The sequence below is a fragment of the Chelon labrosus genome, assembly GCF_963514085.1.
Source record: "Chelon labrosus genome assembly, chromosome: 22".
Taxonomy (NCBI): Eukaryota; Metazoa; Chordata; class Actinopteri; order Mugiliformes; family Mugilidae; genus Chelon; species Chelon labrosus.
Window position 1 is genome coordinate 17,853,929 of NC_140355.1, and position 144,179 is coordinate 17,998,107.

General features: G+C 44.0%; 3 protein-coding genes across 7 annotated transcripts; 2 read left to right on the forward strand and 1 right to left on the reverse strand.

The window, feature by feature from the left end:
- Positions 1 to 10,675: 10,675 nt before the first annotated feature.
- Positions 10,676 to 20,740, forward strand: egfl7 (EGF-like-domain, multiple 7). The gene is made up of 9 exons (XM_084572652.1): positions 10,676 to 10,852; positions 13,220 to 13,478; positions 13,915 to 14,037; positions 14,918 to 15,030; positions 16,012 to 16,107; positions 16,196 to 16,420; positions 18,011 to 18,087; positions 18,347 to 18,509; positions 20,418 to 20,740. The coding sequence occupies exons 2-9, from the start codon at positions 13,399 to 13,401 to the stop codon at positions 20,435 to 20,437; spliced, it is 897 nt and encodes a 298-aa protein (XP_084428778.1). The 5' UTR covers positions 10,676 to 10,852; positions 13,220 to 13,398; the 3' UTR covers positions 20,438 to 20,740.
- A 2,361-nt stretch (positions 20,741 to 23,101) lies between these two features.
- On the reverse strand, positions 23,102 to 39,675 carry agpat2 (1-acylglycerol-3-phosphate O-acyltransferase 2 (lysophosphatidic acid acyltransferase, beta)). The gene is made up of 6 exons (XM_084571871.1): positions 39,252 to 39,675; positions 33,321 to 33,454; positions 28,122 to 28,297; positions 27,933 to 28,028; positions 26,586 to 26,658; positions 23,102 to 26,497 (listed from the first exon to the last, which is right to left on the reverse strand). The coding sequence occupies exons 1-6, from the start codon at positions 39,425 to 39,427 to the stop codon at positions 26,340 to 26,342; spliced, it is 813 nt and encodes a 270-aa protein (XP_084427997.1). The 5' UTR covers positions 39,428 to 39,675; the 3' UTR covers positions 23,102 to 26,339.
- A 3,496-nt stretch (positions 39,676 to 43,171) lies between these two features.
- fnbp1b (formin binding protein 1b) lies at positions 43,172 to 92,880 on the forward strand. 5 transcript variants are annotated; one of them, XM_084572600.1, is made up of 17 exons: positions 43,172 to 43,422; positions 59,233 to 59,348; positions 63,339 to 63,395; positions 63,767 to 63,914; positions 69,299 to 69,361; positions 70,863 to 70,967; positions 74,859 to 74,987; positions 75,470 to 75,616; positions 77,069 to 77,260; positions 83,203 to 83,217; positions 83,532 to 83,567; positions 85,419 to 85,528; positions 85,631 to 85,763; positions 86,099 to 86,223; positions 86,350 to 86,528; positions 88,251 to 88,409; positions 90,295 to 92,880. In XM_084572600.1, the coding sequence occupies exons 1-17, from the start codon at positions 43,399 to 43,401 to the stop codon at positions 90,300 to 90,302; spliced, it is 1,746 nt and encodes a 581-aa protein (XP_084428726.1). In that variant the 5' UTR covers positions 43,172 to 43,398; the 3' UTR covers positions 90,303 to 92,880. The 5 variants fall into 5 exon arrangements, with proteins under 5 accessions (XP_084428726.1, XP_084428725.1, XP_084428727.1 ...); XM_084572603.1 differs by lacking the exons at positions 43,172 to 43,422; positions 83,203 to 83,217; positions 90,295 to 92,880 and adding exons at positions 52,388 to 52,673; positions 78,610 to 78,798; positions 81,016 to 81,120 and having other exon boundaries at positions 88,251 to 88,950; XM_084572599.1 differs by lacking the exon at positions 90,295 to 92,880 and having other exon boundaries at positions 88,251 to 88,945.
- Positions 92,881 to 144,179: the final 51,299 nt, after the last annotated feature.

The window sequence follows — 144,179 nt, forward strand, 5'->3', positions numbered from 1 at the left end:
CTCGGCACTCAAAGATATTTGCTTTCTGCCACAGTCCCCGCAGCGGACTGCCATATGAATCAAAGGTCACGGGTCACAGCAGGTTTACATTGAATCGAGCGCAGCGCACACCCTGACGCACGCCACAGATGTATCCTGCACTCTTCACCGCCAATACATCTACATTTACGTCAAGGGGTCGGGGAGAGATTTGGGCCAAACGGGGCGGATAATCCCAACCAGACTGACCTCGGCTGGAGGAGCGAGTGAAGGCTCAGGCTGCGAGGATCAAAGTCCGGGGACAATTGGAAGATGTTGCCGTGGTTGATGTTTAAACGGCGGGGTTAACCGAAATTATGTGCTTGGATTAAAGGTTGGGGTTAAAGCAAATCTGAACTGTTTTTTTTCTTTTTTCTTCTTGGGGTTCTTCAGGGTGGGGCCGAGCAGCGGAGCGAGTCTGCAGGACTGAGATAAATTCAGAAGGGAGTCGATGGGAAGTGCTCTCACATCACTTCCTCTCTTTGTTTTAGCCGCTATTTTCAAGGCTTGGAATGTAGTTCCTGTCAAGAGGTGAAGGAATTCAAAACAAGTTCATTAACCTCCACATAGGGGAGCACTGAGGTGGGAAAGGACTTTGGGTGTCTGGTTTGTGAATGAATGACTTTATGTTGACGGTGAATTGTTTTTCGCTGCCTATGTGGCATTTTGAGTGCACGAGCTAAGGAACAAAATCATGTGCCGCTGTGTGTGCTGTATGTCCTGTATGTGTCTTTGGGAGTCTGAGAAAATTGAGCACCACACCCTGCTTCACATCCTGTGGCAGGTCTGTCCTTGTGTGTGTGTGTGTGTGTGTGTGTGTCACGCCGTGGCCCATAAACGTACCAAGCCCTACCGTCCCGACACAGTGACCCCTAAAAAGGAAGTCTTTGCGTACTGCATATGTGCATGTGTACATTTCTCATCTTACGTATCTTGGTTGCATTGCCATGAACTGCCGTCAACTTCATAACCAACACGTTAAACATTTGACTCGATCAGTTTCCACGAACACCCGGCACTTCCATTGTGTCGCTGAAGACAGGATGTGAGCCATGCCGCACTCACCAACAGGCTTTTATTAGTAAGCGTTAAATCTCCCCCGGGACGTCTCAGCGATGCCCACGTCTCCGCACACAGACAGGCGGAAATCCACCACTTTTCCCCAGACCTCAGTCGGAGAGCTAATGGCTCTCGAGGAAACCGCCGTCAGCAGACGAGGGATTTGAAGTGAAGTACGGCGAACTTTTTTTTTTCTTCCCAAACCCAGTTCTGACAGCCCCTCCAGAAACTTGCGCATGGATTCTCACCGTTTATTTATACCAGCCATTGTGTAGCTGCAAAGCCCTCGTCACAGCCTGCACAAGTCAATTAAAGAGGGATTTTCTCTTCTCGGGCTGTTTGATCTGAATCCTATTGAAGCTCCAAACCAGTGTTTCACAAGAAAAAAAAGAATAAAGATGAATCAAAACAATTTCTTAAGATGAGATGTACCTTTTTTGATTCCTCATGTATTCACACGTCTATACGTACACATCCAAGCATTTTTAGTAACTATAGACAATAAATACAACAATCACAGTGCAATCTCTGTGTACAGTGAATATGTACAGTATGTTTTGCAGGATTACATTTTTTTTTAGACTCTATATACAGTATATTCATCTTGTAATCTCCAGGGTTGGGATGCTCTTACACCCATTATTGGAACAGTTTGACATTTCGGATTTCCATTTTCTTGCCAAGAATTAAAATAAGGAGATCGATGCCTCTTTGTGTTGACGCCAAATATGGAGCAACAGCGCCGACATGGTTAGCTGAAGGTATGGACACATAAAACCGACATGAAGGAACTACAAAGGCCGACCGTGACCTGTGTCTAAGCCAGAAATGTGCTATTGGACACACCACAAACACTACGGCTAAGGACATTACTTCTCATACCAGTAGGTGGCAGTAGTCTGTATTTGAGCTGCTGTTAGCCGGGAGGCTAGGAAGCTAGCTCTCTGTTTGCCCTTTGAACTTTCAGCTTATTTTCACCACATCTGTTTCTCTTCCCATGCACTGGTTCGCAAAGACGAACAGCCAGACAGCGACAAAACAAAACTACGGCCAAAGGCGTTCAAAAATGGCCGACTGTCAAATTGGCGTGTCACAACCCTTTGTTTTTGTCTGAACAAGAGATTTTTTTATATTTTTATATAATACCTTTAGACAGAGTGAATTGTTTCCAACATAGATAATATGAAGACGGACATTTGCTCGTAATTGGCAGAGGTAGAGCAGAGCGCAGTATTAATTAAACGAAAACGCGAGTGAGTCTGGAGGAAGTGTGGTCGGGTGGTGGTCGGCACACGGACCATACTGCACAGACTCTGGCTCCAAACTCGTAAAAGAATGGCGCTGCCCTTATCATCGGGAAAATAGCGCCAGTTTGGCCAACGCAAGGAAGTGGGGACGCAATGTCCATATTTATATACAGTCTATAGTTCCACCTACCTGGCTGTTGCTACAAATACAAGACCTATTGACCTATACAGATTGTGTGTACTAAAATCTTTTTATGACAGAAGAAAAAAAACTAACAAAAAAACTGTTTATCTTGCATGCGAGCTAAGACCACCTTCCTTGATTTGCATTTATTTACAAAGCCGTGGCCATCTCCTTTGTGCCACCACGAATTCGTTGACGGTGTCGAGCAATGCACCCTTTGCGGGAACATTAGGGCCCCGCTGCTAATGCCTTTGACATGGTTACGAGAGCGCCTTGTCCCATAAATCCGGCACGTAGTAGCTTTCGAGAGAAGCCCATTTGTCTTGTTTACTGAAGCGTTTTGCTGCAGCGCATGCTCAAAGGTCGCGAGGTCATTTTATTTTCAGACTCTTTTTACTGAAATGATTGACGTTGTTGGGAGAGAACCAGAGACTATATTTTTGATAAAGTGTCTGGTGTGTTCAGCTCGACAGGCACATTTACAGAAACACTGAGCAAGCTGTCAGCTTGGATTTGCTTGACATACTCTCCAATAATCGCATTTGCGCTAAATGAACGTCAAGGACAGCGGAGCTTTTGGATACTGTAGAAAACCGGAGACAGACATGAGATCAAATGACTGTAATGTTGAGACTTTTGTGCAGGGTTCCTGGGGTTCTACTTGCGGTTTGACATAAATCTCCTCCAAAGTCTGATATATATCATAACTGCTGCTTGGCCATCTGTGCTTAGTTAGAGCGTAAGATACCCTTTTAATGAGCCCATCATTAAGGAGAAAGTAACGGCATCGGGCTGGTATTCCCTCTGTGGTCCACTGATGGTTACTGTAAATACAACAAATCAGACTGCGCCCTCTACGCGAGCTGTGCCAGTCCACGCTGATGAAAAAAAAAAAAATCACATCAATGAGAATCAAGTTATAACCTGACAGAAAGTGGAGGCCAGGGTGTAGTGCGCCTACAGAGCTGGATCTCATAAAGCTCTCATCAGTACAAGGAGTCATGCTGCTCGTCTGACAGCTGCTCACTACACCTGAGAAGAAGAAAATGTGCTAAGGGGAGAGACGTGTACTTCATATGTAATATGAATTTCACTGCGAAATGACTGAAAATATAAATAAAGTCAGTTCATATGCATCATTCTATGTTTCGGTATTTGATTTTGATGTATATTTGAGAACTTAGCCTGTGCAATAGCTTTTATATTGCATTATGCAATACTTGAATTTGCTATGTGCTCTTTTTTTTTTTTTTGCGGTATATGCTGCTGCTAATGTTGGTTATTTTAAACTTGCTCTTGTTTTTACTGTTCTGCTGAATGGAAAGTCAACGCCATTTTGTTGCACAGTTACAACGACAACTGAGTGTCAAGTGTCCTATTGCATTCATGTGCTAGCTTTAAATAGAACACATTAGCTTGTGGGTATAACATGAGAAGTTGTGTACACAAAATACTTGCCGTTTGATTGTTAACATCATCCGTAAGTCCAGCACTGTTGCCGTCTAGAAACCACTGAGGCTAACAGTTAGCAGGCTAATGTAGGAAATGCAAAGGCACAATATAATAACAACAGGATAAGGCCAATATAATAACAAAATTTCTTCAAACATATTACAAAGTTACAGAGAAACATGGTGCCGTTCATATGGAGTTTAGTCACAACACATGGTAAACAAGACTTTAGCAACTGAGCGCTTTCCGCTAAATGTTAAAGCCTGCAAGCTAACCGGCTCACATTGACAGCGCTCATGTTTAGTTTGTGAAACGTGATGCTCAATATCTTTACTAGCATGCTAATATTTATTTGTTTAAGCATAAAAGACACAAGAGTGCACCGTCTTCTATAGCACAGCAATGTTTTCTGCTGAATGCTAAAGTCAGCATGCTAACAGGGAGGAATTACGGGAGGAATTACATTCAAAGATATGAAAGATATTTAAGCATATGCAGTTGATGGAAATGCCAGTTTTGCAGTTACAGCTGCCCAATGGGATTTGATCATAAACAAAAAGTAACTTACAATTTAAAATTCTGATCTGAGAAGTCTCCTGTCAGTCTACTGGATTATTGAAAGGCAGCCTATTCAAGGTTTTCAGTCATGTTTACCCGGACAGGAAAACTCTCAAAATTACTTGGATGTGTTGTCCGGGAATCATGAATGTTTGTACCACAGCATCTGGTAGATGTTGGAATATTTTCCTGGAAAAGTAATTTTCTAGTAGGTGAAGGATTATATTTGCTAGAAAAAGTGTCAGGGATCAGAAAATTTCACGACTAATGATCAAATAGGTGTTTAGTTAGTCCGGATCAAAGACGTGGAGTGATGCCACTAAGACTTCCTGCTTTTCTCTGTTTGAAACATCTCCTTGTGCTCCAGAAAACTATTAATAGCATAATTGAAAGTTTAATGAAATATCAGAGTTTCACAGTAAATATCACTTCTAGTTATTAAGAGTTTGAGTTGTAGTTCACGGGAATGTGCTATCAACATGTTGGTGGTCTCTGCGCCCCTTTCTCTACCGGAGAGCAACTCGGGAACAGATGGCTGAACAGAAACCTTCCTGCTCTCTGCTCCACCCTGATGTCACTCAGCCTCTTTTGATGTAGCGTCCCTCCATTCAGCAGCGTGGACGACATACTTGCGGCTGTCATCAGAGCTGGCATCCGTCAAAGACCGACAGCCTGGGCTTCTTCAGTTACTGCAGCGAGGGAGAGACTGAGCGATTTAGGTCAAGCGGTGTTTAACGAGAAGCCATTTCACCAAACTGTTGAGGACAGACGGGCAAATTAAAATAATTAAAGGAAGATCGTCATGTGGAAGTTCACTTAATCACTGGCCTTGTTGCGGGAACATTAACGTGACAAATGGCAAAGTCTGTCCACCACTTAGTCCCAATGCTGAAGGGACTAGCAGGGAGATAGATCACCAATTGTTTTTGTTATATTCTTCAGTCACCCACTGCTGTCATATCTGTCTTTTTCGGCCATTCACAAAATTAAAAATGTTCTCAGTCCCCTATCGTTTCCCTGTGGCGATGGGTAGTTGAAGGAAATAGAAAGGTAACCCTTGAAGAAACAACACGAAAAAAGAAAAGGCACCAAATACCGCTGCTGACAAGCCATCATCAAAGTTGGCAGCGCTCTGATGGATTTCACAGCCAAGAGTGATTATATTTCCCTTCATGCAACGGCGGCCGTCGCTGTGACACGCCGGTGTCTTGGCAATAAATCTTTGTGTGAGAACGGAACATTAAATCATTCTGTGACAGGCTGGAGAAAATATCCCCGGATTAACGCGGCAACGCAGTGAGAGCATCCAACCTTTGGACGACAATCGACATGGCCGCCGTTCAAACATCGTTCCTTCCCTCGGAGCGGGAGAATTTGATTACTATGGTAAATAAGCCAATCAGACTCACATGTGTTTCTGAGACTGTGAGTTTGGCGGAATGTGTATAAACTCCCTAATCTCTCCGTCCGCACTGTTGATGACAGACTGACACGGAGGGCTGACAGGAAGAAATGCAGTAAGAAGGAGAGGCCGTTAAAAGGGGCATTTCAATCGGGAGACTCCAGTGAAGGAGAGAGGCTTAGTTAAATTATTTTATTTGACAATTTCTGCACAGTAAGGAGTATGTGAGGAATCCTGGGTGATTAGATCCCGCCACGATGTCTTTATTTTAAGTGGAGTACGTCTGTACGGATGTAATGGGGAGCGTCGGTGGAAGAACCCGTGAAGTAATGGCTCAGATGAAACTTGCGATGAAGTTTGACAGCGGTGAAATGGTTGGCTTGCAGAAACTGAGGCAAAGTCTGGTGTGACTTAGAGAGTGACCACCATCGGCGAGTCTCTGGAAACTTAATCCACGCTCACACTCCTGACTTCCAGGGGTTCATTTATCATGGATGACGAAACACTGGTGTTGATAACCTTGTTGGTAAATGGTCTTGTACTTAATTTACACCCATCAGCCACAACATTAAAACCGCTGACAGGAGAAGTGAATAACATAATAAATGGCAAACAGGCTTGTTTTTATATTGTGCCTTTCTACCTGTCGGTACTCAAAGAGCTTTACGGTCACAGACACATCTACCCATTCAACTGGGGGTTCAGTATCTTGCTCAAGGACATTTCGGCATGTGGCACATTTAGATATTAAACCGCTAACCCTGTGGTTCGTGGACAACCCGCCCTACCTACTGAGCAACACTCATCCCAATACAATGTTCTGCTGGGAAACATTTGGATCTAGACCAGACCAGACCAGACCAGACATGAAGAAAAAACACATGAAGAACAGCACAAGGTGTTGACCTGGCCTCCAAATTCCAAACTGATCAAGTGTCTGTGGGATGATCTACAGAGGACGATAGGACCCAAAGGTGTCCCACTAACAACATTCTGTTGCCAGACACCACAGGACACCCTCAGAAGGCCCATGTCCATTCTCTGATGAGTCACAACTGTTTTGGAGACACAAGGGAGACCTACACAATATTAGGAGACAAAAACAACAGGAAACTGAAGGTGCAACAGGAAACTGATTCAGCGTAAACCAAGAACTCAAATACAAAAACAGGTAAAAAATTAAACCAAAATGAAATTAAGGAACACAAAGGGGTATCAAAGCTGAGCCAGACAAAGGAAACATAACAGCAGAGGTATAAGCTAGCAGACGACACGACAGAGAACAAAGGGAAAGGCAGGGCTATATATATACAAGTTGGCAGAGGGGTGACGAGACACAGGTGAAACTAATGAGGGCGGAGCACACAAGGAGAAAACAATGAAACAATCAAAGGGGGGAAACAAGACAAGAAGCACCAAGGAAGAACTTTACAAAATAAAACAGGAAACAGAAAGAAAAACCAAACAGGGTCACAGGAAAATTTTAAAACTCTGAGCCATGACATCCAGGACACTTCAGCATGTGGTCCATGTACAATTGTAGACAATTTCCTACAACCGTGGACAACCCGCTCTACCTGCTGAGGCACAGCCGCCCCATGTTGGCTACGCTGGCAAGGGCCATACATGTTTTGAGTTATTTACGTCGTTATCAGCCCTAAATGGAGCGCTTGTTTTTGGGGTGAGGCCTGGATTTGTAGTTGGGGATGTGACAAAACAAGAGAGTAGCAGGGATGTGGCAACAAGAGACCATGTAATATTCATGCAGCTCCATGAATCATAGCGATGACAGGCGGAAAACGTAGAATGGGTGGTACCGTGTGTAACTACTCTACACTTTGAGGCAATGCAATTGAACGCAACATCGTCCACAACTTTGGTTCCTACCACCAAATTCACCATGCTGATAGCAGGCTTGAACCATTGGGTGAACCCCGATGGAGCGATGGGTGACAAGCGCAACACTTATAGATGGGACTAGTCCAAATAATTTCTGGGGCCACTGTGGAATAAGTGTGTATGCAGTTTCCTAAGCTTTACTCCAGCACATAGTTGTAAACTAAATAAAAATAGCTTTTGGGGTTTGCAAGCAATCTGCACCTTCAGTTTCTAACTCTTTCCAATCTAACTCTGGCCGTCGAAGCGGAGCACAGGAAGCACAGAGTCTTGTCATTTCCAGGAGAGCTCTGGACGAGCGAATGCCGTTGGGTTCGAGGGTGACAGGGGAGCGATGGTAGTGGTGGCAGGCCTTGGACAACAGGATGTCCTGTTTGGCCGCTCAGCATGGAAATCAGAGCGGAGACACACGGGCTGCGCCTCCAGTCTTGTTCAGCTGAGTGAATCAGCAGACTGGATGGAACGTAGTTTTCCATTGCATCATTTGTTGTTACAAAATACTAACGCGCGGTACAAGCATTCAACGGCATACCTAACCAATGCCGTTTTTTTTTTTTCTGGTGGAAAGAAATAAGAACTTCTAAAAGTCTCACTTTCATTGAGTGAATTCTTGTTCTTTCCAAAAGAAGAACAAAGCCGCTCTTAGACATTGTGTTTGACGGATTCAGGAGTGAGATGGGGCGTTTCCCATGACGACGCTTGAGTGACAGCTTAAAGCCGGTGTTGCTAGGACACCTGCTGTCAGTGTCTGTGTTGCACGGTGAAGATCGCCTCATTTTTTTTTAAGTTAGCTAGCGGCAACCATTAGCGACCTAAACATTTACGATGAGACGTGCAATTAAGTTGCATGCTACTCGGAAAGTGGAAGCTAGCTACCTTTTTTTCATGCGTCCACTTGCGTTAATGGCAAAACCAACATGCGAACAATAAAAGCAGCACACAGCGGTTCAAATTTAGGAGGAACAACAACATTTTAATGTGTTTAATATATGTGTTTTTGTCTCTTCCTCTAGGTTTTCCTTGTGGCCTAGTACCTCTGCAGCTATCGTCGTCATAAAGCTGCATTTAGTCTAATAATCCTGCCGTGCATTTTTCTACAGACGCACCTTTCTACGTAGTTGTGCGTTAAGATGTATCGCATGAAACGTCTTTATGAAACATTTTTATTGTTGGGCACAGCTGCCCTCTTGTTCGTGCCCCATCCAGGGTCACCGCCGCTGCCCTTTAGTAAAATCTGTCAGGCCCTCTTTGACGCAGATCCGTTTCCTGTCGAAGTGAGATTTTTATTGTTCCACGGGAGCAGCCTCCAGAATCTCACTCCCTCAGCCTTTTCCTGTTTCCTCTCGAAGAGGAAGTGCTGCTTTGCTTCTTTTTTTTTTTTTTGTTTTGCTTTTTTTTTTTTTTTTTTCCTCTTTCTTCCCGCTCATGCATCTTCTCTGGGACAAATCTGGAACGCTGGCTTTGCTCGCGTCGGCCAAGTCTTGATTTCAAAGAATGAGAAGAGTTCCTTAAAAAAGAGAAGAGACCCTCCCACTCTGTTACACAAGCGTTCAAATCGACACACGAGCGGACAAAAGAGTGGCCGGCGCGTTCGCTCCGGCTTCTGCATCCTATCTTCCAATGCGCCGCCTCTGAGCGGTCAGCCTCGAAGGTGTGTGCTCACCTGCGACCCCGGAGTGAAGCGTTCCCATGGTGCCTCAGCACGTAGGCTCTTTGTTATGTCAGAGAAAATAGTCCTTTGTGTGCAGGGAGGGTCTGAGCGCAACTTTAGTCGGTACAAGCTCTTGAACAAACACAAACACTCCTCTGCAGAGCATTAAAATACTATCAAGCTATGTGTGTGTGTGTGTGTGTTTGCGCGCACGATTGCAAGTGCACGGAGCACTTGTGTGGATACTTAAGATGACAAATGTCTCCTTGTTGTCGTCGGACTAATCTCAGCTTCAAAGCAGAGGAGGAGCAGCTTGTCCTGCTTTTGATACATGACGTCTGAAAGCTTTTCGGGGCTGGCATTAGATGCCCCATCTGACCCCCATCCAACAAACGGCAAAAGTCTGAAAAGAGCAGGCAACCCAGGCAATTTAGAGTGATTAATGCAACACAATTATGTGCAAAAATCCCACAATCCACGAGTGTCTAAGGATTTAAGTGATGCTCTTTCACTGCTAAACCGCAAACATGTTCAAATTCAGCAACGTCTCTGCATTGTAGAGGATTTGTAGTCAAAGAAAGGGTTTAAAATTTGCAAAAATAAGCATCTGTAAAAGTTTGAATGTGGCTTTTATAGTTTACAGCTGTCTGCAAGAGGTGAATGCAGTTATTTTTTAAAATATCATTAATCTGAGACATATAGGCCACCATTCCACCCACCGAGATGCAAAAAAAGGCAAGAAGGAGGGAAAAGAAACGTCTTATCGTGAAACTGTTTGGCTTCATCGTGCTGCAATTTAACAGATTTGATCTGGCGGTGACCTTAACAGCTGTAAACATGAGCCTATACGAGCTCCCACTCTGCCGCCAGCCACAGTTACAGATGCTAGCTTCACAAAATGCTAATTATTCCCATTTTCCTCTGGACTGCACAGGCAGCAGAAGGCCATGAGGTGAGAAGGGGCCGAGGAGGCAACTTAACCCCCTTCAAGATCCACAATGGGGGCAGCTTCAAAAAATCAGATTCGCCAAGCGGTTTGAGCAGGATGGAGAGTGTTTGTGCAGGAGAGGGGTTTTATCAGCGGCAAACACTCACAGGAATTCCGGTTTGGGATTGTCCGTCCAATTCCTGCGTTCCACAGGAAGCGCTGCATAAAAAGCAAATGAAAAACGCCCAAAGGCATTTCATTTGTCGCCAGACGACCCGCAAGGAGCACCTCGAATCGGCCGCGAAGGGTGTCTTTTTAATCTGAAGACCGGTTCAGCTTTAAAAGAAGCTGGCACCATGCAGGAGTCCTCCAGTCCTCGTCTGCCGCGGCGGTTCGCGCCCATGGCCGCCGCTCAGCCAGTGCGCGCACACGCACCCGATGACCCCATGCAGCGAGGGTAAGATTTCTCTTCAGAGGTTTTTTTCTCGTTCAGCAGATGTGTTTTAATGGACTTTTGGTAGTTTGCAAGCTGGCTTTACGCACAGGGGCGTTATTTTCAGAAGAGCTGCTCACCAGTGCCTTTCAACTACAGGCCACGTTATGTAACGCGCTGAACAGGTGTAAAGCTACTGCAACAGTTGGTTTTGCGTGCAGGTGTTACGTGCTTGTTGTACGTGCATGACAAAGTGGGAAGTTTTCTTTAAAAATATGCCATATATGCGCAAATACCGATGCTCATACCCCTAAAAGTTTGTAAATTTAAAGTAAAACTGACTTTAATTAAATAGTATAGACTGGCTGCACCACTAAACTTAATATAGGCTTAATGTTTTATATAAATATGATATATTTTCAAGAGATAATGGGCTAATTTGGCTGGAGCAAAGTGGAAAAGAGTTTGGGCATGCGCAAAAAGGACACGTTTTAATGTTTAAATCTTAATTTTTTGACTCTTTTTGCAGTTTAATTATCTGGGAGACGGTGAAAGCTTTATCCAAAGTCTTACATCAGCAACATATTTCAACTTCACACTTAAAGAACAAACTTTTAAAGTCGCATTAAGTGCATGGAAAAGCGATTACCGCGCGCAAATCGGTTTATTTGAAACTGAACGCTCCTTAAAGAGAGAGAGACTTTAATATGCAAACCTATGCAGCTGCATCTGGATCCACTGCAGGATCTCTTAAACCTCCCCAGCTTCTTGTAGTTTATGAATGAAAAAATAAATGAATAAATTAAGAAAAAAAAGTCTGACGTCACCCTCGGGTCTCCCCCCCGACGGGTGCGGGCAGTCCAGAGCCCGCGGGACACCCAGCTGGAGGAGTGGGAGGAGGTCCTTCCATCACCCCCCATGCGCTCTGACAGTCTGAGCTCCAGGAGAAACCTGACTAGTAGCGGAGTTTCATCTCTGGACTTCACCACCAGCGGAATATAACGGGACAAACTTTCGCCACGTTTGTTTCTCTGCGTCCTGCAAAGTGTGTTTCCCCCCCCCGGCCCCCACCTCGTTATTATTTTTTTCTTTCTTGTTGCGGGATTAATTTTTAGGAAGGCTGATTCATTGCAACGGTTTGTGGTCCTTCTTTTTTTTTGTATCCATGCATGCGTCCTGGAGTTTGACTTGTAAATATCGGCTGCAGCTCTCGGCACCCCTGCTTATTATTATCATTGCTATTATCATCCGGTGTAAAGTTGTGCGTTTATTCCTCATTTCTTCTTCTGTTGTTTGAGTTTTAATGTGTGCGTTCACGCGCGTTAAAGCGAGTGTAAGTTAACGGAGAAGGAAGAGATGAGACGGTTCTCATCCCCCTCGCGTTTTTTTTCGCTGCGAAACGGCGCCCTCTCATGGCGAGTCCAAGAAACGCACCCGCTCCTGGTTCTCATGATGTGTCAGTTTAAAAGCACGCAGGCACACACACACACACACACACACACACACACACACACACACACACAGGCCTGTTGTAAAATCATGGGAACTCTTCCACAATAAGCTGTAATGCGGTTTGTAAATATCCAAACGGAGAGATATTTTTAGCAGCTTTCCGCGTGCCACTCCCGGCTGGTGTTAACTTCTCGGATGTGAATATTATCTCACGACTGCCAACGTGGTGATGCTTTATTGTTGCACGTGTTGTCTTAATAATTAACCCCCTCCCCCTCAACGCACTGACAGCCCGGCTCGCTGTAAGTGAGCGAGGTTTTAGACGTCGTCTGGGCTCGGAGCCAGGAGGAGATCAGAGAGAAACATGTGAGCCATCATCCCGAGGCCTTAGCATCACCTCCAAGGAGGACGCCGCCGGGGGTTGACTTCGACAGTTCCCCCAAGTGTTTTGTATCCGCTGTGACAGCTCCGGCTTTCTTCTTAATCCTGTACAGTATGCAACAATCTAATAAGGTGTGAAGGGGACGTGCGAATATTTCCTTCGGTTTCGCGTCTCATCTTTTGCGTAGCCGGCCTCCCAGAGGTCACCGGGTGTCCACGAGAGCTCAGGACTCCGCGTAGCAACAAGTTATCCTTTACCTCTCGTAAAAGGGGCTTCTCTGCGGTGAACATTAACCTCACACTTGATGCAAGTACACATTTACAGAGTAAACCGTCATCACTATTTCCCCCCGAGATCTGCTCTCGCCGCTGTCCCCAGCTTATTATGAGCGACACAGCTCCTGTAGATGTTTTTTTAACGTGCACCAACGCTTTTTGAAAGGCTCTGCCAAAAGCCGGGGGCCGCGTCTTTAAAGCGTCCGACCCGCGGCTGCAGAGAAACTGTCTCCGCTCAAGTGGTTTCAATGCACCAATGTCTCCGATCTCCTCTCCTCGCAGGTAGCTGGAGTCATCCTCCTGAAGGAAAACACACGCCGTGAGGAGAATTTGGCTCCGGTCCACAGCTCTCCTTCCTTCCCTCCCTCCCTCCCTCCCTCCTCCTTCCTCCTCTCCTCTTCCCTGGCACACAGAGACGAGTGTGAGAGACCCGGCGAGGGAACGTGGGAAAGAGGAAGACCATGTACCAAGCGCTGCTTCTTTCCTCCTCCCTCTTCATCCTCCACGTTATGGGCACTCCCCAGCTCTTCGCTCACCACGGGTAACTGCTCAGTCCTCTTCCTGTGTTTGCACTATTTCCCGTATTTCCGTTTTGCTCAGCTGTCATTCAGATGCCTCTCTCGGCTCGACCTTCTCAGGCACTTTTTAATGTGTTAAAGGTGACGTTTAGGGGGTCAAAGCTGTGCCCCCCTTGATGTCTAAAGCTATTAACTAACCAGCATGCGTGGACTCATCTCGTCAGTTGATTTGCAACAAATAGACCCCAAAATAAACCCAGAGGTCAAGTGGAGACACGGCGAGGGGGGTCGGAGATCAGCTCCGAGCCCCTGACACATTCAGGAGTGATTACGCGGGTCAGCCAGGGAGCAGCCGAGGCTCTAATCTGGACTTTTTCAAGTGGAGTGGGAGCCGGCCGGGGCCTCTCGGCTCCCTCCTCGTGTGAAAGCAGCATCTCATTTTTTTTTTCTTCTTCACAGGAGGAGGGTGTGCGGCCGAGACCTCCGTCACAACGTCGTCACGGCAACCGAGTCCCACGTCCAGCCCGTGTACAAGCCCTACATCACCCTGTGTCAGGGGCATCGCCTCTGCAGCACGTACAAGTAAGACGCTCGACGACGCCCCTCCTCCTCCTCCTCCTCCTCTGGCTCCAAACCTCAGCATCAAAACATATTTCTAATTGAACCATCTCAGGGTTTAATTAAGGAGTAAACAACGCCTGACATGTTAGAGAGGGGTGGTCATAAACAGTCTCGCACACACACACACACACACACACAAAAAACACACAGATGCATGCAGATCTGGGTCACGGTGGCACATATTTGGGCCGAATCTAAATATCGAATGCTGCGCGTAACTACGGGAAATGAACTCCCTCGCCTGCAGAGACCGCGGCCGTGTTTATTTTGGACTCCGCCGCTCCCTCCATACTAGCTCTCAATCTCTCTCCAGCTCTGATACGCCCCCCCCCCCCCCCCCCCGCCCCACATCCCCCTCATTTTAATCTTTCTCCTCTGCTGTTTCATTCTCCTGCTCCTTATGAGGCCTCAGACTTTAACAGCTCTTGGGAAATGATTTGCTTGCTTTTTTGTTTTAAGGAAACACAACTCTGTTTCTAAATGAGTTTTTTTTTTTTTTTTTTTGTGCCTCAGTTTATCTCCACTTCCCCAAACCAAACATGCCCCACTCTCAGCGGGCCACAGCAGCATCTCAGATATTTTGTTTGCGTCTCCCCCCCTCTTGCCCCTCGCGCACTCCCTCCCTCCATCCCTCCATCCCTCCCTCCAGCCGGGTCTCTCTCATCTCCGACGCGCCGCTGGAAGCCGAAGGTCCCGCGGTTTGGGTGTCCCTCTCGCCAAGAGCCGCAGAAGAACACGGGAGAAGGCCGGACGCAAGGCGCGCAAGCACGAGCGCGATGACAGCATGAGTGATCACAAACCCCTTAACCGCCCGTGGGCGTCTTGTGTTTTGTCTACGCAGGACTACGTACTCAGTGGCGTACCGGCAGGTGAGCAGGGTGGTGTCCTCTGCACATTTCTACCCGGAGTGCTGCCCGGGCTGGCGGCGGCTCCACTCTCACAACTGCAACCAAGGTAACCGTGAAGGGTCCTGCGCTCAAATTCAAGAAAAGCTCCTCGAGTTGTTAGAATAATAGCCCCTTCTCCTCGTTTTAATGAAGCTACAGGACACAGTCAGCTGAGCGTAAAGACTAGAAACACGAGGAAATAGGCTGCAGTAGATTGTTAGCTCCAAAGGACTGGACCAAACAACCGGCAGAAACTACAGGAAGTCAGCGCTACTAGCCAAGAAAGAGGCCAGCGTTCTTTAACAGTGCACTTTTCTTTATCGTGCATTTTGATAAAAAACATGTCAAATATGTACAAGTGACGGCTCTGGTAGCGTAGCTTCGTTTTAGCGGGAGCTGTAGGCGGTATCCATCTTCTCATGCGTGCTTTCCGAAATCTCGTAGCATTTAAATAGTGTGTAGGGTGGGAATGCTTCCCAAAACATTTTCCAAAAATGGTTGTTCCATGGTTTAAATGAAATGTTTGCAGAGCTTTAGCGGCGCCGTAAGGGAGATTTTCTCTGTTTCCAGGCTTCATGCTAAGCTAAGCTAAGCTAAGCTAAGCTAACTGTCTTCTGACTGGCCTCAAATTCGATCAGATCTATCGTAGCTCCCTACCCAACACTCTAGCCTCCAGTATCCCCAAAACCTAACTCCACATTCCTGCACAAGAGACTGCAACAGCTGTGATTGGTCCAAAATCCATTTCCTAGTCAATGTCTCTCAGTGTCTGGACAGGCACAGAGAATCCTTCCTCCTCGTGCGTCCGACAGGCCATCTATTCACTCTGATCTTTTATTTGTTGCAGTGATTTCAGTAAAAGTGAACCGTTGTTTGACTTTAAATCCAACACGAGACGTTTACAAGAAACTTAACATCCTGACTAGTCTCCAGCGAGGGTTTGAGCGGCGTGTTTGCTTACGGAGTCTTAACCAAGTTTAAGTGTTTATATATGGCAGTGGTGTTGTTCATCAGTTCACTCAACGATCTCTTCAAACGTGTCTCCCAGCTGTGTGCGGTCACCCTTGCGCGAATGGAGGTACTTGCTCAAGACCCAACCAGTGCGCCTGTCCCCTCGGCTGGACGGGACACCAGTGTCAAACAGGTACACGCGTTCACCTGCACAGCCACCCACACACGCATGCATCACCACCGCGTGCACATCCTCACGCTTGTCTTTCCCGCCCCGTCAGACGTGGACGAGTGCAGCGAGCAGCAGCGGCCGCCGTGCGCCCAGCAGTGCGTGAACACAGCTGGCAGCTATCGATGTGCGTGCAGAGACGGCTTCAGCCTCGCCGGAGACGGCCGTTCCTGTCAAAGCCTTCCTCCTCCTCCTCCTCCTCCTCCTGCTCCTCCTGCCGCTCCCACTGCGCCCTCCCCGACCAGCCAGGCAGCAGTGGGTGGTCACGCCGATGCGGGTAAATGAGTGTGCGTTCACGAGGTCTAATTCTTCTGCTCCGCAGCGTTTGTCTGAACAGAAGAAACAGAACAGGAACATGGCCAGCTTCGCGGTCCATTATTACTTTTGGTACGCGCTATGCCACTCTCAACTCGTACCGTGAGTAATAATGCACTGCGACTGGTGCCGACTCCAGACGGATGCCTTGTGGCGCGGCCCCCGAGACCGGGCCCGGGACCGGCCGGTAATCACTCAGTTGACTCCTAAGAGTCCTGTGAGTAGAGCGAACATCTGCCTCTAATAGAGCTCCCGTGCTAATACAGACATATTCTTATCCCGCTGCACTTCCCTTAAAGATGTCGCAATGTTGTCTCTCACCAAGTTTGTGTGTGTGCTTCCTGTATCTTAGCAACAAAGCAATACAACCCCACTCCTCCTCCTCCTCCACCACCACCTCCTCCTCCTCCATGTCTGCAAATGTGGTAGTTGACCTCTGCATATTCCTTTTTATTCCTCAGCGTTATAGCCTTTCATTTTTTTGGACGTTTTGCGAAAACCTCAAATAAGACATACTTGATCCCGATTGCTCCCCATTCTTCTACCAGAACAGTAAAACTTCTAAAGGGGATACTGTCTCAGACTGCCAGGAGAAGAAATATCTCCGTCTCCCTCTGCTTCAAACTCCCTCTTATTTATCAGAGTTTCTGCGAAGAGAGCAAACTCGCACAAACTGGAGCGGTTCGCCTCCGAGACCGTAGCACACGGACTGATGAAAGCCCCGCAGAACCGATGAGTCGGCAAAAACGCCGAGCGAAAAAAAAAAAACCCCAAAATATGACAAAGTGTGCTTCGTGAAAGTTATTTGCGGGGTGCCTTTCGCTTCTAATGTTTCTGCAAGATGTTTTGCCCGGGATGGAATTCCATTATCTGTCCGTATACGCGCACGTCGGAGGGATGTTGATGGAGATTACGAACATAAACACAGGTTTTTAAATGTTCGAAAAGTTGACTCTCACCCTGCCAAGAATCCCGGGCTGTGTTTCAGTCTCGGCACCCTCCCGCCTCCCTCTTTTCCTCCGCTCTGTTCTTGGCCAACGCTTGTGTTCTCATTCCAGCTCCATCAACCCTGTCTGCTGGGGGTCATCGCCAGCTCCCCCACTTTTTTTTCCTCCCTCTCCCTCTCCTCCTCCTCCTCCTCACCCTGTTTCTCAACTCGCTCTTGTCTCAGTAATGGACCACATCTGGGAGAGATTGAACCTCTCTCGGTCCGTCTGCAGGAGCGCAACCAGAGACTGGAGAGCGAGGAGGGGGGGGTTCCTAATTCTGCATCCCGCTCTGGGTCTCGGGACGTTCCCTCTAGACAGACATACACTTCCTCATAACCAGTGCATGTTCGCAGGAGTGATGAATCTATTTCTGGTGACCTCTCTTTCAGCTTTTTCCCAGATCCGTGCCCTAAATCCCCTTCCCGCAGCCCCCTTCCTGGTCGGTCATTCCAGCCGCCGTGAATCATTCGGCAGGATGCTCCCAGGAATCTAAAGTCTGGATCCGAGAAAGCGGATCGAACTTCTTCCTCATCTTCTACAAATGTGTGTGTGTTTCCCTGCAGGCGGGAGCTTCGCCGTGGTGGAGAACGTGACCGAGGAGGTGCAGAGCCTGAGGAACAGAGTGGAGCTCTTGGAAAAGGTACACATGTTGAAGCTCATAAAGGCCACCTACTCTGAAACCTCCCAGCCTCGCTCACCACGGAGCAACCTCTGGTCCTTCAGAACATAAAATTGCTATTTAATCCTCGAAGATTCTTTGAAATGCCAGACTCACACATTGGCTTTTTAGATTTCTTTTTTAGGGGTCATAATAAAAACCGGTTTTGTTTACAAGGTGATTAATAGTCCCCTTTTTTTTCTCCTCGTCCTCCTAATGTCCCCTCCTCTTTCATGTTAAGAAGCTGCAGCTGGTGTTGGCGCCCTTCAGCAGCTTCTTCCCGCCGTCGCTGGACGAGGGTCTGTCCGAGAAGACCACCTTGCTGTCCCACTCCTTCCAGCAGCTCGACCGCATCGACTCCCTCAGCGAGCAGATCGGCTTCCTGGAGGAGCGACTCGGCACATGTGAGCAGCCGCGGGCCCACCTTTGGGAAAACCCAAAAAAAACACATTACATTATTGCCCCAATGCCACGGGAAGTTGTGTTTTCCCAGAAAAGCCGGTTACAAAAAAAGACCAGAGACCGCGAAGAAACATAAAATTCAAAAGCATTAAAGCCGCTGTTAATAAAAAGCCAATGATATAATAAAATCCTTTGGCCTCTAATGTAATAAGCTCTTTGGCTTGGTGTAATTGGGAAAAGATTTTAACTCAATCAAAGCATTAAAAATAAGATAGCAGTCAAATTTGACCCAATAAGTGCACCTAAAAAATTTTTAGAGCATCAGTTTATCTCACTGGGGGGTGAGACAATCCAGACGTCCAATTGGTTCAGGAGGAGAACCCAGAAGGGTTCGTCCTCTGGAGACCGGGAACGTTTTCACCGTTGCACCGTACGATACGCGCAAAGGCACACATGCGACTATATTTTACAATTTAACGCGACATTTTACGCTGAATAATGATTTAATTCAGTCATGGTTACTGCACACGCTCAGATATAATACGTAGGACCTGCAGTGTGAAGATTAGAAACAGCAGAACATCAGTTCATGTAATTACACCTCCATAGATTCAGTTTATCCTTGCGTGCATGTCTTTTTAAGTTGTCACGTGAGTTTATCTTATTGAAAATAGATTCATGTGTCAAGAATCAAGACGGATATTCGTTAGAAAATTGTTCAGTGAAAGTGGAAAATAGTATTTCTGTATAATAGAAGTTATTTTTTGGAAAAGAAAAAGACTGCAAAATAAATAAATAAATGCAAAAAAAATTGTTCCTAATCACTGACATAATCTAGCCATTGATAAACCCCAGAAAATAAAAATTAAAATAAAAATTTTAAAAAAAAATGATTTTTAGTACATGAAAAATAATTATTTTTTTGCATTTCCTACTCTAAAAAAAATTAGTAAAAGTAAAAAAATATTAAAAAATATATATATATAAAAAAATCGGACTGAATGAAAGTGAAAAAAATGAAAAAAATAATATTTTATTGCATTTTTTCATGTGCACATTCTTGACCTCAAACATCCCCAGAGGGAACAAGAAAGCAGGGAGCAGGAAAGGCTAAATGTTGATTTTATTACATTACTACAGTCAAACTTCCTTGGAATCCCCTCTTTTCCAAATGGAACATCTTCCAGTTCTGCTTTCTTCTCCTCTGAGCCCACTTACTCACTTGTATCTGAGCAAAAAAAACCCCGGCTAAGGAACAAAAAATAATCTTTATTCCAGTTTGTGCCTAAAAAAACGCTGCTATTATCTCCTCCATCCTGCGTTTCTTTTAACGTCTATCAGACGTTTTTCACTCGTCGAGTAGCTTTGCTCCAAGTGTAGGGGAAAGCCAGGGTGGGCTTGTCAGCTGTAGCTGCCGGTAGAGAGACTGATGGAGAGTCGTGTCGCGGGGGTTGAGGTCGCGGAGGTTTGTCCTAATAAGTAGCTGAGAAGTTTTTAGTAAGAATATCCTTTTTAAATATTTGTATATAAATACTTTTGTTTATCCAGTAAGCCCTCGTGGATGGGAACGAAGGCTCGAGAAGAATCCTGACCCTGAGACAAAGAAAGAAGCTCCTCCTTTGAGGCTTTTTATTGCATTATTGGGATATTTTTTATCATGTAATGAGCTTTATTAAGTTTGTTTTATACATTTTGATAAGTTATTCAGTTCATTATTAAGCCAAACACCCCAAATAACATTAAACGCCCCATCAGGAAATCATTCATCTTCTGTAACGGCTTTTCCTCTGGAGGGTCGCGGGGGCGTTGGAGACAGACAACCATTCACGCTCACACCTACGGCCAATTTAGTATCACCAATGAACCTAACGAGCACTTCTTCTCCCCCCCCCCATCTTCTCCCCCTGTAGGTTCCTGCCAGGAGAACTAGCCGCCGAACACGTCCCGCCACTTTCTTCTCACCTCCCACGAAGTCAGTAACGACACCAGCCCGACAGAGACGGCCTCAGCGACGCCATCGCTGCGGCGATGGGGTCCCGTTAACGTCATGCCCCGCGGCGTCTAAATGAATACCCTCCGAGGGTCAAAGGTCAAACCGGCCTCCTGCGTTTGTTTTGCATCAGTGCAGCTGTGTCCAAACTGTCCCGCCCCGCGGCAGACGTGGACATCTGTATTTATCTATTTAAGTTATGATCACTTGTAGTTATTATTTCTCAGCGCTCCAATAAGACATTTTTACTGGTTTTTGTAACATTTTGTAATAAAAAAATAACTTTTTTAATCAGAAACAACCCGTGTGCTCAGTGACTGGATTACTGAATAATGCGTGCAAATACATCATCTTGTCTTCGCTGCTGATATAAGCTGCTACAGCAGCAAACCTGTCGACCTCTCCGGCGTGTCTGGTGATCAGAGGTAGAAGGATTCAGAAGCAGTGCGAGGAAATGTCATTTAAGAATGAAGACTACAGTCCAGGAATGTTCTTTTTGGAAAGAAACGAGGGCGTCGTTATGCTAGGATCAAGAAAAATGCCGCCTTAATCTAATAAACTCAAATTTATCTGGAATTCTATCAGTGTCAAGGCAAGTTAGAGTTTACACCAATGAGCCACAACATTAAAACCACCGACAGGAGACGTAAATAACATTGACAATTCAGTGTTCTGCTGGGAAACATTTGGACCTTGTATTCATTAGTGTGGATGTTACTTAGACATGTAGCACCCACCTAGACCAGACCAGACCAGGTACCCCCACCCCATAGCAATGACACAGGCACATATACAAAAACGGTTTAGGAACAACTAAAAAAACAGGAAGAACAGCACAAGGTGTTGACCTGGCCTTCAAATTTCTTAAACCCCTTTAGTATCCTGTCAATTTAAAGGCAGGTTCATCTAGCTTTCTTTAAATAATAAGACTTCAGATGAATAATATTTCTTCACCGTGACTGAAATCATTCTGATCCGAAATTTCAACTTAGCTGTTTACACTGACAGTAAATAAATGTGTCTGCACATCTGTGTACGTGGCGCCGCACCACATCTACCACAACTTTTTTTTTTTTACTTGTTCTCGAAGGAAACATCTGCTGCAATTAAAATAAACTGCCTATACTCCACCAAAAAGAAAGGTCACACACTCTAATATTTCGTTGGACCGCCTCTAGCTCTGATTACAGCACTCATTCTCTGTGGCATTGTTTCAGTAAGCTTCTGCAATGTCACCAGATTTATTTCCATCCAGTGTTGCATTAATTTTTCACCAAGATCTTGTATTGATGATGAGAGAGTCTGACCACTGCACAGAGCCTTCTCCAGCAAATCCCAAAGATTCTCAATGGGGTTAAGGTCTGGACTCTGTGGTGGCCAATCCATGTCTGACAGTGATGTCTCATGCTCCCTGAACCACTCTTTCACAATCTGAGCCCCATGAATCCTGGCATTGTCATCTTGGAATATGCCCGTGAACATCAGGGAAGAAAAAATCCATTGATGGAATAACCTGGTCATACACTATATTCAGGTAGTCAGCTGACCTCATTCTTTGGGCAACATAATGTTGCTGAACCTAGACCTGAGCAACAGCAGCAACCCCAGATCATAGCACTGCCCCCACAGGCTTGTACAGTAGGCACTAGGCATGATGGGTGCATCACTTCATCTGCCTCTCTTCTTACCCTGATGCCCCCATCACTCTGGAACAGGGTAAATCTGGACTCATCAGACCACATGACCTTCTTCCATTGCTCCAGTGTCCAATCTTTATGCTCCCTAGCAAATTGAAGCCTTTTTTTTTCCCAGGTAACCTCGCTGATTAGTGGTTTTCTTAAGGCTACACAGCTGTTCAGTCCAAATCACATTGTGCGTGTGGAAATGCTCTTACTTTCACTATTAAACGTAGCCCTGAGCTCTACAGTTGTTTTGATTTCACCAAACGTTTAAGTGATCGCCAAACACAATCATCTCCGACCACATTTCTTCCCAAAAACGATGGTTCCCCACTATCCTTCCAGTTTTTAATAATGTGTTGGACAGTTCTTAACCCAGTTTTAGTAGTTTCTACAATCTCCTTAGATGTTTTCTCTGCTTGATGCATGCCAATGATTTGACCCTTCTCAAGCAGACTAACATCTTTTCCACGACCACAGGATGTGTCTTTAGACATGGTGGTTTAAGAAATGAGAAGCTACTCATTGCATCAGTTGGGGTTAAATAACTTGTTGCCAGCTGAAAGATAATCACCCATGCAGTAATTATCCAATAGGAGGCTCCTACCTATTAGCTTAGTTAAATCCAGGTGGCGACTGCTTTTTTTGTTTGGTTTACACCCACATCTCTTAGTCCAACTTTAAAGTCCTTCTGATTGGGGCCTTTTTATTCTTACTGGGATATTATTCAGATTATTAGTGGACTTAGTAGTGTGGACTAGTTCAGCTGATCTTCGCCTGCTTTATCAGAAAACACAACGACCATCTACAAGCAAGCAAGCAGTCGTGGTGGAGTTAGAAAAGAGGATGTGGCAGAAAGTGTCAATGCTGACGTTGAGCGTTTCCACGAACAATTTCAAAATAAGTCACTTCAGTGCACAAGCACTTAAGAACCAAAGAAAAAAAGAAAGTACTTTTATTTATTCTTCCGCTGCAAGGCATTCACATGTACCCATGAATAGGTGAAATCAAAGAACACTACATCATCAGTATTCAGATCAGATGCTATGACGGGCGTCTGGACCACGTGTGCATACTCATACACACACACACACATACAGTAAAAGGACCACACACACACGCCTCAGCAGGACGTCAGCTCTGTTCCTCATATCCATCTACTTTAATAGCTTTGGTGAAAATCAGAAGAAATATTATTATTTTTGTTTTTCCCCCCACACCTTAACTCAGCATGAAAAGTGCTTTTAATAAGGTCGAGAATACTTGGGAGTCCCAAAATAAAAAAAAATAAAAAAAATAAAAATTAAAAAAAAGCCTGTCTCCAGCTTACAAATCACACAATTACAAAAATGAGCAGGAACAAATGGATCAAACACTCCATTAACTAAATTTATTATTATCATTTTTGGAAGAAACCCATAAGGTAGCTTTTTTTTTTCTTTTCTTTTTAAACATTCGAACTGCTTGCTGCAAAGGTAAAAATCTGCTTTTACAGACAATAAATATATTTAAACTAAGAAAAGAAAATACAGAATTAGATCAGTTATAATTATTATTATTATAATTAGAAGTAGTAGTAGTAGAAGTAGTAGGGGCGTACGGTCCTCCTGACTGTTTTTTAAAGCAGGAAATCTACTGTACAGCAGCATACAGGCCTGGTACAGATAAATCAGTTCACATGAGATGTGTGTCTGTGCGCACAGCGAGTCAGTCGAAGACCCTGTTCACACCTGGTACTGACACATCGAGTCTCGATTCTTCTAGATTTAAATTCAGGGGCGAACACGCACAAAACGCATCGGGCACAAGGTGTATTTGAGATCCCAATTGCTTGTGACCGCTTTATTTTTAGCGACGTGAACACTCCTACTACTCAACCGATGTCCTCTTGCTTCATTCATTCAGAAAAAAGAAACACATAACGGCTATTCTGAATGATTGCAAGAAAATATGTAAAAGAAAAAGCGTATATTTTGTCCTTGTAGCAATAATTAACAAATGAACCACGTGTGGTTCATTAGCCATGCGGAGTTCGGCTCTCCAACTAATGAGCGGACATTTTTCTTGTCGACATTGCTCTGTTTGTTTGGGTTTCCTGGGTTAAATTATGTATTCTGAGCTTTGTGCAGGTCTCGAAAATGTCGGGGCGTGGATGAATAAATAACTGAGGTGATTAATGTGTGTGCTTTCAGGGATTGGGAGAGGCTTTACAGCTTGTTCCAAAATTTCTATCATATCCCCAAATTTGGATACGCGCCCGCAAAAGAACGGTGCTGTTCATGGTTCTGAAACCGCAGACGCAACAAGAGACGCGTTTTTTTTAAAACACCAGGTCTGAACAGGGCCGGTTAACGCTCAAATAAATAAATTTCTTCGATTTAAAAAGTGGGACGACCTCCGTTTTTTTTTTTTACTAAAGAGAGAAAATATTCGTAACAAATATCCTGAATGCTGAAAATACATTCTCAAGATGGGCAAAACTCAGTGATTCTACAGACAGAGTGTAAAAAGCAGAGAGCAAAGTGAAATTCTAAGACCTGGATGTAAAAACAATAATAATGATAATAAAAAAAGAAAAGCGTTCAGTCAGTTCTACGTGGTTAGCCGTTATTGTCGAGAAACACGCATTACAAAACATTAGCAATCGATCCAAAGTGCAACGACGACCACCAACTCAAATTTAAGGCCAAAAACCGTTTTGGATAATCTTTCTACAGGGTAATAACTCGTTTCTCACTTTCATATGAATAAAAAAAAAAAGCCAATTTAACAAAGTACATCATTGAACTCTTCCTTAGATGCAGATTTGTCAGGGATGTTGGCGAATCATCCGGCTAATCGGAACATATTAAATCAAATCAAAAAAGAATTTATAATAATAATAATAATTTCACAGTTATTCACAATTTACCCTCGTCCTCACAGCAAGAACCGCTTCCTGTCATTGGTAGTCAATCGGTGGATGACTCATTGAGCGCGTCACAGCGAGATAATAATAGTAATAATAAAAATAAAAAAAAAAGCAAAGAAGAAGAAGAAGAAGAACCTCCGTCATGGCACAGCAGGCGGCTTGCACTTTGGAACAGTCGGACATTGCACTTCATGAAGTCACCTATTTTTGTTTTTTTGACACATCTTGAACAACCTCTTTGCAAGGAGGATGTGATCACTTAGAAAAAAAAAATAAAAAAATGATGTGAAAATAAATATAAGCGAGAAGACACTTGCTGCTCAGTTACTTCTGTTTTTTTTGGAAACTGAAAGAAAGCACAAAGATACACCAACAATACACGACACTGAAATCTGCTCGCTGAAGTCCGTTAATTCAGTACAGATGGGTGCTATTGTTACATCTTCTAACCCTTCGCGTTCCTCGCTTTCTGACATCATGAAGTATGTCGTGGAGCTATTGGTCACTGAGCTGAAGAGCCAGTATGGATGCAGAGTTGTATTCGAAGTGACAGAGCCGAAGGAGTCCGTGGACGGCCCGGCGTCGACCTCTCACCTCCACGCGCTCGCGGAAGACCCCGACTCTGTTCGTCTTTAGGCAACAGACTGGAATGCAGAAAGGGGAGAACGCACTAAAAGCGAAGGAAGGAAGGAAGGAGATGGGGGTACTTTGCGTGTGTGCGAGCGAAACCAAGGCAGCGCGAGAGGAAAACATAAATATCCACTGACATTTATGAAGAGAAAAGCTGAACGGAAGGCAGAAGGAGACCAAAAAAAAAAATAATAAAAAAGGCAGAAGAAAGTACAAAAGAAACGGTTATAAAGTGAGATAATAACAAAGCCAGGCTTTCCAAAGCGAGGATGAAGGTGGGCTGAGCCATCCAAAAAAAGGCATGCATGAACAACGCACATCCATACTGTTCGGCTCGCCGTCCGTCACTCCGCTCACGGCGTGCAGAGCTGCCGCCGCTCGCCCGGTGCTGCTGCAGGACACAGTGAGGGTCAGGACTGACTGTGCTGTATGGTCAGGCCAGAGGCAGACGACAACAGGTTTCATGACAAGAGACCGGTGTCATGTCGTTTCCTTGGCCAGGTAATCGGACAAAAACCTGGGGGAGCGCAAAAAGTGGGAGGGGGAGGGGGAGGGGAGGGTCTTGGTGGGAGAATGGGTCTCAGATGGGGCTGAGAAAAGAGGCGGGAGCGTGGTTAAGTGTTCAGTGACTTATGGGCCCGTTGCTATGGGTCACGGACTTGGAGACCTCCAGGAAGGCCGAGCGCATCACGTCGAAGGATTTGTCGGACAGGGACGCCACGTCGTCCGACGTCATCCCCTTTGTATCGATCTTTGGGAGGATCTTCAACGTGATGGTCCCTGCGGAGGAGCACAACTTGTTTCATTTAACGCCTCATACAGATGTGGACTGCTTCACATTGAGACATGACACATCTAGGAGAGTTACCCGAGTTGAACTGCTTTTCTTTCCGTAGGTAGAAGTTGCCGTAGGAGGAGAAGACGATGGGGATGATGGGTACCTGCGTAAAAAAGGAGAAAGACGTGAAGCGGTGAAGAGAGGAAAGGAGGCCTTCAGCGCGTTACGTCAAAACACAATCACCTCTCACTTTCTATGTCAAGAACACAAATTTAATCTGATCTGAAGCATTTGGTGTTTTTCTAAGCGAGCCAAAGGATTTAAAACACGGACAGAAATACTCGACTAAACCAACATCGCATTCTCTCTCTCGCACACACACAAGCTCAGCGGGACTCGAGCAATCTCCATCTCCTCCACCGCTGCTAGCTAATAGAGGCCGAGCTGCTCTCTCTCGAGACCCCGAGTGGCCCTTCAACAGGACTGCCTGAGCCAAACGTGTCTCCCCCCGGGGGCTGTCCTGCTTCCACTCAATCTGCCCGGCTGGGTACGAACGGGAAAAGCGCTGCGCCATAACTCAGCAGAGATAAAAAAAAAAGTCTCTGTTCACACAGAAACAGTCTCAAGTGTAAAGAGAAGTCAAGAGGGAAAAGTAAAATATAGTGTGTGTTATTCCAGCTCCCCAACAACACGCACCTAAACACCAAACAACATCCAAACACTGTTTGTTTAACACACAGAGTCGGCAAACCCTGAAGCGCGGCGCGCCTATAGAAAATGTGAACGTGTTCGCTAATGAGGAGCAGCAGGACTTTATTTTCGTAGCCTCTCGGCCCCCGGTGCATATCTGAACCAAACTGATATTAATCTTCAGCAGCGCACACACTACAAGGTCTGCGGTTTCTGGCCAGAACTCGTTCGACAATGTTTTTCTAATTCATTCCACCTGTCTGAACTGAGCGTGTGCCAAGAAACATCCAGAACGGAGACCTCCCACCTGCGGAGATGAAATGTGTAAATGCACACAGCTGAGCGTCTGCCCTCCCTCTAATAATCTGATGATGAATAGAACAATACCAAAGTATGGACGACAGAATGAGAAGTGCTAAAAATGCTATTAAGATGATTTCAGAGCACTCATTTGTAGAAGCCAGGCTGAATTGATGCCATCGTTCATCAGTGAATACGGTTAAATCATAATTTAGTCTTGCATCATATAAGGCTGCTAGCTCCCCCATGTGTTTAAAAGCAGCACAATGTCACCCTCCCTCTCGTTCTGGAATCTAAAGTTGGCAGAAGTTTCACAGCACCTCTGTCGGGGCTTAATGCACGATTATGGACAGGATACAGACAGGACAGCTCACCCTCTACTCCACCGAGTACACAGAACCCCAAAACGGAATTCGAAATTTAAAGGACGTTAAAGAAATAACTCACTTGTGCCTGCACTGCCAGGTGGAAAGCACCTTTTTTGAAGGGCAGCAGGTCGCCGTTCTGGTTACGCGTTCCCTCGGGGAACACCCACAGACGAATCTGCGAAGGTCAAAGAACAAGTGTTGAGGAGAATCGTCCCACATCTGCGTCCGTCTCTAAAAGTGTGAAAAAACCGCGTCAACGAGAGGTCACCTGGTCGTCCAGCATGGTTTTGGCGGCGTCCACCATGACGCTCTTGGCATCGCTCGTCTTCTTGCGGTTGATGAAGACGATGCCGCCAAGCCAGCAGACGAGGCCCACCGTGCCGGCGTAGACCAGCTCCTTCTTGGCAATCATGGTGCAGCGGTCCGGTAAAACCTCCATCAAGCCTGGAGAAACAGGGGACGAGAAGGTCGACCTTCAGGTTTTTGAAACGTGCCAGACAGTCAGAGCTAATATATATGTAGACGGTATTTTAAGTCGAATACACAAGAGCCGCCAGTTCTCATACCCACAAGTGCATATGTTGTACTTTTGCTGTATATACTCTGGAAATTGAGCACTCAGCCAAACATGGAATATGTTTTAATTCTGATATTTAATTATGTCGAAATCAAATGCAAAACTTAATTTAAATAGCTGGTGGTTTAAATCAGAAAAAGAAACTGAATAAATTAAAAATTAAAAATGTTTTTTTTGACCACTTAAACCATATTTACCCTTAATAAATGACCAAAAAAGCAAAAATGTGTGGCTAATAACAGCCCCCCTAAAATAATATCATATTACCCTGGTTGGCCATTGATTATAAAGCTTTAATTGTACAATATTTGTTGCATTTTTGACAAAAAAACGTAAAAATACTGGTCACGGTATTCGTTAAGGGCATTGAGATAAAGAGTACCAGTGAAAGAAGATTACACGTTGCTGCATGTACCTTGTGTATAAAGAGATTCAAGGTTAAACACACTCTCATAATCGGCTCATGTTTCACCACCTGGATGCAACCGCGGTGCAACACCAACTATGAAAAGAAGCTGCGTATCAGTGAAGTCTTTCCGTCATTAATACGTGTACAGGAGCTGCACCGGTGACTCAACGCGAGCTTTGGCCTCACCACCTGATCCCGTCCTATCTCTCCGTGACCGGATTTCATCAGGTGTAAAGTCTGCCGATGTAACGCGCGATGTCGGGAGAGAGACGCCGCTTTCTTTATGGGCCGTTATCTCCGCGTGTTGCGCGTACGTTGCGAAATGTTTTATTAGCAGAGAGCGAGCGAGCGCACATAACGCCAGAGAGAGGAATCCAAAATGAGAAAGGAGAAAGAGCAGAAACGGAGCAGAACCAGAAGAGCAAAAATTACGTGGAAAAAAAAGAGAGCGTGAAACGTGGTGAGGGTTTTTAGCTCCTTACAGTCTTATCACATCAGCTCTGAGCTATTAATGGCTGGGTGTAGCAGTTGGCATGGTAACTTGGACGCCAAACAAGCCTCATGCTGAGTTTTCTGTGTGCTAATTAGATTCCTAGCTCTCTCCCCCTGCTGTCACTAACCTGGCCTTGAGCCTGCCCTCATCACTCACCAGCTCATAGAAACACTCTCCCAGGCACTGATGGAGGGAAAACACACCTCCGCTAAAAACAAGTGTCCTCAACACTTGGACTAAAGACTACGAGGAATGAGGCAATGTTTAAAGACAGTCAAATAAATCACAGCATAAACAAGGGCCGAAATCAAAACCTTTCGATAACGCTTTTAAATTTAAAACCGGCTTTAATCTAGGGTCCAACGAGTCCAGTGTTTTATCGTTTGATTATTGATTACAGTCTGCAGGTTTTGTTTGTGTCTTAGGTGCCAAATGGTCGGCTGTTTGCCAGTGTCAGGCTGTACTTGAGTCCGTGGCCCTAGCCTTGGCGGCTTTTCAGCATATTCAGCATGTTGCATCGGTGGTGGGAGGATACGGTGAGAGGGATAACTCCGATTGGCCGTTCAGTTTAACTAATTTAGTGCAAATGGCTGTAGTCTTCGTGGTGTGTTCAAGTGCGTCTTCAGATAAAGATGATGTGAGGCGCTTTGTTGCCAGTAGTTTTTTGATTTCAGTTTGGTGTGTCCATACCATAGACTGTATAAAAAGTGGATGCCATGACAGCTTCTTTAAAGTGGAGACAAAACGTGGAGCTCCCCCTGGTGGCTGGCTCCAGTAAAGGTCATAAGCTCCACCTCCTCCATGTTGGTGGATGGAACTTGGGCCTAAAGTAAAACACTATAATACACGTCAAATAACTTATTTTCAAGGACGGTTTCTGTAATTTTAGGTGGTTAACATAATGGTGATGTATATATGCAGAAGTTTTGTATCAGGAAGTTATTTGATGCTATAAAAACAGGATTATGATGACTGACATTTGTTTGCCACTGACAACTGTTCCGTGAATCCAACATGTCTTTATAACTGGTGGAGGTATAGCAGAGTGCAGTATTAATAAAACGCAAACGCCAGTGAATCTAGAGGAAGTATGGGCAGGTCATTGGTAACGTGGCTCCACTCTTGGACTATACGCCGCAAACTCCAAACAAGATGGCACTGCCAGTATCCCTGGAATTCCCGCCTTGGTGTGGCCAATGGGAGGAAGTGGAGACACGCCATCCATTTTTCTACAGTCTTTGGTCCGTACCATTACATCTGTCTGACACTTATCAAACCAGCAGAAGAATCTGGTTTAGCAACCAAAACCATTGTTGCTAGAACCAGGAGGCCGGCGCTGACTTTCCCTTAATGAACTGTGAGGAACGGAGATGAAAGTCCTGGACGGTGGCACCAGTGATGTCTTCAGCAGCCCTAACAGTCCATTTGAGTCTGCTCTCCTGCTGTTTGTTGGCTAATCCAAACCAGACCGTGACTAATGACCAGTGTACACAGGATCCGGCCACATTCCGGCTCCGTCATGGCTGCCGCAGACAATCCCGCCGTATCTCATCCCAAACACTGAGCAAAATCCACAGTGTAATTGTTACCGTTTACATATTTTCGGTTCCTGTTGTCAGGAAATGAAACAACCATGAAACCTGATCGCTGCAATAAATACGCCGTTTCCCCAAGCTCCTGAGATGCAGGTCTTTATAGTGCGATCGTAAAATTGTCAGACAGAACAAACAAAATAGGGATTAAAACAAAAGCTGAGCTCTGAGATCAGCTATACTGACGAAAAGCTGCGTCTGCAACTACATCTAAACGAGCCGTCTGCAAACACATATTTCTGCTGGTTAAAGATTCAAAATTTAAACTACAGCATAAACAAGGCTGCTGAAGAACAGATGCTCCACTTCTAAAACTGTAACAGAGCTCTGACTACGCAGCCTGAACGCTTTATACATTTGCATAGACAAAGACTTAAAAACTTGAAGTTGTTTGGTAACTATGAAAAGCAAAACACAAATCCCTGTCACACATAAAGCGTTTTTCCCTTAATATGGCAACTTTGTGAGGATCTGTGTGAGAGAAAACCATCAACCCTCCAGCTAGTTGAGGCTATAGTTTCTCGTGTCATTGTATCAGTGAGTTCATCCAGGTCAGCAGTCAAACCACTCAAAGCAGGCCAGCAGCTTTAGCTTTGCCTCGCTGCTCACTTCTGACCACAGTTATTTGTCCGGCAGTGCTTCAGCGTGTTCCCTTTTCTGGTCCAGCGCTCCTAATTTAATGTGTAATTCAGCTGTTGATGGCCGAGACTCTCTCCAGGATCGTGACGAAGAAGTGTAGAATGCTCTGCGCTAGGGACGTCCCGAGTACAATGATCGGAATCGGGCTTCAGCCAAGCCTGAAAATAAAACCACGACCATAAACCAAAACCGCGTCTCTGTAGCGTCACGTCTTCTTCTTCCTCTTCTGTTTTAACACTGGTTGGCTCGGGTCGGAGCCGTCTACTGTGGCTGTGTGAAAGACCTTTGGCAGCAATTTGTAATTTATGCAATGGGGATGTCTGGCGAAGGTGATAGTAGGAGATTGTCGCTCAATACTACCAACTGGATTCGACACAAAAAAAACATATACGTCAAGTACGCTCAGGCGAAGGTTGCACCGACACTGAACGCTGCGTTTAAGTTTCCTTGAGGCAGCGTCAATGAGTAAAATATCACACAGAGGGTTGTGGAGTTTATGGCGCTGAAGGACCAGACCTTTACTAGAGTAGAGGACACAGGGTTGTGTCGTCTGTTGGAGCTTCTGGCGCTAAGGTAGAGCTGCCCTCTCCTCGCTACACCAGCCTTGACAGCCCTATTTATTGGACTTAATCCAGTCGCATGGTGCACACACTTTTGGAGAATACAAGTAAGACAAGAAAAGCCTTTACAAATTTCGTTCATTTAAGATATAATTGGGAATCGGACTGGCCGATTGGTATCAAGGGACATCCCTACAGAGACAAAATCTCTTTTTTTGACAACGTGGTACAGCCCATTGTGGAGTGTCCAATCTGCCAAAAATAGAACAACATTGTTTACAATACTGAAATCACTCAATAGAACATGATGGACTGGAACAGACCAACATTGCTGGTGTCTTCACGGACTCCAGCATCGTAAACATGAGTTAAACCACTTAGTTTTCTTACCCCCATGCTTCTGTACCTCCTGGGAACTGTGCAAACATGGACATAAACAATGTTTTTATTCCAACCAGAGAAAAACAACTGGATCAAGTGTTCATATGGCTATCACGAGCAAATCTGTTCACACTGAACAGATTACCAAAGGTTTACACCACGACTCTAAATCATTTTGAAACGTCCCTCGGATCCGGCCGGTCCTTTCTGATTGAGGAGGTAGTTCCTGATTGGACTATGGTGTCTTGAGGTGAGATGTCACTACTTACAACCTCCATTTATCTAAAAACAGAATTTGCTCCTACTTTCTTTCTCCATCGACTCCCGATATGAATACTGTCCTGGAGATGTCAACAAAGTTAGGCCTCCACGAAGCACAAGGAAGCAGAGAGCGAATATCTCTTGTTAATCCCACTGAGCATTAGCCACTTTCCCCTTTTATTGGCCAGGGAATACAGATTCACCACATGTATACTCGGCTGCAGATTCTGAAATCCCCGCTGTCGGAGCTTAACGGTACAATTCTTCCATCTGCGACTCCTGCGGCAATGACTGTAGACGACTGCTGCTTCTTCTAATAAGATGTCCAGAACTGTGTCAAAGTACTCAAGGTGAACTGGACTGAATGTACGACAAAACATACCTCGTTGTTCTGATGTTATTTTAGGCTTGGGAGATTAAAAAAAAAGAGAGAGAGAGGCAAAGCTGTCATCTGCACCATCATCTCCAGACAAATGATGTGATAGGCCGCCTTCCCTAGCTCCTCACATCCATTTCAGGCCGACTTTTAAATCTGAAATAAAATCCAATACCCACCCAAAACATCCAGGGAGCTCTGGTGGTTGGAGATGACGACGTAAGGACCCTCTGTCTGGAGATGCTCCCAGCCGCTCACTTCAAATCGAAGACCCAGGAAATACTTGACATGACGAACCAAGGAACGGATGATCCTGAGGGGGGAAAAGGGTAATTACAGCGCTGAGTAAGTACAGGTTACTCTTCACATGCAAGTGCAGTAGGCCGCATATTATTAACTAGAACTGTACGTTGAAAGGGTGGAGGAGACGGCATAAAGCCTATAAAGCACTAAAGGTGTTACAGTACACTGTACGCTTGCCAGCTAGCTCAGACATTTAAATCAATCACACAATATGATGTGTCTTATGAAGACATCTGGTAGATTAATTATGTTTCCTCTCTTTTAGCTCCGGTTGTTTCTTGGTTGGTTAAATAATTGCGTGTGTAACGCTCCAATAAGCTTTGAGAAAGCATGTCCACCCATCTGCCTCTGAAATTATGACACATATTTTATACCAGTAGTGAATCACTCAGCTTTTGATTTACACACATTTTTTTTTTTACCAACTACAAGGCCTAAAAGCTTTTTTAAAAAAAGATGACAACTATACCATATGGCCATCTCAAACATTTGCCTACAGTTATACTTCACAGGCTGGACTTTAGCCAACTTTTAGAGACATATTCCAAGCCACCGGGAGAATGATTACTTCCTGTTTAGCTTGGAATAACCTTTAGACCTTTAGCTGTCCTCTGACCTGATGGCAAATGTGTGTAAACCTGCAAAACCAGAACCACGAGCTAAAATGGGCTTACAAACCCGCATAGCTCAGTTGAATACTTGCACAAGTGATTTTTGCACGACCATTTCAATTCAAAAGTTCCTAAACCCAATACAGCATATAAAAAAACATCTACTTTACACACAGATGTTTCAGCGTATATACCGTCTCTGATAGGAGTTAGTCTTTCGGGACGTGTAACACCAGACCTTTGTGGAGACAAAGAAGATAACAGATGTTCACAGATATCTGAGGTGACCTCCGGACTGACTTGGAAAGCCTTCGGCGCGATTCCAATCGACCAGATCAAGGATAAGGGACATCGCCTGACATGATCATGCAGGTTTCTCTCAATCTGCGTGATCAAGAGTTTCATCACTTTCCTTGGAAAGCCAACAGATGACTTGAGAGCATTTTTTCCACACCTTAATCTCAATCTCGATGCCAATTATTGCATTGTAAATAACGCTGAACGCCGTAAATCTTTTCTACCTCTGAATAATTCCTCTGGGCTAAACTGTGCCAAAAGCATTAGATATAAACAAGCTAACACTTTCTTTGGCAACAGTATTTGAAGACTAAATCATTTATGCCACTTTATCTTACTTAAATTGCTATGTTTAACGTGCATAAACCAGCCAAAACATGATGGATTATTCTATTATTTTATTTGTTTTGTGCCTTTAGGTCTAGAACACAAAATAATCCATGTTTTTTTCTGCAAAGACAACAAACCTGCTGTAGTTGGCAACACCGGTGAGACATTTTACCTGCCTTCGCTTGAACTTTCTTGCAGCAAATAGTGCACTGAGCTTTGTCTGCATCATCAGATCTGAAATACAGATTCCTGCAAAAGTAGGTGAGCTCAAATGGGGACCAGACCGCGCACAAGCAAATGAACCGAAATGTAGCGATTTTGAAATGTTTTTGGAATGAGCTCACTGAAAAGATCACGCAGCCGTTATCGCATTACAAACCTTTTCCATGCAAAGCCGGACCGCAAATTTTGGAAAACAAACTAGCTGTTTTCCTGCTCAGCACAATAAAACTTGGCTGCCGTTCCACCACTAACTTGAACGTCCTTCCCTCCCTGAGAAAACAGCAGAGCCACTCTCCATCTCCTGTCTCGGGCCAGAGAAATCATCAGTTCAACATGTGTGCGTTCCTCGTCACTGAATCATAGACCCCCTGCCACGTCTTGCTCCTTTTGTTGTCTCTGTTTGGCTTTATTATAAAAAAAAACAAACACACATTCTACCAATCTTCCTGGCATTTAGGGTATAGTTGTTCATGTATCATTTCTTTTTTTAGGAATGTTTTACGCAACAGTTTCCAATTGTGCTGAAATAAGGCCTTCCAGACTAGCACAGATATGAAAAATGTTGAAATGCCCCCAACATCCTGAAGCAATGTTGGAAATAATAGATTCCATGTTTGTCGACTGTGTATGAAAGTCAACTTGCACAAAAATAAAACATTTACAGACACTTTTTAACAGCCTGTTCACAAAGTAACTTGTTAATAACGTGGACTTCTCCGGAGTTAACCTCAATAATTATTTGATGCCTTCTCTTTTTCAGCACCAAAGGTTGCCGCTCGATAATAAGCAAACAATACTAGCATGACCCTAAGTTGCCTAATAGGCAGTTTAGACTTCTGCGTTAAGTTCACGCAGAGGCTACGGCGACAACGCAGACACCTACGCAGCGCCATAAGTCATGTAAACCTCCCGAGAAATGTAACGGCGCGGCGACGCAGAGCACAAGAGCTGTGATTGGTCCGCTTGGTAGTAGCTTTAGCATTTCCGTCTGCCTCTCCATCGCCGCAATTTTCGAATTGATTGTTCTGGATCAATAAAGAATCTGTAACTGAGGAGGTTTGGAGATGCAGACATTTGTATGATTCGCGTTCGGCGCAAGTTTCAGTTGCAAGTGAAGCAGGAAGTGGAAAGTGAAGCAGGAAGTAGAAACTAAAATTAACCCGACTGGCAAGAAAGACAGCGCCGACTAGCATTTTGGTGGCGTTGTTACAGAGCGAACCAATCGGATGAGCACACAAGTATAAATGGCTCGCCCCGGAGTTGGCTACGTGTGTAGGTTACGCCATCAATTACTATATAAGCGGCTTTAAAGCAAATAAAAAAACATATGTCCTCTATTTTATCTGAAAACTGACCTTGTGCCAAATTATCTCCTAATCAGCCATCGTAAAATGAACAGATGTGACTGTAGCTTTGGTGGAGTTCGCTCCCCGGCTCCTTCAAAACCAATGTGGAGACTCCACGTGTCAAAAAGTCAAATGATGAGTCAGCAAACGTACAAAAACGACTCCTAAATCCCGCCGTTTGTGAGACGTGGCAGGTCACAAAGAGCTCCTATGGAAACGTACAAAGCCTCAGACAGCTTCATAATTCTGCACATGGGAAAGTTATTAACTTACCATTGGCATGTGACTCTACTTTCTAAAAGCAATCAGCCTACACTGCTGACTCACATGGAGCCAACCTTGCCCATGCACATTGGATTTGTAAACTACAGAAAAATTACTTTGACCTTTAACCCCAAACAGTCTGCAGGTTATCTTTCAATACAAGCAGTACGGTGATAACACACTCTATCTAGTGCAAAAGTCCCTGCTTATGCAATTAGTCAGTGTTGCAGCAATGTTCAATGGGATTGAAATGACCTCGGTTGAATTCTCTTTACGGCCAACCCGCTAAGCTGGTACTCTGCCTCATTTCATTATCAGTCTCTAATAAAGTTCCTTAGAGAGCACAGTAACATTTAGGCAAGAGCGCAAATCCCGCACAACCTAGAGAGATAAAAAGGTGAGCCTGACCCGCCATCCCGAGGATTATTGAACCAACAAACAGAGATTTGGCAAGCTAATTCAGTTTATTCACAAATTAGAGGGTGCCCAGGGACGGGATCACATGCAGAAATTACTATTTATATACACTATATTTATATAGATTAAGGCTGTCAATAGATTTAAGTGTCCAATTGCAATTAGTTAATGCACGTTCACGTAAATTAATCATACTTTTAAAGTCTGTTTTAAACGTACGTGGAAGGGATATTTTTCAAGTTTGTTTAACTCCTATCAACATCTCAGCTGCTCGGTTGCCTCTACTCAGTTTAAATCGACAGTGAACGCGAATAACTTGTCCAGAGAAGCATTCAGAAGCTTGTCGTTCAAAAAAAAAATAAAAAAGTGCTTGTTTGTTTCTTTCTCCTTCCACTTCTTTAGAGATTTTTGGTTGTTTCGGTGGTACAGGATGTATTACTACCCTCCGCAAGGGTGAAATTATTTACTATCCCCGCACTAGACTGCTCTCCACAGCTTTACTACTGCCCTGATGATTTACACGTCGACAATATTTACTTTTCAAATAAAGAGCAGGGGCGGCATGTAGCTCAATCCATACTGGAGTGATATTTTTTATGATCGACGTGTCTCTGTATGAAATATTTTTTGGCTAGGAAGTATACAAGAGGTTTATCTCGGCAACCAGAGCCTGGAACGTCCACTAGCTCGTCCACTATCCCCTACGAAGTGATGGGTGATGAGCGAAAAACGCTTTACACGTGGACGGGGCTTAATGCGCACAGACAGCAACACTGGTCTCCCGCTGATGTTAGACAGCATTACACACTATGGAACCTGAGCTCAAAGTAATTGTGAGTGAGAAAACCTAGCCTCATTCTTTTATCTCTTGTCATGAGATCCTAACCTGATGATTAATGCCGGACCTCCAGTGACAGGTAAAACCACGTGTCTGTAACAATACGCTGAAAACTAAGAAGAGTGTTTCAGAAAATGCATTATATGGATGCTTTAGAACATATACAAGCTTGTTCTGGCCCATGAGTGTGCTGTGTTGTGTCCAAGCCCTCTAAATCAGGTGCGAATAAAGCGGTCAACCGCAGATTTTACAGCTATGCGTGGCAGCAAATGCCTGGGACGGACTCCTCTGTCTTTCTAAAACGGGTGGCCGGTGTGTGTACAATCCCAAAACTCTATTCACCGCCCGCACAAGGTCAGACCCCGATTCGGCCGCTTTGTCACATGTCAACAGGTCCAGATAACCTTTGAGCTGACCGAATGGTACACTGGGGCAACATGACACCGCCACGGCTAACGTGACTGCGTAACTGACAGGGCTGATGTCAGCATGATCGGGGACAAGTGAGGTTGCGCTGAGGATGGGGCCCTCATAACTATTCAGTAACCCAACTCTAATCAGGGGAAAGTTGCCATCTGGCATCTGTCTCTTCAAGGTAATTACTGGAATGCAGTCAGTTGTGAGCGGCAATCCGTCCTCACCGACTAGATTTAACCACAAAAACCCTCCTGCTACAAAGCGGACACTGATATATCACTATCCTAACAGGAATCCATTCACCTTTAACATCGTTATACATTAAAGGGATCTAAATATGAGACATTTAAAACATAACCAACACTTTCTGTTGCCTCAAGAACTGACTGTCAGTGATTTTCAAACTAAAAGACAGGATTTATTGCAGGTTATAATTGTAAAATGGGAATTTCCAGTTGCCCTGCAGTGTGTATATAAGGTTAGCTCCACTTTTCAGAGTTGAACTGTCATAATTCCTGATTTAAAAGCTTAGTTTTTTCAATAAAGGACACTAGAACTAGCAAAACAATGACACCTCTGTGGTACCCAGTGGTCAGACTTGAACGGTATGCTCACCTCATGTGACTTGGCTAATAAGTATTTTTTTTTAGAGCAGATTAAAAGAAAAGTATTGGGCTTTTACATAATGCTAATGTTGTTTTTAGCAGCATTAGACATAACGGTTACACGTTAGCATCCTGGTTTTCAGCTAACACGTTCCTGCTGCCAATGTGTCAAATGGGGGCTAATAGTAGCATTTGTATGATTAAAAAATGCACCGAGAATTAATTATTTTTTTTGGTTTGTTATTGTTTTAAATGGCAGGCGTTTCAGCGGAGTCAAGGTGTGTAACAGCGGCGTCATTTTAACGCAACTCCTAGCCAAATTAAGACCGGCAACGTTGCTAATTTGAATGTTTAATATCGCCAACGGCTGCTGCTGCTGCTGCTGCTAGCCAGCTAGCCGGCTAACGAGCTAACGCAGGCTAGCTGTCAGAGCGACATTTATTATGCAAACAAAACTCACCTCATGTTTTCAACGTCTCTCCCCCCGCTCTTCAGTATGCACAGGGGGATCGCGATCAGCGCCAGGCACATCATGTAGGCCACGTAAAAGCACTTTTTGAAATAAAAAACAAACGTGCTGCTGGTCCACATCAGGAGCGGAACCAGCAGCAGCGGCAACATCCATAGCACATCCATAGCGAGGCGCCGCCGGGGGGGAAACTCTCACTCGCCTGCCAGCAGTAACACGCTCGGGGTCGGATGAGGAAGCCAGCTAGCCAGCTAAGGTACAGGAGAGGTGGGGCGCACCGCGACCCCGACAAACATTACACACTTGGGGAGGGGGGTATTCCTTTTAGGACACACCGGCGATGGCAATGCTTAACTCTGGCTGCACAAAATGAGCATGAAGCGCCGCTCATCTGTTGCTAAATGGTATCATGAGGTGGAGTCAGTCAAATCGTCATCGGTTGTGTGTTTTTTTTTTTTTCTTCTCTCCATTTCCGGTTTTGGCCACTATGTCAAATGTCACCAGCTAAACATTAACACTATAAATCTTTACTTTACAGCATATACATTTGAATTAAATTAGTATTAACTGCAAATAAATGAATATTTTTTAAACATATTCACTCAGCCCTTGTAGGATATGCAGCTTTTGTGTGGCTGAACACACACACATTTGTTTTATTTTGCCATAATTGGCCTATGTTGATTCACTCTCCCCAGTCTGTTAAACTACAACACGTGTAATTGGATTAGCAGTGATAATCCAATCCTTGGCTGTAATCTGACACTGTCCTGTAGCTCTGGCTGTGAAGTTTCAGCCACGTCCGAGAGCTCCGCTTGACATGATTCTGGAAGATTAGGATCAATCGGGCCATTAATCCTGGTTTAATATGTGCTGTGATCCCAGTCACTGGCTGACCCTGAACCTGGCATCAGTTTACAAGTCAGTTGAGTCATTTTAATTAACAATATGTAATGGAGAGAAGAATCCAGAGATCAAAACACTGTTTTGATACTGTTTTATTTTCAGGTTATGTTGAGGAACTCCTTAAAAAACTTAAATTACTTAAGTGTGTGCATTTCTGATGAGACAGATGTGCATGTCCACAACTATGAGTGACCCAGAGCCTGCTGGAAAAACATACAAGATCAAAATCAAGTCGGTAAAGTTTGCCTTTGAACCGGTAGGACATGATGGGTCGATGAACTGGAGTCATGGGATTCATATTCCTGCACAAACCACAAGCCGGATGCTTTGTTGATTCTATTCAGTCTACTGTAACAGAGCTTTTTTACCTGGCACACAGATACCTAGGCATATTAGCATAAAATGGTCCATTTATGTTTTAAATCCTCTCTTAAAACACGTTTGTTCTCTGTGTACAGCACTTTGGCCAGCTGTGTTGTTTTTAAAGTGCTTTATAAAAGAAAGGCTGATTGATTTTTTAACTCACTGTGAATTAAGATGATAATTGATTCCTTTTTGTAAGGAATTGACAACAAACCTCAATCTGCTGACTATTTCCCAAGCTGGAGGGACTAAAAGAGATTTGAAAGCATGCCTCATTTAGTGTTTACTTTTTGTCTTGAAAAGATATGGACGTGATCTTCTAGTGTGTTTGTGTTCTGTAGATATATGGGTGTGTTTGTGTATATAAATAGTTGTGGCTTATGAGTATGTTTATCTGGAAATTTATGAGAACAGTGCACCTGTTTGGTTTTCATTCTGGGCTTATCTATTTACGTGCATTTTTGAGGATTTTCATAAGAATGCAGAAGATTCGAGGCAGACTGTGGCCGCGCAAGGCACGCAAGGTGAAACCGAGAGCGCCCTGCTTATTGGGGAACCGGCAGCCTGAGCTGTGTAATGGAAACACCGCTTTGGAAAGAATTCAGCTGTCGTGTGATGGACTGCGAGGGTCCCTGTTGGCTCTTTAGTCCGTCAAACTCCTGCGTCTGGAGACTGTAAACACAGCAGAGGTTTCCAGTACTCAGCCCCTTTCAGTGTCCGCGATACTTCACTGCCCTTGAAGAGTTTAGGCAAGGAGACCCCGGACACCTGTTGTTGCTGTGGTATTGTTGCATAAGGATGTCAGGCATAGTTCTTTTGGTTTCAACAGTTTGCCACAAAAGGCCTTTGTGCACCCCCTGTTGGTGAATTAAACCAATTACCTTCAGGATGTACTGAACAAAATATAGATGATTATTGTTTGATGATGTGTGATTAGCACAACACAACTTTAATATACTCTGCCTGGCCAAAGCAAATTGAAAAAGGCTTCAATTTACTAGGGAGCATAAAGATTGGACTCTGGAGCAATGGAAGAAGGTCATGTGGTCTGATGAGTCCAGATTTCAGCTGTTCCAGAGTGATGGGGGCATCAGGGTGAGAAGCGAGGCAGATGAAGTGATGCACCCATCATGCCTAGTGTCTACTGTACAAGCCTGTGGGGGCAGTGCTATGATCTGGGGTTGCTGCAGTTGCTCAGGTCTAGGTTCAGCAACATTATGTTGCCCAAAGAATGAGGTCAGCTGACTACCTGAATATACTGAATGACCAGGTTATTCCATCAATGGATTTTTTTCTTTTCTTTAAGTGCATAACATTTGTGGCTGCAGATATGCAATGCACAAAATCCACTTAAAATTGTTGCCTTGCTTTTTCCCATTAATACATTTTGCATATAGACAGTGCATCTGGCTTTATACAGGAGGTCTGGGTCGTGGCTACCTTAAAATATATAACGTGTTGCTCAAAATACAGGTGCAACAAATGAAACTGATCAACTGAGAGCCTCAGTAAGCCTTGCACAAGTACATTTTTGTTACTGCTACTTCCTTGTATCAGTGTGCACCGCACATGCACTTGTTGCTCCATGGTGTCGCTTAGTTTCCTACCACTAGATGGCAGTGTTGTTGTAACAATACATGCATACACAATACATACACACCTCTGCTACAGAATAGAACTCCATGCAAGGATGCACATAATCCATCACAACAGTTATGATAATCGTCTACTGTTGTGAATGTTTTATGTCTCGATGATTAACACAGCCGTATTCTTTTTTTTTTTTCACAGCAAAGATTTTAGTTGGAAATGCACAACTTACGCATATCAAGTGTTTCATTAGGGCATGGGCAGTGTGTCAACATTCAGCATGCAATTTCCTTAGGCGACATGTGGAAATGTCTTCTTTGGAAATGCTTATATTTGTGCCCGAGGAATCTATAGGTACAGAAAATATAGGCTACGACTCTGTTACGACTGATATAAAAATGCACTCACTATTTGCAAGCCTGCTCAGGATGAGAGCTACAAAATTGACAATATTCAGTTACATTTTTAGCACCAATTACCGCATGCAAACAAGCAGTTAGGGTGCAAAGTTTTGCATAAACTCGCAATAAAGCAAATGAACTGCTATGACCACTCACTTTCGCTGCACTTTTTTTAATTTTTTTTTTATCATATGCTTCTTGGTGCATGGCCGCTTCTAAACTTTGCATCTTCACTGCAGCATCCGGTAAAAAAACCTTGTGGCTACTGTCGGGGTGAATCATATGTCAATGCACGGTTGATTATAGCCTTATCAGAGCAGAGACAAAGGCAGTAAGAGAAAGTTGGTTGCCCAGAAGTTAGTATTATAAACCCACTGGGAGTAGTCAATGAAACATCTGCCATGGGTGGTGACCTTTTTGAACCAACCCCCCTCTAGTGTATTCAGGCTTGAAGCATTTTCAGAGCAGGGCTTCTTCTCAGTCGCACAGAGAGAGATCAGGAGATATTAGCTTTATTGGTCAACCCTGCAGTGACACCCCCCTCCAACAAGCCTTTTTTTTTTCTCTCTCTCTCTCTCCCTCCCTCTCTCTCTCTCTCTTTCATTGCGTGGACGCGCAGAGGCAGCTGTCATTGAGTCGAAGAAGCGGGTGCCCGTGCTCTGCATATAGCGAGACTATCCTGTTTGAAGATTATGCTGCAGCTCCTCCTGGCCATCTTGTATCAGACAGGATGAGACTCTGAAAAAAAAATCGCAGGAGGGGTTACACATATATACATATATTCTCGAAAACCACACAGGTATACAAGAAGAAATCAGTGTGTATTGAAAACACCTCGTACGAGTTGTGGATTATTCCGAGGACATCGTACTGAAACCATGAGCTGGGGGTCAGAGCTATGGGTGAGTTCTCGCTGCACTTGTAACGCCTGTTATGGAGCCCGTGTGGACATAACGGTTCTCGGGTATAATTTAAAACCTGTGACAATGCGCAGTTCCCCCGATCTTCTCCGTCTTTTTATTTATTTATTTATTTTTATTTTCTCCACTAAAGCGACGGTTAGCATGCGCCGCTGTGTGGGTGTGTGGCGCCAGCTAACGGCAGGCTAATTATTTTTAGCCGTTATAATCGCCGATGCGTTTATTAGCTGTGATGTGCGCGTGATGTTGTTAGCTTGTCCGAGGCTAGCGCTAGCTTGCCATACGTTTTTGGCATTTCAAAACCACGCTTTGAGCACACACACCCCCTCACACAGCCATTCCCAAATCCAGCGGTGCTTGCTTTTTTTTTTTTCCCGTCGAGGGTTCATGTTTAGTAACCGTGTGCAGGTACACTTGACAGCCCTCGTTAGCAGTGCAGGAAGTAGATGTGATCAACTTCTCTTATTAACCTGCACAGGAAATTGTACTATAGGCACGGCTAGCACTCGTTAACTAACAGGTTATTGCACAAAAAAAAAAAAAAACGTACATTTTAGTATAAAATATGTATGTATACAGTCACCTGCCAGTTCATTAGGTACACTAGTGAAAAAGAAGACTATAACAGACCTGCTCTAGCTTCATGAAGGTTATGCTATTCACAGATTTCTTAAATTAACTAAGAAAGCTAACCTGTTTTCATTTTGGAGGCTGTGTTTTTTTAGTATTTTTGAATTGTACTGTGTTGAATTGTACTGACACATGTTTCTGTTTATTTTAATGAGCTAGGCTAAATAACAAAACCCTGTCGTGTTTAATTCAATACAGTTTAACACCACTCCCATCTACGTCCTCATCAAGACCTCAGAATGATTGTGCAGTTGAGCTACCACCTTAAACTGAACATTACAACAGTCATGAAGCTAATGTTTAGTAACGAACCGGCAAGTGAGTGTGTATTAAACTATTATACATGGGGAAAATTCACAGCCTTTAATGTTTAGGGGTTAATAACGTACAGATATATGCTATAGCTTAGATTTGACTTGATTTCACTGGTCATAGTTACTGTACAAGTGAATAACACTGGTTATCTCGTTATCATGGCACCTGTCTGTGGGTGGGATATGTTAGGTTAGGCAGCAGATAAACATGTTGTCCTCAAAGCAGATAAATGGGCAAGTGTAAGGGCTGAATGTTCGTGTCTGGACGTCTTGCTCGCTATTGTAATGTTCAGGTGGATGTATGAAAGTAACATCTACGTGAACGCCAACACCCAGGTTTCCCAGAAAATAATAAAAAAAAAAAAACATTACATCATATGAGATCATCTCCACTATTCACTTCACTCGTTTGTGGTTTTAATGTTGTGGCTGAAGGGGTAATACCAGAAAATCCCCCCCCCCCCCCGGAATAACCGAAATAATCTTTAATATAGTCACTGAGCACCCATGAAAAGGTAAACTCGTTGACCTCACTACAATAAATTCATCTGCCGTTGTGTCATTTTTCATCCGTGACTTTGAAGGAGTGCTGGATTTAATACAACCCTCATCAAGCCTGTAACTCTATCGCAGGCATCTCCCCATATTCAGACACACACACACACACACACACACACACACACACAAAGAGCAATGTGCTGCAAAGTAGAGGCAAAGCAGTGATGAAGATTACAGGACTGTGTCAAACTATTTTTACGACTTGATAATAAGCAGTTGTCGCGAGTAGGATTCCTGTTGTCAGGGTTTTGTTTCAATGGCTCGTGTTGTTATTTTGTCGTGGAGGTTATTTAAGAAGCAGTCATTCTGCCGTCCGCGCTGAGGAACTTCCTGGCAGAAGAGCTGGCTTCTTGTGTCTGCACATTTTACATGAATGGTGGTGTGTTTTCGGCACATGTGCGAGTGCATGCTTGCACGTCAGTACACGAGTTGAACCTCTGGTTTGCGTTCAGTTTCATGAATTTCTTGTCTCATATTTTATTTAAAAACCACAGTTTCTCGACCTGATCGCGATTCTTTAGTGTGAGCACCTTTTTTATTTGGACACAAAATACAGTCTAAAGTCAATATTACTCTACCGAGAAGAAAAGGGGTCTGGAGATAGTTAAATCAGGGATATGTTTTCCTTTCTAAGAAAAAAAAGGAGGGGGAGGCGCTCCACTAAATTCTCCAGTAATTTACCTGGTACAAAGTTCACAAAGAGAACCACTAGCACTCCACATTCTTAGCATTTCCACACTGTTGTCCGTGTATTTTTACTTTTCTGCGACGCTTGACCGAGGAAAACTATTGCCCAGGTAGTCATGCAAAGCAAACGTAGCCCCAAGGTACTCTGTAGGCTTTCATGAGTACCTTTGAGTCTGGAAAGCGTTTGCAAGTTCTTTTGAACAGAGAGCGAACTTTTTGCAGAGCATAATGTATTGCAACCAGATGCCTGCTTTTTTTTTTTTTCACTTGTTTCTATAATATTAGCCTTTGCAACAGGAAGGTAGACTGAGTTCAACACTCCACAGGTGGCTGTTGTCATTGGAGAATACAAACAGCTTCTTGTGTTGTTGTCCCAAAACCAGATCAAACAGCAACACAAACAGAAACCCCAGCCGTGCTACGTGCAGCGCAACCACACTTTTATACAGAGCAAGGCCAGGATGTTGTGGGTTAGGCTAGCTACCTTTAGCAGCTACATGTATTTCTGCAGTGCAGGGGATGCAAGCTGGCACCTTCAAACGTCTCGTTTCGTCCAAAGTTTGTGATGTTGAGTTGCGTCAGCCAAAAGATTACACGGTGCAATGCTACAGATGGAGAACGTGGCAACTGATGCACATTTTTACCGCGCTCATCCGGATGTTCCTCGCTGTGAACAGGAAAGTAAAATGATATTCTAGGAAGTGAAGTCGAAGCAGAGCACGGTTTCTCAACCTTTCACCAACACGTTTGCGGCGAGGCAGTGTAGACGGTTCGCGCTGTGATATTCTCCCCTGTTACTGTTTCATAGAATCAGTAGAATGAAACTGAGGCCTTATTAGACTAGAGGATAGCTAAGCCCTAACCGAACTTTAGGGAAAAAACAGTGATCAAATAGGTTAATGGATATTGTAAACACGGAGAAGAGTATTTGTGCTCAGATAAACCGACACGGCAGATAAATAAACTGAAATGATTGTGATGGGGGCTCTGTTGTTTGTGCGAGCTCACAATGAGTCAAGCATCCAGACAGTCGACTCCAAAATGTTGAATACCTTTTGTGCAGCATCATAGCACTGATGATAGTATTCACTGTGTTCTTAAAGAAGACTCTGGGAATGCTTGCCGCCGCCTCTGTCGTGCCCTTGTAACAATACCAACAAGATAACAAAGTATTACAATAACAATGTTTGAGCGGAGTGTAGCTGTGTCCTCGCAGCATTGAATCAGGATTTAATCTAGACGAGAGCTGCGGCGCAGAGGCCTCAAACTCATTTCATTTCTGCCAGGTTCTTAAAAGAAGTTTTTCCTTTTAGTGCGAGCAGAATCACACACGCACGCACACAGCAAGGATCCCAAACCAATTCCTAAATAGGCAGTATGAACTAATGCAACCGAGGAAGACGGAAGTCAAATGTGGTGAAACATGTGACTGTTTCTCAGTGGAACTAAACTCAGAAAAAAAAAAGCAATTATATGTAGCTAATTTGTAGCTAACTATAGAGGCCGGACAGTCTGAATAACCGCTCTGTATCGAGACAGATTTACTGACTTAGTGCGTTGACGAAGTTGTAAAGAGAGTGAGACCACGATGTTTCCTTTTGGTTGGTTCAGGTGTCACATCTAGAGAACGCAGGCAGCAGAGGGGCCACTAACGGGTCATACCACACTTTATATGTTCATGCTAAACACGATGTAGAACAGTGCATAGGTAGCTATAACTGGAAAAAGAAGTTAACCCCGTGCTTTGGCTTAAAGCGACTACGACACCTTTCCATTTTGACACACCTCGAATGTTTCACTTCTCTCGTGTGGGGGGGTTCATTTGGGAACTGGATGTGAGCAGCTTTTCTCACACCAGCACGTAAGAGATGCACTTTTTAGTCTATGGGATGCTAAAGCGTCTTTTCTTGTCACACGACTTATTGATGAGGCAACATGGACAAGGCTGAGACTCTATTCAAAGAGCAGCAGCTTAAGGTGAGTTGAACTGCGCGGAAGGCGTCAGCACTGGATGTGAATTTGTAGGAATGTTGGATCCATTTTTTTTTTGTCTTTTCCACTTTGTTCAGATGGTGCATTAGTTTGTATAGTCAGCGTCATAAAAGACGTTTTTGTGTGTAATTGTCATTGACAGCTTAGAAAATGAATTCTCTTGTTTGTCTTGTCTTTAGTTTTTTCTTTTTTTTGAAGGCATGCGTGTCTATTGGCAACTGCCCCTAATGTATTTTAAAAGGGAAAGTGGTATTGTCTGGAGAGGCCTTTCAAAATGTCTCTCGTGTTCTTAAGTGGTGTTCTAGCATTTGCCAGAGCTGCACAGGCAGAAATGTTCAATCGAAACCTCATGCTCTTGATTGTGTAGATTTCGGTTGGCATTGAGACATCAGGGCAGATCTTCAGGCTGGCGTTAGACCGACATTTCCTCTGTGTTTTTTCCGCTGTCATATCTCATCTTGACTCAGACCCCCCACCACCACCACCACCCCCCTCCAGGGTCCAGCCTCATCCCCTGCTGTTCACTTGACATTCAGGGCACTTTCAGGATTGAAACCCGAGCTACTCTGTTTCCTTCTGTCACTGTGTTGGAGTCAGTGGGGGTCAGAGACTGAAACCATTGGCACACTACAACAGACCTCCCCGTTAAATCTTATACTCATTGCCACCGGCCTGCTGAGTCAGTGATACTGCCTCACCATTTTCTCTTCTCCCCTTTCTTTGAACCCCTGTGACGGTGAAGCGGCGATGAATGGATTCGCATTTAATCTGAGGTCTCCAGACTGCACCCCAAGGGAGTCCAAAAAGAAAGGAGAAAGATGTCGTATTATCCTTACATTTTAGTAAATTAAATATCTTTGGATTTTGCTTTTTAAATAAGAATTCGAGGACTTCTCTTTGGGCTTTGGGAATACAGTAGTTGAAAAGTTCTCTTTTTGGTGTTCTCTGACCACAAGTGCGGTGCTACTGCTTCCTCAAAACGGAATAAGCTCTTTTGCCATCTTCTCCATTAAAACGTGACTCAATCCTTCCCACTACAAGCTGTAATCTTTAGCCACCGCCTCTTCTGTTATTTGTAAAGTCAGTCTCAAATCACTGCTGTGACAGTGGCAATTACACAGCCACTGGGCCTCAGTCACTTCAAGTGCCACACAGACGTCTATGCTCTTATTAATTACCGCTGTATTGTACTACATACCTGATTTGTTCTGAAGGTATTGTGTTTTCTTCGGCGGAGTAATTGGACAACACTAGCAGACAGCTAATTCCCATGTCACAGCGTCGTTGGCTGTTTTATGGGTGTTCAAGGTGAACAAAGGGCTGCGACGTCCTTTTTTATGCAACCTCTCCTTTGAAACTCCTGATGCTTTCAAGCCGTACTTTACTTTAGAGAAACCACTTTAGCTTATAAACAAAGTATCTCATAAAGCACTCAGTGAACCATGTGAGGCTTAATCGGGTGGCACATATTCAAAAGAGGTCCAAAAAGTCTTCTTCTTTTACCAGAATTTAGATTATTGATGCAAAAAAAACTGTTTTTGAATTCATATTTTCTCTTGCTTTTGACGACAGTCTTTAAAAACCACATAGAACAAATAGATGTGTTACCATAAACATTAGCATAAACACACCAACCTGTGGTGATGATGACAATGTAAATTTGGTGGCCTTGTTCTGTCACTTCTGCATCTGTTCTCTGTCGTGGTCATGAGGCCAAGAAATTGTGAGTTTCTTTATTTTGCCTCCTTGAAATCTTCAGAAGCGGTCAGCCAGTACACGCGTTCGTTACCATGCAAACTTGGTCGTGCAACCAAGCAGTTGCCACACATTTGTCTTCTGCTGACGATAATTCCAGCATTTAGTCGAGCCTTCTCCACCTTTTCTTTAAATCTTCTCACTTGGCCTTTTCCTTCTTGTCAGCCTGTTAGCTATGACCACGTTTCTACAGTCTTGCTTGCACAAGATCATCGTGTCGCCGGTGTGTTTCTGCTCACAAACCTGCCAGATAACGTATCTAAACCATTTTGCTTACTGCAGAGATCATTGATCGCATTAGTAAATGGTTTTGGCAGCAAATGTCATTTTGAGTTTTTATCCAGCGTTCCATCTAGCGAGGCCTGGCTTCAACTCAGTAACAAAGACATCCTTCTTAAGAAGCATATCTCCTTGAATTGGTGTTTCCCCCAAAGTGTACTGGCACATTAGCATGGAAAGCACTGCCTGCACCTGTCATGCACAACAGTGTATTAAACACTCCGTGATGAGTAATGTGCACGCAGCGTCAGGCAGCGTCTAGAAAAGTGCCACATTTACTCATATCCTGAGTTGAGGCCTGTGAGGGTGGAGTGAAAGTGCTGCCACATAATTCAGAGAGCTTGCCTGGGAAACAGTTTCCTCCAGAGATTTCAGCTCATTTTGATAATACAGTCAAAGTACTAATGTATACTAATGTTTTTAACTCCCGCTGAGACATTTATTCTCCAAAAAGGAATGTAAATATTTTAGCATCGGCATGAGAGAGAGACAGAAGCAGACAATATTGCTCTGTTCCCAAACTCCTTTCGGATTGGGACTAGGATATCATCTGGAGCTGAAGTGTTTTTATTAACTGTATGGATCCATAAACTGTTAGACTGTTGCCGGCCGTGGTTTAACCATGCTGGATGGAGCGCTACTAAAGTATGACCTGATTTAAAATGGTGTGATTTCACTCAAGCTCAGCTGTAAAGAGCCTTTGCAAGAACAGAGGTCTCACACTACACTGACAGAAAAAGTAACATCTATTTACGAACTGAAACTGTAAGTGAGACTCACAGTTGGGTCCAAGTGTAAAATATAAAATACAAACGCGTTTAATGCAGTCTTTCATTTGCTACCACAGTGTTTGCCAGCAGACTTAATTATAAGCTAACACAAGTTTGTTTGTATGTTGTTTTTTTTTCCCCAAATTGCACAAGATCTATGGCAGCCATGATTAAATTCAAAGACTGACACCTTTGGCAAGGAAGTGTAGTAATCACGAAGGCTATATTTTGAGCCACGGCAAAGGAACACGTTGTTAGTATCAGCGCCAAAGGTTTAAGTTAGACATGTCAGTACAGCAGTGTTTTGACAAGAGATTCACCTGAAACTTATGTAGTATCTGTACTATTAGTGGACTGGTGAGCAGGGGTGTCATTTACTCTCTGAAGTCGGTATTAAATCACCACGTGGGCCTCTTGCATATTTCATGCGATGTGTCAGCGTTTACTGGACAACAATACCACAGACTGATACTTAGCATATATCTGCAGATTTTAAGAGCACTTAAACAACACATCTTAATATGGATGCATTAGATTAGCTTCTTCAAGGAAATGGGACTAAGATACATATCGAACAGCAAACCAAGGGGCAACTTTTGAGGCTGTAAAGGAACCTTACCATACCATTACCATGTTGAAATTAGTGACGGTATATAAAGATGGGTGGACCCTCTGTTATGTCACCCATAGGATTACTAATGATCCATAATGAGGCTCAATGAACTGTAGGTGACACTGTCTGTTGCCGTTTCGTCAACACTTGTCTCCACCTTATTCCTCGCTGATTCACAAATGTGTAACTGTAGCTGAAGAGGTTGGGTAATGGCTAGAAAGTCTATAATTTAGTTATTTAAAAAATATCCCCATACAGTTTTCATAAGTATGTAAATTAGCTGAGACTAAAAGGATTTTTTTTTTTTTGGTAACAAGCTTTAAACATGTTTATTTCTGCTGTCAAATTGGACGTTTTAACGTGGACGTCTATGGGGATTGATTGCTTTTAGGACGGACCTCAAGTGGCCATTCTAGGAACTGCAGCTTTAGGCACTTGGTGTTGGCTTGATTTTCTTTTTTTTTTTTTTTTTCTATTGTCCCGCGGTTTGACACTTGGTTAAAATACTTTTGAGAAGTGTTGTTTTCGAAGAATTGAGCTGTAAGTTACTGTAAGGTGCCATTTTTGAATTAGTCATAAGTTAAGTGGATTGAGGTACTGCCACAATGACAAGTTTCTTAATAATGGTGTATCTGCAGTAATCAAATATTGGCTCATGTTAGGTTATTAGCTTATTTTGAATGTTTTGACCTTATTAGCTGAAAAGGGCAGCAGTTTATTGAAGTTCAGGTCACTAATTTCTGAGTGTATGAACTCTCAACATGTCAGCCAGTGCCTTTGTGCAGACATGGATTCATTGCTCAATAAATCCATATTCATACAATGTTATTAAGCTTATGGACCGAGAGGCAGCCTATTGGAGGGAAGTTTGGCTTTCTCCCAGCGTGTTTACTGAATGAATAAGAGATGATTTTTTTTTTTAGCTGAAGCTAATAGTTATTAGGTAATAATGAAGCGAGTAGAATATAAACTGTCGCTGTAGTTCTTTCATGTTGGGCGTATTCTAAAGTCCAATGTTTTCCTTCATTCCAGAGCCTGTATTATATAAGAATTAAAGAGTTTTAGCTTTGAAAAAAAGAACAAAAGCAGCTCAGCAGGAACAATGGCTAATTTGTGTTTGCTGGCCTCGCAGGATTAATCCGCAAAGCACCCTATCAGGTGGTTAAAGTAGTTAGAAGGGAGGTGTAGTAATCTGATTAATAGCGACGTCATTTAATCAAGTTCTGTGCTGCTGGTTACAACACTTGTGTCTCGTACTTTTTCTCCTGTCTGCGTTCAGAGAGCTGAGGCGGAATTTGTTCTTGGATTAGGTTTTACGAGGGTATATTTTATTTGTGGATTCAGTTTCGGTGCTACTATATTCTGAATCTTAACTCTTCGCAGTCTTCTGCTTGACCACGACTATTCTTTTGTCTTATTTTATCCTCCCCCTGAGATGGATTAACATAATTTGCGACTTGTTTTTTTTGGCTACCACTCATGAAGACCATGTTGCGAAGAAAAAGCGAGTTTTTTGTTTTCCTGGACAGTGCTTGTTCTGTGAAAACAGAAAAGGAAAAGGAAAAAGAAGAGGACCTGCTGAGTCCTTATGAAGAGTACTTGCAGGTGCTACTGCAGATGAAGATGACCAGTGCTGTGAGTGAGCTGAGATATATAAAGTGATTCAATTTAGTCCATTTTTTCACGGATTAGTCAAAAGCTTACTGCTCCAGGACCAACAAGAAAGGAAATTTCTCTTTGCCACTTGAACAACTTGGTAGACAAAGGGCAGGGCCTAGAAGAATGCTTTCTTTTTGATGTCCTTGAATGAGTTGACCACCCTTCCAGTTACTATGACTCACAACAGTACGGCAGCAGTTTCCTGTTACTCAGATGCAACAACGAGAAGGTTTTCTAAATGAGGGAACTGACTAGTCATAAGTGATACTTCTCACTGCTGCGGATAGATGCTGGTTGGTCAAATAGCAAAAGGGAGGCAAGACGTGTAGCGTGAACACCAGTGCATGACATATACGTCTGCAAGCACCAGCAAGCATTCTTAAATTTCAAACCGGCAGAGGTGTTGTGTCTATAAATATCCGCGTGGCATGCAAACAAGAGCTCTTACGCATAAGGTCACCCACTGCCCCAAACAGCTGTTCATATTTTGCAGAAGGTTTTGTGTGTGTAGTAGTCGGTGCATTTCTTTCAGAGGGTTATTTTCCTTAAATTGTGTTTAAAGAACCAAAAATATAGAAAAGAAAAGTTGATTTCGATGGTAAGAAAAACTTGCATCCGTGTGTTAAATCCTGTTTTGGCGTGGGTGCCCGGGGGGGCTGGCGAGCCCTTCTCAGCTAATAGCCCGATGTGAACCAGCTGAGGGCAGCTATTCAGCGGTGCCGCACATGATCATCAGTCTTTGTTTATGTGAGTCCACGTGTGTTTTTGTGTGTGTGTGAGGCTACTGTCTGTCTTTTTTCTGTGAGTCCTCTCTGACACGGGGGTTACGCCGAGCTATGGAGGCATTGTTCCCCCCCCGCGCGCTTTCTTGGACAAAGCCCGATGTGTGTTCGACAGAGGGTTTGGCATTTTCCACCAAATATTTGTTCTTGCTGCTGGACGCCCACTGTCGTGATACACGGTCCGGTCTGGTCAGCAAGAAGCTCTGCGCACGCTTACGGATCGCCAGAATCACTAGAAGAGGGAGTCAAGAGAATCAGCCATTTTGTGCCTCTTTGCTTTACTAAACAAGCCGGGGCTGGCTTTGCTTGAACAATTAGGCTGTTTGTCCATTATTTTAATTGGCAAGACCCTCACAGACTAATGACCAGCTCCGGATGAGTGCAGTTTCTTTCTCATCCGTCACATTACTCACTGCAGTTTGAGGTTTGTCAGCCTAAAATAACTCAATCTTGTTTATCAAAAAGACTCTGACAGGTGCGAGATTAAAACCACCTTTTCTATTTTTTTCTAACCACAATAAAATAGTGTGAACTTCCAACTTTAGTTTTAAACTAGAGCCCTCTTGACTCAACAAGTGCCGTTGAAGGAGAAGTCAGGATCAGTAGAAAAGAAGCGAGCTCTTCTGCCAGGAAGTTTGGCGAAGTTGTAGATGTAGATTCCAGCAGGAGGCCAGACCCCCAGCCTACTGTCCTTGGTCAACACTTTGAAGCATTAAAAAGAAGACAAAAGCATCTATAGGCTTCTTGTCCCATTGTCCTCCCTCCTGCTGAACATCTGTCCCCTCAACCTCTGTGGGTTACCCCCCTACTCTAGCGTGATCCTTTCATTGTCTTCCTTTTCTTTGACGTTGTGTAGCCAGTGCTGACGCAGAATTTGAAGTTTTGAAAGTATGAAGCTGAGTTGTGTAAATGTCACTTACTTGGGCTTTGCACGAATAAATTCATACCATTAGCATCAGATTAGTTTCAATAAAAGTTTGCACAATAGGAATTTTTAATTGCATGTGTTGCTATAATAATCCAGTGCATAGTTTTTTGGTGGTGGTGGTGTTTTCTGCTAGATTTTTGTTTATGGCTAGTTCCTATCAATCTGGATTCCTTACTTTGTGCAGGCAATAAAGCAACTAATCTGGCACACTGTGCACCCAGCACTGAAATCCTGCATAATTACATTAATCTCAAATTTGTACACTCTGAACCCACTAATTAAATGAATGAAAGAACTCTTTATTGGGGGCATTTTTCTCTAGAATTACCCAATGCTTTGCAACAAATATTAATATTTGCCGGTAACTTCCTATGAAAACCTTAAAGATGATAAACTGGCTGACATTCAGGCGACGTTCAGATAAGTTAGTTTTACTTTGCAGACACCTTGAAGAGGAAACTCTGATTTCAGACTCTAGCTGAGCACTACATTTTAGTCAGCAATTTCCTTTTCCTGTTACATGTTCTTTCCCCCCTGTCAATTTCTTCTCCTCTCGTCGTGTACGTAATGGCCTATAGATTTTTTTTCGCTGTGATCATCAGAGCAGCACACCCGACCTCTGCAGAGGTGGGAAGGCTACAATAAAATGTGAACTGTCCCCGGGAGCGTTTGTTCAGAGGTTGTAAAGTCCCGGTCTCTGCTCACTTTGCTGATCTGACACCGTCTCTGCATGTTTCAGGTTCTTGGTGCGTGATCTCGTTATCTTGACTTCATCATCCTAAAGGAGAGAGGGTTCTTATTTAGTGTTATCTGCATTCCTTCATCATGAAAGTGCAAATTGCAAATGTCCCTTGAAATTTGGTTGTCGCAACTCAGTTGTTTGAAAACTGCTGTTAACATGGTTTATCATTCTGTCATATTAAGTAATGATAGATTAGTTCCTCATAGTGTCTCCCTGATAACACAGAAGAAAGGGCGTTTTATTACTCTCTACTGCCATCTGTGGCAGAAAGGTGAAGTACATGAGGCCAGATTAGACTTTAACTACATTTATTATTGTACTTAGACATGAATATAACATTAGACACATTTGAGCGTTTTTATACTGGTCACAAAGATTTGTATCGCCCCAAATTTGCGTTTCCTGACAGTAGAGACCCTCTGGACAATTTCATATAGATTGTTTTCAAGGTTGCTTATATTTCAGCATAAGGCACTCTGGTGTGGTTACGTTTCACAATCCTGTATTTGCTTCCTTTGTAGACATACACAGACGTTTCTTCTCGTCTTGTTGTTGCTGTTAAACTGAGAGAAACGAGCAAATTCACAGCTGAATGTAAACAGGTCATTGAGAGATTTGAGCCGGAGTGGAAGCTAAATAATGTACATTAGTTCAGATTAACTGGGAGTCCGATACATTAACCTGCGCCGTAATCCCCCTCTCCCACTGAGGAGGGGTTGGAGGTCACGGGGCTGATCTTTAAACAAGCATGCATTTGTTTTCTCACAGCCCACGGGCTCCCTACATATATTTAGCAACTGCTAAGTGTCCCCTTTGTTCTCTGTCGGAACCTGTTTCTCATTTCCTGGATAATAAAAGAATATTTAGCCGCACGGCTCTATTTATTTTCTTTCATGTACTACCACAATAGTACATGCATCACAGTGAGCGGGACTGCGCCCTGAAATAATAAGCAGAGCGGGCCCGGTTGATCTTCCTGAAGGGATCCCCCACTTTTTCATTCCTGAAGGAACAAGGTCAGGTGTCAGAGGCCACAGATGAAAGAATGGAAGTAAGTCTAGGGCAGGACAAGGACTTATTAGGCTTTGTTACAGGGGCCATAAGAGGAGGGTTTACCAAGTTTGTGTGCAAGTCGGGCCCTTAAGTCTTGTGACTCTGTCACTGTGCATTTAGCATGCAGTGTGACCATGCTAACTTTAGCAAGTGCGAAGTGAATTCAGTTTGCACATGTTGGTCAGAACTATGAAAATCATTATTTCCTGCTCAGGGTTTTTTTTTTTTTAATCAAATTAAATGGGAATGGTGACGTGTATCCTTGGCACCCTGCTACTTTATAGTTTCCACTGGTGTGACTGCAGAAAAACATTTGTCTTCATAATTATGTTTAAGGTTTTAGGGCCTTAACTAACAACTATTAAACCGTACATGGCTGCAATTAGCAATTCTTTCTATTATTAATTCATTCTGCTGTGTGTCACAGCTTTACAGCACTTTCAGATTTCTTAATATGTCAAATTAACCGTCTAAAATCAAAATATAATCACATTTGCTATCATATATTACAAGATCTTCACATGAGAGAAGATAGCAAAGACTCAGCATTTATCCTTGAAGCGTTAGTTCTGTTTCTTTTAATGTTGCAGACCTAAATAGGTGATCCCAGTATTTGGGTTAAATACTTCAAAATGCTGGAATAGTAGGAGGTTTATATAATGAGCAGGGAGTCTGCAAGACGATACGCTTTTGCCTGACTCACTTTCACACTATATGTTGTTTTCTTCGATGGTTCCCTCCCTCTAATTCATAATTTATTAATCCGCTATTTCTCTAATAGCCTGGAAATTGCTTCGCTGATGGTTTTCCATTTAACTCCAGCAAGTGCCTCCAAGTCCAGTGATGTTGGCCAAAGATTCGCGATCTCGGGATGACTCATCAGGTTTTATGCTGTGGTTTTATTTTTTTACTTATATTTTATTAGATCTTAAAATAAGGTGCTGTGAAGGCGTGATAAAGTTTATGAGGTCCCACCAGCATAACCTAGTCCCTCTCTGAAGTTAATCCCCTCCCCATGTAATCCCGCCTCTTTTGTCATTTCTGTTCCTTTCCAAGCCCCCCTTCCTCTGTTTTTCCTCTCTCTCTCTCTCTCTCTCTCTCTCTCTCTCTCTCTCTCACCATCCTCCTCTCTCATCCCACTTATTCCACCTTACGCCTGATGGAGCATTAAGCCTGAATGCTGTGGGCAGCAGTGGCCTCAGATCCGGAGTGTGCGTTTGAGTGAGCCTGTGTGCCGCATCGGTTCCTCCTCAGCTCTCTCTCCAGACAATCGGGAATTACTTGCCACGACTGTGCAGTTTTCTTTGGTTATTGCGTGGGGATTGTGGGGGTGGGGGGGGTCAGCGGACGTTGCGTCCCCAACCCGGCCCGCACTCTAGCTAATCTGCACTTGCTCCACTTTGGATACCTGGAGAATGGTCCTGTGGACGCCCGCGACAACTTAACCTCAATATCGGAAGGGAGTTGGATGGACGTTTTCTGGATTTGGCTATTTCACAAGGGTACACATTCCACGCTGGGACACAGAGGATAAAATGGTGCCCCTGCAAAAAAGGGTAATCTGTTATGTTATGTGTGCGGAGGAGGTTTTTTCTGTGGCTGCAGTGACGTGCGCTGCTTGTTCTGTGTTTTGTACCGTGAATAACTGCTGTCTGGTCATAATGAAGCAAATGCCGTTTGATTACTTTAATTGGCACATGGGTCTCAGAGTGAGCGTGCCCTTGAGCATTGAAAGGGAAGCAAGGAAAACAGGCAGAGAAACTGAGACAACAAAGAGCAGGGAAGAGGCAGAGGGGCTGCCTCATTATTCAGTAAAATGTCTTTAATTGTTTGGCTTTATCTTGTCATTCTCCTGTTGAGTGGGCCGTTGATGAGTGATTGCTCATTGAAACCGATTAACAAAGCAGCCTGGAAAGTCCCCAAAACTCAGGGTACTCTCTATTGTTTCTCTTGAGTACATCAGTTTGGAGTTGTTGAATTAGTGAACGCTCATTCAAGGAGGTTTGATCACACTTGCAGTTTCTATAAAACTAAAAAAAGCCTTGATTTGTCAGGATGCCGCAACTCTAATAACGACAAAAACTTCAACACACCTTTAGACACCTCACGTTGGTGCTCTGCTCAGCTTTGTAGGCGACAAGACGACGCTGTTAATTTTCGGCACCACGACCACTTCCTGCCTTTGATACGTAACAGCTTTCGGTGCAGGATGCTAAACGCTCCGCTCTGGTGTGCTTCACATACTTTGCAATGAGATTTAAACAAACCCCTGCGAGCTGACACTTCACCTGCTGCTTGGCGTGTCGTGCCAGAAGAACTGCCGGTTGGATTTGGGAAGACAGACATGGTGGAAGAGAGGATGGGGGACTGTTGGAGCCACACCAAGGTCGCTTTTTTCGTTTGGTTCGTCTCTAAAATTATACCCACGATGTCGTAAGGCGATTGAAGGAGCCATGTGATCGAGAGCAAATTATAGCCGTGGCATGTGTGTGTGTTAATTGATACCCCAGATGAAATACTCTCTTTTTTTTTTAAATGATGAATTTCAAGACATGACCTCAGCCAAGTCGAGGCTCAGTTTTTCCTCACAAGTCATGAACAAATCATGAGTAATGAGTTCAGCCTGAACAGCTGTGTTTGGTTATCAGTAGTGCAGACTTCTAGTGCCTGTTTTTACTATGAGCTACACTTAGAGCTCACGTAAAAAAAGGATACTCTGCAGCTTGAAATTTCATATCAAGAGTCATATTCCAGGTGCACCCCCTTTGAGATTTAATGCACGATGCAGATGCTTTCGCTTTTTGATCAGTAACTGACACATATGTCCGGTGACTTGCGTTAAAGGGAGGTAAATGAACAATACCTCCCCAACAAATGTGGTGCAATCCCTACAGTATCACTAATACGGAGCAACCTCATCACACTGATTTAATCTTTTATTTTTTTTTAACACATGACGACAGATTGCAATCTCCTTCGTGTTTGAATGATGTCGTCATCACATCTTTTTCTTCTTTTTTTTTTCTGCAGGATCAGTTTGACAACTTGGAGAAGCACACGCAGTGGGGCATCGAATTTGTGGAGAAGTACACCAAATTTGTCAAGGAGAGATCGGAGATAGAAACCAGCTATGCAAAACAAATTAGGTGAGTAACTCGACCTGAATTACAATCCACATTTGGGGCAGCAGATCAGCAATTAGGGAGAACAACACAGCAGGATTCGGACTAGTGTAGCATCCTCGAAAGAAGAGACTGATCTTGTGGCTAACCCTGACCTCTGACCTCCCTCTGGAGAAACTCATACGAGCTCATACCACATGGGAATAGAGCGCATAATATAATATCATATTTTCACAGTTGTTTCTCTGCAGGGAAACAGAATCACTGCACTGAGGTTTATTACTAAGCAAGCAAGCAAGCGGAAGAGGATGTCCAATCCACCGCTATCCTTTTTGTCTGCGAAGAGTCTCTCACTGTCTCCGTCATGCATGTTTATCTGTTGTTGTTGCTGCTGGCTTCTGGCAAGAGGAAGTCAGGTTGTGGGGGAAGGGGGTGGAGCTTGTGTTTCCATAGAGACTAGTAGGTATCAGCATTATCAAGCCCAGGTCTGACCCAGATTTTTTCCCTCCAACCAACCACCACTGTTGGCCCCTGCCCCTCCTATTCCTACTCCTCACACACACACACACACACACACACACACACAGTGTTTCAGTGCAGATTTTTTTTTTTTTTTTTTTTATAAAGGCAGCGATGGGAGCATGAGCTGGGACGATCCACCTCTTAAGGCCTCCTGCATCACAGCGCAGTAGGAGATACCCCCTAAATCCGCAATCCTCATCTTTAAAGACGCCAGGCAATATGGCTAATGCTCCAGATATTGACCCCCCCCCAACCCCCGATTTGATAGTGACTAGCCAATACCGTTGCAGTATTCACACTTAAACCCCTCTGGAGAAGCTCCTCTACTCACGACCCATCTCTTTGAGAATTAAGTCTGCTTGAGATAATAGGACTAGCTGTCTATGTTTACGTGCTTGCATTAGCCACGTATCACTGCAGCCACTGTACGCACAGACACATATTAAATAGAAATATACTGAGAAATGCTCGTCACAACTTGAAGATAGTTCTTAAATTTCATCCAAAATATGTTGCCCTCAAAGCTGAATCAAAGCTTTTTAAAAGAGTGAACCAAAATCACGTAGCATGCGCTCCCAGACTTCCGCTCGGATTTGGACACGTATAGATTTCCCATAATTCAATTAGTCGGCATCTGTCTACAGTGTGTTCGACCCATCTTGTCATGGCAGCTTGGCTTTTATTGAACTTCAGGCTCCACAGATGGTGCGGATGTTTTCGGACTGTGTGTTTATACAGACGGGCCTCTGTCAAACTGGGTCTGTCCTCTAGTAGACACCCATGCACCCACACACTCACACACACACACACACACACAAGCTCATACGCACACGTATTCGACAAAAATGGGGAAATTAGGATGTGCAGCCAGGACATCTTGAGTCATAGAGTTTTCCTGTGTGCAACACATGGCTTCATTGTTGTGGTGCTACTTGGCCGTACCTCCAATTATCCTTTGTAATCAACTTAGCTCATCAGGTTTAATCTGTCAGGCACACTCCTACCAAAAGAAACGCAGGACTCTTAAATCTAATAAACTAATGGAATTGCCCCTTTGATCTTCTTCTCTTTTCTCTCATTTGTGTCGTTGGGCAGATTTTTTTCTGACTCGGAGCGAACGTTTTTTTTACAGAGGACATTTTTACTTGGCAAGGCACAGGTGAATTTAGAAACATTAATCATGGCATCATAGTATGAGTTAAACAGATTTGGTTTTGCCAATGCTGCCTTACTGGAATAGATGGCTGGTACACCTCTTAGACTGGAGCCATGAAATGAGTACTTGATCAATCAATTAGTCTCTTGATAGAAATGTGGACAAGTAAGCTGAAGACTTGCATCTTTAATGGACCAACAGAATCATCGAAATGACTTTGAGGACTCTACCAACTTGGCAGATCCAATGAGAACAATGTACGTTCAAGTGTTTAAGAACCCTGAATCAATGTAGGAACATCTCTTAGCTCTATGCAACATACAACAACACTGTACTTAGAGTTACTAAAGCCTTAACTTGCTCCACTTCTCCTTTTTATCCCGTTTTTAAGAGCTATTGTCTACACAGCTAGTGATGCCAGTGTTTGGTGGTTTTACATTTGTGTGTTTGAGCAATCACCGCACACTTACAACACTAAATGTTCTTATTGTTCTGGAAAAGTACCTGAAGTAGAAGCTAAAAAAGACCCTGCATTAGAGTTCTCAGAACTGTGATTGTTTACGATTCCCACAGTGCAGAAAACACAAAAGACGGTACTTTCTCCAACACTTGGTGAAAAACCTCCAGCGATCGGAAAGCACCTCATATGAAACAGCCCACATTCCTCTCCAACCAAATGTCCTCCATGGCTATTACTCTACTTTACACCATTTCTATCACCATACCAACTACACACTAATCCATGAATAATCCTCTCCCCCTGCATTGGTGTAAACGTGCACAATGCTTCAGTCTAGTCACTGCAGGGCAATGCATTAATACCTCCTCCTCCCCCTCCTCGCCCAAATTCCCGTCTGGCATAATCCATGGTAAAGTAGAAATAATTTCCTGCCAACAAAAGAGACTGGGTGAGGGTGAAAGAAAGCGTATGCGGTCATATTACCAACCACTATGTAGACGTATTCTTCCGGGAGGTTTCCAGTAAAGCAAAAAGTTATGTCAGATTATCTTTAAGAGAGCAGAACAAAAACAAAAATACACCTAACAGTGCCTTTTTAATCCTATCCTCTTTACTAAGAGCGAGCAGCTAATTTGGACAGTTTTTAAATTAGTTATTGGGTTCAGTGGGGCGAATTCAATCTGACACATGACATCTGGCTGTGAGTGAATGAAAGAGCGCTATAATTAGAGGAGGAGTGAGAAGGACAGAGAGTGAGATAGACAGATAAATCTGCCTAGCAACAGTACAAACGCCACTGTCGAGGCTTGGTGGGGGATGTAGGCTGGGGGAGCTGGTCTGGAGTGCGGCGCAGACCTACATCACATGTGGTTTTTAAATTATTTATTTCGGCAGGAATTAAGCATGTGCAAGCGGAGGCTTTTGGAATCCGTCGGTGAATAAACTGCTGTAATCTTACAACAAAGACAGATACCGCTGACCATAATCAGAGCTCTGCAGACAGCTGGTATTGATATTCAATAATAGTTCTGATGCACAGATGGGCCATTTCATATTGAATTTGCCTCAACACAAATTTCTGACCACAAAATAAACAAAACCGTCCCAGTTTCAGGTTTGCAAAATGTCATTATTGCTTGCTGTTTTTCCTCAGTTTCGCTATGTACCGTTTTCTGTTTGTGTGTTTCTCGTGCACGTACACCGCTTGCTCGTTCATTTTTAACAGTGCTCTTTAATTAGACAAAGGATCCTGAAGGCACAGGCGCACAACACGCTCCCAAATCCATCAGAGCATAGTGCGTGTTATTATACTTTGCTGACAGAGTTGGGTGATGACACGTCTCCATGAAACAAGGTGTGACATGATGTACTTTAACCTACAGTAAACGATGCTGTCGAGAGAAGGGCGTTGAAAGATGCTGCCATTGATTTGCAGCTGTTTCCAACACCATCTCCTGACTTACAGCTAGCACCGAGACATTTTCTTTCATCATTACACAACTCTGCCTGCTATACATCTAATTTCCCTCCTCAACACCACACTGCTCTCATCCTGTGCCACTTAACGTAGAGTCAGAGTCAAAACAAGGGCAATGGCTGCGTTCGAAAAGCACGCATGTTTCCGGTGACTGACTCTGCACGCATACTCCTGGGGGGCGATGATTCACGACCTGAAGAGAGGAAAGGGGAGGTAGTAGCAGGAGCAGAAAGCACTCTGCTGGATTGAATGGTGTGCTGGATGATGCTTTGGCAGGTTCTATGAGGGCGGTGTCAGGGAAATATAATGGGAATGGCGCGCTACCCCTCTGCAGAGTGGGCTCTTTGTGAAGATACAGTAAGAAATGTCTGACTAGACTGAACTCTTTTGTCCTCGCAGGAATTTATCGAAGAAATATCAGCCCAAGAAGAACTCACGAGAAGAGGAGGAGAGCAAGTGAGTATCCTGCATATTTAGTCGGACGGCACTCTCGAATATGTCCGTTAAATATAGGAGTCAACAGCTAATTAGCTTAGCTTACCGCAGAGACTAGAAGCAGTCGGAAGCATCTCTTTTTTTTTATCTGTACACAAGCCAAAGTGTGAAAAGTACAGGAACCTGACGTTTTTGCTGCGTCATGAAATTTAATGAACAGATGTGAAGGTGTTATTTCCTTAAACTATCAAACTATACCTTTAGCATGGTTCCTATCCTGACGCACATTTCCATCCATCCCAGTACAAAACTACTACTACTACTGTCGTTTCTGTGTTTGGCAGCCATGTTGGCAAATGTTTCTCCTGACCTCGCTTCTCATGTCTCTCCAGGTACTCCTTCTGTCGAGCCTTCCTGACGACACTTAACGAGTTAAACGACTACGCGGGTCAACACGAGGTCATAGCGGAGAACCTGACGTCTCAAATCATCGCGGAGCTTACCCGCTACCTGCAGGAACTCAAGACCGAGAGAAAATCGGTCAGTCTTGTTGAATTTTCCACCTGAAATTTGTCCAAATCACCGTGTCGTTCTCTCCGTACAACTGACTTTAGATTGTACACTGGCCCTGCAAGAAATGAAGCAACCCTATTCCAGTGTATGCTCTGTTCTCCATGAACTGAGGTCATCTCCGAGTAAATATAGATACACCCAAAGGCTCGCTGGAAGCGCGGAACGTGACTGACTGAGTCCTTTCTATGGAACACAGTCATCCCCTCTCTATCATTACACCCGTATTTCCCTCTTTTAATCCAATTTACAAAGGATCGGTGCACCGCACACTATTCTTAAACGCTGAAGTCACTTTCCTTGTGGTCATTATAAAGACCTGCAGCAACATGATACACAGATAACAGCGTTGTGCCGATTAAATCAACAGAAATGGTGAGAGGGAGTTACCCAGCTGGAAAATACGCTCTCCGAAGAATCTGTTATGAAGCCTTGTGTTTTGGATGTGCAGCTGAGGGAAGTTAAGTGGAAATCCCAAGCTAGAATGCTGCTCAAAGGCGCAGTGACCTTTTTTAGAAGCACAATATTAGTGATCAGTATTTATTTTAAGCTCAGTTTTGGTCGCTGTAAAGATAAGGGGGATTTCCAGCTCTTCTGGCGGAGTATCATCCTACGTTTCCAGGCCTGTTTTGGCTGTGGTTTAGCCCGGCTTAGTTTAGCCAAGAGAGTTCTTGGACAAACCCCTGCTGTCTGCAGGATGTCACTTTGACACTTCTCTTCCTCTTTATTCCTCTGCAGATTCCCTTTATTTCATTCCTCGTACTCTCCCTTTCTGTGCTGTCTTATTGTTTCCCTTTCTCCCCAGTGTTTTCTTGCAGCTGATATTGTTGATAGTCTGTCATGTGTCTTAGCTAAAGAAGCCAACAAACAGTGTTTCTTCAGTTATCTGGTGCCGGGGGGTTTCCCTTTATAGCGGGACCCTGTATCTTACGCTATCTTTTCTGAACAGAGGATCGTTTCATCTAAAAACGTTGAGCAAATAGTTTATCATATTCAGAACTGTGTCGTCGTTGTGTGGTTTTTACTTTTTATTGAAAGACACATTCACGCCACTCATGAATGGCGAAGAATGAAGCTCAGTGGCACATTCAAGGGTTGAAAAGGCTGAGAATAGAAACTCTAGACTATAAAGAAAAAAAGGCCTTTGTTGGAAATGGCCTTTATTTGTTGCAGAATATCACTGTGGAATTTACAGAGGAAAGTGTTGCTGATATCCTGAATGTCTTTTGCAAAGCAGTCATGCCTTGCGCCCCCATCTTCCCGTCTTTCGTTCGCCAGTTTTTTCTCTCACTTTCGAGCCACGCTGCGTTCTTTCCTTTTGATTCAGCTGTGCAGGCAGACCCAGACAGTGGGATTAGAGGAAGGCCAAGGCCCACCCTTCTTGGTTGCACAGTGAGCTTACTGGGCAGGTAAAATCCACACTCCAAACCCAGAAGGAGAGAAAAAACAATCCTCCATTAGTTTTTTAATATGGGGTTGTTTTGCAACTCCCCTCCTCCCTTTGCCGTTTCCCCTCACTGAACCTCTTGGTAAGCTCGGCTCGGGGTGGCATTGTAGGTGAGGACAAGGATTTTAAGAGAGCAGATATAGTTGTTTTTGATTTTATAGGCCAAACTCAGGCTCAGACAAAAACACAATACGTCCATGGTTAGACGTACCGCTTGTTTAACGCCTTATTGTATGATATGTATCACTGGAGAGGCAGCAGGGTTAATGGGATGAGTCTTACTGGACTGTGTTTGTGCTGAGGAGTCATAATAAGGTGTTTAGTCAGCATACTGCTGTCCTTGACAGGCCTTCGATCACACAGCTTAAGAGTCCTCTCCAGTGAGGACTGATGATCGAGACCCTTAAACAGTCTGCAAGACCTCCCAAGACTCCACATGTGACTAATATAGTGTATAATTCCCGTATATGTTCATATAGCAGCAGGTGTAGTTCTGTGTGTGTTCTTTTTTGTACCTACACCCACAGCACATTACATTATGCCATTTGGTTTTTGGAGCTTACTTCAGTGCCAAGGCAAGAAAACAAATAAGCACGTCATTTAGCGAAAAAGTCATCGGAAACCATAATGCACAGTAAAACATCTTTATGTGGCTTTGGCCGAGGAGATCGTCCTCATTTATCTCTTAGAGGCAGAGATGAAGGATGCAACCGCTGTGTTAAAACACTGCGTCTCTCTCTGAAGTAGCCATAGGTACCTTCTTGTGTTGATCGGAAAGACATATAGGAAGAGGGAGAATTGATCTTCACAATCCAGAATGACTCCGCTATGTTAACAGTGTTTGCCTAATGGCTTAAACATTAGGATAAAAGTCTCTGTGGAGCTTTCATGTGGTTTAATTCTCTGACTTGCAGCTGTTTCTAGCGCCTAATGATTTTATGCGGCTGACCACTACATAGGTCTGCAGGTGCACATTCCTGTGATCCAGGCCATGTCAATGAGTGACTAACAGATCAGTTAAAGACTGAGCGTGCACAGGCGTACACGTGCACCTCTTAGTGCTATAAATGCAGTGCTGCTGCAAGTTTCCTTCCTCTCTTATTTGTCAAACAGCGGATGTTTGACGTTTGTCTCTTCATATCTTCATCCTGCTCAAAATGGAATGTGTGATGGAGTATGTGAATGTATACGTGCCAGACAGATATCTCCCGTGGTGGAGGAGGGCAGCTAGCGAATTAATGCAGCGCTACATTTCAGATGGGGCACTGGAAGTGAAAGAGGCAGATAAATCAGACGGTGGATAGTTTCTGTCACTCAGGCCGGAAACCTTGCAATTTCCACAGAATTATAGTTGTCTCACACCTCACCTATTTCTTGACCAATGACCATTTACTCCTACACATCCTAGTTCTGTGTCATGGTTTCAGAGTAACTGGAGGAAACCTTACAATCTTTGCTGAGATACCCGCTCTGTATGATGCATTATTTATTTAGACAAACAGACTACTCTCACTCGCAGTCTGTATGTGCTGCCTGACTTATGGCTGTAATCTTTGTGGTGTGTTCAAGTTCTCATTTTGCGACCCCAGACACAGGCGACGTGAGGTGACGCCACAGGAAAAATTCCTTGATGTCAGATTTTGGTGCGTCTTGGCCTCAACAATGAGAGCTGGATGAACTTTAAAGGGATATACCGCGTATCTCAGCAGTCGGTAAAACTCAGAAAAGCCGACACTGCAGAACATCTGCCTGTACGCGCCTCTACGTTTGCATCCCAGATGGCTGATGGCTGTTTTTAATCGCTTTGGAAAACGAGTTTGCTCGTGTATCTTATTTTGCTTTTGGTCACGGTGCGGCCGGTAGATCTTCGTCCTCCAGCAGGATCTTGTAAATCTAATGGAGCTGTTTGGGGAAGAGTGTCACTGTAGTTTGTTTATCTTCACGGTGATGGATGTTGTGTTAGTCCAGATGAGATGCTGGATATTTTTCAAAATGTTGTTATGGAGACAAACATTTGGTTGAGGAGTATGCTCCGCAGTAACAATGATGTCACCCGGTCTGCAATACTGTGTCTTGTAGAAAGTCTTAATTGCATCTTCTGTATGCTATCATTTTCCTCGACATATTTTCAAAGCACATCGCCGACAAGGCCGCTTTTATCAAGCAGGCATTTGAAGGTGAGGGTCAAAAATGAAATGCTCGAATATACTTTGGATTGTCGGGACGCTTCGGCGGCTCCACAATGTCCCGTTGTCAGTTAGAGCTCAAGTACTTCCTCTGAAACACTGGAGCACTTCCTTATTTTCTTCAGCTTCCCTCGAAACCTTGGGAAATGAGAAGTGTGAAAGCTTGAGGTAAACCAGGGTACATTCTACCTAACCACTCTCACAACCAGTGCTATTCAGGTGAGATGAGCCTTTATACGTTAGTCTTAATTTCACATCTCTTCCTTGTAGGTTAGTACACAGAATACTGAGTACCTTGTGCTTCCCAAGAAGTACAAACAACTGCTTTCTGTTCTTTATAACAGCCCGGGGTCCGTTATTGAGTGGCGGCATCGATATTCTGCTCAGCTACTGTGTCCGGCTTCCGCAGTCTGCGTAACCAGGGGATACCTCATTGATAGTCAAGTCTCCATGTCGTGTTCATCTCAATTTGATTCTTTGTAAATTCTTTGGCGTGCTTACTGGACCGTGGGCAATTGAGGAAGTATTTATGCGCTTTATGAGTGATCAGAATCTAATTTAAAAACGACAAAGGCTTAGATTCGTTCCTATGTGTCACCACTTCCCAGGGTTTTGGCTGAAGTCCACACACACACACACACACACACACAGAGCTGTAGAGGGATGTGCTCTGCCTCTGGGCCAAGTGCACCTTGGTAGGCCAAGTGAGGCCTTGTAGGAAAACACTCAAGCGTACGTGCTATGTGCGTTTAGACCAGCAGCCGCCACCTAGTTTTGCCCAATATGCCACAGTTGGCAGTGCTAGGGAATTTCTCTACCAAGTTCTGCGGTAGTACATCTAGAAGTGCTGGAGTGAAATTTCTAATCTACATCGTAGCCCCAGAGAAAAAGCTAGGGGATCACCATCATGATCATCAGGGAACCTAAGTATTGAACTGATTAACTGACAGAGAAACTGATTCTTTCCTGACCTAATTCATCTCTTTAGGTCTCATTACAAGAATGGTGTCAAGGAGTTTCTTGTCAACATGTTTTCTCATTTAAAAGCGGTCCATTACCTTTTTGGTCTGAATACTTTTATCGTGCACATGCTTTTCACTGTGTTCATGAAATGAGTGTGCATTGAACGCACGCACGAGGGCCGCAGAGACAGCAGAGATGAATGTTGAAACCTTGCCGATGGCGTCATGTCATCTCTGCATGACATGTGACTTTGAAGCGTCATGAAAACAGCGTCCGTTCTGCCTCATCGCACTGTTACCGCTCCACTGGTTGGCATCGTTATGTTTCGTGCAGCGTGTTTCTTTTAAATTAAAATGCTTTTTTTTTGTGGATTTTTGCGTGTTGCTTTATATATGGCACATTCTGGTGCAGTACTGGTGCACCTGATGCGTTATGAGCTGGTTGCTCTTCAATCAAACAGACTTATAGCCATCTGCTCGAGCTGGGACAAATCTCTGAGCGTTAAGCCTGTGGTTTATGTGGTTATTATTTTTAATGTGGCTACAATGTAGAGTCTATTTGAATGCCCTAGTTTCTCAGTTCACATTAATACTTTCCTGTCACAGTATGAGTAACGTACAGATTCTCATTGCATGCTGCTTCTAATTTATAATCCCTAATGTGTCAAGGTCAGGTTCACCTGCCTTTAAATCCCTTGAGCTAATAAACAGTGTGATAATATGTCTTTTTTTTTTCCTTTTTCTCAACTCTTCCAACAGCATTTCCATGATGGGCGTAAGGCGCAGCAGTACATTGAGGGCTCGTGGAAACAGCTGGAATCGGTAAGCGGCTGCATTAGTTTACACTGTTTCCCTGCTAGCTACAAATTTTAAGAAACATAAAAAGCTATAAATGACAAAAAAACAGATTTACTATGATCTGTTATGAGAAATTATCAACAGCCAAACTGATGCTGACAACTTGTTGAACCAACTTGAAAACAAGATGAAAAGTATGAAATATTTCTTTTTGCTCTCAACACTGGAGATCAGTCAGACAATTTCTCTTGTGATTAGTTGCCATCACTTTTCCCTTTTAAAACAAAGTCCAGTCTTGTTTGTCGCGTGGTGTTACAGATGCTTTTTCTTCGCTCACAAACAAATCTTTTGCTGAGTACAAGTATTGGCATGCAGAGAGCACACAAAGCAGACAACAGCTTTCAATTAGCGATCCCAACAAACTCTAATCATCATGTTTTTTTGTTGATAGCATATTTAACATGTTTATAATGAGAACTGCAGTAGTTACATGTTGCTGTACATATTAATTAAGAATTAAAATATACAAACTTATGTAAAACGGTGCAGAATCCTTCACCGCTCGAGGCACAATCTGTCATCAACACCACATGATACTGAAGCACATGCCACATTAGACACTCAAGGAGGAGCTGTGAGTGTAAAGTATCATGATCAAAAATCCAGGGAGCACAGACGGTAGGTCTCAGTCAGTGTCTGTCTGGAAAAGGCAGAGGTCTTTGTACAGAGCCCTGAGGGACCTCCTGCCCTGTCTCCACCACTAATCTCAGACACTGTGTGATTTCTTGTGCTTGCAGTGGAAACAAGGCAGTGGTTGTAACTATGTGAAGACTATACAGGGCAGAAGATATGAATAAAGTTATGAGTAATGTTTTAGAAATGGTTTATTAGATGATATAAACCATGCAGTGCTAAGAAGACAGATATTGTCAAACAAGCTAGAAACACATAATACCACCTGGGGTCCCTTTAGATGTAAAGATACTAAAGTAAATGTCAGTTGTAAAGTATAACTATATATACTGTATGCTGTAAAGATAGATTAGAGGAAGTCTGGTATTTCCTGATTTATTTGTTTAAAGCTAAATGAGAGATTGCACAGAACCCAATTCTTATCTCTGCCTGGCCCCTTTGACGGGGGAGAGAAAGAGTGTGAGAGAGATGCATAACTGCCTTGTCCTCCTCAAACTTCTCTGCACATTCAATGATACCATTGTGCGCGAGGCAGATAGGCATAGTTCAGAGTACACGGCTGGCCCAACAAACACTGATTGTTCAGCTAGAGGGGTCGAGAGAGGGTTGGATGAATGCTTGTTTTTCTGTACACAAATGACCACTATGAACATTTGTTTAATCTGCAGGCCACAGACTTTAACAGACCCCTTCGCTGTGTCAGTGACATGAACTGCTCACAATGCCGGGCTTCAAATGTATATGACGCATACGTACTTGTTGTGACGTCCATTACTGTGCTTATTTAAAAGTCAAGTGCAAAATAACTGATGTAATGTCTGTCTTATTTCAGTGTAAAAGAAAGTTCGAGAGGGACTGTAAAGAGGCCGACAGAGCGCAGCAATACTTTGAGAAGATGGATGCTGACATTAACGTGACGAAGGCCGATGTGGAAAAGGTATGCGTCACGTCAGACCCATGCGGCGGCCGCGAATCACACCAGCTTGTCCTAGATACCCTCGATGCTTAACACAATTGCCCGGCCTACCGCACCCTCCCACATGGCACCCTGGCCTTTCTCTCACCGTTTTCTTTTAAGCGCAGAGACAGCAAAGATTGAGTGATCATGTGCTTGATGCCAGGGACAGTGTGTAAAAGCTGGCATTGTCTCAGCAGCACGGTGATCTGCTGCTTGACAAAGCTGATAGCAGCACCGAGTTCTCATTATCGCAGCAGAGCAGCTACCAAACACTCCACTGCTGTGCTGTAGGGACCCTTAGCGACAGAGAAGACTGCGTCAACGACAGAGCTTGTGTGTGTTTATGTGTGCTGTGGATTACACAAATGGGTTTGCTTTGCTTTTTCGTAGTCGAACCAAATATGCAGCTTTGGCGTTTCCAGTGATTATACGTCCCGTACAATAAATCAACACACGCGGCGATCATCCGTTTCTCAGGACTTGTAGACCAGAGCCCCCTGGGCCTGAGGCTGATGTCATTTCCTGTTGTCATGACCAATTGAAAGAGCGCTTTAAAATCATAGCCTTTAACCCACACAGCTCCCACGCCCGCAAGGCATCATGGGTCAACAGCGCGTGCTCCTGCTTGCTTCATCAGCTGTTGAAGCAGAGCTCAGACTCAGAGTTGACACAGTTCAGACCCGATTATTATGCAAATATAGGCTGGAATAAAGAGGCTTTCTGCACTCTGGACGTACAGCCAAAGAGGCGACAATAGGCTTAGGCTAACACTGAACTCAGCTGGAAAGACTCGGCACAGCAGCTCAAGAAGCTAGTCTTAAAACAAGAGCAGCGCTGTCTCTGATTACAGTTTTTCCGTTTGTTGAAGCAGGAACGATTCAGATATTACACAGAATTAACTAGAAGGAAGGAAGAATAAATGCTGTGTTGAATACGCTTCAAAAACATCCTCCTCAGCTATAAAGGATCATGCCGGTAGTTTTGCATATATGGACACCAACCGTCTTTACGTAACTGCAAAATGGTTAGCAAAGTACATGTAAAGTACATGTTTATGAAAGTAGTTAATGGAAATAAAACATGCAAAGCCACCGCTATTGCCCTTTAATTGAAATGCAAACAGCCGCGTGACAGTTCTTTGTAACTGTGCATGAATCTTTTTCTGTTCCTATTCCTTTCTCTGTGAGTGATTCGACTGACCTCGGTGCTCCCTTTCACCTACTCACATATCCATTGTTCAGAAATGAAGAACTCGGAATAGAAAAAATCGGAACTCCCCCGCATCAGCATCATTAAAAGACGACTGTGTTTTCCACCATCACCGTTTTTGAAACGTTTTCTCTTACTTGTCTTTTTCTAACAGGTACTCACTCATGTATGTTGTCCCTGTCAACTTTGTCAATTTTAAAATTAGATTCAAGTAGTGTGTATGTTTTAAGGAGGTCTTAATCTCAGTAACATACAGAGAATATAGTTCTGAACAGATCACGTTCCTCTGAGTTTTTGTCTTTGCAGAGACAACTTAGGGGACTTTTGAGTATTTATTGCCATAAAGGATGAAATGTAGCCATAGCTTAGTTTGTGTTTAAGTCCTAGTGAAAACCTCTGGGGTGTGAGTAGAGCCGAGACAGGGCAGAACACATGTGTATATTAGCATTCTGCAGCTAAAGACGACGACATGATAAATTGCTGACGAAGAAGTGATATTTTTGAACATTTTCGACAAAGCGTGTAATCGCCAGTTACTGCCAGTATTTCACGTTTGACAAGTTCAGTCCCAGGAGCTGCATTTCTCTGTAATGTGTCTTCCTTTAATGCAAAAGAGCTGCAGTTTGTTGAGCTGAGGTACTGTGGTTTTCTGTGCAGCTACAGAGAAAACCCCAAACTATTCCCTCTGCACCTCTGGCAAACAAATCCCTCAATTTGGGGTTTGGATCTACAGTCTAAGATATCCACAAAGGCTGTAACAGATCTCTGAGGGACCCCCACGTCCCTCACATGCACACTGACACACTTCTGTGTCGGGGATCTTCAGTCATTAAGCGTTTTAAAAAAAAGAAAATTAACTCTGCTTCTGTTCAGCCTCTGCTAAAAGCACAAAACAGTGGATAACAATTCCAGTATTTTAGTGGTGATGCCGCTTGTTTACAGTGATACCAACTTCCCCTTTTGAGGTGATGACATGCCTGGTGGTCCAGGAAGTGCATCTATGGCAACTTCTTGTTTAGCTGGTAACAGCTAACAATCCTTTTGTGTGTGTGTGTGTGTGTGTTTGTATATTTATTTTATGCAATGCCTTGAAGCGAAGTTCCCATAAGGTAGGTCCAGTGGAAGAGAGTACCTTTTATATCTGGTGGGAACACCTACACCCACACTGTCTCGACTTGTGTCTCGACACACACACACACACATGGTCTCCCGTAGAGTCTGACACGTACTGTAACCTCGACCAGGTCTGTTACCACGCCCTGTCCCGTCCTGTCTGACTGTGATCAGTGGCTTACTGCGTTGTCTTCTGATGGCGTCTATATGTGTGAGTAAAAATAAAGGACAGAGGGAGGCAAATATGAACTTTAACCAAAAGTTTGTTTTTGTTCTTCATTTTTATTTTTACCGTAATCTCCTAATCTCTAAGTATTTGATAGATATAGATATATATATATATATAAAAGCCTTGAAATATATAGTATATAAAAAGGAAGGCATCCGTAAACACTCAGAGCTGTGAGCGGGCAAAAAAAAAGAAACCTGGTACTTTTCCAGAACATGACAACAGGATGTGACGAGGCTGCAGGCACAGCGGCTCGTGGCAAACATTTTGTTATCTGTCAGGTTGCCACGGCGACAGCGCTCATCATTTCTCAAAGCCCTCGGCCCACTTTGCATGCACGTAAACGGCGGCACAGCAGCAGCAGCAGCAGCGCACGCATAGATGCATGCTCACAGGCCGGCTCGTGGATTTCAAGCAGCCGGACTTTCACATGTGCTTTTGAGCTTTTCACATTCCTTTATTTGTAGGTAGCAGCGATCACTTTCCACAGAAGTATTATATGTCATCCCTCATACTCCGATGTCCTCCTCTACCTTTGCCGCGTCCTCGATTGCTTGCCCGTGCGTGTGTGAGAGTCGCCTCAGACTGGTGTGTAGGTGAAACCTGGATGAAGCCCTTTTAAAGTTCCCCGCTGGACTTTGACAGATCAGGTTATGTTCCTGTCTGCGTTTTTTATTTTTGCAGATGAAACGCTGATTATTATCACAGGTTCAAGAGGAGGCTCTTTGTTGTAGATGACCTAATGAAACTACTATTTGTGTGTGGGCGGTCCTGCCATGTGATGGAAAGAGGAAACAGATATCAGTACTTAGCTTCGCGACGCACACACCACCCCACATGCTGTCTAGCTGAGATAATCTCATCTCCATCTGCTTTCCGTGGATCTGTAATAGGCTACTCCTGCTGCGTTTCTGACCGCCTGCCTTCTTTCCCTTAGCCCGAACTAGCTTAAAATAATCAACATCACCCAACAGCAGAGATAGGCCAGACTGGGCGGGCGGTCAAAATCCAAATCCCTCCATTCTGCAGCCACTGCAGGCTGTCGTCTCCCTTTTTATGTGTCTGTTCTGGCCTACATACAATCTAATACCAGAGGCTGTCGCTGCTTACTGACCTTGCACCTGTGACTGTGCATCCACGAGCTCCATGTCTGTACATGTGTATGCATGAGTACTCGTATGCAAAAAGTGTGTCAACTGATTTAGGTTATCATACCCGGCCGCGCGTGTCCGTGTTAATCAGAGGGTGTGGCGTTCAGGGAAGGGACTGCGGCTTTAATGTTTACGTGTGTGTGTTTTGGGTTTTTTTTTTTCCTTCAGGCACGGCAGCAAGCTCAGGTGAGACACCAGATGGCGGCTGACAGTAAAGGCGAATACTCCTCCTACCTGCAAAAGTTCAACCAGGAGCAGAACGATCATTACTACACAATTATCCCCAACATATTCCAGGTAAAGACAGCGTGTGATTTACTCCATCTGGTTTGTTGTGGCAGTAAATTTCACTTATAATGTTGTTGCCCACGCAAGTAAGCCCTCTACTCATTTTCTGTGTGTGTAAACCTCTAATGCAGCCAGTGAAAGTCTGGCTGTGTGGTGCATTCATGCGCGATCATTAGTTCGCATGTGAACTCAAAAGCTGTTTGCAACCCATCAACCCCCAATCCCCTCTGGGTCGACAACTAAAAATACAATTCCAACATGCGGGGAACACTAAGGGCAGCGAGCAATCTTTATTAAAGGCGCAGTTTAGTGTATTGCAGTGTTTTTGCATCACGATTTAAAAGGCCGTGAGTTTTTCAAGTGTTGTTTGTTATGTCTGGCGTTTGATTCTCACATCTCTATTAGGCTGAGTCACATTCAGCTGTTTATCAAATCAGTCCCTTCCCGAGCTTGTGTTAACACGTGAATATGTGTCCGCGCCCTTGACGCAGAAACTTCAAGACATGGAGGAGAAACGAATTGACAGGCTAGGAGTGTGCATGAAGACTTTTGCGGATGTGGACCGCCAAGTGCTGCCCATCGTGGGGAAGTGTCTAGATGGGATGACCAAATCTGCAGAGTGCATCGACCCCAAGGCTGTGAGTATGCAGAATAACATGTCTGCACGCACACACACACACACACACAAGCACATACAGCACCATATGGGACATATTACTCACTCAACCAGGTTGCCAGTCACGGCCCACACACTGGCAAATGTGACTCTTTGGGCTCTTTTGGGGCTTTTTAAAATATAAAAACAACCCACCTGTGAACAGCACAGTGCTGTGGGAGGGTTGTGTTGTTGCTGAGAGGAGAGTAGTTCAACAGATATCCCCTCTACAGCAAGAAAATCAATGAGACACAACCACGTGCTGTGCTTTCCCCATGAATTCTTCAGGGCTTTGTGTTAAAAATAGCAGTTAAAGGGGCATTCCCCTGATTTTCACAAGGGGCTCGGTTTACTCCTGATGTACCAAGCCTGCGAAAACATTCGCATAACATCGTCTGTGGCTTTGCAGGGCAGCTTTCCAAAAACTGACAGAATAGTGATATGTATGTTACATCTGTAATAAAAAAAAAAATTCTCCACGCTAAGTTGAGCTAACAGGCTAGTTTCATATTTCATGGGCAGATACGAGAGTGGTATCGATCCTCTCGTCCACGTCTTTGCTAGAGAGTGAATGAGGTAACTGTTTGTTTTTTTTAATACCTGTAGCTGCTCTGGAGAACGTGTCAACCACAATGGACCCCGGCTCCTTCTATTTTCAGCCACGTACTTTTCTTTGAAGCGCACGCTCAGTTGTTGGCTCCAGATCCGTCTCGCTGCTGTCTGTTATTTATTATTTTGACTGTGAAATGAATCGCTAAATGTTAAAAGAGAAAATCAGCAGCGTGATATAATGGGAAGTCGCACGTTGGCCGACTGCCTTGTGACAAAAACCAAGCTCATCCCCCTGGGAGTGTATACTATGTGTGTGTATGGCCCAGCTCCAGGGAGATGACTCCAGCCTGTAACTGCTCCGCTGCAGTAAACAGCGACAGGGAATCACATATCGCACATATCTGCTTCCCTCTGTCTGTCTCTCTTCCTCCGCTATTCTCTCATTTACAGAGAAAACAACATGTGATCTTTGACCCCTGATCCAACCCTCAGACCCTCCAGACCCTCTGCCCCTTATCGGTTCAGATAGGCTTGACGTACGCTGGAGCTGATTAATGTGCTTCTTCCTGCGTCTGACGATGCCTGGCTATGTCCCCAAACTCAGTGTTTTGTCATAACTCCTGCCTGACAGATTTAGGTCTTTCCCCCCTTTCTTCTGGGGCCCACAGACTGCGTAAGGACAGTCCCTCTCCCTCTGCTTTTATGGACTGTTATCAGACAGAAAACCCTGTAAACAACAGAGTCATCACTGTTGTGTTGCGTATTATTTCCAGACCTACTGATTTGCAATCTCAACAAACACAGATTCTCCTTTTTCCATTTAAAAAAAGGTGTATTAAATGTCATGCATCTGCAATTGTTGCAACTGCCGTTTTCCCAACAGGACTCGAAGCAGGTGGTGGAGTCCTTCAAGTCCGGGTTCGAGCCCCCGGGAGAAGTGGAGTTCGAGGACTACGGCCAGGCCATGAAGAGGACGGCGTCCGAGACCAGCCTGTCCAACTCCAGGGAGGGCAAAGAGAAGCCTGCCGGCAAGACCAAGGGCAAACTGTGGCCTTTCATTAAGAACAAGAACAAGGTAACACGCGCTTAACACGGACACTCGAATGTACAGTAGTGCAGCTTCCTCATTTGGGCGTCCACTTGTGAGATGGGATCTTAAATGTCACGTTCGTGCCTGTAAAAACATATATGTTGAATGTTTGTAGCAGTGTTACGAGTACTGATTATGCATTTATTTCCATTTTTGTGTAGCTCTCTTGACTTCCGTTCACTGTGTTAAGCTCAGTTAAGCTAGTATTGCCATTTTTGTTGTTATTATTATTATTATTATTATTTGCCACCCGTTTACTCCCCTTCCCCTCCTGGCAATCACCCTCAATGATTTTGGAGCCTCCTCTCTGTAACACACACTAATGTATTTCCACCTTCGCCCCCCGTGGACGGACTCAGATATTAACTGTGCTGTCGGATCTGAAGTAACAGTCTCCCTTCACCGTTTTCCCACTGACTGGCGAATCAATCTCGGGTAGCCTCCTTCAGTTTCCTGCTTCTGAACAGCGAAACCAATCTCTGGCTGTCTTATTGGCTGGTAGCACTATTGGGTTTGAATTACGGTGTGGGTGTGCAATCGTGTGTGTGTACGTGTGTTATGCTAAATTGGTTTTGCACAGAAAAAGCCAACGCAAAATCCCCAAAAATGAAGACAAACTTAATAAAGCAGGTGTTAAGCTGCACTTGCATGCGAAAGAGTTTCTAACATTTTTTCCAGGTGGCTTAGTTTTGAAGGGGTTCGGAGTGACTTGCATGAGCGTTGTGTGGTATCTTAAAACTCATCACTGCTTCTCACTGTTAAACTGCTGGTAGTGAATTATGCAGGCAGATGTTTTATGATCGAGCAATTAGTCTGACCTCAAATTCAGCAGCTGCCATCCGTGGGGATGTCGCGCATTTCCCATCTTAGCTGGCGCATTGACGAGGTCAGGGAAGAAGAAACGGGAAACAGGGATTTCTAAAATGGAAGCCGGCATGCGCTTTGACTGAACCCCTCGTTCGCTTTGTTGCAGCTGCTTGCTTTAACACATTTTGCGCTTCCTACTCACTCTGGTCGTTTTTTGTTCTTTTTAACAGTTTTTATGTGTTTGACGGTCTTTTTGTTTTTTATTTTTCCCCCCCTCCCACAACTCATACAACTAGGTTTGACGTTTCTTTTAATCGTCTTTCGCGTTCTGTTTCTGTTGTCAGTTTATTTTTTAATATTTGTCGGAGGCTTATTTATTTCGTTTGTGTTCCCTCCTCCTTTTTCCTCCTTTTTTCGTTGGATTCTCGCCCCCTTCTTCTTCTTCTTCCACGTTTTTCCTCTCTTCTCCTCCTCCTCCTCCACCTCCTCCTCCTCCTCTCCGTCACGGCTCCCTCTCTTACTGGTAGCTTATGTCCCTGTTAACGTCCCCCCACCAGCCCCCACCTGCCCCCCCAGCCTCATCCCCGCCCTCACCCTCTGCTGTTCCCAACGACCCCCAGTCTCCCAAGCAGCAAAAGGAGCCCCTCTCCCACCGCCTCAACGACTTCATGACCTCCAAACCCAAAATGCACTGCCTCCGGAGCCTGAGGCGAGGGGTAAGTTGTGTGTGTCCAGCAAGCCTTGTGCATGTGTGTGTGTGTGTGTGTGTGTCTACACCTGTACCTGCTGCACTGTATGAGTGAAGAATCTTACAGCGACCCATTAGAGCTCTCCCTTTCACGTATCTTCACAACTCCCTGCAAAATTTGGCTATTTTAATCAGCCTTCACTCATACAGTGCTCAGCTTTTGTGCTTCTGTAGCATGCTTCTGTAGCGCATAACTATGAATCCATGGTACTTGTCCGACTCACCAGCAGTCTCTTCATCTTGTCCCTTCATTCTTCATATTAACAGTGCTCACCATTACAGATCCTCTCGCCCACCTTCCCCGAGAAACTAGTAAGACATCTCTTGGCAGTAGCATGGAAACTGCAGTTGCTCCCTTGGCTCTTCCCTGCAGTCTATGCTGGAGGCAGATTATTATTATTTTTTTTATTTGCACGCAGTATTAAAGGCAAAGAACACAATAACCTCACATTATCAATAAAGTGATTTATATCACGGCCAGCAGAGTAACTTTAGAAGGCTTCCTGGAGGGTGACTTTATCAGCACCAGCCCAGTGTCCTGGTGGGTGTCATCACCACTTCCTGTTCTGAAGCCCAGTGCGTGTTGTAATGGAGTCACCGGGGAAGGTCAGAGCGTGCCTTCCCGTTATGCCCTTCACCCCCTCTCCCCCTCCAACCGGCCCTGACCTCAGGAACAAGCGGCAATTCGCAGCGTTTCCTTCCGGATGCCACCAATATAGTTTTTGTGTTTACGTTCGTAATTCTGAAAGGGCAGCGCTCTAAAAGTAAAAACAGCGCCATGAATTGGTGCAAACATGACGTCTGAAAGAAAAAAAAAAAAAGGCCAAAGAACAATATGGTGCAACAGCGCAGCGCGTGAGCATATCGCGGAGGAAATGATCGCAAAGAGGCAGAAAAGAGGGAAGCGTGCACTTTTTTTTTCTCTGGCGTCGGACAGATTGAGCAGGAAGTGCACGTTTTCTGAAAGAGGAAGTTCTGCAACAGCTCTCGTGAATGCGTTAAATCAGACGCATTGTTTCATCTGCACACAGATTAAAAAGACTGACCTTACTGTAACATTTCAAAGCGTTTGGAAGACTGATTTGAAGGGTTTGAAGGTCAGACCGCATTAGAAAGCCCTTTATAGTTGACATTTCCATATCTCGCACTTCTTTTCATGTCTCATAAGTATTACCTGTTTATGTTTTCATGTCTTTAGATGTCGTTTGATTCAGGCTACATTCTCACAATTGCTTTTTTCTTTTTGGAATAAATTTAAATATTATAGATGAGTAAAAGTGAACAGGAAGTGCGTGGTTAATCCTGTAAACATGTTCTTCAGGGACAGCAGAAGTAGTGCCTCGCCTGGCACGGGCAGTTTGGGCTAATTCCTCTGAACATCTGCTGGTAACTAGTCAGGGCAACTTTAACAAACAGGCACGCATCCATCTGTTTAAACACAGTTAACTTACACTTACATTTAATCTCTAGAATTTTTATATCAATGCAGTTTTTGAGAAGAGGCTAGTAGAAAGTTTAAAAAAGTTGCCCATAATAGGAAAGCATTGACTCTTGATTTATTACATTTTACATTTATTACAGATTAATCCATGCATGCATCCTTTTCTGTACCATATATCAAGTTATGTTAAATAATTTTATTAAGTTTATTAAGAAGGGAGATTGGTGGAGGGATGAGAGGGGTCGAAGTGAAGGGATCAGCGAGCTCAACTGCGCAGACAGAACAGGATTTTAAGACGGAGGAACCCAGAGAACCAACTCGGGGAGGGGCCTCGTCTCAAGCAGCTTCCTCTGTTAAAGGTTACAGCGAAAGAAAAAGTTATAAAACCCACTTTAAAGGCTACTCCGTGGCCACAGCTGCAGGCCAAACAATTAAATAAAACTGTATTCCTCTGCTACCTCCTGCAAAGAGAACATAGTATGACATTAGGGATTATGCGCCTGTGGAGGTGGGATGCAGTCTCTCCGCACGGTGGAAGGATGTCTGCCTCCACAGGAGAGGCTTCATGTGCCGCATATGAGTCGTCTAATCCATCCACAGTCACTGTGTACAGTGTGTGTGTTGTTCGGGAGGAAGAGGAGGAAGTGTCTATGTTTTGGGAGTCAAATTAAGGCGGTGTAGAGTATAAGAGCATCAGTGTTGTTGTCACTGACAAAGCTTTATTCTCTCTGATGACCACCACAGCAGCAATCTCCGCGCTCGATCATTTATCACAAAGAGCTAATGAAGAGGACTCTGGGTCGACCCACATATGCTTTCGAAGCAAGGCAATATGTTGTAAGTGTGTGTGTGAGACGGGCGTCGGGTGTGTTTCTGCGAGGTGTGCGGTCGGAAATAAAGTGTGGATGAGTGCTGGATGTGTGCGGAGGAGTGTGATTAGTAAAAGCCACCGACAACACAGGCACTAGCCTCGACGCATTCTGTCTACGCTGGGGGGGAGATTGTCACAATTAATGAGGCAAAACTTCCCCACAATGCAGGCTAGTGTCTGTGGCTGGCTGAAGTGTTGATCACATGGCGTGTAGAATCAGGGGACGAATGATCGGAGAAGATGATGACTTCATCCCACATCACATGTATCAGCTTGAGGTTTCCTGTTGCTCTCCATGTCCCGCCGCTGTTTCAGGGTTTCCCCACCCCACTGAGCATCCACAAGGGGGTCAATTCACAAAGTGTCACAAGCACCTGAGGATGTCTGGGGGTAAGGCCGCGAAATCTCACAGGTGCCGGTCACACTTTGGCTCTAGTTTTTAGCCTACAGTACCCAGAATTCACCCCTGCAGGGCTTTTGTGTGCTTTTCTGCTTTTCTGCAGTGGCGTTGTGTGTCTGTGAAGACGTACGATATACCTGTATATCTATGTCTGTCTGGGTGGTTTGGATTTCAGCTGCTGGAAGTTGAAGCTCTCTCGCGATCACGTGATTAAATCAGAGCTTCAATAGCCAATCGGAGACAAAGACCATCTTCGTGCCTTCATTGTCGTTTTAGTCTTTAATGCTGATTGCAGTTATGCTGCATGAAAGTAATGTGATTTCTAAGGCAGTTAAACTTATATACAATGATTATTTGCTACTTTTTATAGATAAAATAAACTACAACAGGAAATAAACTATAGGTGTTGCTGCATGGAAACTGATTGCAAGCTAAATTAATGCTAAATCTTTGCTAAAAAAAATGGGTTGTGACATCCTGTCAATCAGCTAAAGCTAGAATAGAAGACTTATTTTTATTTGGTGTCCAAATTCAGCTGTTAAAAAGGCATCACAGCACGAGAATAACATTTTAACTTCCTAAGAAATACGACAAATAGCTTTTATTCTTACGTTTGAGAAAAGAACACAAGGCCCACACTGGATCCTAACCCTTCGCCGATTTTACTTTTACCCAAGGTACACGTAGTTGGATTAGAAAACCTTTTAGATGTGTGAAGTTGAGAACGGTGGGGATCATGGGGTATCGTAGCGAGGGCTGTAACAGGCCATTCCAGGTGGATGACTTGATTAGCGGACTAAAGCAGTGAGCAGATCTCCTCGGTGCACCAGCCTGTGAGCCCCTAACAGGATTACAAGTCATCTGCTCCGGCTCTGCCAGCCAATGGTTGTTAACCTGCTCTCTACTCTGCTCCTATTCAAACCCTCTTACAAATTACTCCATAAATAAGCTGTTTGTTTTATATTCTTTTCACTCTACTGGCCTTTTAGTTCGTGTTTTTTTTTTTTTTCTGCTTTCGCTCAGCCACTTTGATTTGCGATATATAAACATTCGAGTAGTGGAGTTTGAGTTTTGGTTGTTTTCAAAGTGTCTCCCCAGCTTGTCTGTGTTCAGTATCTGCCTCCATGTCAACATACGAATGCGATAACAAGCTTCTGGCGCCCTCTGCTGTCCTCTGCCTGTCATTGTATTGGCAGCAGAGAAAGGGACCAAGAAGTAAAGGGTACATACCCCCCTGTCGCAGTCATACTCTCCCTCTACCCCTCTGCATTTATTTTCACCTGTCTTCCCCGGTTTTCTCCTCATTCTTTACCTCATGCTTGTGCAGTAGGTTGGCCCATTTATTTATTTTTTTTTGCCAACGTATTTCTCATTTTTCATTAATCCATCGTGTTATAAATGTTAAACTTCACCACATCGGGAAAGACGGGGAAGGCGGGCTTTATAGCTGAAACAGTAGCTGTAATAGTGGCCTTTACCCTCTTTTCTTTATGTGGTGAAGTCTGGCAGTGTAAAGCATTATTTATAAAATGCCGTTCAACCTTTTGTGTGCAAAGGAAAATGAAAGACAGTGGCCGCAATATTCTCCTGATGCTGACTTGTGTCTCCTTCTCTCTCCTGCTCCTCGCCATTTCTCTGTCCTCTCCCTCCCCCCGTGAAGCTTTCTCTCAAGCTGGTAAGCATGACCGTATAACCGCACGACCGTAGCGGCATGACCATAGCACGCATGTTGTGTCCTCCCAGTAACACATTGTTAATAACGATCTGTGCGCCGTTATGTTTTGGATTTTAATTTATTTTTTTTTGTTGCTGCTTTTCGGGTCTAACTTTAATTATTTAATTTTTTGCTGTGACACGTCGATGGACCCGAGACTCATGTCGCTGTCTCATTTGTGTGTTGTTTTGTTTTTTTTTTGTTTTTTTTATGTTATGTGGTTGTGTTCTCGTCCTGTCTCTCCCAAAACTGTGTCTGTGGTCTCTGTGGTGCAGATCACACTCAATTCCCACGTCCGGAATCTCATTGAGGTGATCAGATTTACTCAATGTTATATCTGTCTTAGTCTGTCTTGTAGTCCCTGTTGTTTCGACAAATTGTACGTCCTTGTAACAAACACTAATCGGATCTTGCGTAGGAGTTGTTTTCACGTGTTCTCACACTGCATGCATAAGCTGTTTTGTAAAGCTAACACAAGAGAATTGTTTGATGGCGTTAGGCCGTCCACAGAGAATCTATTAGTCATTCAAATCATCATATTTTGGGATGCTTGGTGATAACTTTGAAACTTTGACGCAGTAGTGCTCCAGCCAGGAGTCACAGCTAGCTTAGCTTAGCATAAAACTGGATCCAAGGGGGAAAGAAACTGCACAAACTCAAAGATAAACCACCCATAATCACTTTAAATGTATTATTATTTATATCTTATTTGTTTAATATGTATGACAGCCAAAGTTGGCTTGCAAGTCGAAGGCAATTAGGCTAGCTATTTCCCCCCGCTCCCAGTGTTTATGCTAAGCTAAGCTAAGCTAACTGCTGCTGGGTAAGAGTGTCACTTTCCCAAAAGTGTAAATTTACCAGATCTATGCCTGATTCTATACAAACAACTAAATGTCTTCCTTTAGATTTTGTTGATCCATTGATCAAATTTAACCACATAGAATTTATTAACATGTTTGTTAATAGTCTTTTCGTTTGTCTAGGGTCAACATAGAGAATGTAAAAACTAATGAATTACCTCTGCAATGTAACTTGTAACTGATAGAGGAGCATGTCTCTGCATGACGACTGACAGATCTTTGTTATGTTGCATGCCTGGTAAGTGTTGCATGCCGATATGGGGAGAAAGGGTAAGGTGGACATGGTAACCCAGCTCCTGTGTTTGACCCCAGTGAATCCTGACCTCGAGTCCGTAGCTCCAGCTCTTATATCACGTGGTGACCCATCTCAATGGGATCCAAACACAGGCCTTGACCACTTCAGTCCTCCAGTTCTTTTTAGGATGTTGTCAAAAGTTCTGTTGATATACACTATAAAAAAAATCAACTTATGGATATTTTGTTCTTATTTTTATGGCAACATTTGAACTCATCCAGTCCTTTAGTCTATGACCAAATTAAAGCAAAACAAACGACTCTCCTGTCATTAGCACATAGCTCAAAGCTCAGTCGTGCTCAAGAATAATGTGACTTACTTTACTTTCTTTATTCATATTTCATATTTAATTAATTTTGCATTCTTTTGGGCTTTGTAGAGGCAAGCTCGCACTAATGCCTCGGAACACCTGATGTTTCCAGAAAGTTTAAGAGACTGCCCAGCAGCATGACTCATTCCTCTCAGTGTTACAGACTGGAAAGAGTCCGGACATCTGACTCGCCTTTCTCTCGGCCCCCGATTTTAAGAACACACAGCCCTGTCAGAGGAGAGTCCGACAGCTTCAGACCCATTTACCTACTTCACAATGAAACACTATATGAGCAGTAATAGGATGTATCTAAGGCTTTATTACATTTCCGATGCATTGGCAGAGAGCGGTAGATTAGGTGTGGCGACTGAACTGGTGAAAGGCCTCCCAAGTATACACACACAGACAGACGGTGATCCCGACTCTCAGCGAGTCTGTGTTAGCGAACGGCTGCAGTATCTCCTCCAGAGGAATTATGTGGTCAGAACATAACAAGAGCTCCAATTTTTCGAGCAATGGTCCATTTATCCCCTAGTCTCGGTTTACGGGGTTTACTGCAAATGGAGATACTGCACCTAACTAGAATTGATCCCCCGTTAAAACGTCAGAAAGTTGTGAAAGTTACTTGTTTTCTTACAGTTATTTTCTTCTGTTTTTTTCCTTTTCCTGCCTCTATTTCTCCTTTTTGCACTCCCAGGGTTCTGGACCGGAGGACTTCAGTCACCTGCCGCCAGAGCAGAGGAGGAAGAAGCTGCAGGGCAAGATCGATGAACTGAATAAGGACATACAAAAAGAGATGGACCAGAGGTAGCATCATAAAGATTTAAACGCACCATTAAGGAACATTTCCCTTCCATTTCCATCCAAGCCTCAACCACTCGTACTGACTTTACTAAATTGCTCTCACAGGGATGCTTTAACTAAGATGAAAGACGTATACGTGAAGAACCCTCAGATGGGAGACCCGGCCAGCGTGGACCCCCGGCTAGCAGAAATAGGCCAGAACATCGAGAAGCTCCAGTCTGAAATGCAGAAGTTTGAGGTGAGTTCAGTGGCAGTGTGAGCTCCCGGTCCTGCGCGAGCGTTATTGTTGGCAAAGCTATCTTGTTTGGTTTATACCAGACACAGTAAATAATGAGGAGCTGGAGCATACATTTCCAGCTGGAGCCGTTCCAGAGAAGCCTGTCGCCGTCCATATTAGGAAAAGATGTGCTGCCGCAGCTGGAAGGGCTGGCTGCATGTTCAAGCTCCGTGCGGGCAGAGACAAGTCCCAGAACACAGGACGGGTTTAACCTTGTAAATAAATGGCAGGGAGGTGGAATGTAAGGCAGAGGTCAACGAAAGACCGCGTCCATAATGGTAACATGTGTGTTTCAGGGCTGGTTAGCCGAGGTGGAGGAGAGGATGCCGTCGAAGAGCGATTCCCACCGGAGAAGCGGACTCTACGAGACCCAGAACAACACAGCAGTGAGCAACAACAACTGTGCGCAGGACAGAGAGAGGTATGGTATACTCTGACAAACGCCAGCCCCCCCGCACTAGATTTCACAACACACCTCGTGTTTTTCGGAAGAAAAACTATGTATGTTTTCACGGTGTATTTAATGTGTGTGTTGGCCCCTGAGCAGCCCGGACGGCAGCTACACAGAGGAGCAGAATTCAGAGATTCAGGTCAAGGTCAACCCAGCCCCCAACCCCAACCCCAACCCCGTCCCCACCTCCAGCACGCCGGAGTTTGATGATGAGTTTGACGATGAGGAGACCCTGCCTACCATCGGCACCTGCAAAGCCTTGTACCCCTTTGAAGGTAACCATACATGATGGAAATAAACAATGTAGAAATAGTTTTGTCACGTACATAAATATTACGCACGTTCTAAGTTTTTTTCTTCTGCCATAAATAGTATACACTGTCAGCCACAACATTAAAACCACTGACAGGAGACGTAAATAACATTGACCGTCTTGTGACAACTCAATGTTCTGCTGGGAAACTTTTGGACCTGGCATTCGTTCGGATGTTACTTAGACATGTAGCACCCACCTAGACCAGACCAGGCACCCCCACCCCATAGCAATGACACTCCTTGATGACAGCAGGATGCAGCCTGACGCAAAAACGCTTTAGGAACAACTAAAAAAAAATGAGAGAACAGTTCCAGGATTATGCGTAATCCCTATAGTAAAAATGAATTAAAGGTCAGCATATTACACCACTACCAGAGAGGTCACAACTCAGTGTGGCCTAGATTATTAAAACCCTCTGAGCATTAGGGAGTCAGGCTAAAACGGACATGGCCTTTATCAGTGGATGATAATTTAAGGATTATCTTATCTTAAATATACTACAAAGAACATTTTAAATAGTGTGTGTACTTAGAAAAGGGTAAAACAAGCAATGGTCCACCTGCATAGTTGTGATTGGCGTGTGGCTGCGACTCCCTCAAATACACGGGCACCTCAGAATGTGAGGCTGGGCATGAGATCATCTGGTTTCAGGCATCAGTCCTTGCACCAGGCTGGCAAAGGAGTGCACATGTTAAAAAAAGGATGAGGGTGAAAAGAAGCCATATCATAAAAAAAAGTACAAAACCATAAAGAAACATAAAAATGCATCAAATCTAGCGACCCGAAAAGGTGAAGCTATCTACCATTTTATTTATTTAAGGTACTGCCATCTTTATTTTATAACTTGATGTCTTATAAAGTAAAGGAGGCCTCGCGTGTCTCAACTATTTTTATAGGCTGAAAAGGTAAGAAATTATTTAGTGTTTCAGGAAAAAGAAAGGAAAAAATACGTTTTTGTTTCGTTAATCTGGCTGACTGGGGACTTTCTGTGTGGAGTTTCCATGTTCTCCCTGTGTCTGCGTGGGTTCTCTCCAGGTACTCCAGCTTCCTCCCACCGTCTAAAGACATGCTGATTAGGTTAACTGGTGATTCTAAATTGGCCGTAGGTGTGAGTGTGAATGGTTGTCTGTCTCTCTGTGTTAGCCCTGAGATAGACTGGAGGCCTGTCCAGGGTGTACCCCGCCTCTCACCCAGTGACAGCTGGGATAGGCTCCAGGACAAGCGGTTATAGAAGATGAATGCATGTGTATTTTGTCTAACTAAGCATAGCTTTGACATTTTAGGTTTATTACACAAGCTGATCTGTTGAGCTGTTTTTCTGTTGTATTGTTATGTCATTCTTCAAGTTTGTGCAAGTATCACAATGACTCAGTCTTGTGAAATTGCAGTTTTATGATTGCATTTTATTACCAAACCTCATTTAGTTTTAATTCCTCTTTCATGGAAATGTTCATTCATTCATCTTCTGTAACTGCTTGTCCTGTGAAGGGTCGCGAGATGTGGCTGAAGCCTATCCCAGCTGTTATCGGGCGAGAGGCAGGGTACACCCTGGACAGGTCTTCATGGAAATATGATTTAGAAATTGAATACCTAATCTACATTAGGTTAGTCTAAGGTAGTTCCTGTAAGTGCACGGTTACTTCATGCTCTCACACTCTCCTTCCCCTCTCTCATCTTGCAGGTCACAACGAGGGCACCATCTCCGTGGCTGAGGGCGAGCTGCTCTACGTCATAGAGGAAGACAAAGGAGACGGATGGACGCGAGTGCGGAGGAACGAGGACGAGGAGGGATACGTCCCCACGTCCTACGTCGAGGTCTTTTTGGAGGCAAATGCCAAAGGTGCTATGACATACATTTAACTCAAGCAAGTTCATGTTAACCGTAAAAGCAGCGAGTTACAGAGATTAAAAAGTTGCTGGTCGTAGCTCAGACGCTTCCTGACTCCTCAGGAGGAAGGACCAATCAAACTTGTGCCTCGTCACAGTCGGGGACGGTTGTGGCAGATAAGAGAAGCTTGTAGTTCCTCGCCTCTTATTCACTTCAGTGCCACCTTGTGGTCACACAAAATAACACACGGCACCTCCGGTTACAGATCTCGTGTACATTTAAAAACACACAGTATTTCTTTTTGATATGTTTTACGTTTATATTGGAAAATGTCAAGCTTTTAATCAAGACCCGCAGATATCTGAATGTGTGCACAAATCCGAAGTGACAGTGAGCGAATCAAGTTCTTGTGTTTTGGTCACTCGTTGTACCTTAAAGGAAAAGCATGTTCGATGTGCAATCACGCAAATGTTATTTAAATCTGCTGTAAAATATAGATTAAAAGATATTTTTGTAGGTTAAACTGAAAGAAAATTAAAAAAAAATAAATAAAGGAGTGCCCACGTCCCTCATGTTATCGCATGCTGTAGATTAATTATAGTGACCAGGAAAAGGTTGTGAAAGAAATTTTATATGCTTACCGATCAGTTTAGTAACAGAAACAGCCCCCTTTTTAAATTCACCTTTTGATAATGATAGTGTCGGGCTCTTCTGGTCCTTTTTTCCAGGCCATTGGTAAAGGAATAGAGGAATTATCTGTACTAGGATATATGGTGAGACTGGGCTGTGCTATGGAGTTGATCGTGAAGCTTTTGTGGTTTCTTGCATGGGGTCTCTGAGCTGTGTGAGCATGGCCTCTGTGTCATTTCAGTCTGTGCCCCGACTCGGAAATCACCTCTTTCATAAATCATTACGCGGGCCTTTTCTTTAGACTCATTTTAAATTGGCTTTGATGGGCCCGTTAGCGTCACAGCATGGGGTTGTTATCAGCGGGATGTGCGGTAAATACGTCTGAAGAGCATTTGATATGTGGTGCATGCTGCAGCATTCGTGGGGGGGGGGGGGGGGGGGGGGGGGGGGGTTCGGTCATGAGTGGGTTTCGGCATGTTTGAGTGCAGCATCTGCATTTTAACGTGCCGGAGGAAAACGCCTCACGCTGGTCTCAGACTACAGGAGATTCATGCTCGAATTCTGCAGAGAATCTGTGGAGAAATCTGGCCCAGATTGTGCTTGATTTCAAGGTTCAATCCCAGATTACCTGGTAACGTGAGGTGTCTAGAGATCTGCTCTTACACCTCCCAAACTACTGGAAGAGTCCACGAGGCCACTGCAGTAATATATAAAATCTGGACGATTACGCCTGGCTACAGTACTTCTTCTGCTTGCAACATTACAGCAAGATGTTCTCCTTCTTCTTTGTCTTCCTAATTTGGACTGGTTTGCAAACCACTTTGCAGGTGCATTACCGCCACCTACTGGACTGCGTGGACAGCAAGCTGTCGCACCAGCCTCTGTTGTGTTTGCATCCAAGAGATCACATTAGCTGGCGTCCAATGCTCCATGATCTGGCGTGATAATCTAAGAAATATCTTTTAACGTGTACAGGTTTGAGATTAGAGGGAAGAACGTCTGTGAAGTTACTCCTCCTGTAGTCTGAGCCCAGCTTTAGTTGAACAGATGCATCTACGGGTTAATGGTTTACATACATTCTGTGGTTTCATACATGCAGTGATCTCCTCTCCATATCTGAATGTTTTCGGGTTGGTGTCTCCTTCTCAATTTTCCTTTCCGAAGCTAACTTTTCTTTTTCTCATTTTTTTTTCGTTTGTTTGTATCTTTTATTTTTTTTTATCCTTTCTTTTTTATTTTTTTTTTTCTTCCTTTTCTTGAATTACAGATTCCTAAAAAGAGCGAGGCTGGCCGAGGAGCGGCAGGGCAAGCAGCCGCGGAGAAACCCGCACCGTTCCTCTCACGCTCACGAGAAAAAGCGAATCGATGACCTGAATCTAAAAAAGAGAAAGCCGGGCCGATTTGAACGCAGCAGAATTTTACAAACAAAACAAAAAACAACACAAAAAAATAAAATAAAACTATCGGCAGCTTCCTCCGCAGAGCTCTGCGACGTGAAGCGGCGAATAAAGAGAAAATCCATCTAAAATTTCAGCGCTCATAACTTTTTTCTCTCCATTCTTAACCTCCACATTCAGCAGCCGCAGTAATTGCTTCCTGTTGTTTTCAGCTTTGCTTCTTAATGTAACTAACTTCGCTTGCGCAACGCGCGGTCATGAACGCTCCCCTCCGGCTCTGCCACCTTCTCTTTTTTCTTACCTATACCTCGTGACACATAAACACACATATATATATATATACGGCAGAGGGTGTGGTCAGAGACAGGAAGGAGACCGGCAAGAGCCTGAGGACATAAAATAAAATAATCAAATGAAGCCGTGTTATCATCTGTGGCTCATCTATATTCACCCCTTCAAATCAGCTCCGCATTTGCAGGTTTCACTGGAAACAGAAGACGGTGCTAATCATCTATCTGTTGTGTTTTTTTATTATTATTATTTGTCTCATGTCTTCTCTCTCCTCACCATGATCACACATATCCAGGATCAGCCGGAGGGAAAAGCGATGCATTATCACTCTCATCCAACCAACTCTCCTCGCTGGTTGTCTGTTCCTCTCTCTGACCACACCCTCCCTCCCTCTGCTCCCCCACCTCCACACGGCCCTTCCCGTCTCCCCGTATGGCTGCTTCGAGCCTTTTTTTTTTTTTTGTTTCGTTTTTTTCTTTTTGCAGCAGCGGCAGCTCGGGGCGGGGGTCTCTCGGCGTTGTGGTGTGCTGCATGCTTGCCCTGTCTTCCTCCTCGCCCCTCTGCTGGCGGCGCATAGGAAGAGGAGGCGGGGGTCAGCTTACCCGCCTCCAGCCTTTCTGTTCAGTTAACCCTCATTGCCTGGTCATAAATTAACCTGAATGCTACTGTTTGGGTTCGGTGCCTGTGGTTCTTTTTTTTAATTATTATTTTTATTATTATTATTATTCAGAAAGCATGTCTCCCTGTTTTCTAACAGCAAAGTCTGCTCCTCCCAGTCTTTCCAGTTTAATCACACACACAAAAAAAAAGGACAATAGGGACCCGAAATGTTGTTTCTCTGAACGATCTCGCGCAAAGATAGGTCATTGGATGTCTTGTGCTTTTGTTTTAAGTACAGTATGTATGTAAAACTATTAGTATGTTTTGATCAGAGTGTCTAACGTAAGTTGTTTGTTAGTTTACAGCCGTGGAAATGTCTCCACTTGGTCCAAGCAGCAAGATAAAAACCTGTGATGTTTTTTTTTTTTTATTATTATTATTATTTTTATTATTTTCTTTTATTTTAAGATGGTCCTCCTACTGTATATGGAAATATACTGTGATCCACATTTTTTCCTGTGACTGAAATGTGACAACATGCAGATCATCACCTGTGTCGGGCCTTAACCAGGTTTCTGTTCTAACTGAGAAAAAAAAAGAAAAAAAAAAAAGAAGAACAATGTTAGCTGTGGTGTGAGCATGAAGACGTGATTATCTCAAAAAGTTTTGGGGGCAAATTATGATAAATTCTGTCCGCCGATCCCTCCCCCCTCCGTTCAACGGCACATAATGATTTCAATATTGTTTTATATTTGATTTTTTTTTTTCTTTTTCAAGCTGGAAAGTTGTATCGTTGCTTATTCCGCCTGAATGGGACTTAAATCCTGCAAATATGAGTAAGATTTGTGTTATCGGATGAAGCCATCGTTGAATATTCATCATCTACTGCTAGAGTGAACACACACACACAAACACACTGAGGATTGATGGACGTGCTGATCATTTGGACTCTTGATGGAAGGAATGATCGAATCCCTGCTGAATCGAGTATCATACGCGCGCCAATTCCCCATCCCCCTTTCTCATCGCTCGTCAAGATATCAAACAAGCCGCTTTTTTTTTCTTTTTTCTTTTTTTCTTCAAATTCAGTGATAAACGATCAACCCGATGATGAGGCTACAGCAGCAGCAGCAGTAGCAGCTTTTTGTTCTGCCTGCCCGCTGCTCTGAGACGAGACCACCGCAAACCTCCTAGCCCCAGATTAACCTGCCTGTACAGTGGAAAAACGGCGTGGAATCAGAGAGAATATATATGAATATATAAATAAAGTTTAAAAAGGAAAAAACATCTATTTTAACTATTGAGAGTCTTACCGTTACTTTATCTGCTTTGCAAAGTAAGACTTCCTTTTTTTTCCTTTGTCAGGTCTACCAAATGGTGTGTTTTTGCACTTTTTCGTTTGTGTTCCGTTTGGTAGCCCATGCTTGTGTTTTTGGAGCACTGAATACTTTGTAATGTGTTTACTGTGCCAATTAAATATGCCTGGAAAGTAAAGGATTTTGTGTCTTTGCGTCTTAATGATATAGATTATATTATATTTTAATCATCTAACCTGGGAGAATTAGGTGAATATAAATGTAAAAACATGCTCAGCGCAAATTCTACAGCTTTAAAATTATTTGAAGTTACTTTTAGAAGCTCTTTTACATAAGTGGTTTCAATTTCAACCGTGCACACTTGGTTAAAACATATATATTCCTATTTGACATGTTTTATTCCATCCATTCACGTGATTTAAGTTCTAGTTTTGACAATAATGCTAATTTACAGTAAAGAAATAATCTATATTCTCTTAAGTAATCTGCAAAAATGTCTTAATTATTCTGTTCATAATTAAATGTGAAACTATGGTAACAGAAGTCTTTGTAAACCAAAAAATGTGACTGAACCTGGATGTGTGCATGCAGTTCCCTCTGATGGCCACTAGGGGGTAGCCATGCTCCATCCAAAGCTCCAACTTTTCCTTGGCAACAAAGAAGAAGAGCGTTTTCTTTCTTTTTATTGCTCTATTTCTTTAACATTGCTCAGAAATAAAGCTTAATTTTTTTCAGATACTAAAAGTGAAAAAAATACCAGAGGTTTTGGATTATGCACCCTGGTAACCAAGCAATTTCCCTTGTGGATCAATAAAGTTTATCTAAGTCTAAGTCTAAGTCTAAGGACCTCAGAGTTCAGTTTGGATGCTGCTGGCCTTTTACTTCACTCTCCATTTTTACATTAGGTCCTTCACTAAAAGTCTTCTCTACTGTTTTTTTTTTTGTTTTGTTTTTTTCAGATTGCATCCAACAACCAGATGCATGCGGCAGTCACAGATATTGATCTGGCTCGCGCAGACATTGATTCTGGCCCGCCGAGCTGCAGCTGTGATCAGTCCCAGTTGCCCCTGCAGAAATATGCGGGCGCATGCTGTGCAGCAGATGCAGCCCCTCACCTCCTCCAGCACACCACTTTCAAACAGCCTCGTTGGCCTTTGCTCCCTGGAACTGTGGTGGCTCCAAACGGCAAAGGAAAATTAATTGCTTTCGTGAATCCATGCGGGGCCAGAGTGTTTCCCTTCCCAGCCTGATTCAGAGCCGCTCTCCCTTTGCTCCGTTAATTGGTTTATTTGGCAGGGACAGCCCGCTCCGTCAATTTACATGATTTGCAATTGCAAGGAAAAGAATGTCAAACAAGACATTTGCAGAAATCGTCTTCAAAGTGCTCAAATAAAAAAAGGTGGAACAAGGTGAATGCAGGACATTAGTTTTACGGCAAGCATGCTAGTAGTTGACAGCAAAACACTCAAGTCAAGTAATGACCGAATGAATGCGATTAAAGGCGGCAGAATCACCTCAGAGTCATATTATAAAGCCATCTATTCATAGTCATACACCTTGAGTGGTTTGGCAGCTACTTCAGCTGCTCTGTCTTGAAGATGATCCCACAACTCCTTGACTGAACCTGCCTCAGGATGATCTCCATCCGGCTTTTGGGGCCAAATAATTCAGAGAAACATCTCTGCACAGTATAAGTCAGTCCCTGATGGATAGTCCACACCTTTGTAGGGGGTCTTAAGTGACGCCGGACCCGTGGAGACATGTTCAAAGCGTTTCCTGAATTAATTCAGAAGGTTTGCCGTTACTTGACTCAGGCGGATCGAACATTTTTGCCTTTATTTCCCCAACTATCAATCAAACGTGATATGTTCACTCTTTTCTCATAACATTATGACCACCTAAATAATATCGTGTAGGTCTCCAAAGCAGTTGTGACTCATCAGAGATTGGACATGGGCCTTCTGAGGGTGTCCTGTGGTGTCTGGCAACAGGATGTTGTTAGTGGGGGCCTTTGAGGGGAGGGACCTCTTTAGATCATCCCACAGATACTTGATCAGTTTGGGATCTAGTGAATTTGGAGGTCAGGTCAACACCTTGTGCTGTTTTTGTGTGTGTGTCTGTGTCAGGCTCCATCCTGCTGGGGATTGCTGCTGAGCATCAAGGAGTGTCATTGCTATGGGGTGGGGGTGCCTGGTCTGGTCTAGGTGGGTGCTACACGTCTAAGTAACATCCACACGAATGAATACCAGGTCCAAAAGTTGCCCAACATGAACATTGAACATTATTTTCCTCATTTACTTGATGGTTCTTTAACAAAACATAAATATATTCATGTTGAACCTCCCCAGCGATTATCCGATCAGATTTAAGTGCATAGAGTGCAGTTCTTCGTTACAGTCTCGGCACCGTGGGTTATTTTCTTAGTTTTTTTCCCTCAGCCCCGGCAGACAACAGCGTCGAGGGCTCCAGGTAACGCGAACATGCAGGTTAGAAGGTCTGCTGCCGTGTAGAGTCTGGACAGCCTGCAGATAGCGAGGAAGGAGCGCAGTCCTCGGAGACAACGCGCCTCTATCCACATACAGAACGGAAGCGCAGAGCGTCGGGAATGACCTCGACTGATCTGACAGCATCACAAAAAAAAAAACTTTTTCTCTTAAATGGAGAATGGAGGAAGACTGCTGTGCTGCAGTGGATTAACTGCATGAACTATTCTGCACATTAAACTGATTAAACGCTGATTGGGTTATTGAACAATGGCGTGTTTTGGGGCTAATTCACTAACCAAGACCATGCTTTAATTGATTCAAGGACGTTTAACTGACAGGACCCAAGGGAAAGTTAAGAGGGATGAGAGGGTCAGAGTGAAGGGATGGATCTTGTAGTGAAAGGGGGAGGAGGAAGCAGAGAAAAAAGGGAGGAATGGGGAAGCAGGGATTCTTTGCTTTTCTGTGTTCATCCACCAGTAAATAACTCACCATCCACCTGCATCATTTCTGAAAAGGTCTGCAGACACATCCCAAGTTGAAAATGTTTCAACTTCCAAGGTTGCGAATACCACATTCATAAGAATCTTGGTAAGCACCATTTGAAGCCAGCAAAAAAAAGGGGGTAACTTGCAAAGTCTGGCGGTGCAAGGCCGTCAAGGACCAGAGCAAGAACATCCTCTGAAAAACATTTTACTACATCAACTGCCAGATTTTGGTCTTAAAGTCTTCTCCGAGATTAAGTTTTACATAAAAATATTTTTACTTGAGCTCCCCGGAGATTAAAGTGGAGCTGATTAAACATTTCGCTCGTGCACTACAGAGGTGAGGACTCGAGGCACACAACTTGGATTCGAGTCAAACCACATACTTCAAATCAAATACATCTCCACGAAATCCAAAAAAAATAAAAAATGCACTCGCCTCATCACTCGCGATGATGAGGCGAGCGATGACCTGCAGGTTCCTGTCAAGCCCGAAGAGGAAGGAAGGATCTTGGCCTCGACTGTGAGCTTTGTAGAGTATTGATTCAGCATAGTAAAGAAATGGACATTTACTCGCATGTATTGATTCATGTTTTATAGAGTTATACACACTTTGAAATATTGTGTTAGAGTGAGGAAGCAGATGGGGGACCGGCCATTCTGCCTGTGTGAAAAGAAAACCATAATCAGTACAAGCTACATGCTAGGCTAATTTGAATGTCACCTCCTCCTGGTTGTCTCCTTATAGGCGGTTTAGACTTCTGCATGAAACTGACGGCAATACAAACATTTGTATGACTCCTCTCTGGCGAAACTTTGGCTAAAGTTTCAGTCGCCGTTGTTGAAAGTGAAGCAGGAAGTGGAAAGTGAAGCGGGCAGTAGAAACAAAAATGAACCAGACTGGCAAAAAAAGACACAACGCCGACTAGTGTTGGCTCGCAGTGGCGCTGGCTATGTGCGTAAGTTACGGCGTCTATGTCCCGCAGTCTTCTAAAAGGGCCTTTAGCCTTGGTCGAAAGAGGTCGGATCACCTGTTTAAGAACTCATGGGCTAAACCATTGTGATAAGAGAGCAATCTAAATAGACTCTTCCAGCTAATCACCTCTAACGGGAGGGTATAAAAAGGCAGCGAGTACATTCCATAGACTGTAAATAAAGATGGACGCGAGCAGCTCCTCTAAAGTGAAGCCAAGGCAAGTAGAGCTCCCCCTGGTGTCTGGCTGCAGTACAATACATGTCAAATTACTTTTTTCGGGGATTGTTTCTCTCATTTTAGGTAGTCAATATAATGCTGATGCATGCTCAGGTGTCAGTTTTTCTGATAAACTTCATTTTAGTTATTAGAAACAGGATGTGACCTCATGATGACTACCAGTTGCCATGCCAAGCGCTCTATAAAGCGGTCCCGTGGGACTGTGACAGTTGGAAAAAAAAATGGTGGTAGAGGAGAGCGCAGTATTAATTAAACGAAAAGTGAGTCTGGCGGAAATGTGGACGGCCCATCAATAACGCGACTCCATGTGTCTCCACTCTCAGACCGTACTGCTCAGACTCTGGCTCCAAACTCAAAAGATGGAGCTGCCTGAATGCCCTGGAAAGTAGCATCAGTTTGGCCAATGCAAGGAAGTGGGGACGCAATGTCCATATTTATATACAGTCTATGCTTTATTCGGACAGTTGTTGGTGTCTCATGGTGTTTTCTGTTTTTTTGCTGGTGATTAATGAATGGCATAATGTTTCCTTTGAAAGTTACCTTGGTCTCAACCGACTGAAAGCTTCGTCTGCATTATTAAAGTTTATTACACGATTAATGTATAATCCCACGTTTTTCTTTTGAAGACGGTCCTGTCTTAAGTAAACACTTTATGCCACCGATTCACTGCTCACCTTTTCCAGTGAACTCCAGTGGAGCAGTGTGAACTCGGCAGTCTGTTTTAAGGTTGTAGCAGACTTTTGGCCGGCCACCACCAGTGTGTTTTACCTGCTGCTTTCAGTCTGTTCCATTACTGCTATGTTCCTGTCTGGCCTGGAGAGAGACAGAGAGAGAGAGAGAGAGCAGGCCGCCTGATGGGGAAAGCACACCTCTGGAGATCAGCCCAGTCTGCCCCGTCATTAAAAGGCCGGTATGGGGCTGGCGTCCGTCTGTGAAACACATCAAGGCCCTCACCTCATACCCTGTACATGTATCTGTGTGTGTGTTATGGTACCTACACAACCTGTGTGTGGACTAAATGGATTTAATTGCAATGCTTTTTTTGATGTGCGAAACAGTTCCTGAATGGAGCTGTCACTACATGCAATCAAACGGTTATTGATAGTGTCAGCCAGGAGACCCTGAGGGCCTCGTGGACCTCCCCTCGGCTCCTTCTAATAAAGCTACGGTGTAGGTAAAGGACCAGGAGGGTTATTAGTCACAGTCTTTGTAAAGGCAACGTCAAATGAGTAAACAGCCTTCAACTCTGAACAGCACTCAGCTGCTGGCCCGCTTCGCCTCCATCGCTGCGGAGGATCATCAGCTCTGGCGAACTTTGCACAGGACCAAAAATATCTTGAAACGTTCCCAAAGAACTGTGGGAAAGGACGACACAAAAGACACCACCTGGACAGATGTCAAGCTTCACCTCGGAGCCAGGGACAGATTTAATTTTAGAAGCAAACACAATGACATCCACATTCCTGCGCGGATTAAGGCGCGCGCGTTTCCCTAACGAAGCTCGTCTGCGCCGGCGAAAGCGAAAAAAAAGATAAATAAATAAACACGCAGAAAGAGGTCAGAGAGAAGCTGGTTGCTCCATCTGGAACAGCTATTCTGTCGGCAGAGCGAGTCCTGAGATGAGCTGAGATAATGCTTGGAGTGAGCCTTTCAGTTTTCTATATTTCTTTTCGTATTTTGTTCCCGTCAGCGCCGGGACAATCTCCTCGCGACGACGCTGTGACCTTGATGCGCTGCCATCTGGCAATATTGTCAACAAATATCTATTTTTAAGAAAAAGAAAAAAAGGCACGCAGGATAACAAGGAGATAAAGCTTGAAGGTGCTCTTGAGGTGCAGTCGTAACTTATAGAGCTGTGGCAGCGGGGGTGGGGGCGGTGGCAGGGTGGCGGGGGAGGGGATGGTTAGCGCCGATGTGTGCTATATGTTTACACTAGGCCCGAGGGTGTGTCAGCAGATACTTTTCACTTTCTCCACAGCAACCCCGACTGCTCATCTCTGCTCTTTAATTACCTGCTGCTAATTAGAGACGGAGGCGCAAGTGTGGGTCAAACACCGTAAAAACCCCAGAAAATCTCCCTCCGCTCTGCTCGTCCCTCTCCTTTCCCTTTTTTTTTAAATTCTTTTTACTCCCCTACCACTTCACTCCAGGCATCAGCAGAATTATGATGGATCCCATTTATTCTTTTGGTGGAAAATATGCCGCCGCTAAGCGGGGGGAAAACTTGAGCTCCCTACCAGAGGGGCAAGCTCAGCACTGCTGCACGTGAGCTTTTTAAAAAACGGTTTCTCTGAATGCGCTCTATTAATGGGAGGCTTGTTCTTTGGAACCTACATGGAAGGCCTCACATTAAAAGAGGGAAATCAAATGAGACTCTGGCGCGGCGATCCAAAAAAACAATTCCCACATGCTATGACATTTTCGAAAAAGCTTATTTTGTGGGATCGGCAACCTGATGATCTCATGTTTGAGTCCGCTCTCTCACTCGCTCTCTCTCTCTCTGTGGGTTTGGACATGTGCTGATGGGAGAAAAAAAAAATAGCTGTCACCTTTAAAGAAACTCCAACACTATACAAAAAAACAACAACAAGTGGCCAACAAAGAAATTCCTCCCGCTGACCTCTCCACCTTGAGTTGTAATTTGGCTTCGGCAGTGGCTCCGAGCCACACGTCTGGGATTGCAGGGTGACATTCTCACCGGAGGGACGGTTCATATGGAGTGTGATCATCCTCTTTTTTAGATCCCACGATAAATCACACGCACAGATGGAAAATGGCATTCGGAGACAAACCTTAGTGAGCATTCACAGTAAATACCACAGCGTATGAGTGTAAGGAATGCCTCCACCGCAGCACAAAGGAACGTCTGTTGCTCCAGTCGCTCTTTGTAATCTTTGGACAATTTCATAAGGTCTTTTTTTACCCGCTATGACTGCAGCTGTGGCGAACGTCCAGACCATTCGACCACCTCTGACTCCAAGCAGCCGTACCACAGAGGGCTCATCTCACTACTAGAGATGGTAAAACCGCTCACATGGAGCCAGCAGCGAACCCACAGAGCCTCCCCAACTCCCCAATACCAAAGGACGTGAGGAAATGAGGCTCTTCTTCGTCTTTATTTTATGAGCTTCACTAGATTGTACTTTGCTCTGCAGCTCTGCAGGTTAAACGAAATGCAATAGATTCAAATTCCACATATGCAGACGACACCCAACTCTACACACCGATAAAACCTGGAAGCATCATCTAAAAACATTTAATCCTTTATTTTTCATGGACGCCATGCAAATAAAGGCGTCCATGACTCGATCCAAATCTTTTCTTTAAAGGTAAACTGTCAAACAAGACACTTATTTGGCATTTTAAATGATGCTTTTTCTGCTTGGTGTTGTTCCAGTTTTACTCAGTTTCTTCTCAAGAAAACAGCTAACAGGGCTGTTGGGAGGGACAGTGTCCTACATTCTGAGCCCTCTGGGACATTATGTTGGTGAGGCAAAATACCAAAAGAGTCAATGTGACCAAATAGGTGCCTTTGATGATTCACAGTTGCCGTTATGAATCATGCATTTACTAAACCTGGAGGCGGCTCCAAGCCTCTAAGGGAGTCTTTGTCGACTCTTGAGAGATGGCCTTCACCCCGGATAACCCAAAAACATTTCTGTTAAGACGCTCTGTCTCCAGTGAAATCCCAGGGTCCCAGCAGTACAGCAGTTCTAATTTCTTTCTCCGGTTAATTCATGAGACGACTCTTAACTGCGGGCTTGTCTCACTTCAGAACTGTTTACCAATCGCAGAATGGATTCCCGGAGCACAGTTAATGAAAATCTGACTGGAACCAAATCAGTGTTTGTATTTAAATGAAGGAGTTCTCATTAATCTCTTTTTGGAGATTGTGAGTCACATGGCAATGATTGGATATACAATTTGGAATTTCTTATAACAAATGGCCACCACACCTCCCAGCTGATTTGACCTATTTTAGCTACAAGTTATTATCCCATGAACTATATTCAGGTATATTCGTCACATTTACTTTCAGAGCATTATTGACTTTCTGGTCACTTCGTTGCAGCAGAACAAACAGCAATGTATTAACACCTTTTAAAAGGATCTAGGAAAACACCCTACAGGGATCTGGCATTGTTCACTTGGAATCCCAATGGAGTTGATGTAACAACCTGGCAAACACTCATGGAGGAACCAGGGTTTAAATTCTGCAGAGGTTGATGAGTTGATGGAACTCAGGTGTGCCAGCTACAGGTGGAGCAGGAGCAGGAGCAGGCCACGCCCGTTTAAACGATAGAGAAGGGGAGAGGGAGAAGTTACAGGCTAAACTTCCTCCACCAAAAAAGAAAATGTTTGTGGAGAAAAGTTGGAGCATTCATCAATATCTGTTCTTGTCTATACTTGTACTGCCTCGATTCAAAGTATGCATCGGCCCAAGTACCGGATGTCAATCAGGGATGTATTGGAAGGAAACTTGTGCAGACTTGTGTGGACGTTCTGCAGGCATCGTCTAGTGCGCTGCTGCTCCAGTAGCAGAATGAACCTCCCGTCCTCAAGAGTCCATATTTCAGAGTCAAACTTGTCAAGTTCATACTAGCAAGTCCAGATTGCCAGTATTTTGTACTGATAAATGACATTTGTCTGCAGTTGTTCCACTGGGAACTGATTATGCCCCTGCGAGGATCTGGCAGTCAATCAAATTTTGGTTTGGTTTGGACGGGCTTTACGTGGCGACGGACAGAGGAGTAAAAATTATGTAGTTGTACATGTCATCTGAGTGTCGTTGAGTTGTCTGCATAACATTAAAACCACCTTCCTAATATTGTGTAGGTCTCCCCATGTAACTCCAAAACAGTTGTGATGCATCAGAGAATGGACATGGGCCTTCTCAGGGTGTCCTGTGGTGTCTGGTAACACAGTGTTGTTAATGGGGGCCTTTGGGTCCTATGGGTTGAGGGGAGGGGCCTCTGTGGATCATCCCACAGATACTTGATCAGTTTGGGATCTAGTGAATTTGGAGGCCAGGTCAACACCTTGTGTTGTTCTTCATGTTTGTTTTTGTTTTTTTTTAGTTGTTCCTAAAGCGTTTTTGTGTGTGTGCCTGTGTCAGGCTGCATCCTGCTGGGGATGGCTGCTGCCATCAGTGAGTGTCATTGCTATGGGGTGGGGGTACCTGGTCTGGTCTAGGTGGGTGCTACATGTCTAAATAACATTCACATGAATGAATGCCAGGTGTATCTCCTTGTGTTAAGTTCATATCCTGATAACTATTGCGTCTGACTATGCCCAGCTAGTACTAGTCTTGTAAAAAACAAAACTGCAACACGTACCAAGTTTGAGTAAGGGTTATGCTTCTTAGCAAGTTGTATACCAGTATTTTTACAGTTTCCTAGCGATTCTTCTGACATATGCTGTCTGCGAATGAAACTCCCGATCTTGTGGGTGGGTACAGTATGTGAATGTTTACCATTCAAGGGGTAACACCAGTCGTAAGTTGTGAGAACACTGCTGCCAGGAAACTGTTGGCATCTAGAAGCTACCGAGGCTAACAGCTTAGCAAGCTAACGACCGGATGACTCAGTGTTCCTACGTTGAGTTATCCAGCTGAAAAGGCACAGCGAAAAAATTAGGTCAGTCATTGGGAATATCAACATATTACAAAAGAAGTAAATTCCATCTAATGTTATCAAACACTGACTATGGACTGGTCCGTACTTGTGCTGCTGTTGCTCTCTTAAACAACATGTCACAGGAAGATATTTTCAGATGGTTCTCTCAGTCTCTAATGCTAATGCAGCAAAAGCACAGGTGTAATTAATTATCAGTGACTGCATACTGGGACACCTACATGGAAAAGAGCCATCGTTCCCATTATTAGTCGCAGCTGTGCTTTTCCTGTTTCAACATGTTAATATGGCACAAAGTGGTTTTTCACAGGCAGCTGAGGACAAAGCCTGTTTCATGTCTTAAGAAAATTTATTAGATTCTAATTCCATTTCCTTCCCTTTTTTGCTGGCCAGTGATTATCTTAATCCTTGCTCTCAGTACTCAATATCGGTAAACATGATGTTCACTTCGTATGCAGACGACACACAACTTTACACAGCAATAAAACCTGAATGCGTCGGCTAAACGCCACCGATCCTTTAATTGCATGGCATCAAAGTATAAACTTTCACATTCTTTCTGCAGTTGAGTTTTCTCCGAACGTAATTCGCAACTCTTCTTTTGATATTCAAAGTAAATCCAAAATCCAAAACAAGCACATTTTTCCATCTGGGAAGCATCTCCAGGATTACTTGTTTCCTCTTCTTCACTGACCTAGAAAGACTGTTTTTTTTTGTTTCTTCCAGAATCATCCGATGCACCGTCTCTGGCAGGGCCGTCTCCTGAGTCAGAAATGTCAAATTTAGTCAAGATTTACCAGTATTGTGTTATTACTCAACAGTGCAGGGAACATGATCGCATTCCCCTACTGTCTGAGACATCAGGAACTATTTCATCAGTTGGTTACAACAAACCTTTTCTCCACCTCACAGCCAGGAGTATCCCTCTGTCTGCTTCCCTACTGTCTTTCCTTTTTTAAAGTCTGTGCACCGACTGAAACACATGCACATGGGAGCACATGGTCAAGTAGCACAAACCAACCTTTGGAAACCATTGTTTCATTTGTGATGAATGAATGTTCTGCAACACGGTCAAGAAGTACATGCCAACACAACGAGTGTTAGGCATGGTTATTAAGCTGCTGAGCTGCTGTACATCCTTTTTTGGTCATTGTATTTTTACTTCATGGAAGTTTAAAGGCAACATGGCCATTTTTGTCAACATTTAATTGTATATTAACAGTTTTGTGTTAGCATTTCGCATCCAGTATCGTTAACACTGATGTTTGTTAGCTAGCATCTCCATCTTTTCCTAGTACATTGCGTTTTAGTGGCACATTACCACCAATGTGTCAGTACAAACAGAAAAGCCCCCTTATAGCTTCGACTGGAGTGTGATGTATGCAAGGGCCGTGGCACACCGAGCCTACGGTCGGCCGTAGGCCAGTGTCAGACTAACGGCGAGCTTCTGTGACCCTAGTTTTTGCGATGTGTTCTCCCCATTTGGCACTAGTCAGTCCTTGATTGTGTCTTTTTAGCTTTTTTCTTTTGCTGAGTCGGCGTCAATGAGAGAGATCACTCTGATTGGATGTACTATTGGACGAACTGATGCACGGGGAAGGGAATCAGAAGTCAGCAGTGCATGCACTGAAATCTTGTCTCATTTTTCGTCTCCGTCTCATCTGAACTTTGAAATAACCCAAAAAAATCATCTGGAAAAGAAACTCAAGACCAACTCCTCACCATGAACCAGAAGAGGCCTACTCATTACAATGGTTTGTAGCTTCTATTCGTAGCTTCCTAACTAGTCCTAGCTTTACTTTATGAATACAGACTACTGCCAGTGAGTTATTTCCTCTCAGGCACTGGCGGTAGCCTTTTGTGGTGTGTTCAAATGCCACTTTTTGCTCAGACACAGACGTCTTGCAGCGACGTCACAGTCGGTTTTTAGTGTCAGTCTGCCCTATAAAGACTAAATATTCCATCCACGGTTTCAGTCTTTTAGAAACAGTTGAATGATTTCAAACTGTTGGATTAAAAATGGCTGGCCTTCTTCTGCTTTTCTATAAATATTATTAAATGAAGCAAAATTGGCTCCTTGGAAAGATCTCACAGTCTCTCTATAATGTATAACTTATACAGAGCTTGCGGTGATGGTGTTTGCTTAAAGGAAACATGGTAAATGTGCCACAGTGGTTATCTCCGAGGCAGCTGCAAGTGTAGTAGTGATTTTCTCAGCTTGACTCCATGAGGTTTGAACTTCAAAGGCGGATTTTTGGCGAGAGCTTGAATTTACTATGAGCTATCTCAGGAAACTAAAGCCAGGTGTGAGATTCTTCCTCCGCCTTTTTTTTTTTTCATCTCTGAATCTTTGGACCATAAAGCAGCCCCGGAGTCAGATTCAGAGATTATACGTCAAATCAATTAAATACCAAAAACACCTGTTGATCACGAGCTGTAACGGAGAGTAACGGAGCACCCAAAGGTGCAACACAGATCGGGTCAGATTAGCTTCCGGTGGAATATCCGTCACACTCGCCTTTGTAGTGGAACCACCCAGCTGAGAGGAGATTTAGATTTATAAGGAATAAAGTCAAGATTTGCTTTTATTTTTAATCACAACAGCGAATCAAAGGCAATTCTCCGCACACTGTCTGGTAATTTTATTTGACTTTTGTGCCTTTTTTTTTTATAGAAGATGAAGAGATTTTCACACACATCAAGACAGTGTTGTATGTGGGTGGGCTGCGGATCTGAGCCTCACGGCTAAAGTGAAGTAATCTGATTAAAGCCAGCAATTAGCTGGTAAACTGAGCTGCTTTAAACACACTGGAGCTGAGAAAAGAGCCATGTGCCAAAGCTACATGGCAAATGTGCAGCTTTTAATTTTCCTGAGAAATCTGAAGATACGTCCCTGATGACATGATTAACATTCAGCGGAATCAAGATGTGGGGGAGGTTTAGAGAGCCTCCTTTTTTTTTTCTTTTTTTTTTTTTTGTTAATTTGTGTTGAGAGAAGCACAGGTGGAACCAATGACATTAATGATCCCACTGTTCCATTAGGTGTCCCAGTAAGTCATAGCAAGTGAGTCATCACGCACAATGCCAGACGCCTGGAACTGGAACACCTAAGTGGACCGCGGCCATTGTTAAGCGATATTGGTTGCACCTGTGGCTGACAAGTCAAAATGTTCACAAGGAAAAATCTTTATTTCCTTTTCCAACAGCATGCCGACTGTATGCAGTTTGCATTGTGCACATTTGTCACAGCGCGCAGCCGGAATACAAACGCAATCAACACATCGTCCGTGCAGACTTTTTTTGCAAATTAAACTGCGACTTCAGAAAGCCATGGCTAATTATGTTCCTCCAGAGAAAGAGAAATGTTTCTTCCCACCGACTGTATTTATTTATTTATTTATTTATTCATTTATTTTATTTTCTGAAGTGTTTCTGGAGCTTTCCACATTCACAATTCCACATCCACAATTAGTTTTTAATGCTTTTCAGCTGCGAGCAATTGCTCCATTTCCTCTATCCATGACACACTTTAACCCGCCATTAAAACACATATTTTTTTGTCGCATGTGAGCCGTGGAAACAAGCTGCGCGCACCGCACTGACGTCGCCCTTTGAGCTGATACGGCCGCTCATTTACACGCCATTTCCCGCCTGATGAAACCGAATCCGCGTATTTATTTATTCCTTTACTTTCTATTAACTCCTGAGTGAAATATGGGGCTTTTAACCGCCTCTGAAAGTGGGTTTTTGCTGCATTAGCATCACAGAAGCTAAAATGCTGAATGGAGTCAAGGGAAACTGCAGATTTTGATCATTCTTTGTGACTTTGCTGCTTTAAAAAGATAAAAATAACTTATAAAAGTAAATGAATCCCAGTTAATATGAAGGAGATCAATGATACAAAACGCATGAGTTATTTTTAGGTGAGTCCTCTTAAGTCATAAGGTGTAAAATGACATTTCAGTGGGCTGCTGTGCTGTCGTAACACTGCTAAAGCAAGCTAAAAGCGGCCCTTCCCGTTTCAGACTTGCTCATAACGGCGTACAGTATTTTCTCTGATGTCACCGAAAGGACTTGCAACCTTTCTGCCGGGATGTTAGGAGAGTCTCTTCCCTCCAGCTGGTGTCTGAGGCCCAAATTCCGGTCCAGCTGTGGTGTGTAACGAGGTTAGGGACAGCTCACGTTATCCCCTCACGAGCCATCCCCCTCTTTTCACGACCCCCGAGAGCTCTCAGACGGGCCTCGTGCTGCGGGCCGCCGTTTCCTTTCCCCTCGCAATTTATTTACACTGCAGTTGTCCGGCAACCGAAAAAAACAACACTCTCCAACCCCTCCTCTCCTTATTCTCTCCGTGTCATCGGTAGTTAAACCCCCCCTCCCCTTTTTTTTTTCTGCACAGAGCCACAGCTGCTCACAGGGGATGTATGCATGTTTTAGGATGTTCAGGTACCGCTGGTAGTCCAGGGATGCAGCCTAATTGAACTCCCACGCAGAGACGCTTTTTCCAGGGGCTGCGAGGTTTACAGGATGGGTAGACGGTGGGAGTTTATGACAAACAGGCTGTGACTCAGAAAACCCAAAATCAGGGGGAGATAGGCTCGCTCTAAGCCCCGCTCGCTCACAATGATGTCTGGGAACTTATCAACGCGTCGCTCTTCCGCCTGCCTCGTCTGCGCTGAATGTTTTGTTGGAGAAAAAGAGGGGGGATGAGAGCCCGTTGCCTCCGGTCTGCCATGACATCATCCCTGCACACATCTGGAAACGCTAGAGCCAATGTGTGTGTGAGAGTATGAGAAGAGGGGGGGAAGCTGCAGGAGAATGGGGAGGGGGGGAGGCTTGGGGGCCGGTGACACATCAGCAGTATGGAGAGAAAAAAGAAAGGAGAGGAAAAATCAAATCGGACAAAGATGCACAACCAAACTGTGTGAACACGTTTTTTTTATTTCATGTACTGTATTGTGGGCGCAACACAAAACAAAACAAAAAAAAGTCTGGTTTGAGGTTCTGTTGAGAAGAAGAGAGGTCATTTGTTGAGGAGAGCTCTAGGGACGGCATTAAAATCGAATTTCACGCATTTCCAAGCACCGATCTTTGCTGAATCGAATTTTCCTTGACAGGGTGAAGGGATGATGGGAGGCGTCACGTTTCTTCTTCTTCTTCTTCTTCTTCTTTTTCTGTTTTGTTTTCATCCTCACCAGCAGAGGGGGACGCCTTACCTCCTCCGACGTCCGCTCCAACGAGGCGATGTGAAATCATGTACGAGTGACTGCCTGTCAAACCCCAAGAACTGGAGCCTTTTATGACGGTTATAAAACTGCTAAAGGAGAGAAAGATAATATTAATCAGACTTCCTGATTTATGCCGCTCTAGTGCTCCGTTTGATGAGAGTACATTTATTGGATTGTACAATTCTGTAAGATGAAACTAAAGAAAAAAAAAACCCTTTGGTGCACGTGCAGTTAGTTTACATTCGTAACAACGCTGCAAATACGTTAGATGTTGAGAGAAGGGAGAGCAAGAAGAGGAGGGATTCGTTCGAGGTGGAAAGCTGTCTGCCAGATGTTTGTTCCTCCGTGCTCTGACAAACAAAATCCTCTCATTTGGTGTTTTATGATGAACTTCCACACTCCCTTGATCACTCGGCCTGGCTCGGAAGTTTCCAAATATCCTCCAGTTCTGATGCTTCGCCCTGCTCCACTTTCGTGGCCGACGGCACAGTTCGGGAGAGAGTTGATTTGAGGAGAGGCTGGAGAGGATGTCCAAAATGTATTATTATGCAACATGAAAACAGAGGGTCAGAAACAAAGAGGAGAGGAGGGAGAGAGGGAGAGAGAACATGTTGGACGCACAGTAGTCTCCAGAGCCGGCGATTGGAGCGGGTTTAGGAGATCGTGGAGACTTTCCTCTAAAAGTGATTGTAGCGTGACCCTCTAATCCAGCCGCAGGAGCCTGTAATGTCTCCAGCAGGGCCTGTGGAGCACAGCGGACCGCAGGCAGAGCAGAACCCTGATCCTGAACTCTGCTGAGTTAGGACGCATTACCACCAGAGCCACAGGCGCTGCCCTGCCCCACAACCAGTCGTATCTGTCCGCCAGTCACTCCTGCTCCCTCCTCTTCATCCTCTCCTCCTTCCTGTTTTGTTTGAGGCAGCAGAGATGCACTCATCCTTTGATTTTTTTGTAGTTTTTTTTCCGTGACCATCGTCCTACCCCACTTGGTCGTTAAGAGTCGAGGAGAGAAGCCGATGCGGCCTGAAGGGGGGTAATTGCGGTGAGCCAGCCTGCTCCCACCCCCCTCGGTCAGAACACGGCCTCCTCCCCCGCGGGGTGATCCTTTTTTCAGTCTGGAAAACTGGAAAAAGATCTGACTCACAGGGTGATAAATTCCTTTCCAATGTTGAAGGATTCCCCAAGGAAACCATTACTGGCATGAGTTACCAGATGTAGGCAGAATTAATACATGAAAACCTGCTTCCCTTTAATTCGGCTAAATAATCAGCAATCAGTGCCAGCGGATGACATCTTTGTTCTGGACGTTTTATTTGATTGTGTATTTGTTTCTGCTGCTCAAACATACTTTTCTCATTTGTGATTTTTACTCTTAAATTTTCCACGTTATTGGATTTTACTCCTGATTTATAACTCTTGAGTCAGGTCGTGTTGCAGGCTTTTACAACACTTGTGTCAGGGCTTGGCTCCTGCAGGGGCTTTTAAACAGTTGTCCCATGCTCAGTTCTTCGTGTTGCAACTTCCAGCGACTTGTCCGGACGTCCACACACGTGAATTATTGTGTTTATTACGAGCAAATGAGTTTTCGCCAATCGTCAATTTTTTTGCAATTTTTGGGTAAATGATTTCTCGATCGTGACAAGCGATCCGTTCGTCCAAAGGGGAAAACTGAGCGAGTTAAACACACAGCTGCGAGGTTTATAAATCATCTCTGAGAATATCAGCAAAGGCCGAGGAGCAAAATAATTCCCAGCTGCAGCCTTAAGTCAGCCTTGCTTCATCTATCCTCAAAACATCGCGGAAATGAAGGCCAGCAGGCTGTTTTCAATCAAACAACACGATCCGCACTTTGCCTCCGCCTTCCACCGCCGGTTCCTCCCCTTCCACTCCTCCGTTCACATGGCGGGAACGTGAGTCATAAACGCCGCGTTTTAAAAAACCGGGTGAAACTTCGAGGGGCTCGAGGTTTAATTAATGCCCCCTGATTCTGTGAGAGAGAGCTAAGACACCTGATGTTATGCAATCAAGTTTGGCAGGAAGGAAGCACAAAACCGCAGAGGAGGATTTAGAAAAAATTGGACGGTTAGACTTCCAGTTGTTGTGTGTCTCCGGTTAAAATTAAAAAGTTGGCATCTGTCTGTGGTGAAATCTCTTTGAGATAGCAAGTAAAATCTGATGTTCATGCATCCCGACAGAGCTTATGTTTAAATTACTATCTTATCTATTTAACCCCTGGTAAGTACAGCTTCAAAGGACGTCGTGGAGGGAATAGCTCTTCGTATCACTGAGACAGAAAACAGAACATTGATGGTAACGAGTTAAATCAAGCTAGCTGGGCTCTGACATTCCCCCGAAGTATGTTTCTTTCCAAAGTTAAATTAAACTTGTCTTTGTGCTCCCTCAACAGCTATTTGTCTCAGAAAAACTCTTACGGCATCACATCGGTGTCCAATTCAGCCTTTCGACACCAGAACAACTGAGTTTACGAGGACTGACGACCAAAATTGAAATTATTAGTGGCTGTCTAGGCCACTTAGATCAATGAAAGAAACTGACAAGTTCTTGCAAAATGGGGAACCTCACAGTATCAGTATCAGTAGTTGTTGCAGTCGTAGACAAACACACATCCGTTGTGTTCGTTAGTAAAAGGAGGTGTCATCGGCATAGAGGTTAATTTTATGTAGTATCTTTGAAGGATTCCGGCAACTTCATGTAACGTGCTGATTGGTGGTGATTCAGCCGGCTGGTTTCATGTCTGATTATTGTGAAGGGGAATTACCGTTTTTTACAACCTGGACCTTATTTCTAGCATAAAATACGATCGTTTACTCACCCATATAACTTTGGTGTCATTTAGATCCGCGTACGTCCATATAGTGGGAGTGACTGGGGCACCGAAAAGCACCCTCTAAATAATGCATTCTCGTGCAGCGGTTTGTTGTTCTTTGGCCAGCTGTTCCTCTCTCTGCCTCCGCATCCTCCTTTCAATGAGCTCCTCATCCGTATACTCTGGCTCAAAACAGTAAGGTTGTCCATCATAAACAAAGTCGTCTTCCACAACCTCATAATCAGAAAAATATTCAGCCATGTTGCAAAAAACTAGCAGTAGCAAATTACAGGTAAACAAGCCACGCGGGGTGATGACATCATCCAGGTCAGAGGTTAGTAGGTCAATCTACAGACCCCGGATGATGATAACCGGTAACAAAATATTGGTGAAATGAACGAGTTTTGCAGCAGATAATGCGTTATTTAGAGGCTGCGTTTCGGTGCCCCAGTCACTCCCACTATATGGACATACACGGATGTAAATATCTTCCGACTGACTCCAAATGACGCCAAAGTTATATGGGTGAGTAAACGATCGTATTTTATGCCAGAAATAAGGTCCAGGTTGTAAAAAACAGTAGTTCCTCTTTAACCCTTTTATCATCTCATCTGTCAGGCACAAAGAAACCCCATTTTTAACATGAGGAGGTTTAATATTATGATATAATTACATCATTTTTGTGGATTTTATAAAGTAAAATCCGTTGAGGCATAACTCTTGTACAAATCCGACTGGTAACGTCTTTCTGTCTTCAATTTAAAGAAGCTGGTGCAAGAGCCAGAAACTAGCAGTCATTAGTTAAAGCCGTAATAAGTTTTAACATCCATCTGCTGTAGCTTGTTCGAGGACAGAAAAGAGTTTTCTTCCTTTTTATCATGTAACTCACTTGCCGACCTGTCTCTGTGTCTCTGCTTCCTGTTTTTAACCAAGTGACAAGTATTATGTCATCATTGTGGCTATTCACCTTAAAATGATACAAGATTTTTACTTAAATAAGCATCTGTTAAGTCATCTATCACTGAATGTGGTAACACAATTGTCTCACTGATTGAATATTTTCATTAGTATGAAGTGTTGTCCAGCTCCAAAAGTTTTATCTTAAAGTTGCTGCAGTTAAAAAGCTTGTAGCTGGATCTCGGGATCGAGCTGACAGTCCGCCACGAAGCGAGCTCCCGTGTGTCCCAGCCCCACGATGATCTTAGCTGAGTGTCCCGCGGGGTCCGAAGCATTGGGGAGCAAGAAGATTCTGGGTTCGAAACCATCGGCCGACTGGGGCCTTTCTGTGTGGAGTTTGCATGTTCTCCCTGTGTCTGCGTGGGTTCTCTCCGGGTACTCCTGTCCAGGGTGTACCCCATCTCTCGCCTAATGACAGCTGGGATAGGCTCAAGGCCCCCGTGACCCTCCAGAAGACAAGCGGTTACAGAAAACGAATGAATGAATGAAGTGTTGTTACATTGCTGGAAAAACTGTTGCCAAATATTGCTGTATTAATTGTCTGCTAATATAGTCTGTATAAACAGATACCTGATAGGAATGCTGAATTCTAAAACAGTGCTAATAAAAAACTGCGGCAGCTTCACATTAATTTAACTTTTCATGATGCAGTAGTTCCAGGAAATGTAATCTCTTTTATCAGAGAGCTTATCCCTCATCACTATTGTTAATCAAAAATGCATCCAAAGGTCACGGGTAATCCTTTTTGACAGTGGAACAGTTTCAAATATTGCAGGGAGTAATGGAACAGGAAGGAGCAGCCACAGTGAGCTGTTAGATGAAGAGCTGCGGGCGACATGCTGCACACCTCCAACTTCTCAATGATTTAACCGACTCCTTTCGCTGTGTTCACAGACTCATACCGTCAAATCTGATCAGGGTTCACCACAGAATGATAGAAAAGGGCCTATTCCTGCCTTAATGATGTATTTTAAGGGAAATGGTTAGTTTGAATTTTGGGACCTGCAGTATTAAACCACATTTTCTGTTACCATCAGCAACTACAAGCCAAATCAACAAGATTGCCACTTTAATAGTAACTGATGATCAGGCCCCTGAGAGTGTCAAGAGTCTGCCTAATGATTTTCACTTTCCATAAAAATGAGTGAAGGTCAATGAAATCGCAGGAAAAAAACAGATCTGGGTTTCTATCGGATAAGCTGCTGCACGTTTTAGTACAGTTAGATATATGATGATGGTCTATTTAGCTCTGTCAAACAGACTTAAATGACTGTGGTCTTTTGGTCCTTTAAAATGGGACAATATCCATCTATGGGTATCTATAAGTGATTTATTGCAAAATCCGAAATATGTGAGTTAGATGTTGTAAATTATCAAATGTTTTGAGGCTGAAAGTGTTGTTTTTTTACTGAGGGTGCAGCAGAGGAAAGACCTGTGTTCCTTCCAGGATTTAAAGGCTGGTTTGGCACCGGTTATTAATTGTATAAATTATCTGGCTTCTTTTTTATTTCTTCATTCACTGAGAACTAGTTTCCTCCTTTATTTGGGCGCCAGAGAACAGAAGGACGTTGATGAATTAGCAGAGACGTTTCCAGCCTGTCTGCGTGTCATATGGGGTTAGGAAGATGAAATGAATCTCATGCTTGTATTGCCCCCTGCCAACTTGAATTTGTGCCAACTGTACATTGTTATTATCATAACAGGCACCGCCGATGTGCATGTATTAAAAAGATGTGAGAAGTGCAGTAGAGTGTTATATTCGTGTCTCTGATGAGGCGCTTCAGTGAAGTTAGAAAGTCGAGTGTAGCAGAGAAAAAGGTGAGGGCTTGATCGCCGTGCATACGAATATTCTCCGCCGCCTCTGTTTGGCGTAGAATTTCCGACGGCAGTCATTCTCAATCAGCCGGCGCGTGGAGGAGGCCGTAACGCGCAGGCCCGTTTCTCCTGTTTCATGGATTTTTGTTTTTCTTTCCTGTACCTACTCCCCCCTGCCTCCCCCCCCACGCCACCCCCCGCAATTTCGGGGGACCTCTTTCGCACGGAGACACCTGAGCCGATGTTTTGGGCCCTTTCAAGGAACACTTTCGCCGGAGCCTTTACTGTTGGATTTGATTTCTCCTGAAAATAAACACAAGCACAGTATACCTATTCTTAACGGAGGCCTGGCGCTACAATCACAGGTCGCTCGTGGGACTTTTTAAACAGTTCTGGTCGGCAGTGAGACGCTTTTCCTTCAACTCGCATGTGTCATTACGGCGTATGATGAAGTGTGTTTGTCTGGGTTTATGTCTGAGCGTAGATTATAAGGACATAAAAGGTAAGCAACAAGACGCTATAGCTTCTCTGTGACGGAGATAAAAGACAGAGAGGAACTCGGCACTTTCTCCTTACCTGCTGATTTGGTTAAACGCTTGTCAACCCCCCCTCAACCTTCCTTGGTACTTTACACCTAACCATCCCCATTTCACTTGACAGCACAGACCTCTGACCCGTCGCCATCCAGGACCCCAGGCGAAAACAAATGAGCTCACCCTCTCTCCTGCTCCCTCTCAGGTTTAAGCCATGTGTGTAAAGAGAGGTTTAAGCTACCTCAGATATCAGCTAAAAGATCTGAACCGTGCTACACCTCAAATCCCCCGCAACCCCATCCCCCTTTTGGACATCTCTACCCCCTGCAGCACATCCTCTCGGCGTCCTCAGAGTTTCCTAAGTCTCACATCTTCTCAAACGTTCTTTGCCCGAGGAGTCAGCAAACCTCCTCCAGGTTGATGTGTTAATTCCTAAAACGTTGTGTCATGACTTCACCGTTTTGCCACATCACAGAACCATGACCGTACGGCCGTCCCCGTCCAACACTTAATCTGAACCACTTGGTGAAAGCGCAGAAGGAACCGCAGGATGCTTTTCCACAGATTTCTTCTGCGCTGCAGCTGTCGGGTCACCTTTCGTCAGGATTAGTCAGTGTCTGTGCTCGAGTCCACTGCCGGGGTGGGTCGATCGACTGTTAAAGCCCACGAATCGGGAATAATTTCCAAGTAAGCCATGATGACTCACTCTTGTAGCACTTCGTCTCCCGGTGGCTCTGCGCCGTCTCCAGCTTGCCGAGGGGTAAGGCGAGGAGATACTTGAAGCTAAGTAAACAAACTGGCCGCGCAGACTGTACAGATGTTTAAAGATGTTAACAACGGAGACGGTCAACACTCTCCAGATCTTTTCCCAGTAATCATTCAGCCGTGAGAGGAATCGTGACCACGTGCTCTGTGTTTGTGCATGTGTGTGTGTGTGTGTGAGAGGGTTTCCAGAAAAGCCCGCATTATTCGTCGTAAAAACCCAGAGTCTCCATCGTCCTCTCCGTCCTCACTCTTTCCATTCTGACCACATCTATCTCTCCCACCCCCCCATCCCCCTCCTCCTCCTCCTCCTCCTCCTCTTTTTATCCTGTGTCTTGTGTTTTAGCTGGCAGACATAAATCAAGCGTCTGGAATGGAAACACTCACGTTTCTGGTGTGCCACATATGTTTATATTTAAAGCCTTTTCCTCCTTTTTTTTTTAACCATTTCGGAGAAAGAGTACCTGAAAAACACAAGAGGGGGAAACCGCTGGAAAGAGTGATTCAACTGAAAATGTCTTCCCACCCTGCGTCCCCCCTCCCCCGCCCTTGCCCCCACAACTTCTGGAGCTCCCACTCCGGCAGCTTAGCAGAGTCACATCAGTGTATAAACCAGAGGGGATTGGGGGGAGAAAGAGAGAGAGAATGGAGAAGAGGAGGTATGGTTTTGCTTGACCCGTGAGGCCGACAGAGGTGGAAAGAATGTGCTGTCCAGCCGGTGAACACGTTAACATGGAGTGGGGGGAAAAAAACTTCCTACAAGCAGCTTTCCCACCGTCTCCCAAAACCCCCTCACCCACAGTTTACACATGGAGGGAGGGAGGAAGAAAGGGAGGAAGGGAGAGGAGGAGGAGTAGAGAGGAATAGGAGGAGGGGAATGAAAACACAAACTGCACAGAGATGGAAAAGGCACCGAATGCAAAAAAAAAAAAAAAAAAAAAAACTTAAAGATGCTTTTAGGTTTTAAAGGGAAGAGACACAACATGGGCACAACCAGGTGGCCACACGGCTCAGAGTGTCTGCACGCACGCCGAGCCAAGAAAACAAGAAAGTGGGATGTGCCGGCTCCGTCGCCGAGAGTTCAATGGGAAGATCAAATCACTCTCATAATGGTCCTCTCTATGCGAACGGCCAGAGGAGGGAGAAGTCTGGCTCTGGCCGAAAGTAATGACGGAACATATCATCTAGGGCAGCGATGTGAGTCACTGATGAGTTTTTAATACACTGAAGACTGACCGCGACCAAGCAACCGGACTATGACTCGTTGGCGGAAACAAGCCGTTGCTGGTTGATGATATTCTAATATTTTAAAGTAGATTTCTGTAAAAATATATATTCGCACCGCTCCCGTCATTAATTTCTGCGCGATTTAATGATAATTGATGATCGGGGCCTTGAGAGTGTCAAGAGTCTGCTTAATGATTTTTCCGTGGAAATTAATGAAAGTCAATGAAACCGCCGGGAAAAAAAAAATAATAAAAAATCTTGTTGTTTTTGCATTTTGCCAAGTTTTAGTACAATTAGATGTGATGATGGTCTTTGAAGTGGGACAATATCCATCTATCTTAGTCCGTCTATAAGCGATTTTTTAAATCTAACCTGAAAAATGGATGAAGCTGGAGGATTCCTTCTGCATGGGAAGCTTTAATGGACTCTTGGAGATGGAAAACTGCCTGCCCGCCAATACTTTAAGGTTACACTGAGGCTTCAAAGGGTTCCACGTATCAGGGACAGTGTTTGTGGAAAAGACGCAAGACTTTTAATGCTTTGAGCGGCGCAAAAGTTTCCAAATTCCCTTGACCTCTACTGCATTTGGAAAGAAAGAAAGAAAGCTCAGCAGATAAGCCTGAACCTGTCTGCAGAGAAATAATAATAATGTCATTTGTCACTCTAAATTTGAGTATAAAGTAAAGGGAGTAGAAGACAGAAACAAACAATCCAAATGCTGAAATGTTGACAGCCGTGATGTTTCCTGTTGTTTCAGCAAACAGCATGCCCACCCAGCCGGCAGTGGGTGTCTGTTTGCATTGTGTGTGTGCCGCCGCAGATGCACACATATGTGTAGGTGTCAGGCCCCCTCTGGAGGTCTCCGGCCCCGTTAGAGGCAGTTTATGAGGAACAGACCCACACCTGTTCGCCTGTCTGCTGTTTCTTGCAGCAGCCAATGGTCGGCCTCCGTCTCCCGGAGAGGAGACCCCTCTCGGGTTCCACGCGGAGCCAGCCTCCGGCCGGGGGGTGGGCAGCTCCTCGTCATGATTTGGGAACGACCTCCCAGGAGGGGGTAGCATCCAGTGTATCAGTTAAGAGTCCCTTTGGAAACATGGTGTAAATCAGGAGGCATGGAGGAGGGCGCCCAGAGGAGAACCATGGAGGGGTCAGGGAGGCCCAGGCTGCCCAGGACACGGCTCCCTCCGCCTGGGATGACTCAACTGCGAAGCATCCCTTTCTAGGCAAAACATCCACGTCAGCACTCTCCCTCAAGGCCTTTGGGTCTTTGACTTACAGTCTGGACAGATTTTAGACATATAGATGAATTATTGGTGTGTTGCTGTAGTATTTGTGAAACAGATTTTATTCTGCTAGATTTCTTATCTGTAAGTGTGTGTGTGTTTGAGTATTAAACTGAGTTTGCATGACTGAGACTGTGTGGTAATGTTTCTGGAAGTGTTGATAGCTGAGGGGAGAGGGCTCTAATGTCTTTAGCAGACTGTGGATTCAGTAAACAGGCCCTTTCAGCCCCCTGACCTGCTCTGTCCTGCACCCCACAAGCAGCTTCCTGTCATCCTCTGATTATTACTACCCCTCCTCTTGTAATCTGACTTGTTTTTTGATATCCATTTCCATCAGCTGATCACAAAGTAAAGCTGCCAAAGGAGTTGAAACTTCCAGCAAACTCTTCTCTGGCTTCTGTTTCCTCGTTTTGTCAGTGCAGACGTGTGATTAAGAGTTCTGTGATCAGCCTCCACGACTCTTAATTCTTTCCCACCATTCTTTGTCACTCTCTTAATGTGAGAGCCGATCCAAGAACAAAGGCATAATTCATGTTATCGAGATTAATGTCTATTGATTGCGTTCATTCAGCTGCTCCGGAGGCTCATGGGACATTTGGGTCACATAGCAGAAAAAATGCCAAAGCGCACACGTTGCTTCATCTGCAGACGAGACATTAAATACGATCCAGGAAGTCCATCGTCCAACGTCTGTGGCTTAAAAGTGTTTAGCAGATGCCACAACACATAAGAGTGGTTTACGATGCAAACATAACACTCTGGGAAGATGTCACAGCAGCAAATATTTTATCTTTCATCGCAAAAGCTGGGAAGTGTGCAGCTGAAGAGTAGCGTCTTCCTCCGGGTCTCTCCAGCACTACCTTATCCACAACTCATCAGGTGTGGCCGATTGGCATCAACTAAACCCATGCACGAGCCAAGGACTTTTGTGCCACCACTGCAAGACCGGTGTGGGTGCAGGGGGACGTAAACAGAACTCGCACATGTTTAATCAGTCTTTCCATTGGACGATATAAGCCTGAGCCCTTTGCTTTGGCACTCCCCTGCAATATAAGGCTCAGTCAAATAAATGAGCGAGCCGCATTTTCGCGTCAGGGGCTAAAGTTGATATGAACTTAATGCTGAGTCTATACAGGAGGGCTGTAGCCACATTTTTCAGTAATCCAAATCGCACGCATCCGAAGGAACGTGCATGCCTCCATTTGAATCGGCGCAGCTGTCTTAACATATAACCACCTGAGGTATATTTTTACGCCTCGGCTCTGTTTTCTTTTCTTTTACAGGTGTGATTGTTTTTTGGGGCGATGAGTGGCGCCAGAATGTGGGTAACCTAAACCCTGAGCCTGCGCTTGAAGGTGTCCAGACTCAGATGGAGAATTAAAGCTGCTGCAGCTCTACTGACTTCCAGGACATAACTTAACATATAGTAAATTAATAGTGGGGTTCGACTGATGCATTTTAAAATATATGATTGGCCTGTTTTCAAATATGAATCATGGAACTATGTTAGACACTCATTTTAAGATAATACAGTCCAGTACATCCACTCTAAGAATAATAAAGGCCTCAGTAATAAACATATATTTCATTTAGTACCTCTCAAACAGTGTCAACATTTTTTTATTATAATCTTGCTAAATGCAGTTTGTGCAACACCAATTTGCATTACATTATATGCAGTATTTCTACTCTACGAGTACGTGCTAAAGGTTTGAAGCGGCCCTGAACTCATTCAAAGGTTTCAGGACTAAGCGCTAGATCTCCGCTGACATCAGAAATGCTCCTGCAGAGGCCTTAACATGATCAGAAGAGTCATTTTATTCACATCCATTGTCTTCAAATGGATAGTGGTAACTTTGGTGCCCTTTGGAGAGCGTGCTGCTTGGATCTAATGTTCTTATCGCCTTCAGTGTCAGATTTGGTCGCTGACATTTCGATGCTCAGCCGGTGAGATGAAAGATGACATTCATTGGAAACTTCATCCTGACATACAGTATCATAGAGACCTAAACACGGTGCAGCTTTTATTGCATTTTAAGATAACCTCGGTCACGTTCTCGCACAATTCTACTACTCTAGCAATTTGACACCAGAAATGTATGTCACTGAAGTACTTCTGTATGTTGTGAGTTGCATGACCAGGTTTTGGATCCTGGGCAGTTTGTGCTCACAATTGAGTGACACCCCATCAAAGAGATGGACCCCACATTCAGAGTCACTGTTCAGACTGAATACAGTCCAATCAGTGTCAAGCTATGTTTCATAGAGTACTGCAGGCCTTCAACTTTGGGGTTATGTCACTATGTCTGCAAATTGCCAGAATTTCTCTAACAGACTCTAATATTAATGGTCTGTTTGAGCCTGGCTACTGCAGATCCTGCAGATCCCGCAGTAGCCAGGCCATGCCAGACTCAGGTCTTGTCAAAATATGGCTCTGGTACCTGAAGGTTTCATTGTCGGGCGTGTATCAACCAGTTCAGAGAAAAAGATAACGCTGCATGCTAAGGATATCCATATAACCAATCAGAACCAATTAGTTGTAAACAAATTAAAATAAACAGCGCTAAGATGATGCGTTTGAATGCGTCGCTATTACTTTTCTATCCATCGCCACACGAAGCTCCCCCAAACGATTTGTTTACCCTGGCAGATCCTTGCTGAGTCGCCAAAGTAGCGACTATAAACGAAATTTCCCCCAGGCTAACATCCAGGCTAATGGTGCAGTGCAATGGTTTAATTTGCACCCCCAGTGCCACAGCTGTTTATTTTAGGTTTGCTGCACTTTTAATGAAATGTGATGTACTCAATCGACTGATGTGAGGAGTATTTTTTGTTTTTTGCATTGATAAAAAAAAGTATTTGCCTTAACGTTCAAATCACAGACATCTAGTGGCTGCTGGTGGTATTGCAACCCGAGTTGAAACCAATTGTTTAATGCAACGTGACAATGTCAAGTTAGCCAGCTGTTAATTTACCCATTAAACAGCTCACCGTATCCATTAATTCAACATTGTCCAACATTGGTAGCCTAACTCTCTTTGTGATATTTGACAGGAGTTGCCACTCCTAAAAACAAACTAAAAACAAATCTTTCAGTCTGGACAAAATCATGTTTGACAGGATCTCCCCAACATGTTTCTGCAGACATGCAACGAGCAAACTTTCCTTTTCTTGTTATATAATAAAGTAATGCTAAAATCATAAAACAGGAGACTAATGATGTTGTATTGTTTGGCTTTATGACTTGCTTTAAAAAAAGGCAGTCGGGGCTCATTAAGAGTGGAGTGAAGACCATGTCCTGGAGCTTGGGAGGACTTCATTGTGAGGACAAAACGTGCCTGCAACAACCCACATCACATAATACAACTGCCTAGCCACAAAATGCCGATCACAGTATGTCAGAGGTTGCAAGTGGGGGTAAATTGGAACGAAAAACTGCACCATTGGTTTTGCAAGTTTGAGAGGACTTGAAGTGAATAAAGGGAAGGAATGTTTCCTCTTTTCACCATGACCAACTTGTACGTCGTCCAGCGGGCTCGTTTATTTTATTGAAAAGTCACATATGACTTTCACAGTTTGAGTTTTATTGGAAAATACTGAACGAAGGAAGAAGCTTTATTACAGGGAAATTACAATTTCAGTTTTCAAAGGCTTTAAAACACAATGTATGTGTAAGAAGAGAAAGGGATGGTTTTCTGCATCATGGACATTTTTGTGCATTTGGATGTCTAAAGCAGGACACTCGTTGCAGGGAAGGTGGGGACAGCAACACAAGACTAACAAGGCAACCTGAACCTTGCAGGCTTGCCGCACTCTGCCTCAACCTGAGGCTTTGCCGGGGCAGGATTGGATAAAGCAAAAACAAGCTCTGGAATCCAAACATCCACCTCAGCTCAGACAGCAGAAGAAAGGGAGAGTCTTGAAATGACAATGAAATCCATTCTGTCGCAGCTTCTGCAGCGAGGGTGAAGAGACTTTCACACAAGCTTCTAAAGCTGCGGTCAGACCCACCTAAAAAGAAATGTTCTTGGCAGGCCCTCGCGTTTCCATAAGTCAAATTTAATTTGATATCACCTGACACCTAAATTGAGCGTCACCTACCAAAGGCCGCGGCTCAAAACAAAACAGGCAGCATCCCGGCCACATCCATCCAGCTCGACCACAGCTTCGGAGCAGTGCTGAAGACCAGCATCCACAAGGGCATGATTTAGAGCCGCATTTGATTGCAGGAGCTAAAAGTAGTTGTAGTAATGAAGCCTCAACCTCACACAGTTGCGGTGCTCCCCTTGTCATTTGCTAAATTTGTAACACATATGGATTATTCTTTCTGATCTGACTGACTCGGTTTTCAGACGTAGTATATGAAGTATTTATGACTAAATAAACCACAATCAGAACGAACCAATTTGCCTAATCAGGATTATGTGGTTGTGGTTTTGTCTGACTGGATTGACAGTGTGTGTGTAATAATAAGAAAACAAGCCACAAACTCGGATCATGCTTTGATTCAAATAATGCTGAATCCAGTTTATGGCATTTTGTGACAAGTCCCACCCTCCATAAATCAATGAGGAGAGGTGAGACTATTAAATCAATCATTTGAGAGAAAAAAACAAACAAACTTGCTGATCAAAGAGCTTCATTTTAAACCGGCAGTCTCAAGGATCTCCAATTTTGTTCTCTTTGGTCGCAAAAACTAATAACGGCAGGTGTGTTTTTGATCCAAACAATGTCTCCTGTGTGACATCAGCCAAAAAGACAACTACTATGGATCAAACGTGACTAACCGTGCTGTGTATTTGAGGGGTCTCCACAGACACCCATATCCTAACACTGAAAATGCAAGGACTTCCAATGGCCATAGGCTCAAACACCACTTTTTGGTCATTTGGTGACAGACAGGGACTTAACAGACATTTATAGAAACAAAATCTTCAAGATTACCACTTGTAAACCATATATATTTTACCTGATCAGCATGATTCAGCACAGGCCCGCTCTGTACAATGGTTTGTAGTTCTTCCTAGCTTCCTAGCCTTCCGGCTAATAGTAGCTGTTTCAGTTTCCCCTTTTGAACATAAATACAGACTACTGCCATCTGCTGGTAAGTTGAGTTATTTCCTTTTACGCAAGCGCAGAATATACAATAATCAGGCATAACATTATGACAACCTTCCTAATATTGTGTAGGTCTCCCTTGTGCCTCCAAGTGACTCGACAGAGACTGGACATGGGCCTTCTGAGGGTGTCCTGTGTTGTCTGGCAACAGGATGTTGTTAGTGGAGGTCTTTAGGTCCTTGATCAGTTTGGGATCTAGTGAGTTTGGAGGCCAGGTCAACACCTTGTGCTGTCCTTCATGCTTTTTTTTTAGGTGTTCCTAAAGCGTTTTTGTGTGTGTGCCTGTGTCAGGCTTCATCCTGCTGGGGATGGCTGCTGCCATCAAGGAGTGTCATTGCTATGGGGTGTGGGTGCCTGGTCTGGTCTAGGTGGGTGCTACATGTCTAAGTAACATCCACATGAATGAATGCCAGGTCCAAAAGTTTCCCAGCAGAACACTGTATTGTCACAAGATGTTAACTTGTGCAACTTTTTGGTCCAGACAAAGCCAACAAAGGGGCAACGTCACGGTCTGCTCTTTGTTCCTGGTAGCTCTTTGATGACGCTGATCCTTTATCAAAATTGCTAGCACTTGCTTCCAGGGTTCACTGAATAGCTCCAAAAATCTCTGTTTGATCAGTTTAGTTTCTGTTGTGGTTCTTACTTTTCCATATCCCTGATGAAGACACAATATCCGCCCATGTCTCGTAAGCTGCAGCTCAAGTTTGTGTAGTTTTTTTCCTCGGGCTTCCACCGCGGCGCCCCGCCAGCTGTTAGCATCTCAGTTAACAAGAAGTTTATTGCCTCATTTTTAATAATAAAAACTATTTTGACAGCAGAAGGGATTACTTGATGTGACTTTAGTCGGCCGTTAAAAGATCACTGACTGACTCATCAAGGCCATGTCACAGAAGAGCTCAAAGCTTCCCATCATCTGGGACATAATGGGACGTCAGTAATGTGGGGATTTCTATTACTACCATTTGACTTAATGACCAGCTCTTGTAAAATACTGCTGTTTACATTTTTCTCTGGAACGAACCGAGGACATGTCTGTTTCTTATCCCACGGACCAGAGCCATCCTCCCTTTTTTTTTTTTTTTTTTTTTTTTTTTTAAGCGAACACCCACCCAGTCAAAGTATACACTCGCGAGAAAAACCTCAAAGAAAATGAGCCTCCGTCAAGCCGCGTCAGACACGTCTGTGACGGGCTTAACTCCGCTTGATTGAAGATCTCTTGGTCTGTACGTCTATCTGTCAGCCCGGCTGTCTATCCCAGCTCTTGATATCCGTTGCCTCTCTGTCTGTTTTTTACTTGGAGTCACAGTCACACCACTCTTCAGCGTGATTGGTTTAAATCACGCTGACAGTAGGATATTGGATCACGGTCACAGTAAATGACAACTCTGTCATCCAAGACAGAAATGGAAGCAAAACCAAGCTTCGGGATGGGTTAGAGAGTGACGAGAGGGAGGGGAAAATAAGAGCTCAGACATTACAAAAGAGAGGTGAAGCGGAGAGGAGGAGGGAAGAGGGATCTGGGAGAAAGGGGTCGTAAATCGTGAGGGGGGGAGAAAGGAGGGGAGCGTTGCGCGAAGCTTTTGAGAGGAGAAGGAGAAACGAGGGAGGGAGTGCAGGAAGGAGAAAAGTGACTGAAAGTTAAAACGTGGGAGCTGTGAGAACGTGAGGCAGGCGGAGCAGTGAGTGATGCAAATGGGTGTGATGGAATTTGCTCAAAAGTGGGAGCCAAACGCGCAGCTGTCAAGGACTTTTGTTCTCTTTAAAAACATCTTTCCCTCTTTGTGCAACTTGTTTCAACACACACGACGGCTGAAAAAGTAAATCAGGCAGGAATAGAAAAATGTGAAACGGAACTAGCAAAAAAAAAAGAAAGAAAATCATTCGAACAGATTGAGACGGGCAAGAAATGAGAAACAGGGACGCTTAAGTCGGGATCAGCAAGTTCTGGGTACATATGGAACAAACTAGAGGGTTGGGAGGGGAGAGTGGGGAAAACTAAGCAGCGAGTCAGAAGTGAAAAGATCAACATATCAGTGGAAGGAAAACAGGAAGAAAAGAGGAAAGGAAAAAGGGAATTAATAGTATTTTTTCAGTGCACCATGTATCCCTCACCCTCCCTGTGGACCCAGGGCCCGCGCACATGTCAGCACACCAGTGCGCATATGTTTCTACTATTACATGATAGGCTGTGGAGAAAATATAGGAAAACCGTATCTGTGTGTGCATTGGGAGGGGGCAGACAGGGAAGGGGGTGGAGTAATATCGACAAAGCTGCCTTTCCAACAATGAGCTCCACCTTCGTGTGCCTGAAGTTTTTCCAGTCACGGCCCAGAGCCCCGCCCTGTCCCACCTCCTCTCAACCCTGCTGCTTATTCTCTTACTGAACAATGACAATATAACCTCAGAGCGAGCCAGATCCCTTAGCAGCGTTACATTCGATCCTGTTTTAGATCATCACAACCGTCTCGTGTCTGTCTAATCCTAAAAACTCGTCTCTGATTTGACCTCATTAAACATTCGTCGTGCAGTTTACGTTAAAGAACGGTGATGTCATAACATGAAAGACCTGTCTGGTATGTGGCCGCTGAGTCGAGCCGTCTGCGTGTCGATCTCGTGATGCCGATGTCTGGCAGAACCTTTGCCACAGCTGGGTTTGGTAAAGTGTGTTATGGTAACGAAAAAGAAGAAGGACTCACTGCGAGGCTGTGATGTCACCCCATGAGGTCATTTGTGCCCTTATGGGATAGTTTAACAGCTCGTGTTATGGGGGTTTAAATGGGCGCCATATACTTTAATTGCCCTTTAATTTCCAGGAAAGGCTTTTCGGCTCCTAATTTTCTGTCACTCTCTATACGGTCTCTACACATTCGGGTCAAAGGAAGTTATACGGTACAATGTCATGTTATGTTCACTGACCGAAAACCTGCATGACGCCACCCATGGGATTTCTGTAGAGCGGTTTTGAAGCTCAGTAGGGCGGCTCCGAATGTCGCCATCTTGGCAGTGCCTGACTCGGGGTCAATTTAAAACATGGGCAAACAGGCTGAGCATCACTCAAAGTGGCCATACCCTTAATTATGCATAACCTAAACCCTTGAGATAACACGTGAGTTATATATATATAAAAAAAATCATGTACAGTTTACGTGAAAGGGGAAATTTAAACTTTAAACACCACAACCATTTTAGTACCAGGCTGTAAACCTGTTTATTTGTGTAAAGTCGGACATTTTAAGTGAAGGTTTAAAGGTTGACTCCTTTTTTGGAGTCTGCCTCAAGTGGTCATTTGAGGAATTGCAGGTTTGGCACTTTTTTTGGTTCGCACTTGGCTAAGTTAAGTGAATTTCAGTTGAGTTCATATTTAACTGATGAGTACTGACTTTCTTTTTAGCTCCATTTTGGTCTCCACCTACTCCTGAAGGAAATATCTGGCTCAGTTTGTTGCTGGGGTACTTTAAGCCTTTTTTATACGTACAAAGACAGCGGGATAAGACACTAACAAATGGGACAAATCAATAAACAGGCTGATAATTCTCTGAGGAACATCATCCACATTTTGTCTGATAGATTAGAATAAAAACTGAACTTACGTTATCTTGCCACGGCTTGTGCAGTAGATTGTGTACGTTAAATCATTAGCAGCGGTTGGAGCTCGCAGCGTACATCTGTCACACGCTATATTGTTTGAATACCCCAGAGGCACGGGAGAGGAAATACTTTGTAACCTCCACTCGCGGCAAATGGGCCTGTCAAACAAACTGTGTGTGGCACTAAATGTATACGAAGGAGAGGAACATGCAAGTTGCAGAGCAAGAAGTGGAGGAATCCCAACGCTAACGAGTTTATATTCTTTCGGCATTAGTGCGCAAGTGTACATATCAGCACGGAGAGGGGCGTTTTTCTTTGTGCCCGTGCTTCTGCAAATTTTTGTGGGCTGTAAACGTACCGTGTGTGTGTTTGCATGTGTGTGTTTGGGAGGGGTGAGTAAAGAGACTGACAGAGACCAGGAAAAGAGGAGAGGGGCAATATGTGTCCCATGTCAACAGAGTTTATACTTAGCAAGGGCTTTGTGTATATATAGATATATAGATATAGACAGACCATCCTAAACAAATCTGTGTGACCCCTCATTCTCTCTTTATCTATCTTTGTCTCATATCAGCGAGCCAGCATGCACAGGTGATGGTCAGTATAATCATATAACTCATTCAGTGTCTGACTTGTGATTGTTGCCGGGGATGTTGGGGCCGCAGGGTCTCTGCAGGGTGATGGTCTTGTAGCTTCAGCAGCTAAATATGGTCCTTTAACACGTGTGTTGCTAGAGCTGTGCAGCAGGCATTGGGTGGTTAGTCTTCCGCCCAACAGTGTATATACAGCACTGCTGAGGCGTTTAATTTCTCATCCATCATGCAGCACTAGGGAGGCATCCCTGCAGCATGACAGCATCCCAAAGCAAAGGGGCAGAATCATACAGAACTATCTTCAGCTACAAGAAGTACCAGAGGTCCTACAGGAAGTTTGACATTTTAATTTGCTTCCAAATGATCCAAATAACTGACCAAAGTTTTGGGAAATACACAACTATGTGTGAAATGACGTATTTCCTTTTTTACACTCTCCTGTAGTACACTTTATGTACAACTTCTCCTCTCTCTCTCTCCGTGACTCTACCCTGCTGGCCTCAAGCAGATGGGTCCACCCATATGAGCTTGGTTTTTCCTTGCCACCGTCGCCCTAGCACTTGCTCTGGGAGACTCAAGCCATGTTTCTGGACAGGTTTTATAAAGCGTTTTGGGACAGTGTGTATTTCTGCTGATGCTATATACACAAGACTGAACTGAACTGAATTGAAACTTTGGATCTACTGAGCTCTGTTGTATTTTGCAGATCCAAATCATTACAGATTCTTATATTAACCCAATAAACGCAGAGATGCCTTGGACTTTTTGACTGTTGCACTATTTTGTTGCTCAGTACAGGTTCAGATTCAGATTCAAAAAAACTTTACTTGTCCCCAGGCTGGCAATTTAAGGCACATGTGAGCAGCATGACATGCAAGAACAAGACACTTTTAAGTTGTTATACTTGTTATACCTCTTAGTTTGGCATGACGTGCCAATCCTCTATCCGTCGGGCCACTTGGACCGATAATGCCCTTCGTCGAGTCACGGTGCTAGCGTGACCAAAAGCCAAACATAGTCTGGAACTGTGACCATGGCTTCAATTAAGTTACAAGAAAACAGCGCAAACTGTTTTGCAAATCTCTTTTCTTTTTTACTTTATTCGGAGCAGACACATACGTTTTACGTTCCCGATCTTGTAAGTGGATTGAGCTGCACATAATCAGAAGCACTGCAGCCCTGTGAATCAGCTGGGAGAGACACTGTCGAGACACTCAGCAGGTATTCACCAGCTACACGTGTTGATAGAAGCTATTTTACTGACCCCTTTACCTCTTCGGTCGTGATTCATGTGAAAAACGGCAAGTAAATGGAAGTCTGCGAACACTGTAGAGTTATGTCGGCGCTTGAGTTACACTGCTTCTTTCAATCATTCGGTACACGTGCCTTTAACGGAGCCGTTTGTCCTTTTGTGGATCATTAGTTTCTTGTCTAAGAGTTAAGCCAGAGCTTTGATATCAATCTGTGTGCTAAATACGGAACTGGTGCCAGCAGCTAGTAGCTTGACAGCTAGCCTGGCTCTGTTTTACATCAAACCTAACCTCCACTAGCATCATCTTCTAGGAAGTTCTCGTGCTGGTGAATTTGTCATCTCTGCAGTTTGATTTACTCCTCGCATGTTTGCTTGTGACACTGCCATTTCCGATTTGCCTGTTGCCATTCCATTCTGCTGACTTTTCCATTTTGCTGTTGACTTGTGATGACGTGTACAAGCCTCAAGCGCCGTGCCATTCTGATGTGAGACCCTTGGACTCTTAAGGAATAAAAATGCTAACCATTTCTAAAGAAAACACCCAGACCCTCTGGCTGCAGCACATCACCAACAATTCGATCCCGCGGTGATGTATTAGTATAAGAGTCAGATTTATGTAAGAAGCCGTTGACTGAAAAATGGGCAGATAAAACAAAAAAGGCAGAGAAGTTAGTATTTAAGAGCCAGTGAGGCCAAACATATGGTCTTCTATATAAAAATGCTGGACCTGGAGGAAGTGACTAAGCCAGTTGGCCATTGGTTTGTAATTCCTTGCCGCTCTTAAAGACACTTTCTTGATGCCTTTATTGATTTTCGGCTCGGCTCACTCTATGCCCTGCTGTCCCCATCTGCCTCAGATAGAGTCTCTGGCTTTGCTGTGCTATTGCTTTCACAAACGGGACAGAGGGCCGAGGACTGAGCACTTCCACGCGGTCTGTACACCTTTTCAGATCGGCGCTATTAAAGGTTGACGTTTGACCCGGCGGTATGCGCTCCTTCCCATCAAAATCACACCAAATGATGGCATATCCTGTGGAAGAACTGGGCTGCATTCTTCCACTGGCAGTCCAGATGGCTGCAAAATCAATGCCAGGGTGCGCTCCAGACGTTTGGCTGTTACGGCGGTTTCGCAGTCACATTAGCACACATTTCATCGTGCGGTTCGGTTTCTTTTCATCAGTACCTGCGCGTGTTTGGACAAAAGGGAAGAGAAACACAGTTCACTCGGTTCAACCGGAGTTCAGAGTCCAGCTCCCGTAGGAAAATATTCAGACGGCTTCACTGTTATTTAGTTGTTTATTTGCAGGTTCTGTGTCAATGAACCACATAAGAATGCAGGACATTTGATCTAATGGGGCTGCCAGGACTTCTAAGCACATTCAAGATCTGATTAAAGCCCCTGTCCAACTAGGATCATGATTTCAAACCCACATAGGACTGAATGTTCCTTTGAATTTACACCGATCAGGCATAACATTATGACCACTTTCCTAATATTGTGTAGGCCTCCCTCGTGCCTCCAAAACAGTTGTGACTCATTAGAGGATGGACATGGGCCTTCTGAGGGTGTCCTGTGGTGTCTGGCAACAGGATGTTGTTTGTGGGGTGCCTTTGGGTCCTATGGGTTGAGGGGGAGGGGCCTCTGTGGATCATCCCACAGACACTTGATCAGTTTGGGATCTAGTGAATTTAAGGCCAGGTCAACACCTTGTGCTGTTTTTCATGTTTTTTTAGTTGTTCCTAAAGTGTTTTTGTGTGTGTGTCTGTGTCAGGCTGCATCCTGCTGGGGATGGCTGCTGCCATCAAGGAGTGTCATTGCTATGGGGTGGGGGTGTCTGGTCTGGTCTAGGGTCTTGGTGGGTGCTACATGCCCTTAAAAATGAGATATATTCCACAATAATCACTACTCTTGCTCTTGGTACGTGGACAATACCATTCCTCTACCAATAATCTGCATAAAGGTTCAACCACCTCAGATTGAGAGGGGCGTTGTAAACCTTTTATAACCTGTTCGACATGATAATATTAGCACCTAACAAGCATGCAAATGCATGATCGGATGGTTTCCTTCCTTCTGTCTGAGCAGGTTTGCCCCATGCGAGGAGGTAGCAAGTGCAAGATGCAAAACTTAGCTGCATCTCAATGCGTCTTTCGTCACCCTGTACTATTGAAGGATTTCAGCGTTGACAATAAAGTTGGGGGGAAAAAGTCTTCCTGTAATATTATATTTTCAGCACATGTGGAAATCAGGCAAAAACAAAGTTCTGTCATGACTTATGTTTTGAGGCTTGTTAACGCAAACGGTTAAGTTGCAATATTTCTTCAGTTTGATTGTAGAAGTCGGATGTTCTTTGTGACAGCCGGATGCACGCTTTTAATGGGGAATTTTACAAAAATGTAAAAAAAATGTCATTCCGAACTGTTTTTGCAAAAACATGACGTATGATTATCCCTGGCGACACAGTGACGTGGTGGTTAGCACTGTTGCCTCACAGCAAGAAGGTTCTGGGTTCGAATCCAGAATCCAGGCCATCAGGGGCCTTGCATTTTCTGTGTGGAGTTTGCATGTTCTCCTTGTGGCTGTGTGGTTTCCCTCCAGGTACTCTGGCTTCCTCCCACCGTCCAAAGACATGCTCTTTAAGTTCATTTGTGATTCTAAATTGGGCGTAGGTGTTGTCTGTCTCTCTGTGTTTGCCCTGGATTAGACTGGAGACCTGCCCAGGGTGTATCCCGCCTCTCGCCAGCCCCCCTCGACCCTTCACAAGACAAGCGGTTACAGAAGATGAATGAATCAAAGCCCAAATCAACCAATATTAGCGTAATTTTAAAGTCACTACAGCTCTGAGTAGTTAGAGACACTCCACATATTTCTGGACATTAACATATCAATTTACACTCAGATTTATTCCCTGCGTCCCACTGCGTTTTCTCTGAATGTTGAACTGTACTGCAGATGATTTACGCACGCAGTGGAAGATCAGCTAACTTCCTCTCGAATGGACTTGGATCTTGCAATGTGTTCAATCTTCCGTAAAAGCCTTTTTGTTTCTTCTGCTACACTAATCTGACACGCCAATGAAATGCTGGCGAAGAAGATATATATATGTATTTTTTTTTTTTAAGCCTGGAACCGCTGGAGGTAGTGGTTTTGGAAAAGGATGTCAGCAAGACTACGTGCCATGTTAGACTCTCTGACCTCCTCCCTTCATGCCATGCTGTCAGTGTAATGAAGCTCGTTCGGTTACCGGCTAATTCCACTGAGGTGTGCCAAGGAGCGCTTGAGGCACTGATCTGTGCCACAAAGGATGATTTGTCTGCCTGTCTATCTCTCCCGAAACACGCCGGCGTTCGAGCACGCGTGCACAGCTTTTCCAACGAGGAACTACATTGTCTTCTAATTCACATTCATCTTTTATTCTCAGACTCGTTTTAGGCTTCTGTTTGAGTCATGATACTGCATATCAACTCCTTCCTCCAGACACCCTCCCCCCAGCGTGTACTGACGTCACGTCAAATCCCTTCAGCCGTCTGCCAAACTGCAGCAAAATTGACTGCAAGAAAATGTTAAGTCATCGTGTTTAATTCACTCGGGTCATTATTTCTCCCCCGTTCTTTCAGAAAGCGTTAGAGACTACCACGGTAGACTATTTTAACAAGTTTCTGGGTGTACATTCTTCTCAGCGGGATGCATGGCTTAATAACTGCCAGCAGCTCCTTCTGGAGAAGACAAACCTCCACGCTTCCTCTCCCACACCTCCTTCCCCTTGGCCTCCCACCCTCCTTGTAATTTTCGGAAGATTCTGGAAAGTGCTACCTCACCCTTTCTATAAACCCCCCTTCTTAAAAGCAGGGCAGTGATTTACGTGCGACTTACTGAAATGTTTCCACCACTGCTAAAGCTGGATTGTTAAAGACTAAAAGTACATTTGTTCAACTGTACTTTTGTTTTTGTCTGCACTTTTGGTAGAGTCGTTACCGCCGTCATTTTTTATTTATTTTTTTTAAAGTGGAAGTGGCTGACTTTAGAGTTATGGCCTCAGGAGAGATCAGACAGAAAATCTATTAGAGCATCCAGGTATGAGTCCTGTCTTTGTGTCTGATGAAAAGTGAAATCTCTCTCCCTCTTTTTCTTTCACACACACATATCTAACATCTGCTTGGAATGCGGTGGGGGCCAGCACCGTAAAGAGGACGGAAAATGGCGTGAGGGAAGGCAGGAAGGCAGGAAAGAGGAGATTGCGTAAAGGGGGGGGAAAGAGATCAGTGGATGGAATATGAATGGTGGGGGAAAAGAGGAGACGGCGCAGCGCTACGGGCACGGAGGCTATAAACCCGGAGATGATGGTCTAAAAACAAAAGATCTGGCATAAGCCTCATCAGAGCCCTGCACACATGCCCCGAGAGTGCAGCACGCATTGCTTGCGCAAACTTCAAAGGGCAGAGCTCAGGCAGGCCAGGAGCAGTCTAGACAAACTCTGCCCATCACACCATCCAGACCCTGCTCTGCTCTCTTCGCCCTGGCCTCTCTCCACTTCTTTTAACTTTTTGTTTTTTCCATCCATGAGTCCCCCTTTGGACTTTGTCATTGATTTTTTTTTCGGTAACACTGACAGCGCTCACAGCGCAGAGCTAACTGGAGAAATTCACTTGACTTGAATGTCACGTTAGCAGCTCTGGGAGGCTTTTAGCTAAGTGCTGATGCAATGTTACAGGCGTTTTATGCCTCTACGTCAATTTGACGCCGTAGCAACCTCCACAGCCCAGACCCTGCATAGACCCTAATGCCGTAGCTTGACGTGCACCCAGAAAAAATGTACGTAAGACCGCAAGAGCTGTGATTGGTCCGCTTGGTAGTAGCGTATTTCCGCTTTAGTATTTCCAGCTGCTTCTCCATCTCAATTTTCGAATAGATAGTTAGTTAGTTAATAGATAGTTAACTGAGGAGGTTCAGAGAGGCAAACATTTGTACGACTCGTCTTCGGCAAAAGTTTCAGTCGCCTTTGTTGTAAGTGAAGCAGGAAGTAGAAACAAAAATTAGCCAAACTGACAACAAGTATAAATGGCTCGCACTGGGTGTAGGCTACATACGTAGGTCACGTGCATAGGTTACGTGCAAAGGCTACGTGCATAGGTCACATGCAAAGGCTATGTGCATAGGCTACGTGCATCGGTCACGTGCATAGGCTACGTGCATAGGTTACGGTGTCTAGTCCCGCAGAGGTGTAAACCACACTTCAGAGCTCTGACTTTAAATGGGTATGATATTTACCATCTTCACTACCTTCACTTAAGTTGTGAACATCACGAAACATGAAGAACAGCTGAGGCTAATGTCAACACCATTAGCTTTGCACATACAGTATATTGTTATTCTGTACTGCTTGTGGGGACCACGGCCATAAGTACCAATGTAGATGTGGCAGTATTTTGATGGATAAATGGGTGCCACCTGGTCCCACTGGCCGACTGCACTGCTGAAACAAACATTCTCTGCCTCCTATAAAGCATTTACCCCACAGACAAAGCGTCTGTAAAACTGTTGACACTACAAACACCAGCTCCAAATGAGACCGGTTATTACTCTTTGTGTTGAATTTTTTTCAAGCCACGGAGGCTTGAATTCCGCACAGCTGGGCTTTGGGACACGCACGAAAACAAGGAAACTAACAAAAATAGCTCTGGCTTTTAAACCTTGTTCTCATAATACAGGGATATGTCAATAATCTGTTGCGACATTCATTGAAATGCCAGGAATAATACGGAGAAGCTAATTCAGGTCAACAGGAGTCATCCTCGCGGGACTACGAATGTCTGTTCAAACTTTTAAGCAGTTTCTCTCGGTGGATGGATGATTGAAGTGGGATTACGGCATTAGAAAGTGGACAACTGCCGGAAGAGAAGGAAAAGAGAGAGAGAGAATGAAGCGTACAAAGAGTGGATGAGTAGCTCCCCATCGAGCATTGGGAAAATCCCCCCTCCCTCCTTGCATCTTCCTCTCTCCCTCCCTCCCTCCCTCGCCAGCAGTGGTTGCAGTCTTCATGCAGAGACCAGCTCTGGAGAGGACTGAATCAGGGTTTGACGCTGAGCAGACAGTAGGCAGATTATTCCACTGACAGACATGTTTCAGGATGGATTCTGTCTGCCCCTCTGTGCTTCGTCGTCCGGGTTTACGTCTTGTTTATGGAGTGAATTGCCTAATCCGGAGCCGGTCTTTAGTTGTATTAAAAGGAAAATCTTTGCAGACATTGTTCATTCAGAGTTCTGTGGCGCGGTCGTGTGTCATCAGCCGCACGAGGCGACCGCAGCTGACTTACACGTTGCCTTTTTGGTGCCACTCTTTCTTTCAGTCATCGCGGCCTGCATATTTTTAGTTCGTGCCCATCTGTTTTAACAAAGACACCAAAACAATTATAGCCACATGTTTTTTTTTTGTCTCGGAGAACATCTCCACCAAATGTATCCCCTTACGACCCCCCAAACTCTCTGCCTCTGCTCCCTCCCTCTTCTTTCCACTGAAAAAGACCCTCCTCCCGTTCTTCTTTCTTTTTTTTTTGTTTCCAACTGTGCATTCACCAGCAGACATCTGGATTTCCACTGCAGACCATAACATGGTAACAGCTCCAGCTTTTATGATCTTAGCAAGAGAAGTGGCAAGTAGCAGCCATAAAATGACACACATCCAAGCGGGCAGTGCCGTTATAGTAAGAGGCATGTTGTGAATGGGCGGATTGTGCCCTTACGTTCCTTTCATCTAAGCTTTGATAAAAAAATATGTAGATATTCAATTATATCTGAGCAAAAAATTCACGACACGAAGTCCCTGCTGTGCTGCGAGCCCCCCTTCCAGACGCTGTGTTTATCAAAACCAAAGAGCACTTTGGCATGTGGTGCAGTGTTAAGATTTTCCATAGGAGTGCTGCCAAACCCCGATGAGATGTTTGTGATGAATTGCGTTGGATGGAAAGTGTATTAAACAGGGCTGAGTGGGGAGATTACCAGTAAAAAAAAAAAAAGACAAGCAGTGGAACAGTTGTGTACATGTATACGTCGTGTGCCGTTTGTGTGGTTTGCGAGCGTTCGTGCTGCAGCTCACAGGAGAACCGGGATGCTTGTGTAAACATGCATCATCCCGAGAAATCCATTACTCTTCGTGTGCTAGTTCTTGAAGGAGAGCTGGGGGAGGGTGAGGCTGGTAGTTTTAAATCAGGTCGGCGTAGTTCAGGTCCTCCTGTCTGCACGCAGCTGTTGATGCGTCTCTTTAATAAGCCCATCCATGCATACAAATAATCGTGGGATGTTCTTAGGCAGCAGAAACAAGAGCTGAGGTGGGAAGGATTCCTCCTCTAGGCTTAAAGCACCACGGGGAAATAGTTTGAATGTCTGAGACGGGCGCTCCTGGAATTCAGAAAGGCCCATTAACTGCAGCATGTCCTCACCGTGTTGCGTTCGGTGGGGCTATTTTTTTTTTTTCTGTGTATGTCAGTGAGTGTGAGAACATCTGCAGGAAAGATCTGGGATGGAAGTGAAATGAAAAGGAGACTTGGGTCAGCATCACTCCTTGATCTCTGTGAACTTTATACATACATTTCAGATGATTTACTGTATTTAAGTTTATAATAGTTTACGATGAAAGGGTCATACACAATGGAGTCGGTTTCTCGGGGCAAGAATTTCTCTGGCGAGAAAGACACAAAATGTCTCTGAAGCGACTCTTTCATAAGAGAGTTTGAGTCCAAAGCCTTGGGTTGGACTTCTTAGTCAGAGACGTTACAGAGCCAAAAGGCACCATGACCAGTTAAGGAAGAAGAAGAAAAAAAAAAAAAAAAAAGATGACCACAGGCTGCTTGACTCAGCACATCTCACTGTTTCCAGCATTTCCTGAATGTCTCACAAAGCTTCATACATAGAAGGCCTCGTGAAGCTGAGTGAAAGGTTAAACTTTTAAGAGAGGTTTTTTTGGAAAAGGCAAACAAGAATAAAGGCCCGTTGAGCTCCACAATTTTGGGCTGTCTGAGATTTAAAATGACAGTCGAGAGAAATGTGGTAAAAAAATACGATCGGCAATCCAAAGCCGTGAGGCACGTCCGCTGATGGCTGATTTGATTTGGTGGTTTCCGACCAAAGACAGCCCGCGGCAGATGCACGACACAAACTACTGACTTCTTTATACTTTTCTATACTTGACATAGTCACAGCTCACCACACATTCATCACAACGAATCTGTCTTTCCTTAAATTTATATCGCGCTGTCTGACACAGATTCAGACCAGGATTTTATGAGTGCATATCCATCTTACACGGTCTGTTGTGGAGCAAATTGCCAGCTACAGCCTGTTATCATGTGCGTACAGTCATGTCACGGGCCATTCTCTCAAAGAAGGACTGCCTTCTATTGTACTCTAACGTTAACCGTCTTTCACGTTATTGACCACCATAAAATGATACGTGAAGAGCTTAAAATGCATTGTCATGATACATGAACTGCGCCCCGACATTGTCATCTACAGCCACAACATTAAAACCACTGACAGGAGAAGTAAATAACATTGACCATCTTGTCACAATTCATTGTTCTGCTGGGAAACTTTTGGACCTGGCATTCATTTGTGTGGATGCTACTTAGACATGGAGCACCCACCTAGACCAGACCAGACACCCCCACCCCATGGCAATGACACTCCTTGATGGCAGCAGCCATCCCCGGCAGGATGCAGCCTGACACAGGCACACACACAAAAACACTTTAGGAACAACTAAAAAAAAAACATGATGAACAGCACAAGGTGTTGACCTGGCCTCCAAATTCACTAGATCCCAAACTCATCAAGTATCTGTGGGATGATCCATAGAGGCCCCTCGCCTCAACCCATAGGACCCAAAGGTTGCCAGAAACCACAGGAAATCCTCAGAAGGCCCATGTCCATTCTCTGAGGAGTCCCACCTGTTTTGGATGCACAAGAGAGATATACACAATATTAGGAAAGTGGTCATAATGTTATGCCTGATCAGAGTAGACAACTATGGTAGTAGTTCTGTAAGGCATAAGCCCAACAAGTCTTTGAGCTAAATGCTAATGCCGCTTGGCTAACATGCTCAGCACCCCAACGCTAACATGCTGATGTATAGCGATGATAATATTTCACCTGCTCTAGATTTTAATTGACCCTTTTTTCATGCTAACAAAGTACTACAAAGGTGCCACATGAGCTAAAGCCTTCTCAAAGTTCATCCTGGGTGGTTGTCATGGATATCAGCACCAAACTTCGAGAAAATACACCCAACATTTGCAAAACAAATGATAGCCTGGTGGCTTTGGAAATGTCAGTGGATCACGACATGAATGTCCATGAATGTTTTGCCAGCAGCAAATTTTGACTCTGAGAACAACACACATGTGAAATAAAGCACATTCTTTGGCATAAGAAATATTTTAGCTGTAGCAACAAACAAGTGTCTTGCTTTAATAAAAGGAGTGGGCTCTGATTAGTTACAGTCTGTAGCTGTGATTAATTACAAAAAGTTTTATTAAGGTGCACTTTCAGCGCTCCAGAGAGCAATATGCTAAAAACCTTCATCATTTAAAAATAGAAACTTTCACCACAAAGTTTTTCCCTCAAATTTTGCTTTTATAGGGGGGATTAACCATCTGGCAGGACATCAGGAAAGAAGATCTCTCCATTCATCCCCAAATCATCAAAGCTACAACAAACCGACAGAAATGGAGATACCATAGAAAAAGATGTGATCCAGATTTCGGGACAGCCCCTGCCTACCCCAAGTGAAATCACTAATGTTTCAGCCTCGCCACTTCAGACGCGTAATGCGGGCATTCTTCTCTCATCTGAGGCGCACCCATCCAGACTGCAGCTGGCTCTATATCTTAAAACCTCCAGCGTGGAGTCTCTGATTAGCATATCCTGCTGGCGCTTAATTATTACAGCATGTATGTGATGTTTAATTTATGACATCAGCTCGCAGAAGAGTACAAAAAAAAAAAATAATAGAGCGGGACAGAGAACAGCGGGACAGCCGGAGCCAGGAACAAGGGCTGCATGCCACATGTGAGACCAAGGTACTGTATCTGAGTGGCAGCTTGCCTGCAGAGTTGAGTGTACAGTCAGCCTCGGGCCACGGAGCGATCCAAGGTGTTTCTCAGCTGCTGACAGAGTCAATGGGGTCATTCATTCACATGCAAGTCGAAGAAATTCACTTTACAAGTTAGAGGTGGTCACAAATGACGTGACAAAAATTCTCCCTCATGCTTGCAAAACAGTTGTGACTCATCAGAGAATGGCTGTGGGCCTGTGGTGTTGTTAGTGGGCCTTTGGGTCCTATGGGTTGAGGGGAGGGACCTCTGCGGACCATCCCACAGATACTTGATCAGTTTGGGATCTAGTGAATTTGGAGGCCAGGTCAACACCTTGTGCTGTTCATCATGTTTTTTTGAGATGTTCCTAAACTGTTTTTGTGTGTGCGTCTGTGTCAGCCTGCATCCTGCTGGGGATGGCTGCTGCCATCAAGGCGTGGGGGGTGCCTGTCTGGTCTAGGTGGGTGGCACATGTCTATGTAACATCCAAACAAATGCCAGGTCCAAAAGTTTCCCAGCAGAACATTGTATTGTCACAAGACGCTCAATGTTATTTACTTCTCCTGTTGGTGGTCATAATGTTGTGGGCTGATCGTTGTACAAGCAACTGGAGGATGACTCCTTTAAAAGCATTGTTGTTCATTTTTGTGTCATGCTCACATAAACACAAGTGTCCACCCCCCACAACGACTTCAAAAATAGCAGCGGTGGAAAGCAGCTTGGCAGACAAAGGACTCAATTACTTACATAAATCGTTTCCCTGCAGACAAAGAACTTTCCGTCAAATCTCTAAATATATTCTCACACAAAAAGACCATGTTCCTAAAATACTTTGTAAGCACCCATTCGGAGGAAGAACATTTCACTTAAATTGATGTCTTAAGGGCGACACTGTCACAGCTCTGTCATTTCAGACATCCTCACTTGTGGTTGCTGCCATTGATTGTTAGCCCCGCCCACCCTGATGTATCTCACCTGTGCCTCTTTGTTCCTGTTGTATTTAGTATTTTTGTATTTTGTAAACGTTCTAGTCTGTTCCTCGCGTTTTTCTGGTCTTTGTCTGTTCTTTGAGTAAAGACTTAGTGTGTGTCCTTAGTCATGCGTTTGAGTTAGATACCGTTGTCATGTAAAAAAACATAACTTAACCACACAGAAAATGTGAATTTGTGAGTGCAGGCCACAGAGAAAATGAACCAGACTTCTGAGTGTATCTTGTTTGAGCTCCATTACTGCAACAAAATCTCCCAATAAGGGAGGCAATTTCTGAAACATCTCTTAAAAAACCAGACCACTTCTTTGACTGATCCTCTCTTCACTCAACCGAGTGCACCCTTCTCAACCTCAGACTTTTAGAGCCTCTTTACTTAAAACAAACTCAATGGGAACGCTAGCATGCTGTATATACATAATGGTTGAGCTTGTTTGGGAAAATACGTACCTTAAACTAAGCAAAGACTTTAAGGGTGAGAGAATACCACATGGTTGTCTAACAGACACGTTTCCAAAAGGTATAGTCTAAGGGCTTGAGGTAAACGTTTCTTAGTTAGCAACGTAGATTTAATCCTCCTACTGGAACGACCTTAGAGGTAGTTTGGCCCTAAATTCACTAATTTATGGAAAACAGCCACTGATGCTGAAGTGAGTTGACTTGAACGCACTGGAAGAAAATCATTGCCAGCTATTTGGTGACAGTAAATGATTGAAAAATCATTCATTTCAATCAATGACAACCATAAATACGATACAGTAGGAACCAATCTACAAAATTGTTGAATCAGTTAAAGGAGAACTGCTGTTTTTTACAACTTGGACCTTATTTCTGGCATAAAATATGACCGTTTACCCATATAACTTTGGTGTCATTTTTAGTCCTTTGGAAGATTATTAGCTCCAGCAGAGCTCCGCATATATCCATATAATGGGAGTGACTGGGGCACCGAAACGCAGCCTCTAAATACCACATTATCTGCCACGAAACTTGTTCATTTCACCAATATTTTGTTATAATACACTAGTGCTATTCCCCGCTGAGTCCAGAGTCACCTGTTATCATCATCCGGGGTCTGTAGATTGACCTACTAACCTCTGACCTGGATGATGTCATCTCTGAGCGCCGCCGGCACCCTACGTGGCTTGTTTACCTGTAATTTGCTACTGCTAGTATTTTGCAACGTGGCTGAATATTTTTCCGATTCTGAGGTTGTGGATGACGACTTTGTTTATGATGGACGTCCTTACCGTTTTGAGCCAGAGTATACGGATGAGGAGCTCGTTGAAAGGAGGATGCGGAGGCAGAGAGAGGAACAGCTGGTCAAAGAACAACAAACCACTGCACGTCTGCAAATAGATAACAGGTAACTCCGGACTCAACGGGGAATAGCACTAACGTATCATAACAAAATATTGGTGAAATGAACGAGTTTCGCGGCAGATAATGTGTTATTTAGAGGCTGTGTTTTGGTGCCCCAGTCACTCCCACTATATGGATATACACTGATCTAAATATCTTCCGAATAATTCCAAATGACACAAATGTTATATGGGTGAGTAAACAATCGGATTTTATGCCAGAAATAAGGTCCAGGTTGTAAAAAACAGTTGTTCCCCTTTAAGTGAGTTGACTTGAATGCACTGTAAGAAAATAGTTCCCAGCTATTTGATGACAGTAAATGATTGAAAAATCATTCATTTCAATCAATGACAACCACAAAGATGATACAGTAGGAGGAAATCTACAAAACTGTTTTTGTAGGAAACCATCAGTTAACATGGTTTGTGGGCAAAATACATGTAGAAAGAGTTGCATATTGATTAACACTAGTTGGTTTTTCAGCTTCTTGGTTGGCTACTTAAAACCTTATGCAATAAATCCCAAAAAGTGTTAAAGTAAAAGGCAACTGGACTTGTAGAGTTTTTTGAGAAGACGTTTCGCCACTCATCCGAGTAGCTTCAGTTCTAAGGAACACCAGTCGTGCCACTTTTCTGGCCGTCAACAGACACAAGTCAAGCAAGTTTCTGGTGGGTTATACCCACAGATGTTTGTATTTAAACCTCAAAAATCCCATCAATGCCTTAGAACTGAAGAAGCTTCTTGGATGAGTGGTGAAACGTCTTCTCAAAAAACTCCACAAGTCCAGTTGCCTTTTTTAATGCTTTTTTTTTTGGATATACCATGACCTGGATGACTGAGAACCTTCACAGACTGATGCAACATGTAAATATAGTTTTGTACCTTTTAAAATATTTACTTTCCTACAGTTTCTCTTTTCTTACCTTATTCTGTTTTTTGTATTTTGCACTGTTGTTCCCTGCCGCCGTAACACCTTAATTTCCCCACAAGGATAAATAAAGTCCTATTCTATCTTATCTTATATATGGACACTAAATGGAGAACACTTATAAAGCTTTTCCTTCCATGTGTTTTATATGTATTGAATTAATTATGTATGCTGTTTATAAGGAAGGCGCCTGGCAAATGTGTTTCTATAAAATGTCTGAAGATTGTGATTAAATATTTGATGATTAAAACACCATTATATACACGGTAAATGGCCTTTTACAATGTTTCTCCTTCTTCCATTGACACACTGCAAGGCTGTGGCCCGCCACTGGAATGTCTTGTCCAAGAATTTTAACGTGGGGATGAGTCAGGTATCAAACTGTGATGATTAGTAAGCAACTTGCGCTAGTACCTGAGTCACAGCTGGCCAGATGTGAGCGTACTTTATGTGTGTAGTAGAAACCTCTAAAAAAAATGTTAAAATGAACATACTTAACCTTTCAAAAAATGCATTTTCATTTCAAGATGTACATCCTTACATGTACGTACTTCCTTAGATGTACAGGAGATCTTGTGCATCTAAGGAATGATTGCAAGATTTTAGCTTCTCTAATGGTTGCCCAAATCCCAAGTTTGGTATTATCTAACTAAGGTTACTACCACATACTGTAAATTTCACTTAAAATAGTTTAATAATAGTATTTTTCACCTACTAACCGCGGATCATGTGACTATTTTGACTGTTTTATGTTTCCCCATGGGACGAATGATGAAGTGATCTTTTCTGATTTCGCTCTGTGAAGGTTTTGCGCGCTGAAAGTTTTATCACAGGGATTACAGTCCACACTCAGGAGAGAGGTATTCCTCTGGTGCTCTAACATGCAGGCCGTGACACACTGCCAACAAAGGATTTGCACTCAATTGATAACTGGCAGCTGGTGAGCTCATGACAACGTGTCAAGTGTGTTAGTGTGTACGTGTGGAGGGGATCTGTGTCTGTCTGGGTGTCTGTGTGTGTGTGTGTGTTCATGATTCCGCAGTCTAATCTGATCTATTGCTCTCTCGCGGGGAGCAGCTGAACACTTTCACATGTGCACCAGTATTATGCACTCATGATAATATTTATATGAGCTCCGTTCCAACAAAAGGCCTGTGGAAACTCTCTGCATCTTGCTTGTTGCACTCGTATTATGCCGATCAAAACAAACAGCAAAAGAAGGGGGGTGTGCTATGTGAGTTCATTTTTTTTATTTTTTTATTCTATCGGTGTAGATGCTTCCGAGCAGCCATCAAACTTGTCTTCCCTGGATACAGAGAATAAACAGATTCAGTCTTAATTCCTGCACAGATACTTGCCATTTTCACCTCCATATATTTGCTTTAAAGGGTAAATATTTAGAAAGCCTGAAGAGGCTGTCTAATTATGGAGTGACATGAAGAAGCAGCTTTCAATTTTAAGATATAAACTTGTGACCAACTGCCACGTTTTGGTTCGCCTGCGAGTTTCACGAATGGCTATGACTGACAGGAGGCGGATCTCAACTTGACCACGGACGGGGATCGTTTGGAAAGCAGAGATAATCGCATGCTAATGGATTCACTGCAACAGCAACGAAAAAGCATCCAAAATCGAAGAGGTCTGGATGAAGGAGCTGCAATAAATATGATGTCTGCCAAATCTTCAACCACAGCACAGCCTGTGCCACGGCGGAGCCTATGCGATCCAAATACAGACTGTTTAGACTCCACCACGATGATGTGATGGTAGGGATGATGGGGCATTGTGCTGCTGCCACGTTTTAGGGGTTTAAAAAAGGTTAAAAGGCCACAGCATCAGCAAAATCTGGAATGGGTTTTACTCATTAAGTCAGCTGCCAATGCCGAGCTGTCCTTTTCATTTAAGAAACGCTTAAATCACTACTGAATTATACTTGAAACCGCGGGTCGACCAGACAAAGGCTGGTGGCTCGTTTGAGAGGCAGCAAGCCCCATAAAAGATGACCCTGACCCTGAGCTGTTTTGTTTTGAATACACAATTGACATCCGCATCCCACAAGCAGAGAATGTGGAGGGTTTCGCAGGAAGCACATGAACTAATCATATAGCGGGATGCCGTGTTACATAAAGCCTTCATGTTCCCAGCGGGGAGAGGGGCCCGCAACAGAGGCTTCAACGTATGCACATAATCCAGGATCTACTGTGAGAGAAAGGAGATGGTGACAGTCATCAGTTTGTTTAGAGACTGTGCTTCAAAAAACAGAATGTTTTCAAGCAAAATAACAGCTGTTACAGATCTCTGCTCAAGATACGAACGACCAATAATGGTGGTAGTTCCACAGACTGTGTATAGACTGTATATAAATATGGACAACGCATCCCCACTTCATTGCATTGGCCGTACGCTAATTTCACAGGGATACGGGTGGAGCCATCTTGCAACTTTGGAGCCTACAAAGTACAGTCGTAGAGTGGAACCACGCAGAGCAGCGATATCGATGACCTTCCCACACTTTCTCAAGACTCACTTGTGTTTTTGTTTAGTTAATACTGCGCTCTGCTCTGCCTCCACCAGTTACTAGGAATGTTGGATTATACACTGTACTTTATTTTTTTATTTTTTTATTTTTTCCAACTCTCACAGTCCTACGGGACCGCTTCACGGAGAGGTTAGCATAGCAACTTGTAGTCATCATGATGTCAAATCCTATTTCTACAGTGTCAAATAACTGACATGAAAACTTCTCAGAAAAATGGACACCTGAGTATGCATCAGGATTATATTAACTACCCAAAATTACTGAAACCATCCTTGAAAAAATGTATTTGACATGTATTTTTGTGTTTTCAGTTTGGCCCAAGTCCCACCCACTAACATGAAAGGGGTGGAGCTTATGATCTATTCTGCAACCAGTCACCAGGGGGAGCTCTACTTGCTTTGGCTTCACTTTTGTGGAGCTGTTCCGCCTCCGTCTGTATTGGCAGTCTATGGGTGGTAGGTACTGAAGTCAAGGCAACTAAAAGAGGAGGTTGGGGTGGAGGGATGGTTCAACAAAACATCAGTCAAAGATCTTTTAGTTTTTACCCCTAATCATGAATAAACAACTATTTATTAATGGCTTGGTTGTATTAATTATTCAAATGCAACCTTCTGCCATTTCTCAAAGGTGTCCACAAAGCATTATA

Coding starts and splice junctions, on each gene's coding strand:
- fnbp1b (XM_084572603.1), top strand. CDS start 52,518: ATGAAGACCATGTTGCGAAGAAAAAGCGAGTTTTTTGTTTTCCTGGAC. Junction 52,674..59,232: donor AGATGAAGATGACCAGTGCT/GTGAGTGAGCTG, acceptor TTTTTTCTGCAG/GATCAGTTTGACAACTTGGA. Junction 78,799..81,015: donor TCCGGAGCCTGAGGCGAGGG/GTAAGTTGTGTG, acceptor TGACCACCACAG/CAGCAATCTCCGCGCTCGAT.
- egfl7 (XM_084572652.1), top strand. CDS start 13,399: ATGTACCAAGCGCTGCTTCTTTCCTCCTCCCTCTTCATCCTCCACGTT. Junction 16,108..16,195: donor GGGACACCAGTGTCAAACAG/GTACACGCGTTC, acceptor CCGCCCCGTCAG/ACGTGGACGAGTGCAGCGAG. Junction 16,421..18,010: donor GGGTGGTCACGCCGATGCGG/GTAAATGAGTGT, acceptor GTTTCCCTGCAG/GCGGGAGCTTCGCCGTGGTG.
- agpat2 (XM_084571871.1), bottom strand. CDS start 39,427: ATGGATGTGCTATGGATGTTGCCGCTGCTGCTGGTTCCGCTCCTGATG. Junction 33,455..39,251: donor AGAGACGTTGAAAACATGAG/GTGAGTTTTGTT, acceptor TTCCCCCCTCAG/GATCATCCGTTCCTTGGTTC. Junction 26,659..27,932: donor ACCTGGCAGTGCAGGCACAA/GTGAGTTATTTC, acceptor TTTTTTACGCAG/GTACCCATCATCCCCATCGT.